At 35.2% G+C, this 144,179-nt stretch overlaps 1 long non-coding RNA gene, 1 other non-coding gene and 1 pseudogene across 2 annotated transcripts; 2 read left to right on the top strand and 1 right to left on the bottom strand.

Annotated features, from left to right (window-relative positions):
• Positions 1-10,389: 10,389 nt before the first annotated feature.
• Positions 10,390-16,862, bottom strand: LOC124081311 (uncharacterized). The gene is made up of 5 exons (XR_006848014.2): positions 16,248-16,862; positions 15,118-15,220; positions 13,432-13,608; positions 12,099-12,245; positions 10,390-10,630 (listed from the first exon to the last, which is right to left on the bottom strand). It is a non-coding gene; the product is annotated as an uncharacterized LOC124081311 (long non-coding RNA).
• Positions 16,863-22,352: 5,490 nt separating this feature from the next.
• On the top strand, positions 22,353-22,514 carry LOC124081342 (U1 spliceosomal RNA). Its single transcript, XR_006848019.1, has one exon. It is a non-coding gene; the product is annotated as a U1 spliceosomal RNA (small nuclear RNA).
• Positions 22,515-31,544: 9,030 nt separating this feature from the next.
• LOC124081336 (FGFR1 oncogene partner 2-like) lies at positions 31,545-97,106 on the top strand (annotated as a pseudogene).
• Positions 97,107-144,179: the final 47,073 nt, after the last annotated feature.

Here is a 144,179-nt window from a genome sequence, read left to right on the forward strand (position 1 = left end):
GTATCTCAGATATGTCCTGTCCCTTCCAAATACATCATCCCTAGTGCCACCATGTAACCTCTAGCCTCTCTGAACTGCTCCAAGAGTCAGCTTTAAAATTGTTTCATAGTTCTTCTCTGCCTGAGTTAGACTCTGACTTGTTTTGCAAAGCACAGAAAGATGTAATCCTAGTCAAACTCTTAAGTTTTATGTCTTTATTCTCTGCTCTTTCTACTTTATGTTCCAGTAATATGGAATTGCTTATACTTTCTCACCTTCAGCAAATTGTTTCACATCTCTTTGGCTTTGCTAATCTTGATATTAGAATCAATTGACTTGTTCCATTTAGCAAGCTTCTATTCTGCATTCAAAATTCAGGTAGGTGTTCTCTGGAAAATATTTCTTGGCATTCTTTGAGACTGCTCTTTCCTCATTGCGTTTCTGCTTTTTTAAAATACATATATGTTTATCTTTTTAAATCAAATCTTGTGTTCTGTGTTTAAGTGGTCAATGATGTAGCACCGCAGATCTGATATTCAATGAATGTGTGCTGAAGAAATTAAGAAAAGAATTAGGAATAAGGTAGCCAGATGTGTTAGTCAGCTTTCTGTGACTGTAACAAAATATCTGAGAAAATCTACTTACAGGAGAAAAAAAAATCATTTTGGCTTACAGTTTCAGAGATTTCAATCCATGGTCCCTTGGGCCTGTCACTTTGGGCCTTTGTAAGGCAGAACATGACAGAAAGCACGTGACAGAGCAGAGCTGCTCACCTCAGGGTGGCCGGCAGGTAAAGAGAAAGAAAATGGGTCATGGATAAGATACACCCCTCAAGGACCTACTCCTGTGACCTATTTCCTTCCTCTAGGCCCCAGTTCCTCATTTTCCTCCCCTCCCAGTGGCACCACCAACTGAAGAATAAGCCTTCAACACATGAACTCTTGAGGGACTTTCCAGATTCAAACTGGAACACCATAAAATCTTTAATAACCAGCTACAAACCATATTCTAGAAAGTTTTACCTTAGCATTTGAAGTACTTCTTAAGTGTCTATATGCTCTTCATAGTGCACTGAGGACCCTACAAAGCAAATTAAATTAACTGGTGAAGTATTGTATTAGTTGCTTCTATTGTTAATAACACAATAGTGCTGTCAGGATAAGTTTCATTGAAAAGAGGGTTATTTGAGCTAACTTTTCTGGAGGTCCAAAGTCAAGGGACCACACCTGGTGATGGCCTTCTTTCTAGCAGAGTCACGGGAAGGTGCAGGGCAGAGCATGCATATCTGTGTGTCTCTTCTGGCCTCTCTTCTTATTACTCATCATGGGACCCCTGCACTAATGACAGTCTAATCCTAATCACCATCCAAAGGCCCCATCTTTAAGCATAGATGTTGAATTAAGTTTCCACTCAATACCTCACAATGAGGATTGAATTTCAACCCATGAAAACTAGAAAGACATACTCAGCCCAGATCTAAGACATAACAAATGTCTTTTTAGGTGAACATGAAACTAATAACTAATCCTTAATAGTATTCAACATGGTGTTATCTACCATCATGGTAGCATGTATCAGTGATTGACCCTACCCATGAGGTTTTCTATCTTGGTGTTTAGTGAATATGTACTTTCCTCAATGAATTTGAATTTCTTAAAAACAAGAACAAAACTTTTTAGCATTTGTTTCCAGTAATCTAAACCCATAAGTCTGCAAACATAAAGGGCCCCGTGATCAATCATTTTTGTACAACACGTATGTCATACCTAGATGGAGAATGCCCCTTATTAAAATTTCTGATGAAGTTTTATACTGAGGCAGTCGGATTATGTTGACTGCGTCCACTGTTCTACAAGCTTGTTTAATCATGGAACCTTTCTTCAAGCCTTATCTGTAACATCTCATAAAACTAATGATTGGTGAAATGAGCTTTGAGAAACAGTGGTCAGTAGCTTAGTTTAAACAACATCAAAACTTCACCCAATTTCCACATCTCTAGTTCTTCCCTGCTCCATTGGTTCAGGTGGGAAGAGGCTGGGAATGACGGCTGGAGAGATGGGTATTCATTTACAGAAGCCCAAGGAAAATCTGCATTTATTCAAAATAGTTTCACCTAAGTGTGTTTGAAGTTCAAATTGTCCCTTACTTAAAGAAAATCTGATATTTCTTTTCTATAGTGTATTATAGAAACAATGATATTTTATTTTAACATCATATTAGGGGGCAAAAAGAGATGAAATTATTAAAGATCTTTTGTCAAAACAATTATCTGAAAATAAATAAAATGTTCAAAGATCCCATTTTATAACTAAGCAACACGATTTCATTTAGAATGTGTACTGAAGCTACAAAGAATCATAGAACTGAAAGGAATTTAGAGATCACGTAATTTAGTGGCTTGCCAGTGAGGACTTTTAAGATGCAGAGAAGATAAGTAAGTATCAGTTCAGTAACTAATATTAAATAGTATCTGAACACTTGGATTAAAAACACCAGACTTGTGATTTCCATTTCACATTTCCCTCATATTTCATTTCCTGCTAATGAATTTAAGTCCAGGAATACTGCTCAGGTTTGGAATCAAATAAATGTATATTGCTCCTAACCTGATACATATTCATTTCCATATTGCTTACAAAATGCACTCATATACTTTACTGCATTTGAAAGTCACATCAGCCTTGTAAGGTAGATTGGGCCAGCCTGACCTCCTTCATCAATAAGATTTATAACTCAAACTTAAGTAAAAATTTCCTATTTCTATGAGTTGATGCTGTGTTAACATGTAGAGAAACTTAGTTATGCTTTCCAGAGATAAATCCAGGAGTAGCTTTAAATAGACCAAAGATGAGGTTGATATAGGTTAGTGAAAATGATGTGTTCTGACAAGATGATGGCTAACCAGGGGTTATACTAAACTCTATTTGTTTTTTTCTGTTACACAGTGTAGACTTCCAAACTCCTAATCATTAAAAATACTCATGCTCAGATATCTGAAATGTTTAATTTGAATTGGCTCTTAGCCAAAAGGCAAACAGTCTGGTAAATGTGAGGAGCTTTTTTAGAATTATTCTTCAGGAGAAGAAGGGAGACAATATTGGTATTAAAGTGGAGCCATTCTCCAAATAGGTCACTTCAACTGGAGCTGAGACTCCACTCAATGCAAACCATTAGAGCACTAGGGAAGATTAGAAAACATTCTGCTGCAAACAGGATTTGCAGACCCGAAGAATCCAGGTCACTACTATGTAAACACTTTGCACCACTTTGTAAACAGATAAAAATATCAGGTTAGTTTGGTGTAAACAGACCAACAGCCTGGAGAAGCCAGCATCCGTCTCTGACAGACTCTGGATAAGCAGAGACACATTATTAACTGATTTAAAATTGCAGTTGACTGTCCCATTCTAAGTGATTCCTTTTTTTCTGAAGTCTGGCCCATTTTTTTTTTCAGAAGCTCAAGCTAGTATAATAATAAATTCAGGATGGCCTACAGCAGGCTCTAGAAATTACCCCATAACTTCTAACTCTGCTCACACTACCTCAGAAGGGAGCAATTATTTTATGTTATAATTTAAAATAGGAGTTGAACAGCATGGAAATTAAAATAACTGGTGACTGAGAGGTCACGGACGGACTTTGGAGATAATGAGACAAGAAAACAAAGCCTGAACATGAGTTAATACCACATATCAGGGCCAGGATACATGATTTACAAAATATCAGGTATATTTTGGGAAAATATTTAATTTTCTCCCACTCTTAACAATACCCCACCCATTCCAGTACCCATTACTCCTTTCTGCCCTCTCATTCATTAGAAGAAAAAGGTAAGTAGATAATGAACAGAGGAGGGATCACCCAATCAAACCCATATGATATTGAAAGGAACAAGTGACCTGGATTGCTTTAGCTTCTATTGCCTTCGAAGAACTTTTCCATGTGCACCATTACTGAATGTTTATTGAGTTCCTTTTATTGCCTGTTCTTCTACTGTGAACACGGTAATGAAATGAGTAAATCACGATTCCTGCTCTCAAAGAGCACATTTTCTATGCTGAAATACATTTTAAAATTATGGAGCATTTAAGAATATGTGGCTATTTATAACTCTTTCATCCTATAATGGCAAGTAGTAAAAGAAAGGCAAACGAAATACATATTAAATATAAAACAACACTCACTCACATGTACCTACCAGTATGGAACTCATGTGTTAAAACTATGGCAGTTTTGAAGAACTCTGGGTCTGATACCTCTTGTGTCCCTCCTGCAAGTTCTCTAGGCCTTGGGCTCAGTGATAGCTGTAGTGATGAGCTCTATGTGGGCTGCCATCACCTTTGCCTGGGATGACCCAAAAAGTGTCTCATCTCAGGGACTTCCAACACCTCTCTACCTTCTTTTTTAGTATCTTTTCTAACCAGATGGCACAAGAGACCCACATGAAAAACTGTCACTCATGAATGGACAACCCACAAATGCAAATTAGTGAAAACCCTGTGGGGCAATCCTTGAAAAATAGAAGTGTTACAAAGTCCTTGAAAACTGAGAGAAAGGGTTTTATTCTCTCATCCTTAGATTGACAGTTCTGAGATAAATTCCACAAATATGCTCAGAAAGTCATGGTGAAATCAAGCACCTGCAGGTGATCAACTGGATAACAACTCTTATATTGATATTTTCTCTTTCCTGGTTCCACTCCAACCACCCCTCACTTCTGCTCTCTGGGAGCATATTCTATGTAAACTCCAGGTCTACAAGCTTCACCTCAGGTCTTCTTTGGGGGAGATCACAAGGCAATTCGAATGAGCCTTTGACACCTGAATTACTTAAGGATATTCACTCCAATTGAATTTATTTTGCATTTCTTTCAGTGGTTCTTTTCTTAGAGAGATTATTTTAGAAGTCTAGCAAAGATTTCACCCAAAGATAAACTGCTATCTTTTATCAAAATTTCTCTTTTAATTGAAATTTCTTTAACTTACATGGAGCCATATCTAAGTTTTGGGAGGAAGAAAGGAAGTAAAGAAGGAAGGAAGGGAGAGAAAATGGATAGAGTCAAATAGGTTTGTTAAGTCCTTAACAGAAACTGAGAATCTATGGAATTTCATAGGAAAACATTTCCTATGATTAAGTTTTTTGCAAAGATAAAGAATCCCAAGATGTTACATAAAGAATTCCATGATGTTACCTGTAACTAGCTTTCATTTGTTTCATTTACCCTTTTGTTGTCTCTTTTTACAACTTCTAGTGTTCTTTCTTCCAGCCAATTAATGGTGAGAAATAGAACAGAGAATCTGGGATGATACATGGCGGGGGGTCACGGGGGATCAGAGTCAGTCAATCTGGGAGGTGACCAGATATAAACTGGGATGCAATGGGCACAGAAGACCATGTTAGAAGGACACACTAGGAAGAAAATAAGTCTATATTTTGTGTTTGTTTAGAAAAACTTACAAATGGAATACAGTACAAATCCTGAAAATTCAATTTTTTTTTTTTACTTGCCATTCATAAAATCTTTATAGACCTACTTTTTTTCTCTTAAAAGGCAGCAAAATACTCCACTGGGTAAATAGATTTCACTTGGTTGTTTCTTCTACTGAAGGATGCTTCAGCTTATTTGAATACACATCAAACTGACAGTAGTCATTTCTGGGAAAGAAACTAGGATTGACTTAGTAATCAAAGAGGGATTAACCTGCAGCTATAAATTTTAATATTTTACAAGAAGAAAATATTCATGGATTACTGAAGAAACGTACATTTTAGAAAAGCTCAGATGTCTCAGTTTATATAAAAGGGCAGGCTAATAGGCTACACAGGAAAATGTCATTGCTTTGTTTATATACTCCACATATCACTGGGCTGTGGGTTTGTTGCCACCTTCCCATTTTTGTACCTCCCTTTGTACCCAACATTTACATCTTACTTTTGATATTAAGTATAATCTGATCTCATGTGTGTGAGTGTTGACCAGGCAAAACACTGTTGCATATTTACCTGCTTTTTCTAGTTTTCATATTTGTCCCACTACATTCTGCTTTGAACTTTTGGGGTTGCTAGTCTACAAATTTCATTTCCCATACTCCCTTCCCCCATTGGCTTCCAATTTATTTCTGTTATTTGAAATCATTGTCAGGAAACCTGAAAGCAGGATGAGCTGAGAAATGTCCTGGTTCTGGACCCGCTAGCTGTGGCTATGATTGGCGCTTGGTGGTGATTGCCACAGGGAGAGCACAGGATGGGCTGCCTGCAGGTCCAGCAGTCCTGGGCAGTCCAGTTGCCTGGCCTGTGTTCCCACTCTTCTCTTTTAGTTCCCTTGATATTCCTTTCTCCCTTTTGATTATCCAGACCTTGTGTTTTCTTCCCAATTGTGTTCTACTTGAAATATTTAGCATGATTTTATATTCCTAGCTACACACTGACTAATTTATTTCTTTTAGCTCTAACAATTTTGTCCAAAGTAATTTTGGGCATACAAGTATTTACCCAAAAGACTCAATTTATCTTTCACGCCCCACTTCAAACCTCGATGTAGGTAAGGAGCAGTACGGTCTCATTTCTCTCAATGGTGCCATAAAAGTACATGGTGAGCACATCAATGTAATGCAAAAATCCTCAGGATGTCAAGTGCAAGTTTACATCCATCATCTAGATGTTTTGTATCAGGGATGCCAAGCAGCTGAGCATTTGCAGACACCTAACATGATCAACTACAACCTTCCAGGTAGCTTGACATTGTGTAGGCACACTTTGGGAAGCTTCTCAGACAGTTGCGACAGTGTTTAACAGTTGTGCTTTTAGCGTATGAAATCCAAGTGCCTAAAATGCAGCATCATTCTCCTATCATGTGGATCTCTGTGGCACTCAGCCCACTTTGATGCTTTTAAGGAGGACACTGACAAGTCCTTAGTGATTTCAGAGACAAGAGGTCAGCAGCAAGTACTGTCAGAATCACATGGCACCAAGAGGAGACAAATAAAGAATGTGAAGAGTACATGTATTAATATGCCACAGTTAATATTTCTGCACAGTTTGTTTTCTCAGCAGTATTTTGCTATCTAGGGACCCCCAAAAAATGTGTTTTGCTTTACAAGTGTGACATGATTGATGCTTTACTAGAAGAGACTTTTTATAACAGAACAGATGTCTCCTGACAAGAAAGTTATTGGTACAAGCAAACTACATTATTGCAATAATGTTAAGGTTCAGACTTAAGCAAAAGAGAGTAAAAGAGTGTGGGGGAGGGCAATGGGAAGACAGGAAAAAGAAGCATGAGCAAGAACATGAGATACACTTTGGTGTGAGTCTATATCCTTAACTTACCACTTTGACTTACTCTGTGATGTATCAAGACAGCACTGAACTCTCAGAAGGCTAGCATGCAAACTTATGGATTTTTTAAAAAAAATTTATTAGTTTTTATGGACCTTTATTTATTTATTTATTTAGACGTGGTGCTGAGAATCAAACCTAGTGCCTCACACATGATAGCCACAACCCCAGTTATAATGCAAACTTAAAAAAAAATCTCTACACATATTCATTTGTCAATATTGTAGCTATAAACACTCCAAGTTTTCCCAAATCTCTTAACTTTTGGTTTATCAAAATGTCATTACATACAAATTAAAGGTGATAATTTCCTTGTTTCAATCATGCACTAAATGGAATATTCCATCACTTAGAATTTTGTAATAATGTTAATTTAACTATTATTTTTTTTCAATTTTATCCATATAAATAGTAGATAAGTTCGGTAGAATTAAGAAGAAAGCAGATTTTAGAACTAGCAGGTTTACTGGAGAAAGGTGGAAAAGGAGACTATAGCTATGAATCTTCCTAGGAAAGAAAAGTCTTCCACTTAAAAACAAAATAAAACAAAAAATATTTCAGGATGTAAGCTAAAGTAGCAGATCTTGTGGAATTCATCTCATAAACTTGATTTAAGTTTCATAAAAATTTGCTTTTATTCAACTCACCAAATACAATTGTTAAGATCCTTAATATCTAGCAATAAATCTTAATTCAATGGTGTCTTGAATCACATACAAAGTAATTTATTCCTTAGGCTGCAAACTGCTCTTAGGATATCTTTCAATAACCTGGCATGGTGTGAAGGTTTCTTATAGTCATAGTCTGAATAGGCTCACATGAAATCATCTTTCTTTTGTTCCTTTATTCTAGTTTTGTTATTTTGTGCTATTGTTCTTAGTTATTCACTCCTATTCAGTATTATTGAGGTTGTATTTTAAGGAAACTTAAATATTATTTCTCCATCTTTTTTTTGCAACTATTTCTACTTCCCCTTGCAGAGCCTCAGAATATCCTGCTGTTCATTTTCTTCTGCAGGTGTTTTGTCAGGCCAAGAAACATTTGACAAGAATGGCTTCAGTGATGCTTGTGTGGTCTTGTCTTGCCGTGAAATATTAGTTGAAAATTGTTCTTGCTAAACAAATAAAAACATTCCCAGTAGTGGTTTGATTAGGTTTTTTTCCCCACTTGAAACTATGAAGTCACTTAGTAGATTAGGCATCCTTAGTATTAACAAACATTCTGTTGTCTGAGAAATAGATGCCAAAATCTCAAGCACCCAGCAATGCAGTTGAAACCCATGATGTCTGGCTCCCTCTAGATTATTGGAAGATTTTATACAGGTTTGCTGAGGAGTTTGGGTCCAGTTTCTCTTGTGATAATTGGATGAATATTTTTTTAAAATTTTATTATTTTCTTGGATATGAACTATTAATATACAGCAGGAAATTTGGAATCAAGGAATTTTTATAAGTGTCATACTACAGTTAAGTCTAAAGCAATTTTCCCCTAAGGGAATGTAAATGTGTGATACAATGAAATGTAGACAGGGCAAAGAAGAGACAGTGAAGTTTGTTGGAGATGTCCTCCTGTGAATGTGTAGTTGGGAGTTGCCTGTGAATGTAAAACACAAAAGCAAACAAATGAAATATCTGCACATTTAAAGCCTGGAAGTACAGATAAAGTGCATGGAATTAATCAGCTTTCACAGTAAGTCATGGTTTTTGTAATTCCCTTAAATTTTGATGGAAGCCCTCATGATAGTGAGAAAAAAACATTTCAATGGGGGAAAAAAAAGTAAAAATAAAGACAGGGATCCCCCTGAACCATTTCTACCAGGAGAGATGTTAAAAAGAGTAAAAGAAAAGGCATCTTAATATGGTTGGATATAATGGTTTTAACTTGTATTTTGAGCCAGGGAAGGAACTCTTCCCATGAGAAAATTCAGAATATAGCCTTTCTCTTTGTTTCAGTAAGGCAAGCAGTCCAGAGAGAACTGAGACTAAAATTCATGGAGGCAAGACCTTGGAATACCGCCATTCCCATGATAACATTCCCAATTTGGCAACCAGCACTCTCCAGAGCACTTTAAATTTGTATAAAAAGACATTAAGAAAGCTTTACCATTTCAGATAAACTTTGAACAATTACATCAACAGAGATGCTGAATCTGAAGATAGTTATAAGGATAGGCACTAGCAGACTGATGTACCCATGTGGTCCATGGACAAGTATCACTGGAATATGCAAGAAGAGGCACCTAGACCTGGGTCAGGTCACTCCCTCCATTCTAATGAAAAAGGTGTTAACACAAGTTCCCAAGTAAAGAAGAAAGAGAAAACAATAAACTTTATCAGAATAGTATAGTATACCCATATACTGAGATACTAATTCTCAGTATATCCTTTTAATTATTTTTCTAGAAACCTGTGTTTTGATCATTTTATTCAGGAACCCAGAAATACCTTCCCAGACAGAGTCTACATGTCATTGAATAACCTTTATGTCCTCGAGAGCATCTTCAGGGGATAACAGAGATTTTAGTATGACTTCTAAAATTAATATTTGATTTATTGAAATAAAATATTTAAAATGTCTTAAGTCCTTGAAGTTTGATTAATAACTTCCTTTATTCATTCACTAACCTGGTAATTTGTTTTTATTTATGATGCTTGGGAATAAATCCAGGACCCAGCACATGCTAGGCAAGTGCTCTATCATTCAACTATATCCCCAGCGGGGCAAATTTTGACAGGTGTCAAGAGAGACACTTCTGGTAAATATGCTTCAATGCATCTATCATTCTACTATACTTATTTTCTTTTAAAATATTTCAAATGCCTCCTACAAAAAAATCTAAGTATTTAAACATTCTTGTGATTTAATAAATTTGATTTACAAGGCAGTAGCTCATAAATTATCCTAAAATTCTAACAGGTTTAATAACTATATAATTTTCTTTTACTTAAAATCATGGGTCTAACTCAATTTTCGATTGAGTAAGTCAAATATAAGTAAAATGTGTTAAATATTTTATACGCTGAAATTACAGATCTATTCCAAATATTTAATTTCACATATATTAAAATAATTTCAAATAACCACAAATTATTAATGCTTTTGAATGCATTTCCCTGACTAGTTGTTGTTGTTGTTGCCAATTTCTGTGTTGTAAATATTCACCCATGGGCCACTTCCAACAACCACAGATTTAATAACTGACATTTAAAATTCCTAATTAATGGTTGGTTCTTGACCTGTAATCCCAGCAAATTGGGAGACTGAGGCTGGATGATAGCAAGTTCAAGGTCAGTCTGGGTAACTCATTGAGACCCTGTCAAAATGAAAAAAAGAAAAAAAAATAAATGGGCTGAGATGCAATTCAGTGGTAAAGGGCACCTGGATTCAATCCCTAGTACATCAACAATTGCTTCTCATAAGACAGTTTAAGCAAGTTTCTCCATACTACAGATTTTTCTCCATATTGTATTAGTTGTTGAATATTTTGAATATCACTTCTGGGTAGAAGTTCAGTTGTAGTAACAAAGAAACCTGAAAACACACTTGCTATATATACACTATTGGTGATAATGTAAAATGCCATAGCTACTTTGGAAAACACTTCAGCAATTCTTCAAAACATTAAATACAGAGTTATCATATAATACACCAATTTCACTCTTGGGTATATATCACCCCAAAATGAAAACACATGGCTACACAAAAATTTTGTACTCTAACATCCAGGATTCATAACAACCAAAAAGTGAAACCAAAAAAATGTTGATCAGCTGGTGAATGAATAAGCAAATCTGCTAAATCCATACAACAGAGTATAATTTGGTAACCAAAAGGAATAAAGTACTAATACATGCTACAAAATGGGTTGACCTCAAAAACACTATGCTGAATATTAAAAGGCAGTCATTACAGTCCATATATATATATATATATATATATATATATATATATATATATATAGATATATATATAGATGTCCAGTACAGACAAAGCTACAAAGACAGAAAGTGGGTTAGTGGTTGTCTAGGGCTGGAGGGGTGCTGCTGAGGGGTTGGGAGTTAGGGACTAACTGCTAGTGGATGAAAGTTGTCTTTTAGGGATTGTTGAAAATGTTCTAAAGTTAAATTATGATATTGGTCCCACAACTCAATACTCATTAAAAACCATTGAATTATCCACTTAACAGAAGTAAACTTTATGGAATATGAATTATATTTCAATAAAGCTGACAAAATATGCATTTGCTTGAACAAAATATAGTTTTATTTCTTTCTCATGTAAGAGTTTACAGGTAAGTAAGTGTTAGCATGGTTTCTCTTCTGAGAGTTGACTAGACGTACTTTTCTATCTCCAAAATGTGGTTTCTATTTTTAAATTGAAGACAGTTGCCCCCAAATGTGCTATCTCCTACCCAGCCAAAAAGAGGAACAATAGTATGCACTGAAAAGGTCCTAACAGGATGACTAGGAAGGAGCCAAGTTCACTTCTATTCAGTTTACACGTGGCTACAACTGTAACGGAACCTGAGAAATGTCCACTCAAGGTTGGCTGCCATGCACCCATATAAATCTCAGTAAATCCACACATGAAAAGAAAGAGAAATAGACATTTGATTCACTTAGGAGAATCTTTAATAACCCACTAATGATTCTACTTTCACAAGGTAATTTGGGGTAGTTTTCCCAAGAAAATAGTTTATGCTCTCTAGTAATGAGGTTTGTATGATTACTAGAGAGATTTTTTTTCTATTGCTGGTTTATGAAATATATGGTGGTACATACCTGTCATCCCAGATACTAGAGAGGCCGAGGCAGGAGCATAACAGGTTTGAAGCCAGCTTGGGAAACTTGATGAGACCCTATGTCAAACAATAAAGATGGCTGAAGATGTAACTCAGTGGTAGAGTGCCCCTGGGTTCAATTTGATTCCTAGTAGGTAAAAAGAAAAAAAAAAGAATAAAAATTTTAAATGTATATATTGCATTTTTTTCTTTGATCTTAAATAAAGAGTTGAATGTCTATGGTCAGCTGCAATAGCAATGGGCACTCAAAGTTTAAATTTGCTGAATGGGTGCTCATGAGGATTTTGTCTTTGAATTCTAATAATACATTGCCCAATTTTCAAATAGGATTTGAATCTGCAATTGTCTGGCATATATCAGTCTACAATTAGGTTGTATTCAATGAACATATTTTTAAATTTTATTTCCAATTCTTTCAATATCCATCTTATCTGACTGTGCTTCAACTTTTGCTTTGATATTTAAATGGATTTCAATTGCATTTAACACACCCCTAGGATCTACATTGGCTCTTTGGTTGCAGGTGCTAAGATCACTCACTTAACAGTGAATATCACAATCAAGATTTCAGCTCCCAAGTGGGCAAAACTACATTGTTAGCAAAATTTAGCAAGTGAAAGCTTAAAGCTTGCATTGTCTTCAGTAAACTAGGGTAAAGATCAGCTTCATTTCCACTAAGGACAAAACACAAATCAAAACTAGTAATTGCTATATAATATTCTGATGCAGTACCTTCTTATTTTATCCTTGTTGCCAAGAGATTTGAGATCACTTTGATATGTGTTTCTAGTTTCTTCAAAATTATTTTATCATATTAATATCAATAGTTTTAAAAGGGAAGCATATGTGTTACTGATAAACTCTTTCTTTTATTCTATGACTAATATGTAATATATATTATATATAATAATATACACAAATATATCATATACACATCATGTACATATATTATATATTATATACACATATATTGTATGTTATAGTACATATATTATACATATATATTATGTACATATATTACATACATGTGTTATATGAATATAATAATATATATACACGTAGTTTTTAGACATTTATATTTTTGGTCCACTATTATCTTCCAGTTCTACTTCATTAAACATGATTTAATGAAAGTAGAAGACTAGGACTTTTTAAAAATTTCTCCTTCATTGGAAGTAATGCAGAGCTCTTAGCAGGGAACCTAGGACATACCGTGCTGCAGGGTAGCACTGTTGGCCCTTCTGTGTTCAATGCACATTATTGTTGGCTGGATTTGGTGCACTATTAGCAGAAGGCTGTGCTTTCTGACTCACCTTGTAAGTAACCTCTTTTCTGGGCAGATAAGCTACATGTCAAATGGAATATCCTCTTGTAGCTTGTGTTGAAAACAGCCATTGTCCTTCACTCATCACACGTGCTAATGTTGACCAAGGTGGCCTCATCAGCAAGACAAGTGATCTGCTTCACAGAACTCTTAGGTCTAGAAATCACTATAAGAAGAATGATCATAAGATAAATGTATATGAATTTGGAAATATCAATCAACTACTTATCCATCGATTTTTCTGTCTATATTCACAAATGTGAAAGATACTCTTAAAATCACAAGCATATAAGCGTGTGTATGTATGTATGTTTGTATATATCAGTAAGTGTATGTAAGTATTTGATACCTGGTTTACATGGGGCAAAATTAAGAAGAAACATTGACAAATTTTAAAGATAATTAAGGACTATATTCTATATTTTAGAGACTGAAATTCTGGTGTTGTTTTTATTTTTCTCTGTGGATTTTATATTGTATTCTCACATTTATCCACAAATTCTCTATAGTCTGTCCTTTTCTCACAATCCAAAGAGTAAAGACATAAAACTAGTCTTTCAGTCAGATGGAATATTTGAACATGAACTACAAGTATATTTTGATCAAAAATAAAATTTGACATAAATAACTTCTGAAATAAATTCAAATAAATAAATTCAAATAAATAACATTTGAAATAAATTCAAAAACTCATCTCCCCAAGAACTGTTTTGTCTCCTTAATGTCAGACCTATAATTTAGTCAGCCAAAAAAGAAAAAAATGGGAGTCAAGTTACTAAGAATTGGAATTCTGAGAGCTAATATGCATGTGATTGTGAGAAATACAAACTCATAGGCTGCATGTTATCCTTCCAGTTTGTGAGGCCCATGTTAGGAAATTGTTAAGTATTGACTGCAAGTCATCTGACTAGTTGAAGGATGAGGTAATGGGGTAGAGGAAACACCACTGCAGAATATGGTACCTTGACATATGTTATAGTTTGGATGTGAGATGTTCCTCAAAAGCTCTTGTGTTAATGCAGGAATATTCAGAGATGAAATTATTTGATTATGAGAGCTGTAACTCATCAGTCTGTCTGTCTTAGTTTGAATGGAACAATTGGGTGGTAACTAGGAAGGCTGGAGGAGGTGGGTCACTGGGGGCATGCCCTGGAAAACTTCATCTTCCTCATGGCCCCTTCTCCTTTCACTCTCTGCCTCCTGAGCAAATAGGAGTATACGAAACAATTAGAAAATTCATCTTATTAACAATGCATTGGCTCACTCTGTTATTCCTTCATTGCATTTGTAAGCATCAGTTACTTTCAAGAGCAGTTCTTCATGTAAAGGCTTATAAATAAGAGGAAGACAGAAAAATGGCATAATCCACTAATCTTGGACTGAACCTCTGAAACTTTGAATCCAAAAGTTTTCTTCTTCTAAGTTGTTCTTTTCAGATATTTTGGTCACAAAGACAAAAGCTAACTAACACAACATACTCCATATTTTAAACCGAAGGAAATTGAAGAAGTACAGAAATAGAATGATCTCTCTGTTCTTCTCCTATTCTGACTTTCTCCAACCTGTCTACCCAGAGGCCATTAAAGTTTGTATTTTTAGCCTATATTTTCCTGATATGCTAGATTCTATGTATCAACCAAAAAAGAAAAATACAATTGAAAAAGAAATAATATACCTGAAGACTAACTTGGGTAGCATCAGCAAGGTGGAACTAGTTCTGCACTTGAAGTCTGGAGACCTGGGCTTTAGATGGGACTGCCCAATAAATGACTGTGTGACTGCCGAAAAGAAGAAAAACAAGATGAACAGAGCACCCTTTGTCAGCCCCCAGCAGATGTTACGATGGTACCGGTTAATCATCATAAAAACCTAAGCGAGCTAGATAAATTATTGCCATTTTATAGCTGAAAAAGTGAAACGCAGAAGGTTCTCATTGCTCTTGTCTACACTGGAAGAGAATCAATGAACAGATTTCTCAACCATTATAAATCTTTTCTGTATTTTTTGTGTGAGTATAAAAATCATTTTCATTTGAATCTTATTTATATAATGAAGTGTTTAATATTGTCATTTTTAGGATAATTTCCAAAAGCTGCATGCCCATCTTGATCGGTTATTCACTGAAAGCTCAGGCAGTCAAATGCATTTTCTTGTTAAAGATAAAATTTAAGTTGAGATTCCTAGGTCAGCTAGAGAAGGTTTGAAAACCATAGTTTTAGTTCTATGAGTCAGTGATTCTGTGTGTTAGCAGGAAAAGAACTGATGGAATATTTTTAAATGAGATAATGTGTAGATGGCACATAGGCCATGCCCAAGAAAAGCAATCATTAATATCACTGTAGATAATTCCCTTTTCAGGAAATTAATAACTGTTCTTCAGTATTTAAGATGCTTATTTTGAACAGTTCCGCAACTCAAGTGTTGGTGTGTGTGTCAGATTTATCTGTGTTTTGACTCAGGATAAAGGTAAAATCAAACCTCAGTTATATGACTAATCCTTTAAAATCTTGACCCTTGGTCATATTATCAGAAAGAATGATTTCTTGAAAGAACCAATTCATTTTTGTAATTAATTGTCTTTTGTGGATCATAGTTTGTATGTGGGTCATAGTTTACAAACCCAAAGTGATGATTTCAGAGAGTTTAACAAAGGGACAAAATTAATGTAAGCAACAAGGGATAGTGAAGTATCCAGAGCTAACTTGACTTGAAAGGGCAAAAGATTGGAGCTAGATTCCTATGGCTTTATGGGTAGGAAACTATGGCCAATTCATGGCATGGCTCAGGTGATAAGACAATAAATACCTTTACTCTTCTCTTCTCCTGACTTCATATTTCTTGAAGTCCTTCTCATTGGCCATGCCACTTGGAGACCAGAGGGCAAGAATGGCTGATGCAATTCGCAGAGGTCAGCTTCTCAGGATTCAGAACAATGTGGTAAAAACTTGGAGAGCAAATAGGGTTATCCAGAACAATTAGAAAATTCATCTTATTAACAATTCATTGGCTCATTCTTTCATTTCTTCATTTCATTTGTAAGCATCAGTTACTTTCAAGAAGCAATGCTTCATGTAAAGGCTTATAAGGTAAGAGGAAGACAGAAAAATGGCATAAGAAACTGTGTTCTCAAAGACCTTACCAGAATAAGAAGAGTTGTATGCAAATAATGCCAGACAGAATATAATATGTAGAAGAATATGGGAATTAAGTATAAAGAAAGAATTGACTGAGGCTATCAGGAAGGACTTCACAAAGAGCATAGTGTTTGAGATTGGTCTTAAGGGACAAATACAAAGTATGGTGGTAAAACAGCAGTTGGAGGAAAAATGCAGGAGACAAATAAGGGTATAGGAAGATGTAAGATATTTCTAGAAATTCTGATTGGAATATAGTGGTCTTTTAAGAAAGCATTAGTAGATAAAGTCAGAGAGAAATTAGATAAAAGCAGGATGCCTGTTCCACCCCACACCTCCCATGCATTCATGTACTCACATGCACACATTTATTAAAACAATGTTGCTCTAGCATAGAACTTCAGCAAATCATCTCTGAGTAAGATGCAAACGGTGACAGTGAACTCTGTAATCTGATATTAGCGTATCCTCTGGCGTAAGGCAAAATCAAACATGCACTCTGGGCATGATTCCCTTTGCTCTCCCTCTGCTCTACACAAGCACTGTTTCCAGAGCTCCATTGCTGTTGGGATAACAGCACCATCTAGTGTGTTCTAGTCTCATATTGAGTTCAAGAACTTCTGATCTGTTTCAAATACTATTAGACTGAATAACCATAAAATTACAGGAATATGCATGCATGAATGTGCACATGTACACGTACACACACACACACGCACACGCACAATCCTCACATCTATTTTGTCTTTAAAATTTGTAGTTTAACAGATTGAAATTCTTTGGAATTTGTGATGTGTCTGAAGAATCCCCGTGCAAGAAAGTTGTCCAGTGTCATCAGTAACTGAGGTAAGAACAGTATAAAGGTAATTTATCTTCCTTTTCCCCATTCGCCAAATCTGGCATCTTAAAATGTGAAAAAAAAAAGAAAAAAATCATAGAGGACAATGATCATTTTATTGCTAATTACATTCTTAACATGCAAATTACAAAATGCATATCCTCACACATTAAACATCAATGTTTACCTTTTAATTATGTAACTGAAAGTTTAACATAAAAGCTATAGAAATATTTTACTTTAATAATTAGACTATGAAGATGAAACTTTCAACCATATTTAATAAAAAAAAAAATACTGGGAAATAAACCACATTACAAAACTGGAAAAGTGACACCAAAGAGAATCCTAGTCTCATTTGTCCTGCTGCTGCCTTTATGAACAGAAGGCAAAGAGAAGGATGGAAAAAGAAGGGTAACTGAGCCACAGCCTGAAGGAAGAGAGAAGAGGATGAGAGGGGGCGGTGGGAATTCTGGCAACACAGATTGGAAGCCATGCATTTTATCTCATTTCTCACCCTTTAGAATTTTACATTTCAACATCACAGTGGCAATCCTCATATAACTGTTGAACAAAGACAACAATTTCTTTACTTAACATCATTAAAAAATATAACAAAATAGCCAAAAAAAAAAAAAAAAGAAAGAAAAGAAAAGAAAAATGCCTAACCAAAAACTATTCACCAGGGGCAAGGGCCAAACCTGTCCTAAGTGTTTAGCTATGTGCCTGGACAGAATTTAAAGAGGGCATGCAGCTTGCTCTTGAGTGCCACAGCTATGAAGCCATTCTTCTGTTTAACTTTTTGTCTGTTGATATATTTGAAAAGAGCTGCTACGAGCTCAAATAAAAGCAAATCCAGCATTTCCTGATTGGAATATTTCATGTGGAGAACAGGTAGATTGAATGCTAACAGAGAGCTGGGGTACTGGGACTGATGCTCATTGTGTACAGGTCTCTACTTCCAGAAGCACTGCTCTACATAGGAGGTTCCCCCTCAATCAGCATAACCTGGTACCCCATAGTCAATGGGTGGGCTTGGTTATAACCTCGTATGGCTGTGTGTTCTTGTAGCTGAATTAATCAGGAGAAAATTTCCACTTTATCAATCAAATATTCTTGAAGTACAGAAATATACCTTAAAGTCCACAAAAACTAGTATTCCACACATTTCAACTATAAGGGGCCTTGATCCCCAACCTTCTGTGGAAATTCTGATAACCTGGGGAGTTTATTAGCAATGGGAGTCCAGAGTCTTACTCTCAGAACTACCAATAGATGTGGCCATTTGAGAAATACAATGGTTTGAGAATTATGCAGAGAAAAGTCTTCTATTAGTCAAGAAAAAATATGAAGATTTGTATTGCTTTCATAAAAGCATATTTTCAATAAATTTTCTCAAAATCACCTAGTGTACTTGTTTAAATACCATATAACAAATCCTTGACCTTGTATTTCTCAAATGGCCACATCTGTTCCCATGCTTTCCACTGTTGTCTGCATCTATCACAGCACACAGGCTGTTGAAGCGCATCTGTTTGCTTACATGTCTATCAGCCAAGAGGTAAGCCCTTGGAGAAAGGACGGCTTATTCATTTTATAGTTTAGTACGTGGCCCAGAGGAGAAGGAATCAATAAGTGTTTATAAACACGTTACCTGATCCATGCACTTATTCATCCAGAAATATGCATTGGATGAAAGCGTTCTAAAGTAATAGTTTGAAGAAAAGAAATAGTTTGATATTAGTTTCAATAGTGAAATACCAATATCCTAATCTGGCCTTAACTTCTGTTATTTGAGAACAGTTTTGATTTCTCAATCTACTCTTACTTTAAAAAAAAAGGATATGTATTTGACATAAATAAAAATGTGTGTGGATTGGTACAGAATGTACAGACGGCAGCTATAAATCTCTTCAGATTAGTATAAACAGTCATCTGAGATTCTTTGAGATGCTTTATTTTGTTTTCCTTCATAGATAGATAGCAAGTGTGTGCAGAACTGTTGCTATTTGGGGATAAGAAAATCTATCAAACACTATTTGTCATTTCCCAGTAGTTATAGGAAGCTTCAGAATTCTTTGGTGTTTCTTAGGGCAAGAAATAACTCCAAAACGAAGAGCAATCATTCAAGGGCTTGATGGACCTCAAAGTGACAAGCCCAGTAGAGCACCTTCCCCATCATAAGTTCATGATGTTTGTGAAATAAATCTAAAATGCTTATGAAATTGAAGTCATAATTGTTATGAATTGGTACAAAGTAAAACATTCTACATAATTCTTTATTGCAAAGTACCATGAAAACTCTGACTAGGAAAAGTAATCACTAATAAACACTAACCACTATCAAACACTAACCATATAAGAAAATGATGTCCAATAGCTGTTTAGACTAGCCAGATACTTGATTTATTATGGGAATCAAGTATTAACTGAGAGAAAAATTTTAAAAACACACATCTATTCCACTTCCTCTCTTAACAGGGGAAATTCAAATCAGCAGAAAAGAAAAATATAGCTGTTTGCACCTTCTATTTTGCCAAGGATAAAATTATTACCACCTTCTTAATTTTAGAATTGGATTTACTACAGCAAAAACATATGGACTTCATATTTTATTTTTAAAGATACACTTTCACCCTATAACCACAAAATAAAGCCATCTGAAATAAAGATATGTTTTCCATATAATTTTTTAGTAGTACAAAAAATCATGCTATCACCAGTGGAATTTGCAAGTACCTATGCTGAACAATCACCATGGAACTTAATTTTATCACTACTAATCAACTTGAACCAAGAAAAGGTAAAGTTAGTACTTATGATGAATGTCTAGCATTTTCACATTTTTATTATTCTTCTGATGTCATTAAAGGAGTGCATAAAGAAAATGTTAGCATTAAGAAAGTGTATCCTATAAAAGTAGCTAGGATAAAAGGTTTTTAATGTATCTTTAGTGCTCTTTGATTATAGTCACTTTGGGGAAAAAATACAATACATAAAAGGAAATTTGAAAAAGGTTAGTTCCTTGAATACAAAGTGCACCAGTCATACAGTTGAAAAAGAGAATCACAATTCAACAGTTGAAAAACAACTAAAGAGTAAAAGTCCAAGGATTAAATAGATATATATTGATATCTTTTAAACATGTAGACTATTAAGTGCCTTCCTTTGGCCCTCACCACACACCAAAACTTAGTATCCCCATGACATTTTCACTTACTTTTTCAAAAAGCACATGCTACTTGAAATTCCACTTGGATTCAAGGTTACACAGTATTTGTTTGTGTGATTCGAATGGCCTGTAAGTTTCTAATATCTGGCGTACCAGTATTATCTACTGTCAAGCTATGTGTCCAGGTTAGTACTGGACGAAAATGTGCCACACATTTGCCTACATGAGCTCTCAACTCAGTGAACACCCCATTCTCCTTTCCCAAGACCTGTCCTGGCCATCACCTGGATTCCAATAGCCATATTGTTTTAGTCACCCCAAGTAATCTTAAAAACATAAGAAATGTTTGAGAGGGTTTAGGTTTTAATAATACTTGATATAGAGTTCTCAGGAGCTCTGAATTCAAACTGGTTTTCAGATGGGCTGACTCTTTTAGGGTTTTACTATTATTTTATTTAAATATGAAAGAGGAAGGAGCTCAGAAGAAAGATCAAATGAGAACAGTTCAGGATAGATAAATCAGTGATGTTCTACTGATAAGCTCTTGAGTTTTCAGTTGAAAAATGAAGGACCTTAATCAAATCATGATTTATTGCTTTACTAATGCTATTTTATAATCTATTGTTATAGGCAAATTAGCAGTTTAGAGACATAGTATATACACTAGCAGTATATTATAGGTTTCACTAAGAACTACCTGGTAAGTAATTTGAGCTTTATAGAGAATTATTTATATAGGATAAATTTATAGCAATTAATAATAAATTTAGGAACATTTTTCTACTTTTGTTAAATAGTTTCCAGCACAAAATAACCTCTATTACTAAACTTCTCCTCCAGAGTAGTATCATTATTCATTTATTTTCAATTAAAAATGTAAGTATCTGTCAAAGAGGATGAAAAGCAACAAAACAATCAAATTATGTTGAGGCAAATAGTCCCAAACAGCTTTATAATCAAAACTAAATGTGCTTACATTTTTTTTTAATCCAGGATAAATCATGCAGGCACATAATGAGTTCCAAGAATGTATTCCCAAGAAAAAAAACCAGAAGAGCCAAACTTTAAGACAGAGTTTTAGGATAAGATACACTTAAAATTAACAACTATCTGTGATACTAGAGGGTGAAAAAAATGTATATCCTTTAAGGAAACTTGCCTTCCTATTTATATGTCAGCAATTTTAGGCTCAGATTCAAAATTTGTCTACAGCTCCTGATTCCAGAGTATTTGGCAATACACAAGCTTGACAGTTTCCAAGTGCACAGTATCATAATGGTATGTTTTAGCCTAATTTGAACCAAAAAGTTCCTCATGTAAACTTAAATTTCTCTTATTTGCTCACATTTTAGAGAGCAATTATCTGAGCATAAATTAATATGTCCACTTAAAGAAGACATTCAAGTATGATAAAATATAACCTTTCACCAACAATCACAATGTTGAGCATCTCTATCTGATAGAAAATTATTCTTATCCATATCTCACATGATACAGTTTGGAATCAATTTCCTAATAATATGTGGGTTAAAAAAAAGATAGTCAACAGTCATAAACTTGAGAATTTAGGAAAACACCAATCTACTTAAGATATTGGCCAATACTTAATGAAAATAAAATAAAGATCTTTAATTTAGTAAACTAGGCTTTCAATTTAGAGATGAATAAGAATATATTCAAATATGAAAGATAATTATTTGCTCTGACAAGGTAATTTAAATTTTCTGAAAATTAACATTAAAAAATTCAGTAAAAATGTATCAAGCATACTTACCTGGCAGGGGAGATACCTTGATCACGAAGGTGGTTTTCCCAGGGCGAGGCTTCTCCATTGCACTCCAGAGGTGCTGACCCCTGCGATTACCCCAAATGTGGGAAACTCGACTGCATAATTTGTGGTAGTGGGGACTGCGTTCGCCCTCTCCCTGGTTAAAAAAAACAAAATGTATCAAGCAAAACTTCCAATTGGCCACCATGTTGGGGTTAGTGGTAAACCAAAATGAACAAAACAAGGCATCTCTCAAATTTCCTTCATTTAATACATTGCTTTTTAACCTTTGAATCACAACCCTTTCAAGAAACAGTTCACACCTTCTTTGACATCATTAAAATTTAAAAATAAATCATATTTTGTAAGTTTAACACAAATTTACAACACATACAAGAATTTAAAAACATTTTAAAATAAATGCTATTAAACTATAAATTATATGCTATAAAATCTACATGCAACTGAATAATGCAATTATTTGGTAACTTTTGACTATATAACTACTTCTGCTTTTAAGATATAGAACATTTGTGTCATTACCAAAAGTTTTCTGATACTGCTTTACAATGAACATACAATATCCTCTGACCTAGGAAACCTCTAATCTCATTTGTATGATCAGTTTTGCTAGTTCTAGGACATCAGAAAAATGGAATCATAAAATATGGTCACTTTTTATCCTGGCTCCTTTGCTCAGCATAATATTTTTAAAACAACCATGTTGTGTTTCTTATTTTTTTATTGATGAGTAGTATTCTATTACATGGCTATTCAACAATCTTTTATCCATTCATCTGTTGGTGGATCACTGAGCTACTTCTAATTCAGGGATACCATGAACTATGACTCTTATCAATGTCCCTATATAAGTGTTTTTAGTTACTGTTTCTGTTTATAATTTTAATATTTATTTCCCATTGCCCTTTGGGGATTTTTCCACTCCTCTTTTGAGTTATAAAATATTTTTAGCATTTTGTTTTGTCTATAGGCTTCTTAGCTATATCTACTATCTTTTAGCTGTTGTTTGAGAATTAAAAGTATGTGTCATTTCAATTATTGCTCTAAAATTAACAATGCACACTTTAGAGTTAGTATTATGTCTTTTCACAATTCACACTTCAAACTTTTCAGTTCCTGCTTCTTCATTGTCCTTTATAGTAGCACAAATTCCCCACTTCCTGTTTCCTGCTTATACTTCTTACTTCCTGCTTCACACTTCACAGGTATAATGATCTTACAACAGCATAATTCTACTTGATGCCTGTACCTTCTATTCAGCACTGTTCTTTTGCATTTTTATGTGTTTTAAATCGGAATTACAGTGTTATTTTTAATTTAAAGTAAATTATGCAAATAAAAATAGTAGTCTACATTTGCCCATTAATTTGTTATTTTTAGTTCTTTTTAATCCTCCTCATAGACTTAAGTTTTCTAGTTGATATCATTTTCTTTCAATCTAATATACATATTATAAAATGTTTTGTAGTTCAAGTCTGTTGGTCACGAGGTCTATCCATTTTTGTCTGAGAAAGATTTTGTTTTATTCTTATTTTTGAGGATGTTTTCATTAGATATAAAATTTAGAGTGACTCTCTTTTTTAATAAACCATTTTAAACATTCCATTCCTTTGTCTTTTAGTTGATGTTGTTTCTAATGAGAAATCAACAATTTTTATTATCCCAATCCCTTTGTACATACTTTTACTTTTTCTGAGGTTGTTCTCAAGACTTCATCTTTCTGCCAGGTATGGGGGTACATGCCTGTAATTCCAGCAATTTAGGAGGCTGAGGCAAGAAGATTGAAAGTTCTAGGCCAAAGGCCCTAAGAAACTTAGCAAGACCCTGTCTAAAAATAAATAAATAAATAAAAATACCTGGGGATGTAGCTCAGTTGTAAAGAATCCCTTGGTTTGTTCATTCCCTAGTACCAAAGACACACACACACACACACACACACACACACACACACACGTCTTTCTCTGGATTTCCAGCAGTCTGTCATGTTCTTAGTTATGATTATTTTATATCTATCTTGCTTGAGGTTTGCTGAGCTTTCTGCATTTATGTTGGCATTTTTCTCAAAATTGAAAAGTTCTTAGTAGTTAGTTCTTCTAATATGTTTTTCTTTCTTTCCTTTTCTTTTCCTTCCTTCCTTCCTTCCTTCCTTCCTTCCTTCTTTCTTTCTTTCTTTCTTTCTTTCTTTCTTTCTTTCTTTCTTTCTTTCCTTCCTTCTTTCTTTCTTTTTCCATTTTCTTCTCCTCCTCTGGAACTTAATCCAAACATAAGTTACACTACTATATAGTGTCCCATATACCCATAACACTTTGTTTACTGAAGAAAAACTTTTTTTTCCTTCAATTTTTTTTTCTGTTACTGAAATCAAATAGTTTTCTTTGCCTGTCATCAAGTTTCTTAACATATTTTTTCTATCTTGAATCATCTCTTAAGTTCATCTGTTAGTAAAATTTTCATTTCTGTTATTGTACTTTTCCATTCAAGCATTCCCAGTTGATTCAACTTTTGTAGTTACCACTTTTATGCGGAGACGCCCCATCTTCTCACTTGTAAAGTCTACATTTGCCATTTTTTAAGAGTGATTTTTATTGGTTGCTTTAAGGTCTTTCTGAAATTCAACCACTGGGCCATTTCAAAGTTGATTCATAGTGATCACTCTATGCTTGAGTATGGATTAAATTATCCCATTTCCTTAAATGCTTTGTGGTTTTTAAAAATAAAATACTGAACTTTTTGAATAATACATTGTAAAAACTCTGGATTTTAAACATCTTCTTCAGAGAAGTATTCTTTCTTGCTTTAGAAAGTAGTTCAATTTCACATTGATTATGTTAATATTTAAAGATGAGATTTTGCTGTTACTGTGGCTGTGCATGAATCCCAAAGTGGTCCCTTAATCCCTGTAATTTGGCAGAACTCAATCTCCAAACTCTTTTTTTTTTCTTTTTCACATCTTTCTTAGGTCTTGATTTTAGAGTTTGTAAGGGCAGGATGATAGTAGATATTATTGAGACATTTGTCCTTGAATTTAGTGTATGTCTTTGTGTGTTGGGCTGGTACCAGGTTTTTGGTTTTTGGTGGGTTTTTGTTTGTTTGTTTGTTTGTTTGTTTGGTTTTGGTTTTGTTTTTTTGCTGAGTGCTACAAGTATTAAGGAGGTAAATAATGAGATTATTCCAGAATATCACTAGGACTGCTTTTCTCCAGTACTGCCCATTTTATAGTACATCTGTTGCACTATTAATCTCATAATACCTTGAACCCAGTGTGCGTCACGTGGTCTTTCCCTATACATGCATATCCCAAGCCCTACCCATGGGCTGATAGCATTGCTCTGCACAGTCTTTTGGAATCACCTCCCTGCACATCCTTCCTATCTCTCATGCCTTAACCCATAGATTTAAGCATCTTAACCTGCCCTGAGCTCTGAGCTCTGTCTTCTCAGTTGTTCTGAAAACCTTTATTCTTCCTTCCCTCTTATGCTCTTTGTGCCATAGTCAGTAAATTTGCACTCAGGCTGAGAACTAGACAATCATGGAAGCATGATGAGAAATTCCCTCCTGTCACTGTGTAGTCTTACACTGCTGTTGGCCACTGTGAGGAAAACATTTGCTTCCTATGTTTCCCAGTTTTAGAGTTTATTATGGCAGGATGACTCATATGGCACCTGTCACTCCATCAAATACATATTATTTTTATACATTCACATTTAGATACTGCATTTGTATGACCCATATAATATTTTCTTGGTGTATTGATGCTAAATAACTGTTTTAGTCAGCTTTTTCACTGCTGTGACCGAAAGATCTGACCAGAACAATTCTAGAGGAGGAAAATTTATTTGAGGTCTCACAGTTTCAGAGGTCTTAGTCCACAGAGGGCCGGTTCCATTTCTCAGGGCTCAAGGTGAGGCTGAACATCTTGGTAGAGTGTGTGACAGAGGGAAGCAGCTCACATCATGGTGATCAAGAAGCAGAGAGAGGAAACTCTACTTTCCATAGACAAAATATATACCCCCCCTAGTCACGCCCCCAATTAATTACTTCTTCCAGCCACATTCCACCTGCTTCCAGTTACCACTCAATTAATCCCACCAGGGATTAATTAACCAGTTGGGTTCAAACTTTCACAATGCAATTATTTCTCCTCTGAACCTTCTTGCATTGTCTCACACGTGAGCTTTTGGGGGACACCCCATATTCAAACCATAACAATAACTTTATTAAAACAGAATAAAAACTAAAAAAAACCCACCTTTTTAACAGCTTTGCATAGGTTTTCATAAGCAAAATATAACAACCAATATTTATAAAGTCCTGGTTTTAAAAATAGAATAATTTAACAATTTTCGAAAGTCTTTTTCCTTAACATTGGGTTCTTATTAGAGATATCAATTTCTTTCAAGTTTTATTGAAACCTATGTTGAGAAAGAATATAGGGACTATGAATAGGAATCAGATAAAAATTCTTCTTTTGTGGAAATAATAGATAAAGATTTACTTGAAGTACCAGGATACAATATAGGAAAGTGATAAACACTGAGACAATGGATAAAATATTAGGAATATATAGAGAAGTAAAAGAATATTTCAAAATGAAAGGACCCTATAGGGGGAAAAGACACTAACCGGCAGACCCTGAACTAGCCATATTTGTTTGTGGATAAATGAATGAGGAATGGCAATCTCTATCTTCAAAACACAAGGATTTAAAAAACAGCAAGATTGGAAAACTAAGGTTGTTTGCAAGAAACAAGGAGCTCATCAATATACTACAAATTTCTCTGAAGAGCAAGCCGACCAGGAATGCAAGTAATAAAATCTCAGCACTGTGGACTTGTTCCGCGCATTCTGGCTTTGTGAGAGCACTGTTCAATGATAGATCAACAGTGTACCCTTCCTGAAAATATGAGTGAAGCAACCATATTTTTCAAATACATGTTGTTTCTTAGGATGTCTATCTCCATCAATGGCAGGAAGAAAAAAATTAGAACAGAGGTCCATGACTAAGCCTCTGATTTGAGGGTTTATAGAGTTTCAAGTTTAAGACAGTAGGAATTTCTATAATTAATTGCTTCTTTAAGAGCCACATTATTCTTCTCTCTCCACCCCAACCCACACTCTACACACAAAGGGAACAATGGGGAGCTATTATGTACCAGATAAGCAATGTTTGAAAACATTTGAGCCATAGAGTCCTATATAGCTGGGTTGTATGGTAGTTCTATCTTTAGTTTTTTGAGGAATCTCCATACTGCTTCCCAGAGTTGTTGTATTAGTCTGCAATCCCACCAACAACATACAATTGTACCTTTCTATGGGCTAATAAAAAAAATGTAACAATTGAGTTTATGATAACATCCAAATAATAAAATCCTTAACTAAGGAAGTGAAATCCTTACACAATAAGAACTACAAAACACAACTAAAATAAATTAAAGACAATAAGTGGAAAGATAGTTCATGTTCACAGATTGTGCATTGGTCAGTTTTTCATTGCTACAGTGAATTACTTGAAGCTGGGTACTTTATGATTAAAAGGCTTACTTCATTCATTGTTGAGAAGTTTCAAAAACATGGCAACAGCTTTACTTGAGAAGAATTCTTGGTGGATGGTGTCATAATGGTGAGAAAGTACACGAGAAGGAAAAATATAGGACAAGACAGGAAACCAGAACCTTAATAATAATAATTTTACTTCTTCTCTCCCAATATAGAATTTTTCTTTTTATTGACTAATGGCTCTGACTAGAACTTCTAGCACTATTTTGAATCTAAGAGGCAAAAATGACCATCCATGTCTTCTTCCTGGTCTTACAGCAAAATACTTCAGTTTTTCACCATTGATTGATCATGAGGTTAATTGTGGACTTTTCATACATTACCTTTATTATGTTCCTTCCATTTCCTTCTATTCTTGGTTCAACAAATGTTTTTAACATGAAAAGGTGTTGAATTTCATCAAATGCTTTTTCTGCATGTATTTAAATGATCTTGTGATTTTTATCCTTCATTCTGTCAATGTAGTATGAAATTTATTAGTTTAATGTGTTAAACCATTCTTGACTCCCAAAATAAATCCTGGTCACTTGGTTGTGGTTTATAATCTTTTTAAATGTGCTGTTGGATTTGGTTTGTTATTATTTGCTTAAAGACATTTGAATAAATATTCATTTGTTCTGTCAGACCATAGTTTTAAACTATCAGACCATAGTTCCATTTTCTCATTGCTTTATAAAAGTTATTTTAAATTATTTGTCAGGTAATTCACATAGCTCAGTTTCTTTAGGTAAAGTTTTGAAAATTTTTGTTTATTTGATTGGGTCATGTTTTCTGTTCTTTGTGTTTCTTATAACTGTATTGGTATCTGTGCATTTGATGTACCTCCTGGTGTTGGGGCAGGATGAGCACATGAAAGTGTCATGAAGTTTTCCACCAGCTTTAATGAAACTAGTGTTGCACTTTTCTGCAGGAATCTTTTAGCTTGTTCCTGGATTTTTTGCAGAGGCTTAGTCTGTGTGTTATCATTTTCCTCATGGGAAGAAGGGGAATCTGGGGTTTAATATTCAGCAGTCTTATAAACATCCCAAGTAAGTCTCATTTTTATTAGTCAGAATTACTTCAGGCTTATAATTTTATTCACACGAAAACTAGCCTAAGCTAAAATAATTTAATAACTACTTAAATAGTTGAAAATACCTGAAAAGTAATGGCATAGGACACATTTCAAGCAAGGCAAAAATTAAATGAGTTATCCAAAACTCTATCTTTTCTCTGTCATTTGAGGCCAATTCCCTCAATGAACAAAGTTATTTACTAGCTTAGCAGCCTAAATGAAAGTCCAGACAAAACGTTGTGGCAAAGACTTTCTTACCCTGGGTGATATGATTTTCTTGAACCAAAGACAGTTTCCACAAAAATGAAGTGGTGCTTAAGGCCATACTCCTGTGTGCTCAACTGTATGGAGGATATCAAGTTCAACAAGGTAATAAAGTAGATTCCCCTCAGGAAATGGGTTTCTGTTTATATGAAGTGGGAGAAAAGTTTTACATCATGAAACTATTTAGTGCATGATTATTTATAATGGCAAAAACCTTAAGAGGCTCCCAGATACCCAACCATAGGGACTGGTCATATGATAATACAGTCATATGATGAACTATTCTAAAACTTTAAATTTTATGTATGAAAAGTTTTATTAATATAAAATGTTTAAAATGAAAGACTAAATGATGATTCTATAAGATTCTACTCATTTATCAAATTATAACTAAAGGTTGTAAAATGCATAAGGAAACACCTAGAAACATAATAATGCACAGGGTAGATGCATTTGGATAACAAAATCAGGTTTTCCTCTCTTTTTCATATTTTCCTGTTCTTATATAAGCATGGACTTTAGATTTTGAAAATCATCATAATTTTACTTACATTGGAGTCAAAAGTTTCTTTTGTTTATTAGATTTATATTTGTGTGTGGGTCTTGCAATTAGGACATTAGAAGCACGGGAGAAATTATGGATGCATTAGCCACTCAGGAGCAGAGACTTAAATGGACAAATTGTGCTTCAATCCAGTGAATGGAGATTTCATTTATTTTGAAAATGAAAATATTACTTTATCAGGCATTGAGGAACTTGGAACATTTCCAATCCATCACACTGTGATGCCTTTCTTAATTCTCTCTATGAATAATGCAGAGCATATTGGCACCTGGCTTAAGAATCTGAGGTGTGTTCACTGTGAAATAGCCTATAGTCAAGTTTTAGCAGAGCTAGCAAAGGATGCTTTTGTTCATTAACTCAACAGGGTTCACATTTGGCCCAGAACTTCAATAAAACCAAGAAACAAACGAGACTGTGAAATAAAACTGCATGAACACAGAAAAGAGATCTGTTGATTATGTGATTCTTCAAACCATACCTGTTTCTAAGTTAGAACTGATGATTCTCAGGGTGTGAGAAACCTACAATAATTTCTGAAAAGTATGTCCATCTGGATCCTTGCTATAACTGTTCTGACTATTTTAATTAAAAATTTTATGTGGTTTTGTTTACTTATTACAACTAGCAGTTATATCTTGGATTTCATGTTTTACATTTTAACTATGTCATGGCGGCAAACTGGCCTCCCAATTTTCCTCTGTACCCATGTGGCAGGCTGCCTATAATAGGCTGCCCATATCAGGCCATGCATTGCTCAGTACCATTGAAGTATAAAAGAGGCAAATAGAGATCACAACCATGAACTGTTTTGTGGAGTAGAAGACATAACTTTAAAATTTCTGTGTCTTCTAATCACCTGGCTGGGCCATGTGATATATGATGACTGAGTTCAAAGAATTAGATGTAGTCCCTGCTCTTAAGGAACTTAATGAGGTTGCAGAGATGAATATATAAACCACCAGGATGAGGCTAAGAAAAAATTATGAGGACAATAAGAAGAAATTTTGCTAATTAAGCAGAAGGGAAAGGAATTTTAGTCCATATTTGAAGCATGAAAAGTTTAAGAATTTCAGGCTGAGAGATCATTCTTTTGAAGGGGCGGGGGGGAAAGCCATGGGTTTATGAAAGTACATTCAGAGACAAGACCAGTGTCCCTCCAGCCTGCATGTGTGAGGAGGGAAGCAAGTGGTGAGCAGATTACGGAGAGCACAGACGCTGTGCTAAGGGCTGAACACTATTTTCTAAACTAAGGGAGCCACTGGGGCATTGAAGCAGCAGAGTGTGGCATGATGGGCCTGGGCTTTACTAAGATAAAGCTTGTGACAGTCTAGATGATGGATTCAAAGTGAGAGAAACTATAGAAAAAGAGACCAGTCAGGAATGTGTACGAGAAAGGGAAATAACCAAGACAGTGGTAGCAGATCTAAAGAGGGGAAGACAATCCAGAATTAGATGAACAAGTAGCTAAATGTGTGCGGCCTTACGCCTCTGTATCCGTCACTGTATTAAGGAATCCACGCACATTTATTTCATTAAATTTCATAACATCCCTTTGAGGTACATTCTATTCACTAAGCCTGTTTCACAGATGAAGGAATTGAAGATTAGAGAAGTTTAAGTTGCTGGAGTCCTCGTTAGTAATTATAGAGCTGGGACAGAACCCAGGTCTAACTAATTCCAGTGCATAAGAAATCCCTAAGATAAACAGTCTTCAACCTGCCCAGATGACCATGGAAAATGAGGCAACTAAAGATGACCCTGTTGTTTCTAGTCTGAGTGACAGGAAGAGTGATGAGCTGATCCGTGAAGGTAAGGACTACAGGAAGAAAAGCAGGTAAGCAGGTTCCAGAAGAGAGAGCAGGATAGGGGAGAGAAAAAAGAAAAAGATTTACTCTGAATATGGAAAATATATGTATGTTCTATGTCCAGTAGGAAGCTGGGAGTTCAGTTTGGGACTAAAAATGTAGCACACTCAATTACTCTCAGGGAGATTGTTGCAGAAATCACGAAGAAGAGCCCCCTACCCAGGCAGACAGTGGATGGGTAGAAGACAACGGAGATGGGGGAAGACACCTAAGGATGACCCTGAACAGGAGAAGGAGAAGGAACATGAAGACACATGACCAAAGAACCTGGAGAATGCAGGGTTAAGGAAGCTAAGGCAGAAGAGAGCTTTGAAAAAGAAATGTTGGGGGAAATGAAAAGACCATTTCAACAAGCAAAGTTTCAAATATCAAAGAGAAATCATATTGGAAAAGAACTGAGAAACGTTTGTTGGATTTGGCTTTCAGGAGACTGTTGCTGACCTTTAAGAAAGATGGTTCAGGAAAAGAAAGGGGTTTTGAAACCAGATCACTATGCTGTTCGGCATAAAGGGCAGGTGAGGAAGAAGAGTACATTTCTCTGACAAAATTGATTCTTTCCTGGCCAATGTGTTCATCTCTTCCCAAATACCACAATAGACATTTTCTAGTGGCCACAAACACACTTTCACAACAACGGTCAACATTCACATTCTCCTAAGATAAAAGATTTCTGACTCCTTTAAGTCTCTATTACATCTAAGAGAACTTCTCAATCACAGAGTAAAAAGAGTGAGATTTCTCTTCACTGTGGTTGTATTTCCTTGTGTTTCTTTATTCAATCAGTGTAATCCACTTGTAGCTGATGTCTGCCTATTTGCTAACTCACACACAATCTTAGTAAGTCTTTTCTAGGTGGTAAATTTGGAAAGATAAGCTGGACATGCTCATCTTGGTTAATTTCCATTTATTTCTTTGGGAACCAGCCTCTTGGCAGAAAGAATGCAATCATACCTGTCCAGGCAGGCATCTCATCATTTGGGGGGATTCTGTCCTTTGGGGGGATAACTTTAAAGATACCAAGATTTGATGTGTTTGTTGGAAACATTGAGAAATAATATGTGAGTAGAAAAACTGGAGAGAAAAATATCAAACACATAGAGAATCTTTAGGACTATGTCATGTGTTTTTGTAGCAAGATATGTTGAGGTCTATAATGGCGTATATCCAATCAGCTCTTAACTGATGTGGCAGAAGCTAGCATCTTTAAGACTCAGGGCATGTGATATTCTAATGTGGCTGTACCAATGCAAATTATGATATATGGCTCTATGGGAAAGCAAATTTATCGTGGAGGTAAGTCTAGAAGGATCTCAACAAAGATGCTGGACACTGTGAAAGCCTTCCATGGGCTCAGGCAGATCAGAGATTGTTGCTTCTTGACTTAGAAACACACTTGCATAGGAAATGTGGACAGTGAAACCCGTCACAGGTGCCAGTGGCTGCAGAGATCTTAATGCTTAAGAGCAGCTGAGACAAGGATTCAATTTTAGAGAGAACCTGGAGTTTCTCTGTAAATCTGTAGACCTTGGTATAATTGCTTTTAAACTGTGGGGAAGCTATGTTTCATGTGTGCCATGGAGTGCTTCTGACATTCTGTCTTTAAATTGTTCACACCAAGCTTTGGTAGGCAACAAAAGATCAATAATTAGCTGCCTCAAACTATTCTATTCAGAGCCAAGGAAAGTAGTAGCCTTTATAAGCTTGTCCTTGGGCTTAAGTATAAACTATATGAAGAAATACTTGATGAGTTTCAAGGTGATGTTATTATTACAGGGGGATTTTGATGGTTTCCTATATTATGAGGAAACCTGAGTTTATATAATCCACAAGTGGAGGAGAGACAGTGAGGAGCATATGGAAGAGACCCTGGCCTCATGGTAGCCCTGGGGGACACAGGCTGCAGAAGCTTCTGCACCAGTTCTGTCTCAGGAATGTGTTGTAAATGCTTTTTTTTGGTTGAAATAAATATGAAGGCAAGATGAAAGCCATAAGTAAAAAAAACAGACTTCTTAGACCTAAACAATTCTATGACATGGTATTAGCCACGATGGCACAGGTTTAAAATGTCTTTCTGCAAAATAACTACATAACTTTATACATGGTAAATAGATGATCAAATAGCTCATTGTCTACATAGCACTAAAGTGTCAAGAACCCAGAACTCACAGAACAAATGGAAATTAAAAAGCTATGCATGGGAAGCTTCTGCTCCCAGAGATGGTAGGTGGATTATATTAATCCTTTTGCTGAAGATTTCCCTCTATTAAATTTAAGTAAACAAATTCTGATTAATTTGGGCTAAGCTGTGGCATCCCGGTAAAAGTGAAAAATTAAGAAACTTTCTCCCATCGTCCTTTTTGGAAGCCAGTCTCCAAGATGCCCCACAGTGATCCGTGTCTTGGTATTTGCATCCTTGTGTAATAATACTCTTCACTGCAAATGTTACTGGACCCAGTGACTCATTCACAATAAATGGAATATGACAGAGCAATGGTGTGTGACTCAGAAATTAGGACATAGAGACAACGTGATGTCACTCTCAGAGCACCACCCTCAGGGAAGTTATTTGCTGGGTCATGAGGACACACATGTAGCCTGTAGAAAAATCTTTGGCCAACAGCAATAGATAGATAGATAGATAGATAGATAGATAGATAGATAGATAGATAATAAAATAGACAGCCTACTACATGAATAAAGTTTGGAAATGAATCTTCCAGGCTTTAGGTCGATACAGCCCTGGAGGCACTGGACTGCACCATAGGAGAGACCCTGAGCCAGACGGAACTAACCAGAAAAAAAGTGTTCCCAGATGCCCAAAACAGAAACTGTGAGATAATGCATGTTTGTTGTTTTAAGCTGCCAAAATTTGGGTTGATCCATCTCACAGCCATAGATAACTAACATTTCTTCTTTCACTTAGAAATAACTGAGACTTTATTATAAGTTTAGCTGATGTTAAATAATGAACTCAAAAATATTCACCTGGAAATACTTGTTAAAATCTGTTTCCAGTTTTCTTAAAAAGTTAGTATATGTGGGGGACAGTGTGGTTATAATCTTGTGTGCCCTGTTACCTTTTTGAATTCTGAAAGGAAAGACATAACCCCTCTGTGTTACAATAATAGTTTGAGGTACCAGAGAAACACTACCTATTCTCATGAATCCAAATAATTAAAAAAAAAAAAAAAAAAAAAAAACTTCTCACATAGATTGAGTATAACAAAAAAGGAGAGTTTCCTTTCATTTCTAACATTGCATACATATTGTCGAAAATATTAGATTTTAAACATTAATTCTTTTGAAGCTCAATAGATATAGCTTTTAATTTTTCCCTGTGAATTTGAAAGCAAAAGAGGGCTTCTATTGAAGTTTTCTGGCGTTTATTATTGTAGCATTTATATATGTTATTAGATTTCTTAATAATAGCATTAAATTTCCTTACAGAACTAGTGATATGTTGCACTGAAAAATAAAGTGGAGAAAGAAAGAAAAATAATAACAAAATTGGACATATTTGGGGAAGGGGGAGAGAACAGAGAGGACATTTTCAACCTCAAACAGAATAGCTATGCAGTAGATTTAAGGAATGGGCCCTTATTTTAGAGCTTTCTCGGGGTAGAATGTATCTTTCCCATGACTGGTCCCAAGAGGATGCTTAAAGGGGCAGTGATTCTTCTTTGAGACACTGGTAAAGAATTGTCTTGGAAACTGGTGCCCAGATCATTCTAGGCTGCTGATTTCCCGGTGAGGGAAACCTAAGGTCAGTTTTAGAAGCTCAGCCCAGTGAGGTAGGAGAAATGAGAGGAATGCTGGGATTTTTGAAAATGGTATTATTACTGCAAGAACTACCCTTTCTCTGCCCCTCAACTCTGCTCTCAGCAGGTGTAGTGATTTATCTGATGAACAAATTTCAAAAGAAAGAATTTGGTACCATTTTTCCTCTTGAGAACTCTTAGCCTCCAGTACAGATTTTCACTCTTGCTCCTGGGAGCAGGCTCTTCCCAACACCAGTGGCCCATAATATCTTGACTGGGTAGGTGGTCTTCACTAATGCTGTGGTTTGTTTCCCAAGAGTATTTGGCCCTTAAACTTAGTTTTTATCAGTTAAAACAAAATGAAAAAAAGAAAGAAAGAAAAAAAAAGACTTTGATTTTTCATATACTTTACTTTCCATCTCATTTCTCAATTTGTTTTGAGCCCCCCACTCCCAAAAAGTATGGTGTTTTATTTCCTCAGGAAAACTCACATGTGTATCAAAATTCAAGTAACCAAAAGGATTTAGCTGCAAATGTTTAAAGGTAGTGATACAAAATTTGTTTTTAATTCTATATTTTTATCATGATCAAGGTGATAAGTGATTCCAGTGTTAACAGGACACCTCTCCAAATATACATTTTCCTTGTTGATGTCGTAACAAATAACATGGGAAGAGATAGAATTTAAGAAAGTGTCTTTCCCATGCTCAAAAAAATTGAGCTTTGGAGTCAGGCAAATATAGCTTCTAATCCCAGGTTTGGCAAATCATTCAACCTCACTGAAGCCTATTTCTTCAATTGCTTCTTCATTTTATCTACATAATGAGGAGTGGCAGCTACTCTGAAGGGTTAGTGTGTGGATAGATGAGGTAACAAATGCAATGTCAAGTTCAGTGCCTAACATCAGCGGACGCCCAATTCATACGGAGCTATTTCTATAAGATCCTAAAGTCTATTTTATCTTACTGTATAATAATTCATTAGGTGCCAATTCTCACACCACTTTTTTTTACCCAGAGGATTTTTACATTATAAATTTCTTGAAGCTATCATTTCCTTAAGATATTTTTACTCTCATGAACAATTTTTTCCATTTAGCTTACAATTAGTGGGTATGTTACTCTAGGCAAATGTCAGGTCATCCTCTCTCCATCTACTTTAAATTCATAAAGTGCCATTTTAAGCTCATTCAAACATTTTGTCAGCTTTCACCACTTAATTTGTATGGATTTTGAATCTAGGAGCAAAACAAGGTCAAGGAATAAAAAGTCCCCGTGGATATTGCTATAAAAAATATTTCAATACTTTTAATATTAGATTTGCTTGTAGAATTTCCATGGTACAATTTAATAAATTCTGGATTTGTTGCCTTAGAAGAAAGTTTCCTATATCAGTCCTTAAGGAATTTTATTTAGATATTCTTTCTTGGTTCAATTATCCTATTAGCTGGACTGTCCTCCATTGAGAGATCTGATTTTGAAAGCAAAACTTTAATAACTTTAAGTGTTTAAATGGATCTAACTCTTTCCCAGCATTTAGATATACTGCTGCCAAGCTATAAAGTAATCCTTACTCCATATCTTGTGCCCAAGGGAATTCCTGTGAGCTCAACTTTTCACACTGGTTCACAGTTACTTTGTAAGAAACTATACTTGGGTTCCCAGGTTTGTACTATCTGATGTTAGAGACTCAAATTTTTAGATATTTCCTAGCTTCCAGGCTAGTCTCCTTCCCTTAGATCTTCATCTCCTTTGTTCTGGGCCCTGAGTCTTCAGGCAACATAAATAACTCCCAAGACTAGTTCTTTTTACTTAGTTCCCCAGGACCAAAGTCCATATAGACAAATTGTTACTTGTAAAAACCACACAATCAGTTTAATGAAAGAAAATTGTATTTATATCAATAATGTTAGTATAATACCATTCAAAAATGACGTACAATATGAAACTTATTTGTGTTTGCATCTTTTTAAATTCAAAAGCCATTGTTATATGGAATATTGTTATATGGAATGTAACAATATATGGAATATAACAATAACTTTAAAATTCAGGAAATGAATATTCCTGCTTCAAAGAAGGGAAATCAAACAAAACATTTCCTCATTAAACCTTGAACAGAATACATAAAAGGAAGTACACCTATGTATGATCATCTTAATCCATTGAGCTCTTTGATTCACTTTATCACAGAACAGATTTTATGTTTCTCTAGCAAAAGAAGTAAATTCCTTTCAAACTCTAAAAACAAGTGATAATATTACTCATTGGTAAGAACTACCTTTGCAAGAACAAGGCTATGTCAAATGTTTAAGGGAAGATTAAAAACAAGATTAAAAGAAAAAAAGGAGTGACGAATACTGGTGTGTTATTCAGCTATCCATTACTGTGACAAAACACCTGAGAAAAGAAACTTAAAAATGAAGAAATATTTGTTTTGAATTGTGGCTTCAGATGTTTCAATCCACAGAGACTTAGCCCTGTCCCTTTAGGTCTTTGACAAGGCAGAACATGGTGGGTGATGACAGAGGTACTCACTTCATGGAAGCCTGGAAGCAAAGAGAAAAAGAAAAGGAGAGAGACTGAGGACAAGATACAGTTCCCAAAGACCTGCTCCCTTCAACTAGGAACCACCTCCTAGAATTTCCACCACCTTCTAATAGTCCATTCAACTATGAATCCATCAATGGATTAATCTGTCAATGAGGTTAAAACCCTCATGATCAAATCACTTCCCAAAAGCCCCACCCCTGAACATTGCTTCATTGAGTACCAAACCTTGAATGCATGAACTCTTGGGAGACATTCAAAATACAAACCTTAACAAGTGGCACTTTAGTTTTAATTTCATTTAAAAGGTCAAATCAGATACAGTCACTCTCATGCTTATTGCAGCACTATGCCCAATAATCAAGAGATGGACAAACCTAAATGCCCATCAATTGATGAATAGATGAAGAAAAAAAAAGTATATACACACAATGGAATACTCTTCTGTCATATAAAAGGATAAATCTTGTCATTTTTGACAATGTGGTGAGGACTGAATATCAATCACTATGTTATGTGAAATAAGCCAGATATAGAAAGACGTGTACCACATTATTTCACTCTTTTGTGAAATATAAAAAAGTTGATCTCATTCAAATAAGGAGTAGAATAGTGGTTACCAGAGGTTGGGGAGTATTCAGGAGAGAGAGGGATGGGAAAATAATGATCAATGAATAATAAGCTACAGTTAGGGAGGAGTAAAAAGTGAGGTGTACTATTGCATAGTAGGGGGAATATAGCTAGAGATTGTATATATGTATCTCAGAAAGCTAAAGGGAGGGTTTTGAATGTTTTAGCCACAAGAAAGTGGTGAATATTTGAAGAGGTAGAGATGTTTAATCTGATTGCATGATGTAGAAATTTACTGAAATTCCACATGTGCATCATCAATATGGAAAAATTTTGTGTTTTATGTGTCAGTTAATAAGAATTTTAATTAAAAACAATTTTTAATTAAAAAAGAGATATAGTCAAGAATACTAATATCAAGGATATGCCAATCTTCCAAGTTCTATTTTTTTTTCAGATACATTTAGTGATCAAACAGGAATAGTGTATGGTTTGTGGAGCAAGGGCGAGAAAGAGAAAGAATCCTGGGTCCAGTCTTACCTTTCCACTTACTAACTGACCACAAGTGGACAGCAACTTCTCAGTTTTTCCCAATACTGAGTCCTTTCTGCCTCATTTGGGTTACCGGAAAATTAAATGAGAAAATATGTACCGTCACTAGCAAAGTAGCTGCTCAATAAGCATTAGCTCATCCTCAGAGAAAGGAAATGCATATCCCTGTGGTCAGAGTTTCTAATGTGGACACCCAATGAGAGGTTTTATAAATTGTCTAGTTTGGTCCATGTGTTGGCTATTTTAAAACAGATTTTTTTCTCAGTTTAATTTCCATTCAATATAGCTATTCTACAAGCTCAACCATGTATATTGAATTCTTCCTCACATTTCATTTACCATTACATTCTTTGGGCTACACAGAAGGTTTTTAATCTCAGACAGATTTTCATGCCTCCAATCATCTTAAAATATTAGCCGAGATCAGTATTAAAGAAACTAATGTAGTAACACTAACATAACATGCTTCAGATCCAGGCTTTCATACCACACAGCATGAGGAAAGTTTTTTGGATCAGACCATTTTCAACCTAAGGTAAATTTAGAAGCATATTGATTTATTTGGAGCTTTTTGAACAGCTTTCCTGGTAACAAATTCAACCTGTGCTCACATTTAAAGTTAATCAGAGGCACTATCATTTTTTGCACTAGTACTTTTAAAAATTATTTTTTACTATTTTCACTTCAAGATCTAGAGTCCTTTAGGATTAGGATTTGGGGGGTTTTTTTGCTTTTATTTTTTATTTCATCCAACTATTCTTTCCGCCTGTGTACTTGACATCTTGTTGTAATTTTAGTATTTCCCTCGTCTTTATTCAGGATCATTTAACTTCGTAAAAGAATTCTTTTTTTATGTACTTTCATTTTAATGGTTAAATACTGAAAACCCAGCACCCTTGTCACTCCCCATAGATTCATACACTTGTTTTTTCCTTCATTTCCAAGAAAATATGAGTTCCTTTGTGAAATTTTGTCCTTGTCATTCTAATCTTTTACCACGGTAGAAATGGATCCTTTCTTTTTCGATTTTCTCCAATGCTCTTCTTCAATCTCCCAGTGGAAAATAATTGCCATCACTGTATATTTTTTAGTACTTTATTTAAATGTCTAATTGTGCTTCTAATACCATCTGACCTGGAATTACAGTTGATTGGATTCAACTTTGTTTGCTCATCTGATTGTAATCCCCTGAGGCTTGTGGGCATTCCTAGAATTGTTTCATTTCTCATACCTCCTATAACATAGTTCAAACATAGTAAGCACTAATTTAATGTTAATTGAAATGAATACTAGTGATTCAGATACTTACATTTCTTGGCAGCATATCATGTGCCAGTCACTGTGCCACAATGGTACTGTTATATGGCTAGTGCCCTATCAGTGCAGGTATAGAAATAAACAGCAATTATTGAACTTCTACTCTGTGCCCATTCTTTCCTAAAATTTCATTGCAAATTTGTAATTACATTTAACTAATTAAAATACATGATATCAAGGGCTATGCAACCTAATTTGCTTCTACCATAAACATTCCCCCTATCTCCTGATCTCCTTTGTGGCTAGGATTGGTGATAATGCACAGTTCTAGAAAACAGAAGTTGATACATGCAAAGGAGAAATTGGCAAACATTTTCTAATCAAAGGGGCAGGCCTCGATGACACCATTCCCTTTAACACATCAGCAGCCTAGAACAAAGATCCAATACCTGGAGTTGTGGCAGATGTCTTGCAGTGGGAAGGAAAGGAGACAGACCCTTAGGCCAGCCTGCACAGTTTTCACGGGAGTACTAAACATTGCTCATGGTTCCTGGTTTCCAGTTTTGTTAGAAAACTGAACTCTTAAATATTTATGCTGCTCTTTCTTGAATTATGTCCCTCTTACCCAGAAGGAATCCTATCTTCTTTTATAAACAAAAGAGAAAGTGACTCGGAGAAGCTTAGGTGCCCAAGGTCATGTGTTGGTTTTGCAGCATGGTGGCAAAGCTTAATCACAAATGCAGTTTGACTTTTATACAAACCTCTATTTACAGTGTTCTAAAATGGTAACTTTGACAACATGAACACTATGTTGTCAAAGTTACCAGGTGTAATATTTTGTAGGAAATGGGCCTCAAAGTCACTGTTATTACTCAATCTTAACTTTGAATCATTTACTTGTGATATTTTTAGGTTTTATTTCTTGATATATTTTTTTAATATGGTGGGTAAACAAGGGGCATTAGAAATGAATGGGTTTCACTGTATATATTGTTAATCCTAGTTAAAATAAAGGCAGGGTGGTGACCCAACCCACTAGTGGAAAATCATGATGTTTGTTCTGGAACTGTCTCTTTCCTTTAACCAATGTCTTTAAATAAATAAATGATGGACATACCGTCTATAGGTAAGGCCCAACTATACAAAAATACACTAGTTTATCTAAAGCCAAAATGTTGTGTTTTTTTCCCTCTTGAAAATATTGTCCCAAGTCCAGTCCTCTGAAAAACAATTAGCTGGTAAGTTTAAGGCTTTGCGTTCATAATTTGGACTGTATCCTGTCATTGATATTTATTTTAATCTTCTATTGATTTCTGTGGGAATTCTTCATGTAAAATGAAGGCAGGATATAGCCCTAAAGGAATTTCTGCAAAAAAAGGTTTCCCACTTTCATCTCTTTGTGTTTGATTTTTATTACGTTTAGGTCATGACGCTGTACATCTAAAAATAGCTCTACAGGCTACAGCTATGATAAAGTCTTCTATTTTTGCATTCAGACTCAAAGGTCAATGAGAATGCTAAAGTCTCACAGGGAAGAGCTACATTAGAAATGATTTTTTTTAACCCCATGTTTTGGTCCCTTTTCCAAAGAAAGGAAGAACATTTGGATTATTGCAAAATGTCATTTTTACTTTATATACTCCCAAATGCCTACCATTAGATTCATTTAAAAACATTCCAAATGAACAATGAATAAAACATTAGGTATAATATAATACAGCCATTTAAAGTTATTATAATGAAAAATGTGGAATTATGGACCTTGGATGTTTTCTGGGATGGTTTTAAGTTTGTTAAAAGGCAAGGTATAAAAATGTATATGCAAATATTTTTCTACTGGGGAAGAAATAAACCTCTCCATTGTTACAAATGGCAGATCTTTCCTATCACTGTATGTAACTAACTGAATTTGTTGGTGAAAATTATGTGGTAGAAGACGAGCTCAATCTTTCAGATCTCTTTTTTAATGGTTTTATTAGTGCATCATACTCACACATAGTAGGAGAGTTCATTTTGAAATATTCATATATGCACGAAATATAATTTGCTCCATTTCAATCCCTAGTACTTCTCTTTTCCCTCCCTCCTCCCTCCCCATTTCCCTTCTACTCTACCTGTCTTCCTTCTATTTATTATAATTTTTAATTGAAGCCTTATAGATATACATGAAGGTGGAATTCACTGTGGTATATGCATATATGTGCATAGCATCATTTGTTCAACTTTATTCCACAGTTTCTCCCTTTTCTCATCCCTTTTCCCTCCTCCCCTTCCTCTACTCTACTGATCTCCCTTCTGTTTTCATGGGATCTCCCCTCCACCTTTGCTCCCTTTTTTTCACTCTAACTTTTGCATATGAGAAAGGAAAAAAAAAAAAAACTTTTGACTTTCTGCATCTGGCTAACCTCACTTAGCATGATGTTCTCCAGGTCCATTCATTTACCAGCGAAAGTCATAATTTCATTTTATTTTATGGCTGAGTAAAACTCCATTGTGTATATATACCACATTTTCATTATCCATTCACCAGTTGACAGGTATCTGGGCTGGTTCTATGTCTTGGCTGTTGTGAATTGTGCTGCTATAAATATGAACATGCCTTTATCACTATAGTATGCTGATTTTAGTACTTTTGAATAAATACCAAGGAGTGGGATAGTTAGGTCATATGGTGTTTCCATTCTTAGTCTTTTGAAGAATATCCATACTGCTTTGCAAATTGTACTAATTTGCAGCCCCTCCAACAATATATGAAGGTATCTTTTCCCCCACATCCTTGCTGACATTTATTGTTACTTGTATTCTTGATGATTGCCGTTGTGACTGGAGTGAGATGAAATCTCAGTGTAGTCTTGATTTGAGTTTCCCTGGTTTCCAAGGATGTTGAATATTTTTTCATAGATTTGTTTGTCATCTGTATTTTTTCTTTTGAGAAATATCTGTTTATAGCTTTTTTGACCATTTAGTGATTGGGCTCTTTGGTGGCGTTTTTTGCGCGCGCGTGCGCATGTGTGTGTGTGTGAGTATGTGTGTTAAGTTTTTGTTTTAAATTCTCAATATATTCTGGATATACTCCCCTTTCAGAGCAGTAGCTGGTAAAGATTTGCTCCCATTCTTTAGGCTCTCTTTTCATGCTTCTAATCATTTCCTTAACTGTGCAGAAGGTTTTAAATTTTGTTTATCACACTTACTGATTCTTGGTTTCATCTGTTGAACTTTAAGGGTCTTGTTAATGAAGTCAGTGCCTGCTCCAATATGTTGGAGTGTTGAACCTCTTTTATTCTAGCAGTTGTAATGTTCTGGTCTAATTCCTGGCTCTTTGATCCACTTTGATTTGACTTTTGTGTAGGGTGAAAAGTCGGGATCTAGCTTCATTCTCCTACGTATAAATATCCAGTTTTCCCAGAACCATTTGTTAAATTTCCTCCAATGTTTGTTTTTGGCACAATAATCAAGGATAAGATGGTTGCATCTGTGTGGGATTTTGTTGTTGTTGTTGTTTATTTGTTTGTTTCCTCTATTCTAGTTCATTGACTTCCATGTCTGTTTTGGTGCTGATACCATTCTGTTTTTGTTACGATAGCTCTGTAGTATAATTTAAGATCAGGTATTGTGATGCTTCCAGCATCATTCTTTTTTCTCAGTATTCTCAGATCCTTTTTGATAACAGATTCAATTTGAGGAGCTTGGTTAGCTGACAGCTTCTGAGCTAAGGTCATGTTCTTTTCAGAGTGATCTCAGCTGAGCACTGATCAAAACTGAGATTCAAAGGCTTCACTGATTATTCATATTTTAATCAGCATTGTGTTGCTGGAAATGAAAGACCTGACAGGTACAACCTAGAGGAGGAAATGTTTATGTTGGCTCAAGGTTCCAGAAGTTCAGTCCATGGTCAGCCATTGCTCTGGAAATCATAGTGAGAGGGCATGGAATAGGAAAGCAGCTCAGGACATGACAGTGAAGAAGCACAGATAGAGAGCTCCACTTTTCAGGAACAAAATATAAATCTCAAATGCAAGCCTTCAGTAACATATTTCCTCCAGCCACACCCTACCTGCCTATAGTTACCAACAAGTTAATCCATATCAGTAGATTAATCCACTGATTAGGTTACAGCTATCATAACTTATTAATTTAGTTTCTTAATATTCTTTCATTGTCTTACACATGAGCTTTTGGTGGACACCTCATATATAAACCATGATTTTCTACCCCTGGCCTGCAAAATCCCATGCTCATCTCCCAATGAAAAGTAAACTTAGACCATTTCCAAGAGTTGCATAGTCAAAAGTTTCAGCATTGTCCAAAATTGAATCCAAGTCCAAACTGTCCTCTGAGACTCCAAGAAAAATTTTTTAGGGATACTTTCCCCCCCAAACTCAAAAGCAAGTTACATATATCCAATATATAAAGACACAGAATAAAGATTTCTATTCCAAAAGGGAGAAATAGGGGCAGAGAAAGAAAACAATGGGATGAAAATAAGACCAATATCTAGCTGATCAAGTTCTGTAGCTCCACTGTCAGCATCTGGGGCACATGGAATCATGATATTTTCTCCAAAGGACTTGTCTGGCTCAACTACTATGGACTTTGAGCTACAGTCCACATGACCACTCTCTGGACTTGTTCTTGCTTGATTTCTGCAGCTTTCCTCAGCAGATATTCCAGGTTCTTAGAATCTCTTGGTCTCAGGGTTTGCCACTGAAGCTTAGGCTTCCTTCTCACATTTTCACACATTGCCCTCTCAGGGGATGCCCACAGGAATTCCAACTCTGGTCCACTTGCCTGGCCTCTCAGACTTCCCTTTAAATCTTGCTGGCATCCAAGACTCCTAACTTCAGCCTGCAGAATATCTGCAAAACCAGAACCGGTGGATGAGGTCAAGGACTGTGGCCATCTTGAGCAGAACCCAGACCTCCTGGGGCCATGGCTGCAGCAGCTCCTGAGTGCCTGGGTAGCTAAGGATGGTGAAACAGCTTCCTAGATCCCTTTGTGCAAGAAGGGTGCACCAGGGTCTCTTTTTAAAGGATTTTTACTTTTACCTCTTGAGTTTGCATTGGGTGTGGTCTTGCCAATTCCTAGGATGACTTCAAGCCATCTTTTCTATATCTCTGGGCAAGGTACTTAGCATCACTTTAATGGTTTTAATCTCTTCAACAACTACAACTTCATTGGCCCCGGTTTTATGTGGCCAAATTGCAAGTTTTTAAACTCCTCCCAGTATTATTTCTGTTACTAATTTTCACAGTAAACTTAGTTAAAAGTCATCAGTAATCTCCATGTCACTGACTGCTGTGCTGCCTTGAAATTAGTTCATCACCTTTAACTTCAGCAGTCTCAGGACATGGGCAAAATGTAGACAACTTATTTGCCAGAATGTAACATGTATGTCCTGTAGTCCAGCTTCCAATAGAGTCCTTCTTACCTTGTGAAACCTCATGGACCCTTTAATTTTCATAATTCTGTCAGCATTCAGGTCTTCTAAGACCCCACAGAATCACCCATTAAACCGTACTTAAGCCATATAAGGCTTCTCCAGCCCATATCTCCAAACTTTTCCAAACTCCTCCCATGAATCAGTTCCAAATGCTTCCAAACCTCATGGTCAGGTTATTCATAGCTCTTACTTCACTTCTTAGTACCAACTTCTGTTATTAGTCAGCTTTGCATTGCTGTGACCAAAAGACCTAATAAGAACAACTTAGAGGGGGAAAAGTTAATTTTGGTTCATGGTTTCAAAGGTTCAGTCCTCAGCTGTCAAACTGCATTGCTCTGAGCCCAAAGTGAGGGTAAACATTATGGAAGAAGCTTGTGGTAGAGGAAAGCAGCTGAGGATATGACACCGTGACAGCCAGGAATCAGAGAAAGAAAGATGGAGAAGGAAACGGGGTGGGAGAGAGAGAGAGATCTCTGTTCACCGGGGATAAAATATAAACCCCTAAATCATGTACCAAACACCTATTTCCTCCAGCCACATGTTACCTGCCTATAATTACCACCCAGTTAATTCATGTCATGGATTGACCCACTGATTATGCTACAGCTCTCAATCTAATTGTTTTACCTCTGAACATTCTTGCATTGTCTCATGCATGAGCTTTTGTTAGACACTTCATATTTAAATCATAAAACATCCCAATTCTGGACATTTTGAATAGGTAGACCTTGCTTCCCATTGCACTAGCAGAGATCATGTCAGATCTGCATCATAGCCTAATGGCTCCTTCTGCACAGTTCTGTTTATGTCCCTTTTTTTCCCTCTACAAAAAAAGTGCATTCAGTCTTATCTTCAGCCTAGTGTCTGTTTCTTAGAGGACCCAACTGACACACAAAGAGTAGTTCAAGAAATCAAACAGGAAAAATGCAGTTTTCAGGACTCTATCACTCACCACACAAATAATAATGAGAGCACCATTCCACATGGTATGCCAACCATAATAGTCAGTCCTTGGCATAAGGAGGCAGCCCAATTGGTGATCATTCACTGGTGGTGATTTGAGAGGTGCAGAGAAAGACAGTGGAAAGAGACTGCTGTCATTAAGTGATACCAAGGCCCAATTTTCTTAATGAAAATTCATTAGTATTAAACAAGAATTGAAACTCAGAGGGCTTCCTTGGTAGCCTAAAAGAGTACCCTTTCCTCTCTTGGGGAAAGCAGATAAATTTCAAAATAAAATTGAATATTAGAATTATATTAACTAATCTTCAAAGACCATTGGAAGCTCAGACAAAGCAGGTCTATTTTACTAAGCTGTGGTCCTCATTTGAAAAACCTGAGACTTTTATACATGAGATGAGGATATTTGGGTGGATACCCCTTACGATTTTGATGTCCTAGACTCTTTAAAAAATAAACTACATTTTAGAGCAATTTTACACTCACAGCAAATTGAATTGTAGGTACAAAGTTGCCATGTCTGTCCCTCTCTCTTCCCTCCACACAACCTACTCTGCTATCATGAGAAGGTAGCAAGTGGAGCCACACACCACCATATATTTACCTCCAAGTTAACCCATACCTATGGATTAATCCACTGATTAGGCTGAAGCTCTTTCAATCTAATTATTTCTCCTGTGAACATTCTTGCATTATCTCACATGTGAACTTTTGGGGAACGTCTCATATCAAGCCAGCTTACAGTGGGACTGAAGGTTTAGTTGTCACATCCGCTTGTCTTTTTCAAAGTCCCCAAATGCATAACAATAACTGACTTGAAAATTGAAGGGCGATGGTTTGACTGTATTTTGTCCTCCATGTACTGGGAGCATGGTCTCTAGTGTGGGAATTTGTAAAGTGGGACATTAAGAAGCAGAGGCTACTGGTTGCTCTTTAGATCACTGAGTGTGTGCCCTCAAAAGGTACTAAGGTAGCTCCAACACAATCTCTTGGTAGTTCTCATGATAGGCTTAAAAAGACTGAGCTTGGCCCCACCCAGATACTTTCTATATCAACATGTGATTAATGGCCTACTTCCAAATGTGCCCTTGTCATTATCTCTGCCATGACATGCCTTAGCTGAGAGAGTCCTCACCAGAACTGAGCCAGTACCAGTGTGTGACATGCCCTTGAACTTCCTGTGAGCTAAATAAACCTCCTTTCTTCAAAACTATTCTGCCTTAGGTATTTTGTGATGAAAAGGTAAGCAACTTGGAGCAACATTCATAATGGGTTCTTGGCCTGTTTGGTAATTGCCTTCTTTAAGTTTAGAAAGTAAATGGAAAATATGTAATGTCAGAAAAGATGATTGAGATTCATGGCAACCTTAAAGAGCTTTAAAAAAATGGAGGGGAGTGGTGTCTACCACAGCTCTTATATGTCTATTATAGCTCCACTGTATCTGTCACTCTGGTCCCTGCAAGAAAAGCATGGGTATTTAAGGGTTATTATGAAGTACTTCAAGAAATAGTTTGATCTGCTGCCAAAATGGAAGTGGGATCATTGGTAGAAAGGAGATATATGGCCTCAGGTACGGGGCATCCCACAGTGTTAATCACTGCTTAATGTATATTTTTCTTTCCTAATTGAAAAAGATAATCAGAAACTATTAGTTTTCACTTGGAAATAAAATCAATACACATTCAGTTTTGTTCCAGAGCTTTCTTCATTATCTCACTCTCTGTTATAAGAAAATCTGAAGAGATCTACCCTGTCTGGTCATGCTACAAAACATCATTTTGATCTACTTTGTCAATGGCATCATGTTAATTTGGCAGGATGAGCATGAAGACCTTTTGAAGGTGCAATGCTCCAGAGGATAAGAGACAGATTATGGGAAGAATCAGAGACCTGCCACTTTTGTAAAGATTTTATAGCCAAGTAGTCGAGGACATGCTGGCATATTCCCTTCCCAGTGAAGACATACTGTTTGTTCCATCTCAAATTTCCTATACTCACAGAGGAAAGCCTAAATCTTGGCAGTCCTCTTAGGGTTCTGGAGACAATATACTCCATACCTAAGAGACTTCTCTGGCCCATCCATGAGATGAATGGACCCTCAGTCAGGAAGGTTCTCTGCAAGCACTGGAAGAAATAATAGAAGGCACAGGTAAAGCACCAGTTCAAGACCACACTCTCTGAGGATGGATCCCCTCTTCCATGAAGCAATGTGTACTAAGATTTAGGAAACTTTATACATTGCTGTGGCCCCCGATATAAACAATACATGAATCTTGTGCAGTAGAAACAGAGTGAACCACCCAAACTCCTAATGAACCACTAGAGCATTTTGTTTCCTGTTCCTGCACTTCTGACATCTTCAAAGTATGGCAATTATTTCTGAAAGAAGAACAATAACCCCAACAGCTAAATAAACCCTCACTGTCTGCCAGACACTACTGTAAGTGCTGGACACATGTTAATCCATTTAATCATTATCATTAATGTGGAAACCAAAACACAGAGAGGAAACCTACACAAATCCACATTTTTATTTAATGAAAATCTCAACCACTACAGGTATAAAAATTTACAACATAATGAGTCAGATAATATTCAGTTGATATGGGGCCACTGATTTCTCATGGCTACGAGATATTTTATGCAGGCATTCATTGTTTGCTACAGCCCAACTGCAAGTCGTGAGCTATTGAGCTTTGAGACAAAGACATAATTGCCCTTTAAAATCATCAGAGCCTCATCTATTTTCTCACCACAGGATCTTCTGAGCATCCATAGGATCCAGTGAACCATGAGGCTCACTGTAAGAGTTGCTTCCATTACAGTCTGCACTCAGAGGACAGCATTAGTTTTTTTGTGTGTGTGTCAAACTCATAATTTATACAGGGCAGTATAGCTCACAGATACGTGACTTATGTTTTTTTTTCAAAACCAACAAAGCTCTTTCTTTCTCTCTCTTTCCTTTTAATTTTGGAGAGAAGATACCTTAGACATAAGACCCTTATAAATTTCATGAAAGTGTCAGGTTCCTACACTTTCGGGTCATTTATTTCCAAGACTGTGGTACCCTTGTATCTTATCAAGGTAATCAGAATCCTGCTATGCTACATAGTGTCATCAGTGTGATCTCCTGAGTGTTCACAAGGTAGTTATAACTCCCTACAGAATGACATGGGACTCAGAACTGAGAGTTGATATGACCTTGTAGAAGAGAGTGAAGATGCACTATTGATTTCTATTATGTGACAGGTAAGTTTCTGCTATTTCAAGCTTTGGAGGATAGAGGGGGGAAAAAAGCATTTGTAAAACCAGTGGACACTTACCAAGGTTTACATTGATTTCTTCCAATGAAGAGATTACATCTTGTACAAAATTGTAATTTGAATTCCCTCTTGGTTAAATTTCTGATCATCTATGTTCATTCTTCATGATCAGTTTGCCATTTTTATTAGTCAAATCAGACAATTAACTATAAAAGGAATGAAAATCTCCACTCATATTTCAAGTCTTTATTGATGTTTTGAATATTTGTGATTTCACCACCTATGAGGCTTTTTCAGAAGCTTCTGCTTTGCCATTCCTAAGAATACTAAGAGTATAACAAATTTATATGTTTTTATACTGCGTTGTGTTGAGCACAAATACAATATTTACTTATCAAACCTTACAACATCCCTATAAGGTAGGTAGTATTATCTGGCAGCTTAACACCATCAAGGTGCCAATAAAGAACTTCTTTATTGGTCTTTATTGGCACCTTGTTCTTCTTTCAGAAATAATTGCCATACTTTGAATATATCAGAAGTGCAGGGACAGGAAACAAAATGCTCTAGTCAGAACAGGAACAATCAAGCATACAAGTAACAATAAATATTGGTGAGAATGTGGGGTAAAGTGCACACTCATACATTGTTGGTGGGACTACAAATTGGTATAACCACCCTAGAAAGCAGTATGGAGATTCCTCAAAAGACTAGGAATGGAACCACAGTATGACGCAGCTATCCCAATCCTTGGTATATATCCAAAGGAGTGAAAATCAGCACACTACAGTGATGCAAGTACATCAATGTTTATAGCAGCTCAACTCAGAAGAGCTAAGCTATGGAACTAACCTAGGTGTCTTCAACAGATGAATGGATAAGGAAAATGTGGTATGTATATACACACTGGAGTATTACTCAGCCATAAAAAGAATGACTTCATGGTTTTTGCTGTTAAATGGATGGAATCGGGGATTATCATGCTAGGTTAAATAAGCTAATCCCATAAAACCAAAGTTCAAATGTTCTCTCTGATCTGTGGATATTAACATATAACAAAGGGAAGAATAGAAGTTCAATGGATTAAACAAATGGGAATGAAGGGAAGGGTAGGGATAGAAATAGGAAATAGAATGGAATGAACTGGACATAATTTTCCTTATGTTCATATATGAATGCACCACAATGAATCGCAATATCACGTACAACCACAAGAATGGGATCCTAATTATAATAAGATGAACTCCATTTATGTATAGTATGTCAAAATATACTCTAGTGTCATGTATATCTAAAAAGAACAGGATTTTTTTTAAAAAAAATTCTCTGATCTACCTGTTTCTGATGGTAGGACAAAAGACCCTCCTCATTCCAAAGGGGTTCTGACCCATACCTGAGAGTAAATAATGCTGCACAGAGAAGCCAAGAAGAATCTGAATAGACAGGCCCCATGAGGTTTTCCCATCTGGTCTATTAGCAATCATGTCTATGCAAGGAATTCTCCATAGAGTCTTAAAAAGGAAGGGATTGACACATGGTTACAGTCATCTGATTCCTGACTAAGATGCCAAAAATAGAGAGCCTTTTTAGTAAATAGTTCTAGGAAAATTGGATATCTACTTGTAAAAGAATGAAACTATCTACTTCTCACCCTGCACAAAAGTCAAATCAAAGTGGATCAAAGACTTAGGAATAAACCCAGAAACTTTGTAACTGCTAGAAGAAAACATACAGTCAACATTGCAACACATTGGCACAATACTGACATCCTTGACAAGACCCCTAAAGCTCAAGAAATAAAATCAAGAATCAAAACTGAAATGGCATCAAATTAAAAAGCTTCTGCACAGCACAGGAAATGATTAAGAGCATGAAAATAGAGCCCAAAGAATGGGAGAAAATATTTGCCAGCTACTCCTCTGACAGGGAATTCATATCTAGAATATATAAAGAACACACCCAAAAAAACTTAATACCAGAAAAACAAATAACCCAATCAATTAATGGGCAAACGGCTATCAACAGACATTTCTCAAAATAAGAAATACAGATGACCAACAAATCTATGAAAAAATTCAACATCCTTGGAAACCAGGGAAATGCAAATCAAAACTACACTGAGATTTTATCTCACTTCAGTTCAATGGCAATCATCAAAAATACAAGTAACAAGAAATGTTGGTGAGGATGTGGGGTAAAACGTACACTCATACATTGTTGCTGGGACTGCAAATTAGTACAACCACTTTGGAAAGCAGTATGAAAATTTCTCGAAAGACTAGGAATGGAACCACCATAGAACCCAGCTATCCTACTCCTTGTTACTTATTCAAAAGACCTGAAATCAGCATACTATAGTGATACAGGCACATTTATGTTTATAGCAGCACAATTCACAATAGCCAAGATATGGAATCAGCCCAGGTGCCCATCAATAGATGAATGCATTTTTCAAATGTGGTATATATATACACATTGGAGTTTTACTCAGAAATAAAGAAGAATGAAATTATGGCATTTCCTGGTAAATGGATGGAACTAGAGAACATGCTAAGCCAGGTTCAGAAAAATCAAGGGTCAAAGGTTTTCCCTTAAAAGTGGAAGCTAGAGCAAAAGGGAGAGAAAAGGGAGGGGTCAGAATCTCAGAAGGATTGAGAGAAGATCAGGGAGGAGAGGAAGGAGGTTGAAGGGAGGGAAAAATAGATGGGAAAAAGGAGTAAATGCGTAATGAATTGACAAAATTATGCTATATATGTTTATAAAGACACCTCATTAAATTTCACCTTTTTGTATATCTAAAAAGAAGCAATTAAGAAAACAATAAATAAATAAATAGTAAGAAGACCAGTAGAGTAGAGAATGGAGAACAAGGGGAGGCAGGAGAGACAGGAAGGAAGAAAGAGACTGATGTGGAGCAAATTAAATCCCATGCATGGATGCCTATGTCAAAGTGAACCCAACTGTTATGTACAGCTATAATGTGATAATACAAGTGTGAAAAAAATACAGGGTTTGGACAGCTTGCAGGTAACAATTGATTATATGGTGGTTTCTTGGGGGGGATGCACCAGAGGCACAGAAACTCCACAACCACTCCCCTATGCATCCCTCCTCTGAATCCCTTGTAATATCCTTTGTAATAAACCAGTAACCACAAGTATTTTCCTAAGTTCTTTGAGCTGCTGGAGCAAATTAATTGAACACAAGGAGTTGGTTGTGGTGACCCCAAATTATAATTGATAGTCAGAAGCAGAGATAAAACTACCTGGGGCTTGAGGCAGACACCTTCAAGGGGTGGGGAAGCAGTCTTACAGACTGAGATTTCAACCTATGAGATCTGATGCTATTCCCAGGTAGATACTGTCAGAGCTGAACTGGATTAGGAAACATTCAGCTGATGTTCACTGCACAATTGCTTGCTCGCTTGGTGTGTGGGGAAAACCCCCACACCATGAGTGTCGATAGTGATCTGTATTGTGAATGTGTAGTGAAAGAACTTGAGTCTGAGTTGGAAGGTTGTTTGATTTCTTGGACACACAGAGGTGAAAACAAGGAGGCCAACCATCTCTGTTTGAGTCAGCTTTTTCAATGCTGTGTCCAAAAGACCTGACAAGAAAATCTAAAGGAGGAAAAGTATATTTTGAGATCTCAAAGGTCTCATTCCATAGATGGCTGACTCCATTGCTCTGGGCCCAAGGTGAGGCAGAATATCATGGCAGAAATGTGTGGTGGAAGAAAGCAGCTCATGATGCGGCCGCCAGGAAGCACAGAGGGATAGCTTCCCTCACCACAGACAAAATATAAACCCCAAAGGCACACCTCCATGGGCCTACCTCCTTCAGCTATATCCTACTTGCCTAGGATTACCATCCAGTTAATACCTTCATGGGATTAATGCACTGGTTAGGCTAAGACTCTCATCTCCCATTCATTTTAAGTGTCAACTTTCTTGCATTGTCTCATACATGAGCTTTTGGGTGACAACTCACATCTAAACCATAAAATTCTCTCTTGGGTCTTGACAGGAAACATGTTGTGATGGGTAAATTACCTGCCGTTGTAAAAGTTCATGGATGGCTGCAAAAATACCACCAGTATGAATTTTCACATTAAAAGTAAATTCTAACAAGCAGGAGAATTTGCAAATATGAATATATCAACTTTATTTTTAAATTTTGAATTCAGTAACTGAGGGATAAAAACATGAGTTAGATTTTGGTCTTTGCTCAAAATTCTACCATCATCTGACCCTCATTGGCTTCACTTTTGGTAGACCTGTAGTCACTGGTATTCTATGCCTCAGGAATCAGTTAAGAGCAAGTATTAGGTAATATCATTGTCAAACAAATAAGGGAAGAAAATCTACCAGCATACACACTAGGTCTAAGACAGCATTTACTAGAAAAGTCACAGAGACAAAAGCCAGTGTGTGATCCTCTGTGGTCCTTTGAATTCTGGAATAGCACAAATGAATATAATAAGACCCAACATCTGATCCTGAGAGAGTTAACCCAGCCTTTAGGTTTTGGGACCTTTAAAGTTCATAATTAGAAAATGTCAATCCCTCTTCTGGCATGATCAATGGCTAGGGCTCAAATCCTGTAGTTACCATAGAATAACAAACCAGAATCCCAGTCTCCAAGTTCCTCCCTGGTGTCATCAGGGACTGGAGTCTAGAAACTGGAGAGAAGTTCATGGCCTTCATACTGAACCAGCTTTGATTGTTACAAATATATGACTACAGTTATTTCCATAGAGGTTTGCAGTAGGCTAGTCTGAGAGGAAGTCTAGGCATGTTAAAACTACTCTTTTGACCATAATGACCTGTGTGTCTCTCTTCCTACAGTTAATCTTAAAAAATAACCATAGAGTCTTTGAGGACTGCTAATTGGAAGATTCATAGAATATTATTGGGTTTTGATGCCATTTGTTTTCTAATTCTTGCACACTCCTTCTCTCAAAAGGCCCAGGAAACTGAACAAGAGGGTACAGTGTTGTTGTGTCCAAGGTAGACTTAGTTCACCTGACCTGTGTTTTCTCAATATACAAATCCAGTAGGACATTAATGGGCTTGCCATCTGTATTCACCCTAGGAATCCCAAGTTCTCTAGCCGCTACTGATGATCTTACACATCAGACCATTTTGATTACCCCACAGTGCTTAAGGCCAACTATGGGAATCACATCCATCTTGCTTTTGGTGACTGAGTGTGACCACTTGGTTTCCGTCACCCCAGGAACTTCCCCTAACCCTTGAAATCAGAGACCCATTTCAACTGCAACATCTTCCTTCAGTAGCTCTAGCCACAATCAACCAGGAAAAATCTGACATGTTAGTACTGCTCTCAGCAGCACAGTTATTGAGGCATTGATGAATATTCTGTCTTCATAGTCGTCCTGGGTCAAAGTGAGGTGGGGAGAAGTCAGCCACACATGATAAATTTACTTCAACATATTTTATCTCCTAGTATCTTTGGGTTCCTTTACTGATATAATTTAAAAAAAAAAGTTTCTGTCGTCTCAATTTGATTTAGCAAGAGCCACCTGAGACCATATTTAAGCCACCTGAACCAAACAATTACCAATACTTCCATCTATTGAAGTCATATTGAATCCAGAATTCTGACAATCATGAATAAATTTTCCCCAATCTGAAATTATATTTTTTGCTTTTTCTTTAGACAGCCCACATAAATTATCCAGACTTTGTTGATATGAATTAGAAAAAAATGATGCAGGTGGGCAAGTCATACTCGGTTAGTCTTGATTTTGTAATCTTCCCCACTCCACCCTTACTCACAGGTGTGACAAGATCTAATTCAATATCAGATTTGAATGTAATGCAATGTGATGGGGTTAACTGCACCCCACTGAAATGTAATCCTATCCAGTCAGTGTCATTCTGAGATTTTAAGGCAAAGCACAAGATCCTCTAAAGTGGAAAGGGTTCATTCCTTCAGCTGATATGGGAAGTTCATTGGGGAGAGATACCTGGCTTACTTTTAGTACTAAATAACCACATTTCACTTCTAGCTAGAAGTTCCATTATTACCAATCATTACCCTACTTTCCCATAGATTTTTGCTAAGGTCATAATATCACTGAATGTGGAAATCTACAAGCAACAGAAAATAAAATATTTTTGCTTTTTAGCTATTTCAGTTCTGCAACTGTAAAGATGAGAGATTCATTTAGAAGTCATAGGAAACTCCAGGGATTCAGTCTATACTCTGAGTGAAGAATTTTAAAAATTGAGCTCATTGCTTTCTTCCTTTAATTTATTCAGTGACAATAGAGTAGCGGCTCGGCCCAGGACCTTTATGTATTCCTTGGCAAAGGCAACTTAATCTGTCAAACTGTACTTTGATGGATACCTCAAATTATTTCATTTAGTTGCTCACTACCACACGTCCTGGACAGCCACAGTCCCATATGATGATACTATTTGGATGCCACCTGCCTTCAACCCCAGTGACCAAATAACCTTTCATATACCTTCCGGTTTCCTGGGGCTTTTGATTGCAACTACTCCTAATACTAGTTTATAATTCATTAAAATAGGTGCATCTGGAAGGAACAGGAACCCCTACAACATGGTTCACATAATTTTATACAAAAGGAAATCCCTGGACAATACAGACTTATGGATCATTTAACCCCACAAACCAGGAATGCCAAACAAGTCTCAGATTATTTCTGTTTCTTCTTTCTAGTTTGCACAATTTTAGATTTTTCCAAAGAGTATTTCACCTTAATGCTGTAGGAAGGATACCAGTTGCAAAAAATGCTAGGAGGAACTTGAGCAGAAGCTTGTAGCAGACTTTCCTGGTATAGTAAATACTTTAATATGCAATAAAAAATATGCATTAAATGTGTTAAATACTTTGATATGCATTCACAATTGTGGGTCCTACTTTAAAAGTGTCTTTTGTATTTGAACCAACACTTTGCAGCAGGAATTTTTCTGTATTTTCTCTCTGGACTTTATACTACCATGTAGTTAGGTTTGCATAAACCCCATTAGTTACATGGCTTTACAGTTTTTTTCACTGTGTGTTCCTGGTTGCCTGGTACTCACTAAATAGGGATGTAGGATGAATGACAAAGTCTACTACTTGAAAAACCTTCCCTGTAGAAGCCAGAAATCAATGTATAGAGATGGACCACCCTAGGATACCTGCTATTCTCTTGATTTTAGAATATAAAATGCTCTTGATATATTATTCAAGATAATTCTGCCTTGATAAAATTTTTGTTAGATTTACTTTTTTTTTGTCTGCCTGCTCTTAGTAGTCAAAATTTGGATGTGGATTTAAAAAAAAAAGAGTAAATAAATTTACTTTTAGGCTATATGCCCTTACTCTGCCTAGTCTATACAAATGAAGTTACCCTGTCTCCCATGTTTTCAGCAAATAAAAAGTTGATTATGTACAGGAAGCCTATTAAGGCAGAACTTTATGAATACCCAAATTTCCTGATTCCTGCCTTGACCAGATATACTTCCTTCTCAAAGGCCCTTGACACACGCACACTTGTGGCAGGGGAAGAAATTTAATACTACTTACTAGCTGCATTTTGTGCCAAAGCAGAACTTCAATGGGTTAGGTTGAATCATATGGAAGTATTTTATTTTTCCTACAATGTTAGATCTAAATTTGAATCAAGGAAGCTAGAATGCCTGCTTATTCCCTCCAAAATACAAAACGGAATCTCAGAACCCACCTAACCATGAAATGCAAAGTTCTATCTGCCAAATCAAAAATGGAGAAAGAATGTTTTCTTCGCAGTTGAAATCTCCACCCTCAGCAAAAGAGGCATTAATTGTACCTTGGAATCTGAACAATTCAAAATCCTACCTACTCTCCTTAGGAAAAAGAGGTTGGAGAAAAGGACAAGTTTCCCTCTCCCAGAAACCAGCACCATTCAGCTAAGTGTCACTTCTCCACTCTGAGGTTTTGAGGGCAAAGATTCAAAATTATTAGAGCACTAACCTCCAGTATATTTAAAGAACTCAAAAAAATTTAACACACACACACACACACAAAAACACCCTATCAATAAATGGGCCAAGGAGCTGAACAGACACTTCTCAGATGATATACAATTGATCAACAAATATATGAAAAAAAATTTCAACATCTCTAGTAATTAGAGAAATGCAAATCAAAACTACTCTAAGATTTCATCTCATGCCAATCAGAATGGCAGTTATTAAGAATACTAACAATACATGTTGGTGAGGATGGGGGGAAAAGGCACACTCATATATTGCTGGTGGGACTGATAATTGGTGCACCCAATCTAGAAAGCAGTATGGAGATTCTTGGAAAACTTGGAATTGAACCACCATTTGACCAAGCTATCCCACTCCTTGGTCGATACCCAAAGGACTTAAAATCAGCATACTATAGTGACACAGCCACATCAATGTTTATAGCAGCTCAATTCACATTAGCTAAACCATGCAAGCAACCTAGATGCCCTTCAATAGATGAATGGATAAAGAAACTGTGGTATATATACATAATGGAACATTACTCAGCATTAAAAGAGAATAAAATCATGGCATTTGCAGGTAAATGGATGAAGTTGAAGAATATAATGCTAAGTGAAGCAAGCCAATCCCCAAAAACCAAAGGCCGAAAGTTTCCTTTGATATGAGGATGCAGACTCATATTGGCAATTGGGACAGGGAGCATGGGAGGAATGGAGGAACTTTAGATAGGGCAAAAGGGAGGTAGGGGAAAGGAGGGGGAAAGTGGGTAGGAATGATGGTGGAATGAATTATAAATCATTACCTTAAGTGCATGTGTAAGACACTAATGGTGTGAAAACACTTTGTGTACAGTGTCTATATGTGTAATATGAAATGAATTGAATTCTGTCATCATGTATAACAAATCAGAATAAATAAATTTAAAGAACATAATAAAATTATGGCATTTTCAGGCAAATGAGTGGAGTTGGAGAATATCATGCTAAGCAAAGTAAGCCAACCCCCAAAACCAAAGGCCAAATGTTCTCTCTTATAAGTGATCCATAATAGGGGGGACATGGAAAAAAATGGAGGATATTTGATGGGGCAAAGGGGAGCAAGGGTTGGGAGGGAACATGGGGGCAGGAAAGATGGTAGAATGAGATGAACCTCATTATCCTAGATATATGTGACTGCACATATGGTGTGACACTACATGGTGTACAATCTGAGAAAGGAAAAGTTGTGCTGCAATCCTGTACAATGAATCAAAATGCATCACATATACACCTAATTAAAATTAATTAATTAATTAAAAAAATTAACATGATCCTTTATAGTATCTCTCTTCCATATCAGTGTGCACCTAGAACAACAGCAAGTGGCTGATGGAGAATTCAGGGTCTTGAGATTCCAGGAATATGTCTATTTTCTCTTTTGTTGAAGACAGATCTAATAGGAGATGTAAATTCTCACTAAAATGCATGTAAAAATATATTGTTATACATTTGGAAATAGAAAGACATAACTTAAAATAAAATAGAAATGTCACATAATTTATCTCTTTGTTTCTGAGAAAATACTCCTCAAATTTCTTTAAAAGCCTCATTATCTATAAATTTTTTAGAGGATAATGTCTTAGTTTGGAGGTTTGTTGACTTTAGGGGGTGGTCTAAGGAAGGAATGGTAAGACATGGAGAGGTGAGACAGGAAAGAGAAAGATGCTGATATGGGGTGTGTTGTGAGCAGGTCACAGCTTGGGACTTGGGGGAGACAGGATAGAAATGTACTGAAGTGCTTCTGCCCCAGAGGTAAAGAAGGTGGTTCATTTACCCCAAAACTCTTGTTCACCATTACCTGGGATCTGTTCCAGGGCCCTCTGCCCCAGGAGCTTCTCAGACCTAGGCAGGCCAGGAAAAGCCCTTAGGCAGAGAGTCTCCTGGGACTAGTAGGAAGTCTATAGCCTGCTCAGGAAGGTGAATGCCCCCAGGCTGGGTAGGAGCATCAATACTGCCTGCTGCCTAAGCTCCTCCCATTTGCTAAAGTTATCTTAGATTGACACCCCTTTCCAGAGAACATCTCCCTAAAATCTAACTTGTCTTTTTTGATATTTTCTGTAAAGTTTTGATATTTTTATGAGACTTTAAGAGTTATATTTTCAATTGTCATCAATAGAAATATAGTAACGTTTCTTTACATATAATTCTTGCAGAATATTACCAAGTCTATCGTCATCCTTTCTTGAAACGTGTTTAAAAATAGATAAAAGGACTTTGTTTGTCTCACACCTATGTTACATTTTATAGTTTTGGCAAAGTGCCACATTACTGTTCCCTTTCCTAGGGAAGAAGAGTTTATTGAGAGCTTATTGAGAGTTTACTATGTCCCAGGCACTTTTTAAGTGTATAGATAATTGAAATCATTAATTTTCACGATAATATCTGTCAAACAGGTGCTATAATTATAGACTAGTTTACAGATGAGGAAAACATAAAATTGAGTGGCTAGTGCACTTGACCCAGTCATAGAATCCATCTAGGCAGGCTCAGAGCCCACAATCTTACTCTCTGGGTATTCTGCCAACAGAACTACAGTGCTAACAGAGTCCAGTATTACAACTACTTCTTCTGATCATTATTATTGTTACTATGATTATTTGAGTTCCAGTGAAACAATTCATCCTTCTCTGAGTTTTGGGCACAAATACCTGTTCTTTATGTGACTGTGCAAAGTCAGCCCTGTCACTAACTGTACTGGTGCCACTTGGTACACAGCAGTTGACTCCTGCTTGGTCCTTTTGGTTTACATTCTGTTTATATTTGCTAAGGTTGACAGCATCTAATCTCTTTCAGCTGACTTGTGTGTGTGTGTGTGTGTGTGTGTGTGTGTTTTAACCATGTTATGTAGTAAGTCTTTCTGTTCAGTGATAATAAAAAATTAACAAAGGATTAAAGTATCCGCTCCTGCTGTATTAAGCACTCTAAGAATGCATACTGCTGATATCTTAGCCCATTTCATTTAGATGATAAGAAGGATAAAATATTTACCAAATTGCTATTTAGTTCTTTTGGATAAATCCCCAGGATTATAACTGGTTTTGGAGGTTCGGGAAAAGTGATAAGATTATAAGTCCACACATCCAAAGAAGATAATTTATACAAGAAGTAATAACATGATGTAAAAAGTTTTTGAACTATTGCTCATTAAAAAAAAAGGCTATCATCAACAATGTGCACAGAATTACCTGTATTATATTGAAAAACGAAGTTGGATATTTTGGGAAATCAAGTTTAACTCTAAATGTATAAGATAATACCTACTAATCTACGTTGTGATAATAAAATTTGGAAACATTTTGGCAGATTCCACATATTTTCAAACTTCAAAGTCTTTTTGCAGAGATGTTTTGGAAATATTTTGAAATAACAAATACTATATCCTTTTGGTTCCAAATATTTTTTAAATCAAAGAAAATTATTCAAAACAGCAATTCTTTCACTGTGGACAAAATAAGAAAATTTTATGTGTTTCCATGGTTCTGGAAAAGAAATAAAACCATATTTTATCTTTTGTGGCTATTTTCTAAGCACAACTAGAATCAAAGTTCTTTCACTATGGAGAAGATAAAATGCTGAGAACAATTGCTGTGTATCTAGGGGAGAAATCAAGTAAAAATTTTATGGCAAAAGCTTTATTTTCATAATGAACAATCCATTTTTCAGTTAATTTCATTCAGAAATCTTCAAAGAATTTTTGTAGTGCTTCTTTTCAATTTGTTGAAACAAGTACAAAGAAGCTGGGTTTATCCACAAAGGTGATTGATTCTCCAAGTTGCAAACTACTGGCAGATCAATTTACACACCATGCTCGTTTTTGATACAACTGTCTTCAGAGTAATTAAACTTTTCTAAATTACCAGCAATTCCTCAGGTGTTTATCAATTATACTCCATAAATTATCACTTGTGATATAGTAATTGCCCTTTGTTCTGCTTCGAGTAAATGTTTTGACTCGTCTCCATTTATATTTTGTCACTCAATGGAACAATTTGTAGTGTAGAAAAGGACAAAACCTTTTTAAAATGTTAGTCCTAACAATTATTTTTATAAGGTAGGTAAAGTCTGGAATAAAATTTGGGGCCATCAGGAATAACTCTTCAAAGCCCAAGAAGATCAGCAAGCCAAGCAATATTTATCACAACATCTGGAAGTGAGAAGGAACCTCCACCTACTTGTGTTTGACAGCCATGGATGAATGTATGGACCATCAGACAAAGGGGAAACTTGCTGGGGTCATCCTTGTTATAAACCCACGAAATCTGATAACATGACGGATTTTATAACCCTGACAAGCAAGGAACTTGAGAAGTCAGTAGAGGCCAGGCAAATGGGAGCAAGGATCATTCCCTCCTCTACTTTGATCATTCTGTAAATATTTGGGTGTATGTTTCATATGCTGTTTAGCTTCTTTTATACCCAGAGGATGCAAAGACATTTTGTAATATTAGATCACGTTCATGGCAAATATCAAAAGCTCAGTAATTGATTTAAAATCTAATGACACATAGAGAAAAGGCTAACATTTTTTCTCCTGGATAATACTTCCCAATAAAAATAAATTGTCTCATCTATCTAACTGTCTGCACTGGTTAGCACTTTATTGCCATATTATTATTCAGATTTGTTTGCAATCAGCTAACATTTATTTTAGTTTTAGATTTTTCTTGGGGTGGGAGATAGCTTTGTTTATTTTCTTTTCCTTTTGTTCTTATTAGTTTGTAAGACAATGTGTAGCTCCAAAGCAAAAAATAAAAATGTTTGAGAATACCAGCTGCCTGTCCTGCCTTTTCTCTCCCGTCTTCTCACGCTCCATACATGTATTTATATTAGCTTTTGGATTAGCCTTCTGTTGTTTCTTCCCCGACAATATAAACAAGTGCACACATGCACACTCAAATTGTGTGTATGTAGACATACTCAACTTGATTGTATTGTAAACACAATACAATCTGATATTTTTTACTTAATGCATCCTGAAATTATATATAGTGCTATATAAAGATACTCTTTATTCTATTGTATAACTGGATAGTGCACTACTATCTGGATACATCAAAACTCATTCAACGAGTCTCCTAATAGGGATATTTGAGATGTTCCTTATATTTTGCTATTGCAAATAACGCTGTAATAAATACTCTATACATAAATCATATTTGTTAATTTTCTGCCAGTCTTAATCAACTTATTCTAAAGGGTACACCATCATGCACATATAACCCATACAATTTGAAATTTGTCTATGAGAATCACCTTTAAAAAACTATTGGGAATATTTCAAGATACACTGCAGTTCTTTCCTGTCAAGCCTCAGAGAGTCTACCCTGAATGAGAAAAGCAGAAACAGTAAACCAAGTGCAGAAAAGTAACCAAGGCTCTGCATAATATTCCATACTGGATAAAAATTTTTTAAAAAAAATTACAAAAATATGTGTCATCGACAGCACACTGAATGCTCAGAGACCTAATAAACATTAAATAATAATTATGATAATACAAATGCTTAAAAGCTGTTCACCTCATGACAACCATTGGAGACTCAAGCTGAGGTTCATCAGATGCAATGAAAACTAGACTGAGGGAACATGGCTAGGAAGGTTCTAGAGATCTTCAGGGCAGATTTTGAGTTGATCCAGTTCATTATCTTATTTCACTTTTAGTCACCACAACATAAAATAGTATTTCAAGGAAAATAATCTGAACATGGATTAATATAATCTGAACCATGTTGCTGCTCTGAAACTTACTTTCTTTTAGTCCTGATGTATATTTAAGAAATGGAGATTAAATAATGATTTGTTTTTAAAAAATTTAGAAAGCACTATAAATTGTTTTCACTATATTTTCCTGTTTCCTTTACTTTTAATGTCATATGCTTGTCATTCAGAGGACCAGACTCTTTTAAAATGGCAACATACTACAAAAGTTGAGGACCTATAAAGAAAACATATGACAATTAAATTTTGAAAACATGATAACTAAATTTAATTTGCAAGTGAGCCAATCTGCCCATGTTCTTTTTTCTTTTATTTTATTTTCTTTACTTGATTGTTTGTTTGTTTTTGGTACCAGGGGCATTTAACCACTTAACCACATCCCCAACCCTTTTTTATTTTTTATTTTGAGACAGCATCTCACTAAGTTGCTTAGGGTCTCACAAAGTTGCTGATGTTGGCCTTGAACCTGCAATCCTCTGGCCTCACTTCCTAAACCACTGGGATTACAGGAATGTGTCACCATGCCTGTCTGCCCATAATTTCTCTGAAGCTGTGCAGTAGAATAGTTATGAGTGTAGACTTTGGAACAACAATGGCTGAAGTTACAAGGTGAAAACTTTCACAATTTGAGTGACCTTGAGAAATTTATTTAACATCTTGATACCTTACTCTCCCCATCTGTAGAATGAAATAATAGTTGTGACCACCTCATGATTATTGGGGTAATAAAATGGGCTATTATTTAAAGATTTGTTCCTGGAATATAGTCAGTGATCAATAAATTTTAGCAATTTTGTTGTCTAAATTATTTTTATGCATATATCCACATGGAATGGAAGTTGATAGGGTCAACTATAAACTTTATGACTCCCCAACTTTAGTATAACATGATGGGAACGAGAGTCTCTCATATTATGGTAGACACATGAATGACTACAGATAAAGTAAAAAATATCCTCAGAAAATGGCACCAGAACATATCATGAATTGAAAAGAAAAGTTTTACAGAGTCCACTAAATTCTCCAACATGCAAGATGGCCAAAATTATCCTGAGCAACAAAATTAAAAAACAATCATTTTAAGTAAGAGAAAATTCAAATAAGACTCTTACCATAAATTAACCAAAAATGTGAAATTAAATGTCCTCTGATAAAATATTTTCTATCTTCCTACACACTGCCTTCCACAAAAGTAATTTAAATTTTACTACTACATATTTTGCAATCAATGCATTTATTGTATTTATAACAATGCACTGGTGATACTCTTTTTATTCCTTATTTTTCTTCTGTGAATTACAATATCGATGAGGAGGAGAATATTTATTTTGTTCACTCTTGTTTTCTTTACCGGTATTATCAAGGGCCATTGTTGGAGAAATGACTTGATATCAACCAATTAAATTTTGTAGCATGAGAAAGAAGGTACTTTAAGTTATAAAATATTTAATATTGATATACTTTTCTTGACAGTAGTTGGATAGTATTATAAATTTTATTCTGTGACCTTTCTGGATTTGGAATGATAAAATCATAGCATCATAATAATGGACAACATAATTTTCTATTTTCTGTGGCAAGAACATTCATGCAGAAAAAGTATAAGTAAGTTTCCTAAAAATTAGTTTGTTTGTAAAATAGAGGAAACAGAAAATGCTTCTATTTTTTTTCATTAAATCTCTTGTCAGAGCATTAAGGGAATTCCTCTTATCAACCATCATTCTTACAGTGATATTAAAATATGGAATTCATGCTGAGTTCCTATGGTTGATATATTATGCATACTGCAAAGTAAAAGAAATAATCACAGGAAAGATGAAATAGGCTCTAAGTATTCTTTGGCAAATGAACAGGATTATGTGAAATTCTATAATAACAAGTTTATGCACAAAATAATAGTTTAAAAATGTTGAATAATGTGGCTATTGCTGAAGTATGTCTGGTTTTAACTGAAATATCAAACTGAGAAAACAAGGTCTCTGAAATATTAATGCTCAAGATATTGAACAAGACTTTGTTTCTTAGAATTATATAGCTGAAGATAAGAAGTGTCGAGTGCATGCATAGTCTTATAAAGAGTGTTAGACATCTACAACATTTTATTAAAAAGCAAAAAATATTACATAATTTATACCTTACCTTTGGGATAGGTACTATTACTTAATTTTACAATTATATATTTGAATATCTGTTTTCTATACTTTCGGGTACACACTGGATCATTTTCTAGGTCATATGGTAAGTTTGTTTAATTTTATGAATAGCTCCCACAGGGTTTTCCAAAGTGGCTGTGCCATTTCACATTCCCACCAGCAATGTAGGAGGGTTCTAATTTCTCTACATCCTAACCAGTACTTGTGGTTATCTGAATTTCTAGTGATAGCCATCTTAGTGGGTATACAGTGGTATCTAATTTTGATTTGAATTCTCCTGAAGACTAATTAATGTTGATGTGCCAATTGTCCATTTATGTTTCCTATTTGGAAAAGTCTGTTCATGTTCTTTGAAAAATCTACTCTGATTTTTTTTTACCTGAGTTATCCTTTTACTATTGAGCAGTGTCACTTTTATATTCTGAATATAAGTCCCTTTTTAGATACATAGCTTGCAAATACTTTGTCCTACTGTATATTTGCCTTTTCACTTTCTTGACAGTGTTCTTTGAATTATAAAAGTTTTTAATGTTGAAAAAGTCCAACTTACCTAATTTTTGTTAGTTGTGGTTTTTGGTGTCATATTTAAGAATCCATTTGCAAATCAAAAGTTATGAAGATTGACCTCTGTTTTCTTACCATTTTGTTCTTACATTTGGGTATTGGATACATTTTGAAATTATTCTGTACACATTGTGAGGTAAGGGTTCAACTTTTCTCTTCTGCATGAGCCTATATAATTGTCCTGTCATGGAGTGAATACTTGAGTAAACTTGAAACTTACATTCCTTAGAGTTTGGTAATGGAGTGTTGTTCTTGGTTACCATTTGAAAAAGCCTCTAAAGACAATTGTATGACATCAAGAATTGTGAAGTATCTGAAGTTTTACTCAACCTAGCCTGCAATAGCTTCATGGATACTTGCAGAAGACTAGAAACTCCTGGGTTGAAGCAAGAAACTTATTACTTATGTAGCAGAACACGTAGCATAACCTTAATGTTAGCACTAGTTCCTTATGCCTACAAATCTCATGGGGGCAAAAGAGTGCTTCAAAATCCTGAGTTTAGGAAATTCAATCTTTCAGAATAGAGTGCAGGAAAATATGCCCATCTTCTGCCCTGCAGAAAGATACTCTCTGTATTATCTTGGTCAGCATACAAATCTCTCTGTTCTAGAGGGAGACACCATCTTGATCTTCCAAGACTGTTCACCATACAAATAACTGAGAATGAAAGTCCAAAACCAAAAGCCATTTGTGCCTCTTCTCACAAGATGTGCAGAAACACAGGAGAGTGGGGGACAATTTTCTCCTAACTGCTGAGGAGTTGTCCCTGATGGCAGATGGAGGTGCTCAACACCAGAAAGACAAAAGCATTTAATCTTGATTGCTAGCATGAAGACAAAGCAGGCATTGAGTATGTATGGAATGATAATCTTTTCCCTGTTGTATCTTCCCCAAGTCCAATATTAAAGACACAGGGTGACCTGAATATGGCCTGTTTTCGGCTTCCAAGAGGAGAAATGAGAAAATGGTAAATTAAGGCACCTTATTCTCAAATTAATGTGAAAGGTTCCCTTTTTACTTATTATTTCCCCCAAAACTAATTTAAAGCACAGTTCTCCAAGATTTAAAGATCAACAAGCAATGGTTTCTGTCAAGTTTTGTATCTCTCTAAACTTTTTTAGAGACAAAATGGAAATCTTTTTATAGGAAGGATAATAAGATAGAATCAACTCAGAACTATAGAAAAACTCAAAAGGGCAACCAGGGGACTATGAAGACCATAAACACTGAAGGGCCAGAAGACAGGAAGGTGGGAGAGACCACTAAAAATCAGGCAGGAAGTTTCCATTTTGCCTCATCTTGGCCTTTCCTTCTTTTATCCAAAAACACAATGCCCATGCATGGACAGTTACTGTTTTATTTTTAGTCCTTTATCCTATCTGACGTGATGAGGAAAGTGAAAAATGGAGTTCATATAGGTTTTGTGATATTAGCCCTTTATACTTATAAGGGATCTCGTTAGTGATGCTAAACTAGCTATATGAACCTGAAGGAGAAAGTTTATCACCGGGATGTATGGAAGACTCCCTGGAATTAACTGTGTGTAATAGGAGACCTCTGCCTGAGGCTAATTTAGAGTATACACAAGTACACACACACACACACACACACACACACACACACTCAGGAAGACTCTGTTCAACCCTTAGTCTTCATGATTGAACAGGTTTTATTACAGTTCACTCCTTCCTGTTGCTTATACTATTAGGATAATCCTGCTTTACATCATTTTTCTGTGTCTTATATGGAGAAAAAGTACTGGAAATGGGCCAGTTGTAGCCTTGTGGATAAATACAAGGAATAAATAAGCAGCAGGATGAAGGACAAAACTCTGCAAATACTGTCTTCCACACTCAAAAAGAGAAGGTAGTGAGCAGGTGACTAGAAGGAAGGTGAAGGAAAATATATGATGTTTTAATGAGAAGAAGAGAAAAATATGTTAATGATCAAAGGGAATTTGCTAGTGATTAATCTAAGTATTGTATTTAACATTTTGTGCTTGTATGTAGAATTCATAATAGATGCTATCTGAGAATTCATTAAGAGGTAACTTGACTGATGCACTCAGAGACTTCCTAATCCAGTTGAGAGCCAAGCTTTAGATACAAACAATTCCCAGAAAGATACTCAAACCATGGAGAATCAAGTTCATGAGCATTGTTGAAAACAAAGCGGTCAGAGCTCTAATCCCCGAAGTCTTTTTGGAAAATGTAAACTTCATAAATCTTCAGAAAGGAATATGGAAATGGACTTTATCTTCTTTAAAATGAATTTAGCATCAAATTCTGAATTTTACTCAGCCATAGGCAACTTAGGTAGACACAGGGTAGACCCTGTGTCAAATTGAAAAATGTAAGAACTGGAAATATAGAGTGCCCCTGGGTTCAATCCCCAGTACCAAAAAAAAAAAAAAAAAAAAGATATAATTTCAGGTGGCAACCAATTTGTAAGTGTAGAAAATCCCTGATATCAGTATATCTCTTGACTTTCATCATCCCTTTCCTCCCTCAAGTTTCTCTCTGTAAATACCTATGCTTACCTGCATAAAACCACCTGACCTTGCAGGGATCCACAGATCACAAGTAGGTGCAACCATTCCCTCCTTTCTTCTCCAAGAAAATTATGAGGCAGAACTGTAGTTAATCTTTGCTTAATGAGTTCTAAGTCTAATTTTTTTTTAAGTACCAGGATTGAACTCAGGGGCTCTTGACCACTGAGCCACATCCCCAGCCCTATTTTATATTATTTAGAGACAGGGTCTCACTGAGTTGCTTAGTGACTTGCTTTTGCTGAGGCTGGTTTTGAACTTGCGATCCTCCTGCCTCAGCCTCCCAAACTGCTGGGATTTTAGCCGTGCATCTCCGTACCGGCTAAGTCTAATTTCTCCATTTGCTATTTGCCTGGTCTTCTGAGGATGATATCTTAGTTCACTAGGTGTATCTAATGCAGGACTCAGGCACTGACTGGGGCTGGTAGGAACCCTGTCAGGAGGCAGGATGGAATACATCTCACTTCTGCCCGTGTCTGATCAACCTATGAGCTTATGATTATGTAAGGCATTCAGCAATTAAAGCAACATGCTCTTAATGAAAATCAAAGCCAGCAGTTAAATAAATGTTAATATGAATATTAACAAATCATTCTACATAGAGTAGAGAAAACAAAGTCAGAAATTCAGCTTATCTTAACTCTCTCCCAACAGGTTAAAAAAATATCTTGTTGAAATAATGTAGTTAAACTATAATAGTCATGAATATTATATGATGATGACTAGTTCTCTGGGGATACTGAGAGAAGCCCTTTGCTATCACACTCATGTTAATAAAAAAATAATTTTAGCCTCCATCATGATGAGAACACAAAGTTAAGAGGACCCCAGCTCCCAGTGCAATAATATGCCTTTGCAATTAATTTAATAATCAACTCACATAAATTTAATGCTGCAGAGAACTAAGTCTTCTGACTATAACAATTGAATTCTATCTGTTTTGTTCTTCATTTCAGTTGCATTTACATTTTGACATTTTATCCTCAAAATTTTCTTATGAAAATTGTTTTGCAGGAATTATATCTTAATATACTGTTATTGTCATATATCAATATATTACTACAGATGTATTTCATCATTAGATGAAGACTGTTTAAACTCAAGCACTGTCAAGAGGAGAGTTCCTATGTAATATCCTTGGTAACAGATAAGAAATGACTAAATATGTGGTGAAAAATACAAAATTTGGACCTGTAACCACACTGGCTAAACTTATCTCTCTGTTGAGATGGTACATATCAAAATGCTCATTAGGTAAATATTTAGAATGTTAGATATCCATTATAATTCAAGTAGTGTGGAACTTTGATAAAAAAGTTAATTTTGGTTTTCATAAAGTTCACACCAATGAGATTGTTTTTTTGTTTATTTTGCTGGGATTGAACCCAGGGACATTTAACCACTGACCCACATACCCAGCTCTTTTTTATTTGTATTTGTATTTTGAGACAGGGTCTTTCTAAGTTGCTGAGGGTCTCACTAAGTTTCTGAGGCTGGCTTTGAACTTGCCATTCTCCTGCCTCAACCTACTGAGAAGCTAAGATTACAGATATGGTCCACCATGCCCAGCTTATTTCATTTCTTAATGTGGAATATAGTATCATTGATGTGATGTTAGCACTTTCTTCTTTTCTAATATACACTTTTAAAACTGTAAATTTCCTTTTAAGCACTATTTTAGCTGAAGCCCTCAAATTTTGTCATACTTATCTTTATGTTGATTCACTTCAAAGTATTTGCTGATTTCCCTTATTATCAGTTGAGTCTGTGGTCATATAAGAATATGTTGCTTAATTTTCAAAGATTTTAGAATTTCACTGATGTATATTATTAATTTCTAATTTAATTTTGCCATGGTCAGAGAACATATTCTATGATGTTTAAAATTTAAAACTATGACGAGTTGGTGAATTTAACATGTGAATCTGAAAAGAAGATGTATTCTGCTATTGTTGAGGGAGTTGTTCTACAAATATCACATATCAAGTTATTTGATAGAATTGTTTGTCTTTTATATCCCTCTTGGTTTTCTTTTCTATTTATTATATCATTTCATGAAAGAGGATTATTGAAATCCACTTGATCATGGTGCACTATCTTTTTAATGTGTTTTTGTATGCAATTTGCCAGCCAGTTTTAAGAATTTTTGCATCTGTGTTCATCAGGGATATTGGTCTGAAGTTTTCTTTCCTTGATATGTCTTTGTCTGGTTTTGTTATCAGGGTGGTATTGGCCTCATAGAATGAGTTTGGAAGTGTTCCCTCTTTTTTTATTTCACAAAATAATTTGTAGAGTATAGGTATTAGTTCTTCATTATAGGTCTTGTAGAACTCAGCTGTGTATCCATGTAGCCCTGGCTTTTCTTTGCTGGTAGGCTTTTGACAGCATCTTCAATTTCATTGGTCAAAACTGATCTGTGTAAATTTTCTATATCCTCCTGGTTTAACTTTGGTAGGTCATATGTCTCTAGAAAATTTGTTGATGTCTTCAAGATTTTCTAATTTATTGCAGCACAAATTTTCAAAACAGTTTCTCATTATCCTCTGTATTTCAGTAGTGTCTGTGGTGATATTTAGTTTTTCATCATGAATTTTAATAAGTTGAGTTTTTTTCTCTCATTCTTTTGGTAAGCTTGGCTAAGGGTTTATCATTTTTTGTTTATTTTTTCAAAGAAACAACTTTTGTTGATTTTTAAATTATTTTTTATTTCAATTTCATTGATTTTGACTATGATTTTCATTATTTCCTGTCTTCTACTGATTTCACTGTTGATTTATTCTTCTTTTCCTAGGGCCTTGAGATGTAATGTTACTTGTTTGATGTCTTTCTATTCTTTTAATTTATAATCTCAGTGATATAAACTTTCCTCTTCGGACTATTTTCAAAGTGTCCCAGAGATCTTATATGCTATATCTCTATTCTCATTTACCTCTAAATACTTATTTATTTCACCCCTGATTTCTCCTGCTATCTCTTCATCATTCAATAGCATATAATTTAGCCTCTAAGTGTTACAGTAGCTTCTTTTTTTAAAAAAATTATCTTTGCTTTCTAATTTCATTCCATTATGATCCAATAGAATGCAAGGTATTAGTTCTATTTTTTGGTATTTGCTAAGAGTTGTTTTGTGGCCTAAGATATGGTCTATTTTAGAAAATTATCCATATATTATTGAGAAAAATGTGTATCCAGTCATTGATGATTGAAATATTCTATATATGGGTTTAATTCCAGGGATGCAAGTTTGGTTCAACATACAGAAATCAATAAATGTAATTCACCACATAAAAACTCTTAAAGATAAGAATCACATGATCATATCAATAGATGCAGAAAAAGCATTTGACAAAATACAGTATGCCTTCATGTTTGAAACACTAGAAAAACTAGAGATAGTAGGAACATACCCCAACATTGTAAAAGCTACATATGACAAACCCAAGGCCAACATCATTCTAAATGGAGAACAACTGAAATGATTTACTCTAAAAATTGGAACAAGTAATGGATGCCCTCTTTCACCATTTCTATTCAAAATAGTTGAAACTCTAGCCAGAGCAACTAAGCAAAAGAAGGAAACTAAAGTGATACAAATAGGAAAAGAATAGCTCAAATTCTGTTTGCCAATGACATGATCCTACATTTAGAAGACCCAAAAAACTACACTAGAAAACTTATAGAACTTTTAAATAAATTCAGCAAAATAGCAGGAAAATCAACACCCATAAATCAATTGCATTCTTATATACCAAGGATGAATCAGTTGAAAGAGAAACGATTCATTTGGAAAAATAAGAGACCTAGAATAGCCAAAGTAATCCTTAGTGAGAAAAAGCAAAACAGGAGACATCACAAGGCCAGATGTGAAATTATACTACAGAGATATAGTAATAAAACAGCATGGTATTGGCACCAAAATAAGCAGGAAGACCAAAGGAATAAAATAGAAGACAGAGACAAATCCACCTAAATATAGTTATCTCAAACCATACAAAGGCTTCAAACATACACAATGAAGAAAAGAGAACCTCTGCAACAAATGGTGCTGGGAAAATTGGAAATCCATATGTAGTAGAATGAAATTTAACCCCTATCTCTCACCCTGCACAAAACTCTACTCAAAGCGGATCAAAGACCCAGGTGTTAAACCATAAACTTTCCACCTACTAGAAGAAACAGTAGACTCCATCATGTCAGCTTAGGAAAAGACTTCCTCAATTAGACTTCTAAAGTACCACAAGTAAAATCAAGAATCAATAAATGGAATGGTATCAAACTTAAAAGCTTCTTCACAGGAAAGGAAACAATCAAGAGCATGAAGAAAGAGCCTACATCGGAGAAAATCTTTACTACATGTACCTCAGAGCATTAATCTCCAGGATATGTAAACAACTCAAAAAAGTAACAGAAAAAAACAAAAAACCTAATCAATAAATGGGTAAAAGGTCTGAACAGGCACTTCACACAAGAAGACATACTAATGATCAACAAATATATGAAAAAATGTTCAACATCTCTAACAATCTCTAATGCAAATTAGATAGTACAACAATGGCCAGTTGCACACAGCAGAGCTGGGGGAACTGGTAGCTGCTCATTTCAAGATGCTGGAGCCTTAGCATAGGAGGTACAAATGATGCAACCCCAGTCCAAGGCTGAAGGACTGGAAGTGGCCTGGAGAAACCCTAGTGAGAATTCAAATGGGAAGAGTGAAGAAGCTGTAATCCAATGTCCTTGAGAGATGGCAGCAGCTAGATGCTGACTACTCAAAAAGCATTGATTTTATGTCCCCAGGGCTTCTTTTTCTTACTCCTTTCTTCCCATCCTGGATTCTAGCCTATTGGACAATGCTGCAAACTTTTAGGGTGAGTCTCCCCATCTTCTGTGTGCTGTCCCACATGTCAATCATCTCTGGAAACATTCTCATCAACACCGCCAGAAGTCTCTTAATCCTAGGTATCTCTCAATCCAATCAACATCCTGATTAACCATCACAGTGGGATACAATAATAGACATTAATGTTCATGTTTTCCTAGAGTTTCTTCTTGTCTGGAAATCAACTGGTTGTCAGATGAAAGCACCGAGATGACTTGGCTCTGTTTTACACGTGTCTCATCTCCAAGTAGCTTATCCCAGCCATGTACTCTCATCAGTAGCAGAGATACAAGAGAGGATACTTGAGGACTTTGTGTTTCTCTCTCACTGTGATGTCTAATATGAATACTCGGTAGATCAAACAAGTAACATGACTAAGTCAGGGAGAAGGACACCCCATCACAGGTGGAAATACACTGCATAGCTACATGGTGGAGGGCATGAATATACAAAGAGTGAAGAATCATAACCATTATTACTATTAATCTATCATAGCCCTGAGAACCAAGATCAAACAGTTAAATAAAAAGGGAAAACGTTAAAGTGGTTGTTAGTCTAAATTTGAATATGATTCTGCCAACAAGGAAAAAGAAATACTCAAAAGACTAGGAATAGAACCACCTCATGATTTACAAAAGATCTAAAATCAGCATACTATAGGGATGTTGCCTCATCAATACTTATAGCAGCACAATCCACAATAGCCAATATATGCCCTTCAACTGATGAATGTATAATGTATATCCACACAATGGAGTATTGCAATGGAGTATTACTCATTCATAAAGAAGGATTGTATTATGGCATTTGCTGGTAAATGGATGGAACTGGAGTCTATCATGCTAAATGAGATAAGCCAAATAAGACTCAGAAAGCCAAAGGTCAAATGTTTTATCTGATTTGCAGAAGCTAATCTAAAAAAAGGGGTACAAAAGAGAGAAAAAGGGAAAAGATGGGAGATTCCATCAGAATAGGAGAAAGATTGGTGGACTAGATGAAGAGGACAGAGGAGGAGGGCGAAGGCACAGGATAAGGGAATAACAGCAGAATGAATCTGACCTAACTTACCAATGTAGGTATGAACACAGCACAGTGGATCTCACCATCATGTACATCCACATGACACTAACTATAAAAAAAATCTATAATAGCAGAAAGATCTAATAAATAAATAGTAGAGTGGAGGGAAGGGAATAAGGATGGGGGAAGGGAAGGAAAGGGAAAATACTGAGAACTGAATTAGAGAAAATTTTATACTCAATATTTCTATAATTACATCAAAATGAATCATAATGTTATGTATAACTAAAAAGAACCAATAAAAAAGAAAAAAAAAAGAAACGCAAGTGATAAATTTAATTCAACTATAGGAAAATAAATTAAACTAATTTCATGGACACTTGGATATTAAGAAAGACATATCTGTCCCTATTAAATAATTTTAGCTCCTGTCTATAGAGTATATAAGCCAAGAGCATGATCTATAAAATCAGAATGGCTGGTTTCAAAATCAAGATCAGTTTACTGCCCACGTGACATAGAGAACCTAAAGAATTTGGTTACATTCTTTTGGTTAAAGAATTTTAAGTTACATTTGGTTAAAGAATTTTAAGTTACATTTCTAACTACAAACTATGAATAATATAGTAGTTACCTCAATGAACAATGAGAATTAGTTGCAAAATTGTTTATACAGTGTTTACTTCCATGTGTATGATATCATTGCAAACTATGGCTTAGCCAACTTTTTGTGTGGAATATGAGTAGTAAATATTTCAGATTTGCCCATCAACAATCTCTGTTGTGACTATTAAACCTGCTGTTGTGGTGTGAAAGCAGCATAGACAATACGAGAATGAATGAGCACAGCTGTAATCCAATAAACTTTTGATTACAAAAGCAAGTAGTGAGCCAGATTTGCTTCCTGAGCAACAATTTGCCAAGCATTTGTTACTCATAATTAGCATTATCTATCACCTCTAATTCCATTTTAAATTCCTGGAGTTCAAATGCCATATCTTCATTTTCTTTGTATTTGTGTATCTCCAGTGCTTGCTATATATTTGGTGCTTGCTAAGTGATTCTCATTTTTGTTGCAATACTGATGATTTAACCCAGAGTCTGACACAGGCTAGACAAGCACTCTACTGCTGAGTTGCGCCCCCAGCCTTCTACCAGGTGATTTTTAAAAAGCAACTATTTACTGAACTCTTACCAAGCACCTAAGCTCTAGTAAAATACCTGCTCATATTTTGAGATCATTGCTGCCTACTCTTGCATTTTTTACTCAAGGAATCAGAAGGAAATACTACTTAAGAGTTAGAGAAGAATGAGCTATTCTAATAGAAACAATTCTGCTACTAAGCTATGTTTTCTTCCAGTGTTTGGGTCATTTATGTTTCCTTTGCACCTTGCAGAAGGACTTTGACCTATTCACAATGCCACCAGGCCATTTTTTAATCCTCATTATCTGGCCACATTCTCTAGACAGGACATTACAAGTTTCCTTGTATGATCACTTTACTTTGAACCTAATTGAAGGGTGGGTTCAGTTTATGGTCCTGTAAGAGTTTGAGCCAGGACATTTTGTGTGACTCTGCTACATTAATAATGAGGAAAGCAATGTATAATGTTTGATGAAGAGGATATCCTGCCCTACCCTATCCCCAGCCCTGCCTTCACACACCCATCACGCAAATGCTTACCTCGATAAATACACCCTAGTGGGATTTATGTTCCTGAGGCTCATCCTTTCCCTAAGGTTCTATTAACTTCTTTACCAGAACCATTTAGAGAACATGGTAGAAAATTATTTTTTATCTTTAGCTCTCTTTATACATAAAATAATTATAATGTTGCAAAATTGCCATATTTATTCAAGTCAAAAGAAAAAGGAAGTCAGTGCAAAACACTAAATTAATTCCTTTGCTGTCCTGGACAATAAAACAAAGATTTTTAATCACATGTAATTATTCTGTACATGTTTCTATGGAAGAAAAGTAGATACATCACAAACACTAAATAGTCATTTTCTATGAGTATGTGTCTATCTGCTTGTGCATGAGTGAGGGAGAGGTTATAATATAAACACATTTAAAAACCACTACATCTTAATTGAGTCAGAGTTGGCACTATTTAACTGATGGGGCCATGTGCTAAGAATTACTGCCTGCCTTGTTTAAAATCTGAGCTTCCTATGTTGGCCGCAGATACAGACTTCACCTAGAGAAGCAAAAACAATGACCTGAGAGCTGAGACATTAGGGATGGGTGTTGATGAAAAGATTTCCTTGTATTATTTTCATTAAGTTTCCTGCTTGCCTCATCAATGCTTGCTAGACGTGGGTGCCAAAACCGTAGAGATTACTTTTATGGAGCATCTTGTAGATTTGTTTCCTCTAAAACTTGATGATATTTCACCTCGGTGATATAACTCACAGCATGATCCTCACTGCAATCAGTGACAAATGGGCCGGGATGTGCGTAATCACAAAACACCCCAGGGAAACTAGTGTGAGGCCAACTGAGATAAGCTGCCGTCCATCTGTGGTCATTGTCTTCCAAGTTCACACAAGATGCCACCCATCACTGTGTTGATATTCCTGTTATCAGTGTTCCTGAGGATAGTCTTTGTTCCAGTACAAAAATATGACATTTATATGGTGGCCCCCGTCTGTTTTACTTGGGATTTTCTCCTTCAGTCGCATCCTAAAACATGACCATCTTCACTTGTTATATACAATGGCTTCTCAACCCCAGAATTGTGGACATTTTGAGTCAATAATTCTTTGCTGGGAGTAGTATGTGCTGTTGGAAGTTCAGCAGCATCTCTGTCCTGTACCAACTAGAGGCCAGCAGTGCCCCCACTCAGAGCTGTGTCAATCAAAAATGTCCCCAGGCATTACTGAAAGTTTGCTGGCAGGAGTGGAAATGGCACCCAAAATCACCTCTGCTTGAGACTTCACTTCTATATGACAAGTTGATTTTTCTACCAAGGGTGTCTATAATCATATCAATTCTGATATATTATAGAGTTTATTAAGCCCTTAAGTAAGTATTGCTTTCAATACATGGTTTTACAGAAAAGGGAATGGAGCTCCAAGACGAACTCAATTAACAAAGTTGACATCACTGATGACAAACCTAAGGATGAACCTTATCTCTTGGCAATGCTCTGTTCACCTGCCCTTGCTCCCACTTACTCCACCAGAGAGTAGTCAGTAAAAAGATGCTTCATCACCCACTCTAGGCTACACCAGAAATTCATCACTAAGTATCTAAGTAATTTTGTTCTCCATTCATTCATGCACTCAACAACTAGTTGAACATTTTCTTCATAACAGATACTGTTGTAGGTTCAGAGAGAGAGGATTCAACACTCCACAGTAAGTCTCTGCCATCCTCGAAGTCATATAAACTAAATGATGAACAGTGCTGTAGAGAAATTTTAATCTGCAGAATCAGATTAGAAATCACGAAGGGATTGTGACTCTGCCAAGTGGTCAGGGAAGGCTTCTGTCATGATATAACATTTGAGCAGAAATATCAAAAGGCAATCCATCTGGATGTCTGGAGAAAAAGATTGCAGGCATAGGGAAGAGCAAGTAGGAAGGCCCTGAGATGAGGGCATGCTCAGAGAATTCAGCAAGGAGATAGTTATGGCTGGAACACAGTGATCCAGGAAGTCAGTGGTAGATTAGGGGATTAAAAAGGATCAGCAGCAGATCCTACAGAGCCATAGAGTTGGATGATGGTAATTTACTCTTAAAATTTCCTCTGATGTGGAAAGTCTAAGCATAAGGTTCAAATCCTAGCTCTGCCACTTCCATTTATATATGTCTGGGAAGTTATATTAAGTAGCTCTCTGTGCCTCCATTTCCTCGTATGTGTCACGAGGATATTTAATGGTACTACTCGATAGGATTGTGTGAGATTTTAAAAAGTCAACATATTTAAAGAATCTAGAAGAGTTCTGGTAAGTACTACATAAAATTTTGTCATTTTATTGATTCAAGATGATCATTATTACTGCTGAATGTTGAGTAGACAGTGGAGGAGGCAGGTAATTGCAATTGCAGAAATAGGGAAAACAGTGAAATGTTTTTTTAAAATAATCCAAGATTTTGGACCAAAATATTATTAAAGAGGTTCAGAAAATTTGTTATCTGTTTTGAAGACAACACCAAGAACATCACAGATGGTCTGTATGTGGGGTTTAAGAGAAAATTGAGAAGGCAAAACAGGCACCAAGTTCTTTAACCCACTTGATAAGGATGGAGTTGCCACTTCCTGTGACAGTAAACAGCTGGGAAAGTGACTAGTTGAAGATAGAGAAGTAGAAGCTCATTCTGGGATGTATTAAGTATAAATGTTAATTTGACATCTAAATAGTCAATTTGGTGTGTAATTCAGCATGAAGAAGCGCTCTGAAGCCATAAAGCAAGATGTGAACACCTCTGAGAGTGTGATACAGCCCCACACCTTGACACATACCTGTTATCCCCATGGCTTCGGATGCTGAGGTAGGAGGATCACAGGTTCAAAGCCAGCCTCAGCAACTAAGTGAGACACTGTCTCTAAATAAAAAATAAAAAGGACTGGGGATATAGCTGGGTGGTTAAGCACCTCCTGGGTTCAATCCCTGGTATTCTGCCCTTCCACTAAAAAAAAAAAAAAATGAGGGCAATAGAGAAGGAAAAGGATGAAGGCTGAGCTTAGGCCCCTTCAGTATTCTTAAGCTACAAAGACAAGGAGAATCAGGGAGGGAGAGGACAGGTGGGGTGAGGTAAGAGCCTTCAAAAAGTAGAAGTGCCGCTATGGTATCCAAAAGAAACCACCAAGGACTGACTTACCATTCAGAGGTGGCAGGAGAAATATATAAATCAGACCAATCTCAATGCTGAGAAAAGCTATCAAAGTCAGACAAAAAGTAAAAACTACCTTTTTGAAGACATCAGAGAGCTAAAAAGTAAAGTATCAAGTTTAATATGAATCTATATTTGGAGCCTAGTTGTATTCTTCTTTTTAATTCTCAGTGTTTAAATCAGGAAGGAAGGAAGGAAGGAAGGAAGGAAGGAAGGAAGGAAGGAAGGGAGGGAGGGAGGGAGGGAGGGAGGGAGGAAAAGAAATGAATGAGCCATGATTCTGGAAGAGACAAAAATCCCAAATGATGGCTTCAGGAGCTGAGACTTGGTTTACCCCAGGAATATGTGATGATACTAAGGAATCTGACTAAAAGGTTGGAAAGCTCAATAAAAGAATTATTAGAATTTTTAGGTAAAACACATGCTGAAAGTTCAGTGCCCTACAAAGGAGAATGAAAGCAGAGTAAAACCTTATGTCTTTATTTCAGCATCCTAATGAGGTACCCTCTGAGAATGATGTTGAAGCTCCTTGAGGAATCTTTTCAATTTCTAGGACGACTCTCAATTTAATGCTACAATGTTTAATAACATTTTGTACAAATAAAATATAACCTGACTCCTGAGAAGACAACTTTTCTTAAAGAAATGTAATTAAATGATAATATTAACAGAATTATGGGGTTTATGGCACCAAACTAAAAATAGTCATATTTCTTATGTTCCAGCAAATAAAAGACAGAATTGGAAAGTTGGGCAGAAATTAAAACATATAAAAGAAGATAAAGCAGAATTGAAAAAGGACCTATGAGAGCAAAATTAAGGAGGCAATAGGTGAGTCTAATAGAAGATTAGTCAAAGCTAGAATTGGAGAACCAAAGCACAATTCACATGAACCCCTCCAGAAGGAACACTTGGAAGAAAAGGGAGCAATGTAAGAAAAAATTATGTGGCGAGTGACTGAATACTGCTGTACAAAATAACAATTATAATATGTTATAAGGTTTTTCAACACCTACCATTAAAATACCTTTTTTAAAAGGCACAAAATTTGGAAGGAGTGAGATCAAAGACACCAAAGGTCCTTACCTTATCCATACAAGTGGTCAAAAGAGAAGTAAAAAATTTCTCTTTGATTAGACAAGAATGCATCTTGTTGTCTTTAGGTAACTTTAAAATAAATAAGCTTCTCTAAAATGATAAAATTTTTTAACTAATTAAAATATTTTTTAAAAGTATTGCCCTTATTTCCCCAGTATTACATCCTCTCCCAGTTCTCACTCAAACCCTCCACTAATGAAAGTATTTCAGGAAGATGTGATAAATTCTTCCAAATCAGGTACCTGGTGTGAATGGATAAGGATGAAAAAATGACCATTGGATATGATAATTTAGAGATCCCTGACAAGAGCTATTTCAATAGCATAGAGGGTGATAAAAGTTTAATTGGAATATGTCCAAGAGAGAATAGGAGGAGAGCCATGGGACATGGCAAATACAGTTTTGTTTTGTTTTGGGGGTGGTGTGTGGCAGGATTTTCAGCAAAGCAGAATAAAACATGGGAAAATGGCTAGAGCTGAATGTGAGATTAACAAAGAATTTTTCTTTTTAACATGAGGGATAGTATGAGATGTTTGTAAGCTGAAGGAAATGATCCTGCAGACAGAAAACATAATTAGGTAGAGAGGGCGTGAAAATTTTCTGGGGCAATGGATTTGATCATGAACAAAGTGATGGAATGAAGTGAGCAAGGAAAGGGCTTGGCCACAAATAGGAGGAGAAACTCATCCATCAAAACAGAAGTGAATGCCGGCAGGTGGCTGCACAGGCAAGTGGGTGGGTAGACGTGGAAAGGACCATAGACATTCTTTTCTGGTTGCTTTTATTTTTGCGGTAGAGTAGGAAGGAAGTGAAGTAGAATTGCCAGTCTGCCTCAAAGAATCATCAACATGAAGTTGCATGTTTTCCTTCAACAGCCAGGATGCAAGAGAGGTGGACTTAAGCGGGTTTGGAATTACTTCAAATGGAGCAGTGGGGAGGGAACAGCTGGATCATGTTAAAAACACCGGACAAGGAGAGAAGTGAGAGCATCAGAGTGGGGAAGGATGTGAAAAATGTGTTTCATCAACAAAGTATAGATCCTCATGAAATTAAAAAGAATCACAAGGATTCAGGTACTTAACGTAATGACCTAGAAACAGATGTGTTGAGTCTGGCAGAGAGGATCCTTGATGAGGCTTGTGGAGACTCGGCTAATCATAATGCCAGACACATGCTCCAGGGAACTAGTAAGTGGTCAGATCAATCAATCAATCAATTAACCTTAGAATTAATTTTCATTTAACAGGTCTTCAAATCATTCTAAAATTCAAGCTAGATCCTGCCATTATTGAAAAGTCTTTAAAGATCACTACTCTTTTCAATTTCCCCACTATTTAAGGACAAAATCACAAAAGACATGAAGATCCTATTATTATCGTATTTCTTATTACTTCTCCAAATATCAGAAACAACTTCCTCACCTACAACCTTCCACAGACTTTGATTATTAATGCCTATCAAAATGAATCTCAGATACTATTTTTTTAGTGACATAGACCTGACAATGCTATTAAACTAGGTTTACACATATAATTTGAGTTTAAGCACTTATGTCTTACATTGTACTTATGCTGCATTTTTACTCCCTAATGGCTTCTCACCAATTTGATTCTCTTTGATGTCATGGAATTTACTAGTCTGCACTTCCTTCTTTCCTACTACCACTTCAATACATTAATGGATGAATTAATTTACTTAATGACTGAGTGATTAAATTAATTAATAAATGTGCATCCTACTTGAGGCAGAAACCAAGCTAAAAATTTAGCCTTGAAACTAAACAGAGACAGAAGTAACTAGTGAAAAAGAGTTTATGGGGGAAAAAATAAAAGTTTTAAGAGGAAAATATATTTTCAAGGCATCCCACTTCTTAATAACATAGTAAATAACATGTTGGTAACCCAAGCCCAGTGGATACAATTGCAAGTTTATGGGTTAATAACAAAATGTGAGATATCCATCTAGTTAAAGAAGAATGTCAGAAGATGATTTGGGGATGGAGATTCTGTAAAAAATGCCAGTCACCTCTGATCACTGCACCAACAGATTGACCATTTGACACTTCAGTTAATTTCCCCCCAATCTTAAAAGGGCTGAATCTCAGTTGTTTATGTAAAAGAGGTAATTAATACTTGGCAAGAAACTAGAAAGAATGACGTTCAATTGTACCTTTATTTTAAGTTCTGTTAAACATCTTTGGTTTCTATGTTCAGCTGTTTATTGGTATCTAGGCAGTTATTTAATTAGCTACTTGTATAATGAAGTCATTTCTTACTGTCAAGGTAGTCATAATCAAGGTCTTAATATAAATAAAGTATGAAAATGATTAAAATTAATTCATCAGCCAAATATGAGCTCCCATACAATGGAGACATTTAATTGTTTCAGGTCTGGTATTGAGATTAGCCTGATTGACTTTCTGGCTTTGATTCAATAATCTATTATCTCATTTTGAAATAAAATGAATCTGGTGAGAAATAGTCATTGTATCATTTGTCTTGCTGACATGATCAAAGAAAAGTTCCCTTATTTACCTACCACAACACCTGGCAAAACAGATTACCGAAGCAAGATAGTAAGTATTAATGTTTTCACTGTGCTCACGTGCTAGCTACATCCTGCTCCGAATTTCTGTACTGTTCCAGGTTTTAAAAACACAAAAGTTTGGGGTTGTCATCTTATTTAGACAGACAGTGGTTTATATCATGGCATACCTCAACACACCATGATGCTTTTTTTTTGAAAAATGTTTTCTTATAAGTTGCAAGGAAAAAGAATTTAATCTTTGCTCGATTTTTCAAAAAAGAGAGAAAGGGAGAAACATAGCCTGAAAAAAGAATTTAAATGTTACATAGTTTTATAAGTGTTATAGAAAACCAAAACTGATACATTAAGCATATAGCTATAATGTGTACATTTAAATAATGCACACATTATCAAATAATTTTAAAGTTATGCAATTACTTCTACTTCTCTTTGGCTCCCAATTACCTACAAGATAAAGTCTGACCTTTTTACTATGACATATATACCTTTTTTTTCCCTCACTGACAATTCTTAACATTTTTATCTCTTTCAAGCATGCAAAATACTTCAAACCCCCATACTGTGTCAGGATCCTTTAACTGTGGGACTGATTTTTGCCCCCACTCAAAAGTTGCATGGATTTTACCAAGGAGAAAATGTATTTCCTAAGAAAGAAAAGAGTAAAAGTGGACAGTCATAAACAAGAACGAAATTATGGCATTTGCCACTAAATGAATAGAACTAGAGACTATCATACTAAGTGAAATAAGCCAATCCCCAAAATTCAAAGGCTGAATGTTCTTCTGATATGCAGAAGCTGACTCAAAATAGGCAGGGGGTAGGGAAGGAGGGGAGATTGGGTTGGGAAAGATAGTAAAATGAATCAGGCATAACTTTCCTGTGTTCATATATGAATACACAACCAATGTAACTCCACATTATGTACAACCACAAAAATGGGAAGTTTCACTCCATGTATATAAAAAGATATATATATATATATGAAAAGAATGGAAGTAGAAGTAGTGAGGAAGTAGAAATATGTTGGGTAAAAGTACTAGCATACACCTGAATTGGAAACCAAACAACTATTTATATATTAGGTGTCCCCCAAAAGCTCATGTGTGAGACAATGCAAGGTTTGGAGGAGAAATGAATGAGGTATGAGATCCTTAACTTAATCAGTGAATTAATTCCCTGGTGGGGAATAACTGAGTGTTGATTGAAGGTGGGTAGGGAGGGTGTGGCTGGAACAAGTGGATCATTGGAGATGTGTCTTTGGAATATATATTTTGAATCTGATGTGTGAAGTCTCTCTCTGCTTCCTGATCATCATTTGAGCCACTTCCCTCCACCACACTCTTCTGCCATGATGTTCGGCTTTACCTCAAGTCCCAAGAAATGAAGCCAGACATCTATGGACTGAGACCTCTGAAACCATGAGCCCCCAAATAAACTTTTTTTTCTCTAAAATTGTTTTTGTCACGGCTTTTAGTCACAGTGATGAAAAAGCTGACTAAAACAACAATATTCAATTTTTATTAAATTTTATTTCATGTGGTTTTAACTAACAGGAGTTTGGTACCTGGAAATATGGTGTTACATAAACCAGATTCTATAGCATAATCTAAGCCTCTTTGAAGGTAAAGTGATTTTTTTTCATGTGTTAAATTTAGTCTTTTTATCAACTGGAAATGTAGGTGGACAAGTAAATGTTTATACCATAATATCACTACATCAGTTTCATAATGACATTCAAGAGATGTCATTTAGAATTTCCTGGTAGGAATTTTCAGTAAATTGTTAGACTGAGGTACTAAGAAACCAAATGGTTGGGTGGACAGTTTTTAATCTCTGTTGTTTATCTTCTGGTAATGGTTTTAGAAATGAAGAATATTGCCCATTTTTCTGTTGAGAAAATGCTGTGGCAGGCTGATAATTTCACATGGCAAATTTTTATAAGAATAATCATTTAACAAACTTAACTGCTATAAAAGTGAGGCATCTCACCATGATATATCTTTGTAAATCATTTAAACCATTTTCAAAATTCACATAACTGGCTTTCATTTGAAATATACAATCTGCTATTCTAAAAATTTCATTATTTCATTCATATATAATGTTTTAGTACAACTTAGTAGTTGAGGATGGACAAATCTACTTAGTCCTTAAAAAGTATTGAGCAAAATAGGAAAATGGAGGCCGGGGCCATAGCTCAGTGGCAGAGTGCTTGCCTCACGTGTATGAGGTACTGAGTTCGATCCGCAGCACCACATAAAAGTAAATAAATAAAATAAAGGCATGCTGTCCATCTACACTACAAAATAACACACAAATTGATAAATAAAATTTAAAAATAAATATTTAAAAAATAAGAAAACTAATCCACTGTTTTAAAGAGGTCGAGGCAAGAGGATGTTTTTAAAGAGAAAAATGAAAGGATTACATCAGATATTTTGAAACCATATTATTAGGCTAAAATGACTAACAATGATAGAGAGATCAGTCCAAGTTTGCACAAGCAGTTGCTGGGCAGATAACCTTGTAGATGGGTTGCTCAGCAGAAATCCTTGTATAATATCCTTATACTTTTTGTGTAAGGTTGCAGTCGCCCCTGTGTTATCTTGTGGTTTTGAGTAAGTCTTTTATGATTATTACTACCAGGCAACATACATAAAAATCCCTTTCTTCATAACTTCCTGGTTTTACTTATTTTATTTTATTTTTGGTTATGTTGGACACAAGCAATTCCATTTTGATTCTGAAAATCTTCACATTTGATTCACATACATCATCCATAAATAACACTCCAAGGTAAGTCCTATATATGGTGAAGAAAACAAGACTGGAGAAAATAAAGGAAGTAGCCAAATTCACACAGCTGGTTAGTGGTAGAGTTGGGGTTTGGATGCAAGCAATCTGGTTCCCCAGTATGTGCTTGTGTTAGTTAATTAGATTTTCATTGCCATAACCAACATACCTGACAAGAATAACTTAGAGGGGGAGATTTTTATTTGGATCCATGGTTTCAGAGTCTTTGATTGTCCCATTCCATTGCTCTGGATCTGAGATGAAGCAGAAAATCATGGTGTAAGAGTGAGGCTGAGGAAAGCTTCTCTGCTCAAGATGGCTGGTGAACAGAGAGGGAGAGGAGCCCTAGAGACATCCCCAAGGGCATGCCATCAGAGACCTCCCTCTAGCCACATACCACCTGCCTACAGTTACCATCCAATACAATAGTCCTTTTAAATTATTGATCCATCAAATGGATCAATCTACTGATTATATTGCAGTTCCCATAATGTAATCATTTTATCTCTGAACATAGCACAAGAGCTATTGGAGACACCTCATATCCAAACAATAATAGTGCTTTTAACAAGTATATTCTCTCTCTACATAACAAACTGTCTCTGATAAAATTATTATTCCCATTAGTTTGCATACTGGAGTCATCAATATTTCTGTTATTTTCCTTACCTGAAATATGCGTCTCACCCCTTTTTATCAGTAGTCAGTATCTAGTCATTTTTTAGACATCAGGTCAAGTTTTATTCCTTGAACCGCTAGACTGTTTTACCCCTGAGAACACACATCAATTTGTATTAAGTCATGTGATGATTGATTATTTATTGTAAATATTTCTGTACCATAAGACTGCATGATCCATTAATGTAAAACTTGCCAAGGTAACTGGTACATAGTGAAAATTCCAAAGTATTTTTATTTAGCTAGTGGAGGAATGAACAAATAACAAAATAAATTTAAAAATACAGTAATTTAGTATATTTAAGTTCTCCCATCTTTGAAAAATTTCATAACTTCACCAGGAAGCCTCTGTGGTTTCCTCAGTTGGAATTGGTCATTTGGTCTCTTTGACATTAACTCAATTGCTATTGTGCCTAAATTTGCATTGTTTTCAGGGTCTACTTTCTATTACCTTTAGTTTATTCATATCCACCTCTTTCACTACAATATAAATCTCTGGAAATCATGAAATATGTCTTAGTTGACTTTCAAGTTTCCATAGTTAATAGTCTAGTTAAACTATTAAATGCCAAAGGTACTGAGTTTTTACTGGACTGGGTTAGATAAGGTGATGGTAGTATTCATGCTAATCTATCCTTTTTCAGACCTCAAACTTGGAAGGAACCTCAAGAAAACTGCATGCTTTTGTGACAACTAATTCAAAACAATGAAGTCCCACGTGTACCTTTGCTGCACATGCTGTTCTACCATGTCAAACGTCCCAAAACAGGGAAAATATCTGAGGGGAAAAAAAAAAACGTTCAAATATGCAGACTGTCTTACATCTTTAAAATAAAAACCACATGCTTTTTATGTTCTAACAGACTCTGGACTCCATCAGCAACTTTGAATACTGTGAACTTACAGTACCCCCAGTTTTGGAATTTCAAATGTTTATTCCTACACATCTTGACCCCTACTAGGAATAGGAATTCTGACTGCTTTTGCAAGAGTGATAATGGAGTTTCATAATTAGTCCAAATTTTCTCACCTCATCACTTGTGGGCCAAAGAATCTGGAAGGTAACCATTCATACGGGCCTATTATAGCCTATGGTTATAGAACAATAAATGCCATCTATTGCCAGCTTGGAGGTAAAAGCCAGACCCCTCAACTGGGTCTTATTAGCATCATGTCCTTACCAACTAGGCCAACCCACCCATACTTAATTCATTCTGCTATTCACAAGAAATAATATATTAGAAAATGAATGCATCAAAAATCCCAAAGAAGGATGAAATTTTTTGGCAAACTCTACTTTAAAACTAGAATTTGAAACTATGGAATTAAGATAGCAAATGCTATACCATGTGCTTTTGGAAGTAATACTTTCAAAAGATGACTCCTCTGTGGTATTACAATCTAATTATGCAATATCAAAAACAGAAGAAACTTGGCCAATGAATGCCTGCTGTTCCAGGAGCAAGGGACCAGAGAGTTATCAATCCACCTTTGTCTTCACCATGATGATGGTTGTTTCACAGCCTCTGGCACTAATGGATTGTTCCTCAAATATCCCATTCATTGGGAACTATGTTTATTTATTTTTATCTCCATCCTGAGATCTAACAGATGGGTGTCTATTGAAGAAGGATATGGAATATCTAATCTACCTTCTCACTATAAAGTAACTGCCTTTCTCCCAAGGTCCCCATGAACCAAAGCTTTGCAAGAGGCCCTCCTTAATTAAAGACGGTAGTTTTGCTTGTTCTTTATGATGGGTGGAAGGTGCAATTTTCAAATTTCAAGAATAGAACATTCCCATCTAGTTCTATTCCACAAATAAATATATGTCTAGCTTCCTGACATCTCAAAAAAATAATATTTAAAGACTCTTGTAATTCTAATGGGTGTTATATGAGATTCAGAAGATGATAAAGTAGCATAGGCATTTTAGAAAGGAGAGAGGAATCAGATACCAGCCTGTCTGATCACATCATTTTACAGATTAATGAAATGTGTCTTAGTTGCCTTTCAAGTTTCCATAGTGTTTAGTTAAACTATTAAAGAGAATCAAGATGAGAATATAAGCCCAACTTTCCACAGCTAGCTGTGGAACATGGACTAAAATCCATACGTGAGAAATTACCAGGTCCATTCCTTTCCATAACTCTAATCTCTAATGCTATTCAATGGCCTCTGGAGGCATGCAGTGGATTTCATCAAATGGTAGAACAAAGTGCATCATTTTTGTTATAGGAATAAGGTATCATGAAAAGAGAAACTAAAAGTCCAAGTAATTTGTGTAAAGCACAAAGGTAATTTGTATCATAGCTAGGACTAGAAGTCACTCTATTAGGTCTTTCTTTCTACCTTTATAATGTGCTGACTTAAAGAGACACTCCTGGTACATCTAGAGGTAGATATTTGTGTCACAATCTAAAAATTTGGTCAAAATTCTAATGGACAATCTCTCAGATAAGCAGTAATCTTTATACTATAAGAGTTTTTTTTTAAAAAAAGATTTATTTCTGCTTGGCATGACAAATGATGATACACCAAGTCCTTTTATTTCAAATACTTAGAATCTATGGTCTGACTCCTATAGAAATATCCTTCCACTGTGCTGAACAGTGTATTACTCCTTGCCTCAGTTCATCTATAGATGGCAATGAAAGTGCTCATCATTGCTTTGCACCCCAAATTGTGAGTCCTTCTGAACAATCTAATAAAGTTGAAGAATGAAAGAAATTGCATAATGTTTTTATAATAAGTGAGAAATAACAGTATCTGGAGAATCATCTCGTTCCAACCAAATATCAGAACTCTCTTTTTCAACATAAATAATATTCTAAAACCCAAATTGCATTCAGTTGCTTCATTTTCTGGTCCTCTGAGAACTGATGAAGATAACTGACTATATTATGGTGTGATTTATCTATATTTGGTGCCATAAACAGATTTTCTCCAGGAAAAAAAAGAATAATTGTGCTTAATGGCAATATCTCTCATGTTACAAATGCTTGATTTATGATAAATATTCTATGAGCAATTGCAGAGAATATTGGCTGGAAAAGAAAGTAAAAAATTAAAAGGGTTCTTTATGTTTCCTGCTTTGGCAGAAAGTGAAAAATATTTTAAGCTTTAAAAAAGTACTTCAAAGTTGTGGAGGTAGAGGTAAGTATAAGATTGTCTTATTTCTGGAACCAAATTTTATAATAATGTAAGTGGAATACCATGTAAGAATACTCCATGGCTAAAGATAACTATTTTATTTTTAAATTTATAAATTTTCATGTGAATGCTAATGACCCTGAAAAACATTTTCCTCAATAGTTTTGTTATAGTTACTCCAAAATCATGCACATCATTTTCATCTGTCCACTAGCAAAATGTCAAGTTTCAAAAGATTTAGAGGAATTGAGATTCTGGAGTTTCTTATTTGAAAAACAACCCCTTACCAGATAACATGGTTTGCAATCATGTTCCCCATCCCATAGGCTGCTTTTCATTCTGTTGATTGTTTCCTCTGTTGTGCAAATATTTTTTTGGTTTGAAATAATTCTACTTTTTTATTTTTGCTTTCGTTGCCTGTGTTTAATTCCATAGCCAAGAAAGCATAATATAGTCAGTTATCTTCATCAGTTCTCAGAGGACCAGAAAATGAAGCAACTGAATATATTCAGCTGAATGGATAGAAGGAAGGCAAAACATGGTATAACATTTTGCTGAAGAAATTAGTATTTTCTGTTGCTTTTATGCTTTTGGATACTTTTTAAAATTAAAGTTCTGTCTCACTGGACTTAGACAATAATTCATACACATAACTAAACATGGTATCAGTCCTGAGCAGTCTGCAAAAAAAGAAGAAAGGACAACTTGGAAAACTTAAAATAACAGATTTTCAGAATTTTTGTTTATCAGTAATATTAACTCTGCCTTTTAATGATTTCTTTGAGCTTTTTTTTGAGCACATGTCCAAACAGATATTATCTAATTTTGCCCCATTAAGAACCCTGTGGGGTCAGTCAGTCTGGCCATATTACCTCCACTTAGATGTACAAAGGAAAACTCAAGACAGGCATCTTGGAAATTCTATCATATACCAAAGGAATAGCTCAAAACTCAGATTTTCTCATTTCTCATTTCCTCATTAAACCTGTGCTGCCTTTTATGTAGCGTTTACATAAATAATTATCTAGCAAACAAAAATTAATTGAACTTCTGAGCCTTTACCAATAAAAAAATACATTGGTTTCAGCAGGTTTTATCATTGGGGGAAAAAAATCCCAAGAGGCAGATTACATTGTTACCAAGTATGACATTCCTAACTCTCTTTGTAGGGGGAAAAAAACAAAAAACAGCAAAGAACTTTGCAAAAAAAAATTAAAGATTGAAATTTAGTAATTTAGGAAATCCTTTATAAGGATTACATTCTTCGTTCCTCTTTCTCTTTCTTCTATGTTCCTGAGATTCACATCCTTTTGACATCTCCCCTTTTATGTGTGATACTCATGAAGCAAGAAAACTAAAATGAAAAGGAAAAGGATTCAAACAATGAGGAGCAAATAGAATATATTTGTAAATTTATGTGTGCCCATTTTCTTTACCAGTCAAGCACAGGAGGCATTCTATATTGTGCAGTGTTAACACAAATTGATGAAATGAATGTTCAATTATGTCATTAATAGAACATAAATAAATCATCTGAATGTTATTTTTAATATAACCTCTGAAATTTGCTTGTGTACCCTTTATATTTCTCTGCACATATACATAATAAGCTGTCTTTACTTTAAAATGTTAAATTCCTTCTTTGATTTTGTTGTTCTCTCTGAGGCTTACTTTATCTTTACTTAGCTACATACATTGTCTTTCTGTTTTAAATTATTCCTCCCAAATATAATTCTATTTATAACAATAAATAGAATTGCTTCTATTTCAAAAGTAAAAATATTTATTTGTGAATAAAACGTGCCCATATTTAATGTCTGTCTATGATCTGTGGTGAAAAGCAATCATACTACTCAGAAGGAACTGTTAGGTATTATCAATCTGACATAATAGTCGTCCAACTGAAAAATTGCTTCCCTTGTGTTTCCTCAACCTATTAATTCTCTTCATTATAAGAACACATCCTGCTTATAAAACATCCAACATCTGAACAATTTTTTTTTCTTTCAAGTCTGGACAAAGACAAAAGTAAACAAATCACTTTGAGTTTCATAAAAGAAAAAGAAAGCCATGTCAGTAGATTCAGAGGTTAGTGAAAGTAATTAGCTACAAATTTTAACTCTGTAATGGGGCATGAAGATGAGACCTGAAATGGCCTTTCCAAACACCCCATGGACACATTGCTGAGAACTTTTCAAGCTTTGCTGGTCATAATGCTATTTACAATAAATTTCCCTTTAACACTGACTAACAAACACTGGTCTAAAACGAAAAGAAAAGGAAAACATACATGTGCGGCGATTCTTCATAACATCAAATCATCACTTATTTTTAAAACAAAATTTGCTATTATAGTTTCTCCTTAAGCCAGGAGAGTAGAGATAATGTTGGAAATCCGTTGCAAAGAAATGAGATTTCCTCTTATTGTGAAGATGAAAACCCTCCCTCTTAGTCACAGTGCATGGGGGGAAAAGTCAGTCATTTGATTGTTTCTTGGTTTTAGGTGTGCCTTCTAAACTGGATGACATTCACAGACACTCAGGATACAAGACAAGGATGTTTCCTAAACAATTCCCAAATATTATAATAATATATTTCTCAGAATGCACATTTGGTCTTACTTCATTGAAAAGCAATTATGCTAATGAATAAATAGCACTTAAAATGGCTCCTGATTGCTCATAACCAAAAATAAATTAATAAAATTCGTTTCAAAGATCCAAGCTGAATTTTAGTATTCTAAGCTAGAGGATATTGCCATTAAACTGAAACTTTGCTTTTTTTTTTTTAACTTTTGTTCTTTATTTATTTATATGTGGTACTAAGGATCGAACCCAGTGCCTCACACATGCCAGGCAAGCGCTCTACCATTGAGCTACAACCCCAGCCCTGGAATTTTGCTTTTAAAATCAGATAAAAGGTAATTTTGCAGTAGAACAGAATTTGCTTTCATAGCACAAATAAGTGTGCTAGTGGTAGTGAAGAAAATCAATTTTAAAGAATAAATGATACAAGTTTCATTTCCTAAACATAAAACTCCCTAGTTTTGCTTCTCTGAAGAGTCACAAAATATTCCTTAAATGTCTTTAATCTTAGATACTTGTTCATTTGATGAAAGGTTAAAATGAAATGATGATTAAAGGTTAAAAAGAACAGATGATTCCACTTTAAAATCAAAAAATAAATAAAAAACTAGAAAATCAGAGAAAGTTCAAATATATATTTGTTTTCCTAAAATAGCAATGACTTTCTTGCCACCTGACAAAATTGAACAGTGTCAACTTCTCAAAAAATGGTACCCATGGGGCTAGGAATGTAGCTCAGTGGTAGAACATTTGACTAACAAATGCAAAGGGCTGTGGTTCAACCCCAAAATACAACTCAAAAGAAAAAAAAAAAGAAAAGATGGGCCTATTTATTTATAAGTGGTAGCATAACTTTTTAGTGATCAACAATATATGGTATAATTACACAATGCAATGTTATTCATCTATTTAAAAGAATAATTTGTACTGATGCATGTCATGTTCCAATTGATTTATTTGGTCTAGTAGTCAGTTTCAAATCAAGAAGGGTAATCCCCCCAACTTTGTGCTTCCTTTTTCAAATTTCCTTAGCAATTATAGATGCATTCTGATATGAAGTTTAGAAACAGTTTGTCAATTCATGCATAGAAGGCAGCTGGAATCTTGATATGGATTACACTGAATATGAAATCAATGTGGAAAATGTTACTCTTCGAACAATATCAAATCTTGTGATCAATGAACACAGAATGACTCCTATTTATTTAGGGCTTTAATTGCTTTCAAGGAGGCTTTGTATCTTTCAGTGTATAAATCTTGCACTTCTTTTGTTACATTTGTTCCTATTTTACTTTTTTGGTAGTGTCACAAAGAGAAAAGTTTGCCTCATTTTATTTTTGGACTATTCACTGAAAGAGAACAGAGATACATGTTATTTTTTAGATTGATCTTGTATCCTGCAACCTTGCTGAAAACTCATATATTTCAGATTTTATGTGAATTCCTCAGGATTGTACAAAATTCTGTCATCTGAAATAGAGAAAACTTTACTAATTTTATGTCCAATCTGAATGCATTTTATGTTCTTTTCCTTGCTAAATTTCCTGAATAGGCTCCAGCATAATGTTGAATATGTGATCAGAATGGACATCTTTGTCATTTCCCTGGTCTTAGGAGGAAAGCATTTTGTCCTTTACCATTAAATATGTTTCCTATAGATTTCTTTTAGATGTCCTTTATCCCTTTATCATTCTTTAGTTTGAGGAAGTTCCCTTTTATTCCTAGTTTGCTGGTGTTTTTAGCAAGAAAAGTGTTAACTTCTGTCAAATAATTTTATTATTTGTGGTTTTTGTCCTTTAGTCTACAGATAGTGGTGTGTTACATTGATTGATTCTCATATGATGATCCAAGATTGCATTCCTGGGATAAAAGCCACTTGGTCATGGTATATAATACCTTTCGTTGTTTTTGGAATCAAATTGATAGTATTTTGAGAAGGATGATTATCTTGATATTCATAAGGGATGCCAGTTCATACCTTTGTTCTCGAATCATTTTGGGGAGTTTGTGTATTTCTAAAAGAATTTATCCATGTCATTTGAATTATCTAAACTTTTGGCATATCTACACTTTTGTTCATAGTAATTCCTTTTAATTCCTTTTTGTTTCTGTAAAATCAGTAATAATGTCCCCTTTCTGATTCCAGATTTTAATAATACAGCTATGTAATAACTATATACAGCTATTTACACATATCAATATTTCTTTAAACACTGCTTTCACTGAGTTCCGTAAGTTTGATATTTTGTGTTTCTAGTTTTTTATATGAAAGCATTTCTAATTAGCATTATGACTTCTTCTTTGACACTGCAAATTATTTAGGAGTGTATTGTTTAATTTCCATAATTTTTGAATTTACTAAATTTCTTTCTCTGAAAGATTTCTAATTTCATTCCATTGTAGTCAGAATATACTTCATATTTTAATCTCTGAAATTATTTTGGAAACGTTTATTGTCTACATAATAATACTGACAAAATGCTTTATGTGCAATCAAGAAGAATATTCACTCTGCTTTTGTTAGGTGCGGAGTTCTACCATGTCTTACAGTATTTCTCTGAATGTATGATGGAATTTAATAAAAATTTTAATCAAAAATTTCTTATAAGAAAAAAAGAAGAAGAAATGATGCGGGTATGCTAAAATTTGAAGGGAAAAATATCTTTTATCAGTAATCAAAATGAACAACAACTTTTCTTGCATTTTAATGAGCAAGAATTTTTTTTTTTGAGAGAGAATTATTTAATACTTATTTTGTAGTTTTTGATGGACACAACATCTTTATTTTATTTTTTTAATGTGGCCCAAGCATTTTAATTTTTTTAATGAGAATATTTAATGCTGCTAGAGGGGGCAGCCCAACAGTCACACTCACACTTTCTGGTGGAAGCAGTTTGATATAACTCTTAAAAAAAAAAAACTTGTCACTCAACAATTTTAATTCTGCTACAAAAATATACTTTGGTTACTTTTAGACCACTCTCATGCAAATTGCCTCCCAGAGCTGGGTCTGAGCCCCTGGGCTCCCCAGCTGCCCCGGCTCTCTCTGTCAGGTTCTTCGTCTTCTAGCTGAAGAAGCAGAACAAGGGCTCTTGCCTTGGGTGCTTAAGTCAGGGTTGGCAGAAGCTTTGTAACCCAGTTAGTCGCCACAGCTGATGACTGGAGAGACTGAGAGCTAAGTATTCTAGAACTGAGTTGCACCAACGAGGCTGACACTAGAGCCCTTGTTGGAAGATTGAGAGATCATAATGATATCCGGAGCAAACCACAGTTCTCAACAAGTAGAAACAAGGACACAGTGACAGGAAGAAATTCAAGAACTTAAGTCCCAAGACATCAGCTACAGTCCACATTGGTTATGGGAATTCAGCAAGAAAACAGACAAATCCGAGAATTGCAACAAGAGAACAAAAAAATTGCATACATCCCCCGAAGAACATGAGTCTGTCTTGGAACTTACAATGAGCAACTAAGAAAAAAATGTTTAGATTGCTCATGGCTAGCCAAAAAAGATGATCCAGCTATGATAATGAAGTTAAAGGAGCAACACTCCAAGACTGACACGGTACATCATAATAAAGCCAAAGGATTCTTCCTTGATGCATCTCGACACATCCTTTTTTTTTTTTTTTTTGGTTATATTATCTCTTTTTTTTTTAAATTTTTTATTGTTGGCTGTTCAAAACATTACATAGTTCTTGATATATCATATTTCACACTTTGATTCAAGTGGGTTATGAGCTCCCATTTTTACCCCATATACAGATTGCAGAATTACATCAGTTACACATCCATTGATTTACATATTGCCATACTAGTGTCTGTTGTGTTCTGCTGCCTTTCCTATCCTCTACTATCCCCCCTCCCCTCTCCTCCCCTCCCCTCTTCTCTCTCTGCCCCCTCTACTGACATTCATTTGTCCCCCTTGTATTATTTTTCCCTTTCCCCTCACTTCCTCTTGTATGTACTTTTGTATAACTCTAAGGGTCTCCTTCCATTTCCATGCAATTTCCCTTCTCTCTCCCTTTCCCTCCCACCTCTCATCCCTGTTTAATATTAATCTTCTTCTCATGCTCTTCGACCCTACTCTGTTCTTAGTTACTCTCCTTATATCAAAGAAGACATTTGGCATTTGTTTTTTAGGGATTGGCTAGCTTCGACACATCCTTGAAGCATCTCAACATGGACTGGAGGGGAGGCACTTGGAAGCACATCAGAATGTGTTAGAAGCACATGCTGATCGGATCACTGAAAAGGCAACAGGAATGAGGAGAGCCATTGAAATGGGTGAGCAACAGGGCTGCAAAGAACAGGAAAGAATATTCCAACTTGAACAAGAAAACAAAGGATTGAGAGAGATCCTCGGAATAATTCGAAAATCACTTATGAATCATAGGGCAGTGCTTCAGAAAGTATGTTTTTGTCAGCACTGGTAACCAATAGTGAACTGAGTCTAAGGAAGAGCTAAAGGGCTTCCAAGTCTGGGAACTTCATGCATGGCTTCAAATGGTCATCAAAACTAGTCAATTAGAGAAGACTCAGTTCAGCCAACCTTGTTTTTCCCCTCTATAATATGTAGAGTTCAACTCTCAAAGCAATAACAACAACAGCAAAAAATGTATTGGTAATGGTCATAAACTCTATTCCAAAACACCATTGTTAATTGGTGAACAGAGGAAGGGTTTTCACAGTGACTGCTTAATAGATCAAGAGCATTCAGCCACGCTGTTGGCTTTCTGGATGTACTTAAACTAGAATATGACCTGAAAATGTTTGGGAATTCATAGAATTATACCAATTTAAAAATTTAAGATTTTAACATGGTTTTATGAATGGAAGATCCTCATTCTAAATTTTATCCTTGTTGTTTGGTATCACAGTTAGCAAATAGCTTATGGACCATGAGTCTTCAGCTTTACTGATTGTCTCCCTTCCCATTAATTGATATTTTTTGTCAAAGAAAATTCAAGTTTAAATGCAGTAGATGTTTGGCATGCATCACTAATAAAAGACGCAATTTAATTTTATAGCTAATGTACCATAACTGATACTTAGCTAAAAATTGTCCATAATACGCTAAAGTGTATGAAATGTCATTTCAGCAATGAAAGAATAGGAATGTTACTTTCTAAGGAAGATCTTATTAAGGTTAAACTACTCCTCTGAAAGAATAGCTTTTGGTTTTCAGTAAATAATGAAAACAAGAGTTTTCTTTTTCTGGTTGATACTGAAGGATATTTTATAGTTCATTTAAATGACAGAGTTGAAATGCTTGATGTATTAAGATACATATAGTAATTTCAAAGTAAATTCAGAATTCCTCTGGCTCATGTAGCCATTTTTTAAATAATTGCTCTTGATTTAGAGAAAAGTAGGTTCAAATTTCAAAGAAAAAATTCTGTATCTATTTTAAAATTCCATCTTTTCTCATACCTGTGACATTTTTCTTATCACCTTCCATTTTTAAATGGGGTTAAAAAAATCAAATAGTATGTAAATATTTTAAAGGCCACCAATACAGAAATTTGCTTTAACAATAATTAAAAACTGTTTTTTCTTATTTTTTAGTGACTATAAAATAAAATAATGGTATCAAATATGACTAAATATATAATATTCATTTACATTAATATATATTAAAATTTACACAAGTAGCAAATTCTACCTTTGAGTATATTTGTCAAAGATCTTTACATGTGGTGATCTTTATAATTTCATATATTGCTAAAATTCAAAACTACTTTTCACTTCAGAAATGTTCTATCTTAAGTTTGAGGTGAGAAGGATGGATAGGGCTGATTTATTAGAAAAGTACTAATGGCCAAAACATCAAATAGATTCCTTTTTTCATTCGGAGATCTTAATTGATATTTTATGAGTAAATGGCAGCTTTTTATTTTTAAACTTTTTTGTTGGTTTTTAGGAAAGTAGCTCTTAATTCAATGGTGCATTTATTCATTCAAATAGTTTTTATCTGGTTGGGCAAGTTAGAGCACACCTGTAATCCCATCAGCTCCAGAGGCTGTGGCAGGAGGATCATGAGTTCAAAGCCAGTCTAAACAATTTAGTGAGGCCCTAAGCAACTCAGTGAGACCCTGTCTCTAATAAAATACAAAATAGGGCTAGGGATGTGGCTCCATAACATTAAATAGTGCTCCTGAGTTCAATCCCTGGTATCCCCCCAAAAAAACAATAGTTTTTATTCCAAGGAAGAATTAAAGAAAGAAAATAAGCTACCCATTTGAAATAATATCTGAAGCAATACATTAGGAAATCTAATTATTAAATATTACTTGATAAATATTTTTATAAACAAATAACACTGAGTTAATTTATTCTTGTTCTTATTGCTTGGATATAATTTTAAAGTGTTAGGTGTTGAAAGACATTTACTTTATTTCTAATGAGTTTTCCATTGTCTTATTTTTAAGAACCTTAAGTTTGTGTCTAAAAGCGTATACTGGATAGGAGCCCATTTTATCAATAAAGATGAGTCATTAGAATTGAAAAAATACATTAAATGATTACTTATAAAAGCAAAAAATTAAAATAATCACAGTGTAACTATTGAAAATGTTGTTTATGAAGATTTAATTAAAATATGAAAAGAACTAGACAATAACATATCTGAAAAAAACAATGAAGAAGATAATGAATTTAAAAATACACTCACCCAAATAATGCATAATGATTAAGTAGTTTGTCCTGAGAGTGTGAAGATGCCTTAGCATTAGAAATACTCATTCAATATAACTCATAATATTAGAGATTAACCATATTACCATGATAGAATTATTTCAACATTCTTAAGTATTTTCTTCTGGATAACTTAATTTGTGACTTACATATCATATAGAAAGTGAATGACCTCATCATTTCTCTCTCTTTGGGACCTAAACTGAGCCTTATGGGCCATGGTCCAACCTCTTCTTATGTGTACCCATACTTATTTCTCTTGCAGGAAGCCTTGGCAAATAATAAAATTATACAGTAAATCTTAAGGCTGTGGTGCATAAAATTTATTTGAAAAGTTTCTGTAGGCATTTAAAAATTTTAAAACACTAACAAATTAAGAATAATAAAATGAACTTGCTTAAATGGACAAGTCTAGACTTGTTGCAGCTATACCAGTAGTAAATTGGCTCTGTTAGCACCCATTCAAAGCCTTTCCAGTCGAATTCTTAAATTCTACCTCCTTAGGGTCATAGGGCTAAAAGTGATGTCTTCTATGGGAAGGATCCTGTGTGGAACCTGACTTCTGCCATCCAGACATATATGAGACTTGCAGGTAGAATAGTAGGGAATCTCTCTTATGGTAATGAAGATCTGGTTCTTCAGGGGAAGCTGGATCAGAGGTCAGAGCATGTGTTCCCCAAAGATATGGGTCCAGAGTGGCAGGCGTGAGCACCACTATGCTGTTCCACCAGACAGTACTGCAGAATGATTAGATGTTTCCTACTTGTGACTTATTCCTGATTATGCAACATCCAAGCTGTATGTTACACTGAACCTTCACTTTAGATTAGCTATCATCAAGTCTATTCTGCCACAGAGAATGATAAATGATGCAAACCCAAAATTTCAGTAAGCATCCTAATTAATAGAGGAAAAGTGCTTCACACGGATACAACCTGATGGTGCTCAACTCCTTAACACATAGTTATACAAAATGGCACAAAACCCAAGCAAGAGTTTTATTAAAGATCAAGCAAAACAAAGAGCTTTATCTTTAATGATATTAAGAAGATAAATAAATGTTTAGCAAAACAGTTTAACAAAACGAGGGGGGAAATGAAAAATACAATGAAATAATTAATAACATGTAATAGTATTTTTAGAACTTTAGAAGATTATTGTGTATAACTAAACATCAGTAAATTTTAAAGTCCAGATAAAGTGAATGTATTTGTGAAAAGATTTTTTTAATATTAAAGATTTAAAAGAAGAAGTAGAAAATTTCAACTCAAAGTAATCTGAAAGGAGTGCTCTATATATGTAATAAGAATTGTAATGCATTACACTGTCATATATAAATTTAAAAAAAAGAATTCACAACTTAAAAAAAAAAGAGATTGAAATGGAAATGTAAGAGAAAAACATCAACTATCTGTAGAGCAGGAGCAGCTTCTTCCTGGAATGAACAGTCTTCCTTCAGGGCTTCACAAGCCATAGTGTTAGTGTATTTTCAAGCCTCACCCGAGGTCCACTTGTAAAGAACTCAGGGTTTATCAGGATTCACACGATTACATCCATAAAATCATTGTGACCATTACCTTGCATCCATAAAATTTAGAAAATCAACCTCAAACTCATATACAATTATCCAAAGAAAAATCATCTTCCCGGAACCCAGGATATTGTGTGGGTAAGTATCTTAGCAGTATCCCAGGGTTGGGGCCAAGACTTTTCTGTGGGATCTGCCTAGAGGAAAGTATATGGAGAAAAATTTCAGTTTTCGTTTTTCCAGGAAGCCATCCTTCAAAGTCAGCTGCCCAGAATCCATGATGTATGAACTTCCATTTTATTAGGAAGACTCTGAGAAAGAGGCAGATTTTGGCAGTGTACTCTGACTATTTCCCAGGTGAAAAATCTGCATCGACTTACTACCTTCCCTCTCAGGGAGAAGGAAGGCATTATTGCCATGTTGAAAGTTTAGAAGTTCCCAAAGGAGGCAGTCTAGTCACCAGTTCTCATCTGTGGCGCTTTGCTTTTTCAATCCATAACATTAAACATTGCTTAATTTCTATTTCCTTCCGAGTCCAATGTTCCAGGCACCCCAATGGTATTAGCAACCCCACACTCTCATTGCAAAATTTTCCAGATGCATACTAGAGTTGCTGCCTTCACTGCCTCTTGCTGTTATTGCTCAGGTCTAAGAAAGCTGTCTTAGGGATGATTGCTCCTTAAAATGCAGTTCACCCTCCATATTTAACTTGAGAGCACACCATGAGGCCTGACTCTACAGCTACTGTACAGCCACGTGAGGCTAATGTTTTCTTTTTCACAGCCCCCTCACTGACCCTGCATGCAGAATGGATCCTATTACAGCGAATCTGGCACTGCTTACCTACGCCTGGCACTAGATATTGAAAACAAAAACCTCACTAAGCCTCTGTTCCCTGATGGTCTGGTTTCTGCAGTCCTGTCTTTAAAAACAGCCACTCTCCTATGGACAAAGATCTCATAAGCTATAATCACTTGCCAAGATCAAAACTTTACATGGCTTCAGAATTAAAAGCATCCAGGCAGGTCTCAGTATACATAAGGAGCCACCACAGGAGGACAGATACGAAGTTGTACTGCAGCAGAATGCACCTCAGTAAAGAGCCAGAGTGAAAGCACAGGAGCCAGACCAATGCCCAGGGCAACTTTGCTCCCCATATCTCCTCCCATCTCTTTCTTGAGGTCTCCTGCTCCAAATGCAGGAAATCTGATCAGTTTCCTGAATTGCGTATACCCCTCCAAATGCTGCAGGTTTACTCAGTGTCTATTGCTCTGAAACTCATTGCTTAGAGAAGCAGAGCAGACTGTAAAAAGAAAGGATGCCAAAATATCTTTGTCACCTCTCGTGGGAAAGCGTTTCTTGAAAATGTTCCAGGCTGTTGCCTGAAGGAAGTGAGAAGAGAACTTTAGGAGAGAAGCAAAAACAATGAAGAGACTAATACTCTTTCCCCACTAACTGTATGGAGATATAGTTGACAATTAAAAATTGGTATATAATTGGGCTCAGTGGCACACATCTGTAATCCCAGAAACTATGGAGGCTGAGACAGGAGGATCAAAAATCAGAGGCCAACATTGGCAACTTAGTGAGACCCTCAACAACTTAGTGAAATCCTGTCTCAAAATAAAAAAAAAAAATTAAAGGACTGGGGATATAGTCTTGTGGTGAAGTACTTCTTGGCATAATCCCCAGTGCCACCCCCCCACAAACAAAAAAAATAGCATAAGTTTGGTTTTGATATTTGTATATATTGTATATATTTTATATATGGTTGACACAATCAAGCTAATTAACCTACCTAACACCTGTTATAATCAACTCTGTGTGAGTGAACACTTAAAATCTACCCTCAGCAAATTTAAAGTATACAATATTATTAACTAGGCACATTGTTGAACATTGGACCTCCAGAGCTTATTTATCTTCCATTATTAACATTCTCTACTCTTTGGCTAACATTGCCCATACCACCTTCCTACCAGACCCCAATAACTACCATTCTACTCTTTTTCTACGAGTTTGACATTTTCAGATTTCACATCTGAGACCATGTAGTACATATCTCTCTATGTCTGGCTTATTTCATTCAGCATAATGCCTGTTAAGTTCATCCAAGCTATCTCAAATAATATTTTTTCCTTTTTAGGGTTGAATAATATTCCATAGAATATTTTATGGCACAATGCCATAATTTCTGCTTCATCTATTGACATACATTTAGCTTGTTTCCATATTTTGTATTATAAATAGTGCTGAACTGAATATTGGAATGCAGATATCTTTTAAGATACGGATTTCATTTCCATTGTATATATACTCAGAAGGGAGTGGATCATGTGTAGTTCTTTTAGTTCTACTTTGGAAGAATAGTTTTTAGTTTCTTATTGCTTTCCATAATGGCTATATGGGTTTATATTTTTACCAACAGCATACAAGCTCCCCTTTTTCCTTCACATCCTTGACCACACTTGTTACCTTTTGTCTTTCAGACAATAAACATCCTAACAGGTGTCAGCATATCTCACTCTGGTACTGATTTTCATTTCACTGATGATTAGTGAAATTGAGGAACTTTTCATATAGCTGTTGGCCATTGGTATGTCTCCTTTGAAAAATGTCTACTCAGGACTTACGCTAAATTGCTAAATTTAACTTTTGTTAAATGGGGCTATTTTTTTTTTTATTACAGAGTTGCAGGAATTGCTTGCATACTTTACATATTAACCCAGTATTAGATGTGTAGTTTGCAAAACTTTTTACCCATTCCATAGGTCGCCTTTTAATTCTCTTATTTCTTTGCTGTGCAAAAGCTCTTTAGTCTGATTAATTCCATTTGTCTGTTTTTGCCTCTGTGGTCATATCCAAAAGTTTTCCATTTTTCCCATTGGGTATTATGCTAACTATGGGTTTATCATGTGTGGTCTTCGTTGTATTGAGGTAAGTTCTTTCTATATCTCTCCTGCTGAGTGTTTTAATAGTGGATGGATGTCAACACTTTTTCTGCCTCTGTGGAGATTGCATGCAGTTTTCTTGTTCATTATGTATTTTGTTAAGACCACAGTAAAGTTGTTAATGTGAGTTTTGAGAAGCACAGACTGACATTACACATACTTGGGGGAAGAGATAATTAAAACATTTAAGCATTTTCAGTTTATTGATCAAATGATTAAAACACAGAAGAATGGACACATCTATTTAATGCTAATTGGAAATGAGAATCTGAGTTCAGTTGAGCAGAGTTCAATTGGCTTTATATGTGCTTTAATAACTGGAAAATGAGAAAATAATTCAGATGAGAAAGACTAGTCTGAGCTCTATCATTTCTCTGAAAGGATGAAAGACAAGGGTCATCAGGGTATTGATTGACCAGAAGTAGATGGAGCAGACAGTAATTTACAAATCATTGAGAGGGAGAGAAGAAAAAAGCCTAAAATGGAATGAAGAGTACTGGCATCATTAGAATTTGGAAAAATAAAGATAACTGCATTGCAACATTTCCTAATTGAACAAAATACTGAGCTAAGATAGATAATGTTTTTCCCCTTAACTAATTTCTAAATTTTAAAATTTTTAGTGCATTACAGTTATACGGAGTAGTAGAGTTCATTTTGACATATTCATATATGCATGTAATATCATTTTCTCCATTTCAATCCTTAGCTCTTCTTCTTTCTCTCCTCCCTCTCACCACCTTTCTCTTTTCTTCCGTCTGTTTATTGATTGATTGATTCATACATTCTAGTTACATATAAAAGTGGAATGAATTGTGACATAGACACAGAAACCCACTAATATATACTCTGGAGAAACTTAGGTATATGTGCCCAAGTAAACACATATGAAAATGTTCCTTATACCATAATTTAAAAGGAAAAATTAAATACCCATCAACAATAATATGGATAAATGCCCATGAATATAAATATATATATATATACTACTGTTCTCTATAGTTATGAAAATTAAAACACTGATTTTTACAAATAAAATTGGCTAAATCTCATAGAGTATTATTGAGTGAAAAATGACAACATGATACATGAAATATAGGGTAATATTCCTTATTTAATTTTTTTTAAATCTACGAATAGTTCTTTCTTGTGGATATAAAGTATTAACAATACTAAAATGTAAACACAAAGAGTATTAACTTCAGAATAGTAATTTCTGATGAGGAAGATATTAAAATGTAATTAAAAAGGGGAACAAAGAAAATTTTAACTATCTAAGGTGTTAGCTAAGGATTATTTTTGAAAGATTTAAAACAAGAGACTCACAATTGCTGTATATGGGTGGTTAATTGTATATATCTATTCTTTCATTTTTGTGTATTTTTAAATTCTCATACTGAAAAAAAGAGGGGATGTTGAATTTATAACAATTCCATTGTGCTTTAAACTTAACGGAATAAAGCAGGATGTTGAGTATATTGTATGATCTTAACAAAGGAAAACAGCAATAGTAAGGGGTAGCCCATAGCCTGACCAGGACTCCAGCTTATTTAGTATGGCCATGCGGTAAACTTGGCACACAAAGTATTTTTTTAATGGGAAGAATTTGACAACATTTAAAAATTGTGAGACATTTCATAAATATCCTAATTTCTGGTTTCTCTCACAACTCAAAAACAGGAGATCTGGTGACTTGGAGGCACAGTCCCACAGAGCAGGACTGGCAGAATTGAGTCACTGCTGGTTCTTTGGAGCAAGTGGAGCAGTACTGACCACACAGAAAGGACATTAGAGCTATGTGCAATTTTCTCCTATACCAAAGAAAAAGACTGCATATTTCGCTTGGCCTATTCCACCCATTTTCATTGTGTCTGTTCCTTATAGACATCTAAATTCATAATCCCTAAATTTTGAAAAATATCATTGAAGAACAATTAAAAGAAAATAAAATATTTTCCACAACTGCCTCTGGGTTATTAGAGGACTTACCAGTCCTCAAAAGTTAAAACAAAACAAAACAAACAAACAAACAAAAAAACCACAAAAACAACCCTGTGACAAACTTTGAAAACAGCTGAATTCAACATTCTGTTGTCATATATGACGAATTAAAATATTTTAAAAATTAAAAAATAGATGAAATAGATGAATGGATAAAAAAAATGTGGCATTTATACACAATGGAGTATTACTCTGCATTAAAAAATGACAAAATCATAGAATTTACAGGGAAATGGATGGCATTAGAGCAGATTATGCTAAGTGAAGCTAGCCAATCCCTAAAAAACAAATGCCAAATGTCTTCTTTGATATAAGGAGAGTAACTAAGAACAGAGTAGGGTCGAAGAGCATGAGAAGAAGATTAACATTAAACAGGGATGAGAGGTGGGAGGGAAAGGGAGAGAGTAGAGAAATTGCATGGAAATGGAAGGAGACCCTCAGAGGTATACAAAAGTACATACAAGAGGAAGTGAGGGGAAAGGGAAAAATAATACAAGGGGGACAAATGAATGTCAGTAGAGGGGGCAGAGAGAGAAGAGGGGAGGGGAGGAGAGGGGAGGGGGGATAGTAGAGGATAGGAAAGGCAGCAGAACACAACAGACACTAGTATGGCAATATGTAAATCAATGGATGTGTAACTGATGTGATTCTGCAATCTGTATATGGGGTAAAAATGGGAGCTCATAACCCACTTGAATCAAAGTGTGAAATATGATATATCAAGAACTATGTAATGTTTTGAACAACCAACAATAAAAAATTATTAAAAAAATTAAAAAATAAATAAATAAATCCCAAAGGCAGGGGAGGATGGAGATGATAAACACTTAATCCAATGCCATGGTTACCTCCAGAAATGGATGAGGCATAGGCACACGGGATCTTCAAATCTCTCTGTAATGTGCAAATAACTAAGGCAAATATGTTGATGTTTAATAAAATTGAACAGCAGATTTAAAAAAAACAAAGATTCTTTCTATTGTCTCTTCACATGATAGCCCAGCACCCAGTTAGCCTTTCAGGATTATTTTCTGCCCCAGTCTTTGATCATTTTCTGCTCTTATTACAGAAAAGTTCCTATCATCGTTCCCAAGCACATCAAATCTTTAAAGATTGAGAGTCCTTCTCTTCTCCAGGTCATTCATTGAAAGTTTAAAGTAACATTTTAAAAACCCTTCTTTCCATTTCTACACTTTACGCAGCTACTCAACACACTCAGAAGCTCACAATGTAAGTTCACTGTGAGTTTGTCCTGATTTCCTCTGATTATGTCCTCTTTGCTTCCACATCTTGCAGTTCTTTCTGTCTCCTATAGCACTTACCAGTGGGCCTGTGCATCATCTGTCTGTGTCACTACACAGCAGGGAGGACAGATCCCCTGACCCCTTCCTTTTTAACCTAGAAGGGAAGTGTCTAGAAAACAGTAGACACTCAAAACTATTAAATAGCATATAACGCATTGAAAATCCTTACAGACAAGCTATATGTAGAAAATATAGGCAACTAAGTTTAATGTATGCTTCCTATAATGCTTTATGAAAGCTTTTTTTTAAATGAACAGTAATGTTATTTTTATTTCTCCTGTGTATTCAGGAAACATAAAAAGTAAAATCACAGCAATATAAAAATGTAAACATTCCTATTCTATAATTTCTAGATACGTCAAATTTATTTTATTATGTTGTATTTTTCATCTAGTAAGGAATATTATTCTAATTTCTTTAAATTCTCATTAAGGACTCCTAAATTTATTAAGGTAAGTTGGATATCTTACTGGGTGAGAATTAGATGTCATCTAATCTACTATATTCAGTCAATTTTAAGAAAATTCCTTAAGTGAAACATACAACAATATTCCAACATCTATAATTGCATAGAAATTTTAGATGCAATTTACATGATTGATTTCCATACATATTCCAGCTATGAGGTAGTTTCTCCTGATAACCCTCATGGAAATTTAAAAAGTGCTGTATTAATCACTCCCTAAACACAAATAATCTGTTATGGCTTCCTCCAATATCAGAACCTGATGTCTCTACTGACTTTTCATCAGTTGCTGAGTTTTCTTAAGATACTTCATAGAGAACGAATCTGCTTAGCAAAGGGAGCAGGGGATAGAAGAATGCATAAAAGTTAAAAAAAAAAAACAACTATAGCTTTTAAATTTGACCCCGAGAAATAATGACTTTTTCTCTTTCTGGTCCATATCATCAGAGGCTTAGTGAACATGTACTCTATCTTTAAATTAAAATTATTTAAGTATTTATAATTTAATGCAAAGCAACCTTCATACCTGTAGCATTAAATTTGGCAAAAGATCAAATAGGAAAATAAATAAATGAATAGAAACGTATTTAATTCTCTCTAATTGGCTAGTTTTTGGTTTTATTTCCAGGCACTTGGGAATTTATCGTAAAGTGGTCCTACCAGATCATGACAGATGCTTTGTTAATGAACATTCTTTCTTGAAAGTGAATTCCAAAATGTTATAAATATAGCAGGCAAGAAGAATGTCATGCATGACCTCAAAAGCCAAAGATTATCACTATGTGGGCCAGAGTAGTAAAAATAGCATTGATGTTGCATGAACCAGAGTATGTTCTCTGGCAATCATCCCAGGCTCAAATTCTATACCATGACCAGAGTCAAAACATAAAGTAACCCAAAACCTAAAGCTTTTGTTATTAAATAAGGGAAAAACACTTTTTACTAAATCCGGCAAAAACACTGAAGAATGATTTATACTCAAGTGTCTTATCATGTGAAATGTCACGCTGCAGACCACTATTGGTGGGGGTAAAAGGCCATTTAATAATGGATTGCTCTTGCAGTTATGAACCATTTAAAAAGCTGTTTAGTACTCAGACTATGCTGTTTGATGACTTTTAAACTACTTTTATTTTTTATTTTCTCCATTTCTCTATCTTTGTTGAAATGTTACTAATACATAAAAGTCGTATGTATACATTGTAGGTATACATACAAATGTGAGGATTTGATATATGTATGCATTGTGTAATGATTACCACAATCAAATTAACACATCAAATCACTACCCATAGGTGCCTTGTGTGTGTGTATGTGTGTTTGTACACATCTGTGTGTGTATGAATGTGTGGTGAGGACACTTAAAATAAATTTTCTCTGATTAGATTTTGAATAAACAATACAGAATCATTAACTACAATGATCATGTTGTGTGTGTGTGTGAGAGTGTGTGTGTGTGTGTGTGTGTGTGTGAGTATGTGTGTGTGAGTGTGTGTGTGTATGTGTGTGAGTATTGGTTCCCCAGGACTTGTTTATCAGATAACTGAAAGTAAAACTAATTTTGAAAACATAATAATTCTTCATTGCTTTATAAAACTAAGGTGTTGTTAATTAATAACACTATTGTTTATCGTAATTCCTAAAAGTTACAGTAAATATCATATAGATGGTATACTTTTCACAATGAAAGAGTTTTCTCATATTCTATTTAATTTACTTGGGAAGAATCACCTAGTTAACAAATACATACAAGTAATACAAACCACAATATTTATTTAAAAACCAAGAAGACAATGTTCCTGGAATTTTCAGAACATTCAATTATATAAGTCATTGCTGACAGAAAAGTTCTAGAACCTCATTTTTTGTTTTGACTTCTGGCTCTGATACATCTCATCTGTGCTTTTTTTTTTTTTTTTTTTTTTTTTTTTTTTTTTTGTAGCAGGGATTGAACCCAGGAGTACTCAACTGCTAGCCACATCCCTAGCCCTATTTTTTCATTTGGAGACAAGAGTCTCACTGAGTTGTTTAGTGCCTTACTTTTGCTGAGGCTGGCTTTGAACTCACAATCATCCTGCTTCATTCTCCAAGCCACTGGGATTACAGGCGTGCACCACTGAGCCCAGCTGTGCTATTTTAAGGAGAGTTTTGTGATTTGGTTTTGTCATCTAAAAAGTAATACAAATCACATAAGTTTATTGAGGAAAGATGCCATAACATCAAAACAAACAAATATTTAAACAAATTCTTATAAAATGATATACTAAAGTCATTTACTTTTAAATAAAAATTCATACTTATATAATTCAAACTAAAAAACACTTGGAACTTAGATAGTTCTTGTCTCATAAATCTTATGTGCATGATAATTTGTAATAAATAATTATAAATTTTCTCAAAAATTTTAGCTAGTCATACTTAAAATTTATCACTAGATAATTTCATAAGCAACTTTTAAAATTATTCAACTACAAAAATTCCCTTACTTCCTGATGGGACTTTTTGGTAGACAGTGCCATTCACTGGAAACAGAGAAGACTGAGATCCCAGAAAAGCTTTCAGCTTGAGGTAAATTTAGTCGGAAGTTTGTAAAATACCAAAGGGAAGATCAAGTGGGCAGGCAAAAATACTAATCTGAACTTGACTTGGAGATCAATAGCATAAGATACACTATAAATTTATCAAGCAAATAAAATCATCCAGGGAGAGAAGAAAGGAAGAAATCCCAAGGATTAAACCCTAACTGAAGTTAAATATGAGGCCAGAGAGGAGTTGCTAGGAAAACAAGGCTAAGGAGTAGCCAGCATAGCATAAAGTATTATCAAAAGAAAGTGGGAAAAATTTTACTTTACAGTTGATAAAGATGAGCAAAATCAAAACAGAATAAATTCACAGTTGAAAGTGTGACTATTACTTTTTCCCTTTAACAACAGTGATTTTGAATGAGTGATGTGAGTAAAAGTAAGATGGATGGAATTTGGTGAATAAATTAATTATAAGAACATCAACATCTGTAGACAACTCTTTGCTGTATGAATACAAGAAGGAACAGAGGAGACAGGAAGAGAACAGAAAGGAATTTGAAATCTTGAGACGTGATTTTTGTTTTGCTTTAAGATGAAACATACTGAAGTGTTTTTTTATTCCAATATCTTTAAGCAAATGCCACTAAAAAAATATAGTTGTTATGTCTTCCCATAAGATATGGAAACCAAAACCACATTACCAGATCCTTCACAGCTACTTAGTTGTAAGACTTTGAACTTAGGGCAGAAACTTTTACACTTTGCCTTCCTTTGCCTTCTCAATTTGGTACAGCTTTCTAGGTTTTTTTTTTCATTTTGGTTTTTGTTTTTTAATTTCACAGTCAGAATCACTATCTGAAAAAAGGAGCTTGAAGAAACACGTTCCTGATTTAGGCCTTGCTCCACTCTGGCAGTCAAACAGCCCCTGCTCTTTCAGTTGCAATTCACAGAAATCCAGAAGTAACCTAGCACATTTTTAGGAATTAGGCAAATGTTCAATTAATTAAATCTTGTCTGGACAAGTATTAAGAACATTACACAGTCATCTTTCTTCATATTTATGAAGAGCAAAACTTTAACCTACAAAACTCCCATATCTAATTTTCATGAACCCTCTAGGATATGAAGGAATTATTGGGAACTCCAAAAAGAAATTATTGCATGTAGAGAGAAGCAATTTACCATTGAAATTTTAATTAACTAAATTCACACTTCCTTAGCTTTTACCTAATGTTCTTTTTCTGTTAAATGAGCTCATTGAAGAAACCACAGGACATTTAGTTGTTATGTCATAGATAACTGGGTTGTGCCAGTTTCCTGTCTTTCCTTGTTTCTGATGATCTTGACAGTTTGAGGAGTACTGGTAAGGTATTTTGGGGAATGCTTCTCAACTAGGATTTGTTTAATATCTTTCTCATGATTAGGCAGGATTATGGGTGTTAGGAAGTCACTAGAACCAAGGTGTCATTTTCAACAGCTCATGTTAATGGTACATACTTATCAATATAACTTACCACTTCCAATGGGAACCAAGGTCACTTGACTGTAGCAGGGTTTGTCAGATTTCTCCCCCATTTCTACACTGTAATATTTCAATGGAAGTCACTATTTTCAACCCAAGAATAAAAGAGTGTGAACTTATATTCCACTTTTCAGATGGTTGGGTAACTACAAAAATTCCTCTGCAAAAGATATTCGTCCATTCTCTACCATTTATGCATTTACTTAATCATTTATACCAGTATAGATTTGTGGATATTTATTTTATATTGATTTATAATTCAATACTAACTTATTGATTTGTTGTTCCTCATTGCCATTAGGAGGTCTTATCCCTTTGGCCCTTAAATATACAACATCATTGTATGTTTTTTTTGTGTGTTTTAAATTTGTCCTTACTTTTCAGTACTACAATATGCTCCAGGCTCATCATATCTATTTCCTACCCCAGTTCTAGAATCAGCCATTTTTAATGTATTTTTAGTTGTTGATGGACGTTTATTTTATTCATTTATTTATATGTAATGCTGAAGATCGAACCCAGTGTCTCACACATGTGAGGCAAGCTCTCAACCACTGATCCACAACCCCTGCCCGAGAATCAGCCATTTTACAAGAAATTCTGGTTCTTTTTATTGGAGAAAAAAAATGTTAGAAATAAATTTGTACTCCAATAAAATAGAAAATATTGAAGGCATCAACAAATTTCTGGAATCAAATGATTTGCTCAGACCAAATCAGAATGATATACACAAGTTAAACAGATCTATTTCAAGCAATGAAAGAGAAGACACCATCAGAAGCCTACCAACCAAGAAAAGCACAGACCAGATGGATACACAGCTGAGTTCTATAGACCTTCAAAGAAGAATTATTACCAATACTCCTCAAATTATTTCATGAAATACAAAAAGAGTAAATAGTTTCAAACTCATTCTATGAGGCCAATATCAACCTGATTCCAAAACTAGAAAAAGACACATCAAAGAAAGTAAACTTCAGACCAACAAATCTAATAAACATAGATGCAAAAATTCTCAATAAAATTCTGGCAAATCAAATGCAAAAACATATCAAAAAAAAGACAGTGTACCACAATCAAGTGGGGTTCACCCCAGGGATGTAAGGTTTGTTCAACATATGGAAATCAATAAAGGTAATTCATCATATCAAGAGACTTAAAGATAAGAATCATATGATCACCTCAATAGATACAGAAAAAGCATTTTACAAAACACAGCACACGCCTTCATGTTCAAAATACTAGAAAAACTAGGGATAAAAAGAACATATCCTAACATTGTAAAAGCTATCAATGCTAAGCCCCAGGTTAACATCATTTAAATGGAGAAAAATGGAAAGTATTCACTCTAAAAACTGGAACAAGACATGGATGCTCTCTTTCAACACTTCTATTTAACATAGTTCTTGAAACTCTAGCCATAGCAATTACACAGAAAAAATTCAAGGGATACAGATAGGAAAAGAAGAACTCAGAACTATCACTATTTGCCAACAACATGATTCTATACCTAGAGGATCCAAAAACTTCCTCCAGAAAACTTCTAGAACTACTAAATAAATTCAGAAAAGTAGTAGGATATAAAATCAACACCCATAAATCAAAGGCATTTCTGTACATCAGTGACAAATCCTCTGAAAGAGAAACTAGGGAAACTACCCCATTTAAAATAGCTTAAAAAAAAACACCTTGGGAATCAAATAAACTTAACAAAAAAGGTGAAAGACCTCTACAATGAAAACTACAGAATGCTAAAGAAAGAAATTAAAGAAGACCTTAGAAGATGGAAAAATCTTCCTTGCTCTTGGACAGGCAGAATTAATATTGTCAAAATGATCATACTACCAAAAGTATTATACATATTTAATACAATTCCAATCAAATTCCCAATGACAATCCTTATAGAAATAGAAAAAGCAGTCATGAAATTCATCTGAAAAAATGAGAGACCCAGAATAGGCAAAGCAATCCTTAGCAAGAAGAGTGAAGCTAGCGGCATCACAATATCAGACCTTAAACTATACTACAGAGCAATAGTAACAAAAATAGCATGGTATTGGCACCAAAATAGACTTGTAGACCAATGGTACAGTATAGAGGACACAGAGACAAACCCACATAAATACAGTTATCTTATCTTAGACAAAGGCACCAAAAACATAACATGGGAGAATGGTGTCTTCAACAAATGGTGCTAGGAAAACTGGAAATCCATATGCAGTAAAATGAAATTAAACCCCTATCTCTCACTATGCACAAAACTCAACTCAAAGTGGATCAAAGACCTTGGAATTAAACCAGAGACCCTGCACCTAATAGAAGAAAAAGTAGGCCCAAATCTTCATCATGTAGAATTAGACCCAGACTTCCTTAATAAGACTCCTATAGCACAAGAAATAAAATCAAGAATCAATAAATGAGATGGATTCAAACCAAAAAGTTTCTTCTCAGTAAAAGAAACAATTTGTGAGTTGAACAGAGAGCCTACAGAATGGCAGCAAATTTTTACCACATGCACATCAGATAGAACACTAATCTCTAGGATATATAAAGAACTCAAAAATCTTAACACCAGAAAAAACAAATAACCAATCAATAAATGGGCCAAGGAACTGAACAGACAATTCTCAGAAGATGATATACAATCAATCAACAAATATATGAAAAAATGTTCAACATCTCTAGCAATTAGAGAGATGCAAATCAAAACTACTCTAAGATTTCATCTCACTCCCCTCAAAATGGCAGCTATTAATAATACAAACAATAACACGTGTTAACGAGGATGTGGGGAAAAAGGCACATTCATACATTTCTGGTGGGACTGCAAATTAGTGCAACCAATATGGAAAGCAGTATGGAGATTCCTTGGAAAACTGGAAATGGAACTGCCATTTGATCCAGCTAACCCACTTCTTAGTTTATACCCAAAGGACTTAAAAACAGCACACTACAAGGACACAGCCACATCAATACTTATAGCAACACAATTCACAATAGCTAAACTGTTAAACCAACCTAGTTACCCTTCAGTAGATGAATGGTAAAGAAAATGTGGTATATATACACAATGGAATATTACTCAGTATTAAAAGAGAATAAAATCATGGCATTTGCAGGTAAATGGATGGAGTTGGAGAATATAAAGCTAAGTGAAATAAGCCAATCCCCCAAAACCAAATGCCAAATGTTTACTCTGATATGTGGATGCTTATCCATAATGGGAATAGGAGAAACCATGAGAGGAATGGAGGAACTTTAGATGGGGGAAAAGGGAGAGAGGTGAAGGAAAGGGGAATGGGGGTAGGAAAGATGGTGGAATGAGATAGACATCATTACCCTAAGTATATGTGTGAAGACATGAATGGTGTGACTTTACTTTGTGTACAACCTGAGACATGAAAAATTGTGCTCTATATGTATACTATGAATTGAAATGCATTTTATTGTCATGTATAAAAAAATTAGAATCAATAAATCAAAAAAAGATCTAGGTAATAGATGTGTTTGTGCTACTACAGTTTTCATTGTTTCTAGGCCCTGACAATTTAAAGAGCAAATAAATATATGCATGGATATTAATTTATGTGTTTACATAGCTAAATAATATTTCTATAGTTAAATTTCTGAATCCATATTAAGTTAAAATGAGTTCCTGCTGACTTCTACAATGCTATATTATTCAAAATTCTCTAGAGGAACACAATTATTTGTTTGTTTGTTTGTTTATAAAAGGAGATTTATTAGATTACCTTACAGGATCGGAAGTTGGATGGTCCCACAATGGCCATCTGCACACTGGAGAGCCAGAGGAGCTAGGAGCTGCTCAGTCCAAGAAGCTGCAGCCTAATAACAAGAGGAACCAATGATGCCGCACCAGTCCAAGGATGAAGACATAGAAGCCCTCTGGAGAGTTTATTGGTACAAGGGCACATTGAGGACAAAAGAAGTTAGAGCTTGATGTCCAAGGGCAATGGCAGCAACAATGGACACACCTGCTCAAGAAGAATTGAGCTTATACATACTAGCAAGATTTCTCTTTCTGCTTCCCTGAGCCTACTAAATGAGCCTACATATTCTGGGAGGGTCTTCCCCCTATCAGTTTTTCATTCCATGGGCTGATCATGTCTGGAAACAGGCTCTCAGACATACCCCAGAACGTGCTTTATTAATTTCCTAGTCATCTCTCAATCCAATCAAGTTGACAATCAAAATCAATCATCACAATTACTAACCCATTCACAGGTGGATCATTCCAGCCTGCTTCTCTTGCTTATCTATAACTTTCCACTCCAAAAGTGAGAAACCTGTTTTCCATCATTCTCCATTATTTTACTTAATTGTTCATTCCCAGAACATATGTATCTCAGTGTCAGCATTGTTACCCTTTCCCATGGGAAAAAACTTTATCAACTAGAGTGACGTGTTTGCATGGCGTTGCTTTGACTTTGATTTTATAGACTCAATTCCAAAGTTACATAGGTCAGCACTTCTACCCCCATCACTTCAGTAAGGTTGTCTCACGCATTTGTAATACTGTCAGATTGTTTTGTCATACTCTGCATTTCATTCTGAAATTTCACCAACTTCAAAAGGATTTTTAAAAAATTGTACACACTAAAGTTCATTTTATGTATTATAAGGTTTTATGAGTTCTGAAAAATACCTAGTGTCATGCACCTACAATTAAAGTATCAGAATTTTTACCATTTAAAAAGGAACAACCCTCCCCATGAACCTCTAGCAACCTCTGATGTTTTAACATCTCTGTAGTTTCATAGTTTTGCCTTTTGCACAATGTCATATAATTAGTCATATAACATGTAACATTTTCAGATTGGCTTCTTCCACTTACTAATGTGCACTTAAGACTTATTCATGTCTTTTTATGGGTCATGAGTTCATTTATTTTTATTAATGATTAATATTCTTTTATAGGAGTGTGCCAAAATTTGTTCACTTTTTAAGGGATATGTTGGTTCCCAGTTTTGAGCAGTTATGAATTAAGCTGTTATACACACCCTGCATGCAGATTTTTTAAGAAGATGCATTTCACATCTGTTGGATAAATACCTAGGAATATGATCTTTGGATATATGGTAAGGTTATAATTACCTTTGTCAGAAACTGCCACACTGGCTTTCAGAGACTTTGTACCACTTTATATTTCTACCAACAATGAATAATAATTGTTGCTGTTTCACACTCTTACCAACAGTTGGTTATTTGGGGGGTTTTGTTGTTGTTGTTGTTTTAATTTCAGCCCTACTAATGATATGCAGTGGCTCATTGTTTCCATTTATAATTCTCTATTGAGAAATGATGTTTAGCGTCTTTTTAGATGCTTATTTTCGTCTATACTTTTTTGATGAGGTGTCGTTTCAGATGCTTTGCCCATTTATTATTGGGTTGTTTATTTTCTTTTTGTTCAGTTTTAAGAGTTCTTTGTATATTTTGGATGCAAGTCCTTTATCAAATATGTGTTTTGCAAATATTTTCTCCCAATCTCTGGCTTGTCTTTTCATCCTCTTCACAGTTTCTTTCACAGAGAAATAGTTTTTTGATTTGTTTTTAATTTTAATGAAATTCAACACAACAATTTTTCTTTCATGTATCATATTTTTGGTGCCATGTCTAAAATTCATCACCAGAATCAATGTCACATAAATTTTTCCTGTGTTTTATTATAGGAATTTTGTAGTCTTGTGTTTTACATTAAGATATATTTTCAGAAAATATGTATGATTTATAACTGTTCATTTTTTGTTGAACAACCAATTTTTCCCACACCATTTGTTGAAAATTCTATTCTCCGTTGAATTGCCTTTGCCCATTTGTCAGAGATCAATGGTTCTGTTTTATTTATCAATTATTATTTCACTGCAATTCTTTTTTTTAATTGGCACATTATAATGATATCTAACAGTGGGATTTGTTAGAATACATTCATATGTACACACAATAAAATAGTATAATTTGATTAATTTCATTCCCCATACCTCCCCTTTCCCTTCCCTCCCTCCCCCTGATCCCCTTCTATTCTACTGGTCTCCCTTCTATATTTTTGTTTTAATTAGTTCTAATTAGTTATATATGACAATAGAATGCATTTTGACAAATTGTACACAAATGGAGCACAACTTCTCATTTTTATGGCTGTACATGTTGCAGAGACACTCCAGTAATGTAATCATACTGTTTTTAGGATAATATACAGTATGTCTCATTCTACTGTCCTTTCCATCCCCACATCTCCAATTCTCCCCCACTCCCATCTGCACAACCCAAAATTCCTTTATTCACAATGGAATATTACTCAGTCTTAAAGAAAAATGAAAATTTGGCATTTTTAGGTAAATGGGTGGAACCAGAGAACATCATGCTAAGTGAAATAAGCCAATCCCTCAAAACCAAAGGCCGAATGTTTTCTCTGATAAACCCATGCTGATCCTTGGAGAGGGTGGGTGGGTAGGGAAGAATGAAGGAACTTTGGATTGTACTACACTTTCTTGATTACTGTTACTTTATATTAGGTCTTGAAATTGTGTAATGTCAGTCTTCCAACTTTTTCTTCAGAATTGTGTTGGGTATTCTAGGTCTATTGACTTTGTGTATGAAGTTTAGAATTAATTTGTCAATAGCTATAAAATCGTCTGCTGGGATTGTATTTGGGAGTGCATTGAATATCTTCTTTAATTGAAGGAGACCTGCATGCGAACAATTTTACTCTTAATGTCTAAAGATGTAATTCTATTTATTTAGATGTTCTTTGATTTATTTTTATCAATCTTTTATAGTTTTCCAATAGATGCTACATAGATTTTGCCAGATTTATTTCCAAGTACTTCAGGTTGGAAAGTGCTATTTTAAAGTGTGTTTGGCTTTTTTTATACCAATTAAAATCTTTAAGTTTTTAAATACCAATTTAATTTCAAATACCAATTGTTCACTATTGGTATATATGAAAAGAGTTGATTTCCATATATTTTTATTTCTCAATTCTTTAGGATTGCCTATAAAGAAAATTATATCATCTGTGAATAAAAACAGCTTCATTGCTTCTTTTGAATCTGCATAAATTTCCTTTCTTTATCTTATTGCATTAACTGGATCTACCAATATGATGTTTATCATAACTACTGAGAAAAAAGATAGAATTATCTTATTTCTAATCTCAGTGGAGAGTAATGTTCAACATAAGTAGTTGTAGATGTTTTGTAGATGTTGATAAATTTCTCTCTTTCTAATTTTCTGAGAGATTTTAAATGAATGAATGCTGGAATTTTTCAAATGTATTTTCTACTTTGTGAGACATAATCATACACTTTTTCTTCTTTAGCCTGTTGGTATAGTTGCTTGGTTATATGATTAATCTCAAATTTTGAATGAGCCTTGCATACCTGCAATAAATCCCACTTGGTTTTAGTATATAACTATTATTATGCATATCCACTCCCCCTCAACCCCCCACCCTCTATTGTTTTACAGTTTTGATATAATATGTCTTGGTATAATTCGTTCCTTTTTGTTTTTTATCCTTTGTGCTCTTAGCTTCCTGGATCCATAGCTTGATGTCTGTCATTAATTTTGGAAAATTCTTAGCCATCATTATTGTAAATATTTTTTGCTGCTAATTTTTTCTTCCCCTTCGAGTATTCTATTTATATCTGTATTACAGGTTTTTTAGTTGTCTCAGAGTTCTCTTCCATTTTTTTAATTATTTTTCACTTTTCATTTCAGTTTAGAGACAGATCAGTTTCTATTGATCTGTCATCTATTGATTCTGCAAATTCTTTCCTCTGCTGTGTCCAACGTACCAATTAACCTATTGAAGATATTCTTCAATTCTTAGTGACTTTTTTTATTTCTAGTATTTCCTTCAATTTCATTATTAATTCTCACCTCTTCTTACATTATCTAGTTGATCTTGACTATTGTATACTTTTTCTTAACTTATTAACTATAGTCATATAAAAATTCTTGCCTGATAATTCTAACACCTGGGCTCTTTCTGAATCTGAGTTCTTCAGAGTGTATCTTCCTTTCTTTTATTGTGCTAATAATTTGTTATTTGGGGTGATAATAACTAAGGTCAGGGACTGGGGCTGTGGCTCAGTGGTAGCACACTTGCCTGGCATGTGTGAGGCACTGGATTTGATTCTCAGCACTGCTTAAAAATAAAGGTCTATCAACAACAAAAATATTTTTAGAAAAATAATAATAAAAAAATTACTAAGGTCAGCCATCCTTTCACATGAGGATTTATTGTAATCTGGTTAGGAGTTGTTTTAATCTTTGCTAGACTTGTAGGAGCCAGAGGTACAGCTGTTGTCCTTTTTTTAAATCTCTCTTCTTGGCTTTCTGCTGCTTTTAAAACTCTTTCTCAAAGACAACTTGTGTCTTCCAACTCTTTCAGCTGCAGTTCACTGTTTTCACTGTTATTACATTATGTTGAGGTAGAGATCAGGTGTGGGAGGTTAGAGTCCTAGAGTCTTATGACCAAGTCTCAGTGTTTTAGTCTACTGTGCGCCTCTGTGCTGTGACCTTTACAACTATTTTTCCAGTGACACCCCTCTTTTCCCACCTTAGATGTACAAGAAGTTCATGTAGGCAGGGGAGCGTTTAGTGTAGGGGAAACATGCTTCCCCAACTAGGAGGTGGCTCTATTAAGTCTTATCCCATACAAAATGGGTCTTTGTTAAACAAAATGCTATAATGGTATTCACAATGATTACCACTCCTCTCCTTTGCCAAACAATGAAAAGAACTTTATTCTTCTCCATGAGAACCTCATGAAGTTTCTAGAAGTAAACCCATGAAAGTTTAGGATTCTCCTAAGACTACAGTCCCAAAAGATTCTCATTCTCAAGCTAGCCTATTCTCAGCCTCTAGCAAGTCATTTGTACCATTTCAGTGGCCCTAACCACTCCTGTTCCAGGTAAACAGATCTCTGTTCTGACTCTATATACACCTACCTGGATTTCAGAATGGAAGTTTGCCCTGAAAACTGAGTTCTCAAGAGGTCTGAAAAAGGACATTAATTTTCATTTTGTTCACCTCTTTCCTATTGCAAGTTTGGAAGTTATAGATTTTAACCCTCTTTAAATGTCAAGACTGAAACCAGAAATCTCCATCGAATGTTTAAAAGGAAATTTTAAATATCAATTTAACCAACATCTTCTGCTGATATCGACTTCTCTAAGTTTTTAGGTCCTGTACCAGCCTCTGTGTCAGCACTTCTGTGTGTCTCCTCAGCTACTTCTGTGCACTTCTGTGGGTGCTCAGGAATGGTGTTCCCAATGCCACAGGAAGATGCGGGAGACTCTGTGAAGCTGTCTGCCATCCTGACTGCATAGACATCTAAGCACCTGAGATGTGGGCAAAGATGGCTTTTAGCTAATTGGGCAGGGGGAACCTTTGTCAAACTCCATCTTTTTAACCTGTGATTCATAATTAACCAAAAATACATGCGTATTTTGGCAGCATATTTATCTGTATTTTCACGGGTGTCTAGAGCTTTTGTTAGATTCTCAAAATTTTCATGCCTTGAGAAAGCTAAGAACTACATGATAGAAAAATTTCTGTATGTAAAAAAACAAATGAAATCCTCAAGATAGGAGTAAGAAGAAGACATAAAATACATCACATTTCCTTTCATTTGAATATCTTTGAATGATGACTGTAAATTATAAATTATAAGGCAGTATCTGCCCTTCATGTTTAGTTTGCTTTCATAATCATCAAAATATTATGACAATCCAATTTGCAATTTAGCATTCAATAAATTCGTCTAAATCCAACACAGAATTTGTTGTTTTAGAGTATAGTCATTGAAGAGCAGACTTGTTTAGATGCAGGACTAATGTAAGATTCTAACAAAAACACATTCAGGGATTGTTCTTTTCTAAGAGACAAGGAATTAGCTTCATCTGTTCATGTAACAGAGTATGCTATCCAACTCTCACTGTGATGGTGGAAGTATCTCTCATGCTATATGTTATATGAATATCATTAACAATAAAGCATCAAGATAAAAAATATTTTTCAGATTTGTAATGCTATGTAAACCCCTGCACTCATTTTCAAGACTGATCAGATGGTATTGGTGAGTGAAGGTGAACAGGAGCCTATGTGAGAGCATTAAATTAATGTAACTTTTTTTTATTAAGAGAACATTTCGGTGGCATTAGAAAATCCCCACCTCTTTCCTGTCATCTTTAACAGATAAAAAGGAAAAGAAGCCCCACTGTTTACAGGGAGAAGATCCTGGGGCTAGTCTGTCACTATTTTGCTGTTGCTCAGTATTTTACATTATCATCAGACTTCCTAACAGTAGTCTCTGAAAGATGAAAGTGGACTCTCACTGAGAATTCCACACAAATGGATTAATTTGTGTCGCCATTTTTGGCATGTTGCCATGGATACAGCCATCTGAAGGCCTCAGTGCAGCTGTGAGTTGATTGACGGTCCATTCACAGCACAAGGCTTTACAAAACCAGTAACATGAAAGAATGCTCATTAGTGGACAAAGCTCTTACATACACATTGGGATGAGGCTTCAAAGGCTGGATGTTACCTCTCAGTAAATCTGACCTTCATGTTAATATCACTAATGAAAGTTAGAATTACACTGAGAAAGAAAATACTAAAAAATGTAGAGTTAACACGTTTTTTGAGACCTAACTTATTTTGCTGTCAGGCAAATCTAGCTAAAAGAAAATAGATTGAGTACATCAACAGAGAAGGGTTGTGTTATAAATGCTATACTTTTCTTTAAAAAACATCAGAATTAAAAAATCATTTCTCATTATAAACTTACAGCCTGTTTGTAGTTTATAATGGGAATAATTTCCACCATTTCCACGGAATCGGAAAAATACAGGTTGCATACTCTGTCTTCTATATGGAATAGCACACTGTGAAGTACAACATGGACATTTTACATTGTCCACATACCAAAGTGTGTAAAAATGCACTTTTAATTCTCTATACTTAAATATAGCCCATAAGACTTCATCACTGCTTGGTAATGAAATGCTTTGCTCTTAGACACTCAGGGTAATTCAATCAACTCTGATTTGACACTCTAGGGTTTCTATTCTGTTAATGCAGGATGCTTCCCACATCATATTTTTAATTCTCTTCTCCCTAAGTATAGTCTAGGTTGCTGATGTGGTTCATATATTGCCTTGTTACAAAAGAATAGGAGATGGTCTTGTATGCTCACTACTGGTCTTCCTGGCCTCTGCAGATCTATCCCTCTGGCCTTGAACACTGGCCCCTGTCTTACTAAATCTTCTGCTAATATCAACTTCCCTAAGTTTTTAGGTCCTGCACCAGCCTCTGTGTCAGCACTTCTGAGTCCTCCTCAGCTACTTCTGTGCACTTCTGTGGGTGCTCAGGAATGGTTTTCCCAATGCCACAGGAAGGTGCTGGAGACTGTGAAGCTGCCTGCAGTCCTGACTGCATAGACATCTAAGCACCTGAGATATGGGCAAAGATGGCTTTTAGCTAATTGGGCAGAGAGAACCTTTGTCAAACTCCACTGCTTCTTTCTAGTATTAACGCCTCATGTTTTGTCTCATCAGATGGGTAAAGTCTACTTGAAGTTGCTTTTCACTCTTTGATCTTCTTTAGCTAGGAGTCTTGCTTTACTTCCATCAAAAGGGCCAAAAATAACAACTCCTTTAGGACTTTCAGCACTCAAGATTCCTGCTGTTTTCCTTGAATCCAAATCAAAAGACATTATTTGGCACATAACCCATGTATAACATAAGCTAGTCCATCAACATGACAGCAGAAATGTAACCAAGACCCTACTATCCTTTCCATTGCTGATAGATTCAGTAGGATTTACTGTTTGGTCCTCTCTATTTCAGTTAAATTGGGTAGAAAAAAACAAATCAAAATTAACATTTTGGAACTGATTACTTAGAAATACTTCATGTGGATTAAAATTTTAGCACCTAAATGAATCAAAACACTAATGAACTGTGGAATGCAGGAATATTTGCTCACATTTGTACAGGTGCATCCTAAATGGAAATATTTTTTGTAATAAAGTGTATGATTAATCTATCCTAAAGCAGTAGAGTTCAGTAAAAATAATGTGACTCATGTACGGGAATAAGTCATGTAGGTAAAACAGGAGGCTGGATGAGATAGTGTTATAAAATAAATCATCACATAAAAGATTCACATTTTATGCCTTTCTTCTATGTTACGATTTATAAATTATCCAAGTTCATTATTGTGCGGTACAGAAAGGCATTGGGATAAAGAGAGGGAAGCAGCTGAAGAATCTAAGCCATGTATGACAAGGAAAAAAATGAATTAGGAAAAAAAATAACTCTTAAGAGAGAGAACCTCATATGGTAAAATAAACAGTAGAAGGTACATTGCCAAAAGAGTAATTACTAGGCAGAATAGAGAATACAGAACTTAATTTTTAATTATGCCTGCTTTGTAAAGTCCTCTTTAGTTTTCTACTTCCTTTTGGGCAATGGTAGTTAATTCTGAAATGACACTTTGATCAGGAAATAATAAAAGAGTCTATGTATTCAGTTTTTTTGTGAAGCCTCAATCCCAAACCTTTGAAAATGAAAAGTGCCAGAGAAAGGTCAAATTTCCCAGACCTCAAAAGTGTTAAATCACACTAAGTAAAAAAAAAAAAAAATGAACCTATAAGCATTTAGAAAAGATACTATATTTATAAGATCATTGCTATAGAAGGAGAGGTAGGAGATACAGTGTATTTCTTGGGCCTGATTTTCCAAATAAGTGCAATTAGGGAACAAATGAGCAAATTGTTCTTAGAAGAGAATTAAGCAGAGTCTTTCATCATAGGAAACCCAAAGTTTGTAAATCTTTTTATATCTCTTTCAAAACCTTAGTTTATTTCTATATGTGACACTTGTTAGATTTCAAAAGTATTTAAAGCAAAATAAAAAATTTCATTTCAACAAAAATTGAAAAACAAAATTGAATTAAAATTGAATATGGAAATACATTGATCTAGATTTTTGTACATATGTGGGTGAATACATACCCACATTTGGTTATTTTATTTCTGGAAATTTCTGATAGTTCTTACTTTTAGTAAGGCAAGATTTTAGGTTTTTAACTCTATTTTTCCAAGTGATAGTTACAAAAAATTTTTTCTACTATCTTGTATGTCATTTATCAAACTAAAATGTAGTTTGGTTGCAATACACATCTTTATTAAAAATTAGTATGACCATACTGCTGACTGTAATTATAACTTTTAGAAAACAAATTATAAAAGAAATAATAACACTGGTTGATGGCAATAAAATCAGAAGTTAGCAGTCGATACACTTAAAAATTTGTGTCAAAAATGCAATAAAACATAGATTAATAATACAACTTGATATTGATCTATTTTATAAAATTTTCATTCAGAAAAATGAGAAATTATATCCCATCTGATTCAAATGTATGATATGTCAAGGTCATTGTACTGTCATGTGCAACTAATTAAAACAAATAAAAATTTAAAAAAAATGAAAAATAGAGATAATCTGTGTAGTATTAAAGATTTATGAACAAAGATGCCCATTTACAACTTCAGAAATAGTAATGGTAAAAAAAAAAGAGTCATTTAGAATGTGTAGTTTCTAGCATCGACTTTATCATTTAAGGTCAAGTGTAGGAATTAACAATTTGAACTGTTAACTGCAACTGTGTCGTTAGTGTGCTTAACTTCCATTAACTTTAAAATTTTGAAGCAAAATCTTATCAGAACTGCCAAATTTTGTTTATAACTGCACAGTTCATCCATATTAGTGGATTAATCCATTGATGGTTAAAGTTCTTATAACCTAATCATTTCACCTCTGAAAATTCTTGCATTGCTCACACAGGAGGTTTGGGGGACATCTCATCTAAATCATAACAAAGATTTTTTAAAATGACAATGAAGTGAGTAGTTTAATGCTAATTTTCAGGAAAAAAAATGTTTGCAAAACATAACAGGATCCCCATAAAAGTAGTGTTAGTCCATGGACTGCTATAAGAAAATACCTTAGGGTAATTTAAAAACACCAGAAATTCATTTCTTATAGTTCTAGAGACTGGGAAGTCCAAGTTCAAGGTGCAGTAGATTCAGTTTGGTAAGGGCTCTGTTCCTCATATATGGCACCTTCTATGGAAGGTGTAAAGGACATACAAGCAACTCAGACCTCTTTGATAAGGGTACCAATCCCATTCACAAGCCTCTGCACTCATGACCTACCCACCTCCCAAAGCTCCACCTCTAAATACCAACACATGGGAGATTACAATTCAACATTGCAATTGCAAATATTGAGACCATAGCAAGTAGCAACAAGAAACAAGAAATGTGTAGAACTTAGGTGAAGAATAATAACTTTATAGAGAGACTCCTCCAAAAAAACCATTGAGTAAATTAAAATTTTAAAAAAAGATCAAGTTTATGAATGAAAATACTCAGTAGTAGGAAAATGCACATTCTTTCTCCTATCCCCACACCTCTGGAATTGTAAGTCAGCATCAGTCAAATAGCAAACTGAGGAGGTTTTTTTTGTTTGTTTTTTTTTTTTGCAGGGGGGGATTAATAATTCCAATATAAAGAGTTTGATAATTCATACGGAAGACATAATCAAAACATATCTATGTGAAATATTTTGGAAGATACTGTGAATAAAATGAACAAAACAATACAGTCCAAACTCTAAAGGAGTTTAAATTTGTAGATGGAAAGACAAAAGTTTAAAAGTACACAACCTTAAAATTACACGTGATGCATAATCAGGTAATCATATAACAAACCAGACCCAATTAAACAAGGAAAGGCTAAGAAATAACTTTTAAGATACAGCAAAGAACACCTAAAGACAAAAGCTAGGTCTAAAGACTAAAAATCTACATGCCATAATGTTGACAGTGGTGAAAGGTACTGATATTTTCTTCTTTACATGTATTGTTTAAAATTTCTATGATATAAATTCTAAGAAAAAAAAACATTAAATTAGCTTTTAAAGCAAACTTGAATTTGAGAACAATAGATCAAACATTTGTGAGTTTTTCTGGATTGCCTTTTAACTGTTGGTTTACATTCCTATGTGTGTTTCGTATTTAAAAATTGATTTAGTCAGGGAATGGATATAGATAAAGACATGAGAAGTGTATTTTCTCATTTGCTATAGTTATTTCTTTATTTTTCATTCATAGACACATTTGAAGTACTTTGAAAACTGAAATATCTTCAACTTTTCATTCAGCAATTTATATATCATATTTTGTTTATAAACATGATAAAAAATACGGAACGTTACTACTTATTTAAGTTTTAGAAAATATTATATAGAATTACTTAGTGTTACTCCAAAAAATAAAACCTTTGATTTAGTTTAAACCAGGAAGAATTTAATCAGATTGGTCTCTCATAATTATTGGTATTTTTAAGTTGTCATGAACATTTATTAAATAGCATTGCTAAGCTACCGAACCATGAAAACACAGAAAACTTTTAAATTTACTTCTTTGAGATTTCAGGAAGACATGGCCAGTTGAACTAGGCTTTAAAAATCAGAATAAACTGAAAATTAGTATTTCTAATATCTTTGGCCAATGTAAACCCTTTTGTCTATTTTTATCCTTCAAAATGTGGCTGATTGAAAATATTACCATACAAGATATGAAGATAATTGTCATTTAGGGTTTTGATACCTATGGAAATTGCTCTGCTTTAAAGCTTTTCACCAATTTATCTTCAAATCAGTATAAATGTCAACATATATATTTTGTAATTCACTTAAGACAGTTATATGTACTAAGTCTGAAAAACATACTTTGTATTAATATTGCATTCTGTCACAAGGCACATCATTTTTTAAAAATAATCATTTTTTTAAAAAATGAATTACTTAGATTTTTATGTAATGCTAGTAGCTCTTCAAGTATAGTAATTTCCCATTAAACAATCTATAATGTTTCCAAGTAATTCAATGAGTAAACTCTGATACTACAGAGTTTTAGCCAATTTCAGCACTGGAAATGCATAAACCCATCTAACTACTACCTCAAGAACTCTTCTTGAGAGTCATTGGCAAGAGTTATGAAACAACCAATTAGAAGTTTCCATGAGCAACTGGAGCCAAAGCATTGTGGGCTTGGCTAAAACACTTCAAGAGAATGTCCATTCCAATCCATCACAAGCCGAATCACTGTGTTTTACACCACACTTGCATACTTCATCAAGGGAAGTGTTAATCAACATGCAATAGCTTTTATTTCAACATTTAAGGCTTAAGGATCAGTAATTGGTAGTTCTTCCAAATGATCTCCAGGACAGGAAAAGAGAAGCCAGAATAAGCAATACAAACCTGTTGTCCCACCAGTGACCTTTATCTTGAGCTAGAGTTACTTCCTGATGTAGATGTTGGAGACAGTTCAGTTTGTGTGTGACTTTAATCCAAACCAGCTCTCTAAAATGAGGTAAAAATGAAACTTTAGATACCAAAGAACCAAAAGGGGTAAGATATAATGTGTGCTACTGCTAAATGATTCACCAGTACCTCTGACAGGATGTTAATTTTCTCCTCTTGTTTGATAATAGATTCTCCTTCTGAAAGTAAAATACAGGAAAAGACTATGTGCCATTTACATGTAAATTCAAATATCTTCCATTCACATTTGCAGTAAAACAGCTCAACAATGAACAACTCTTTCAACTGGCCAAGAGAGTTCTATAATGAGAGACTTTCTGCCAGCAGTTATTCTTTAAGTTTTGGAACAAAATGAGTGTTTTAAAAAATCCTTTTGTCCAAGAGGATAGAGGGAAAGATTTGCTGGCAAAATGAGGTCATTAGCATAGAACTTGCTGGATGTGTGTTATTAAACTGATTAGAACCTTAGCTTAAATTTATGATACAGAAGCAAGCTAGGCAGTGCTCTGATGATCCTCACCTATAGTTTGTACCACATCTGCCTCAAGCTTTGCAAAAGTCAGGAAATTCAACACTAAGCCCTCAACCACAAAGAACAGGGTGTTAACATAAGAGTCACTCATAGTTAATTGAGTAAATTTAGACACAAGCTAACCCCATTCTGTTTTTTATTTCCTCAGTAATTTGATGGAAAATGAATGGGAACAGGGAAAATTCTCTAGGACTATTAATCATTTTAATAGAGAAAAAAGGAAAAATTATAAATGTATCTCAATATCTTTTTTTTTCAGAAAAGGCTTATCAGAGTTGATTTATGAAGTGTCATATTGAAAGAAGCTGGGAGAAGTCACAATTTCTCTTCCCATGATATATCATAGAAAATTACCTGTGAAGGACAGTGAAGGAAGAAAGGGACTTTGCAAATATGGCGAAATAGATTTTGTAAGCCTGAGAGAAGACTTAAATATAGAAGGAGGGTGTTTTCAAACAGGAGCCAATGAATCAATTTTGATGGAGGAGGGACAGACAAGGTATGGACGAGAATAGTAATATGGTTGAGTAGAGAGAGCTTAAAGAAAATTGAGAAATCATCAGCTCTTTGGAAAGTAATAAAATAAAAAGCAATATTAGCATTGTCAGGAATTTAAGCAATAAATATATTCTCTTAAAAATAATGGAGGAATAGAACTAGACTAGACTTTGTTGATTTCTTTCCAGACACCAACAGCTCTGCTCGCTATATCCATCCCACAACAAAAGGAGCAGTTTTCATGAGCTTATCTTGACATACTAATTTGTACCCCAATTTTGTAAGTGGGGAAACCAATATTCAGGGTCAGTATGTTGTTAAATGTCACAGGGTTATTAAAGACTTGATTCACAGCAATGGCGGTAATGACCAATTAAAGAAGTGTGGGTCCCAAGGGAAGATGAAAGATGACTAAGAGAAGGTTGAAGTAGTAGAAGCAATGGAAGTATTTAAATTAAATTAAGGAGCGTGGTTCCAACTCAGGTCACACTTATCCTTTCCTTCTCAGGAAAGCAATGTGTTCTCTGGCCTCTGGACACTTCCTCAGGATTATTCACCCTGCCTGAGAAAAACTCCTTCACCTTGGCACTTTCTCTCAAGCCCTTTGCCTGTTAATTTACACTCATCACTGCCTTTAGAAGGCCTAGGTCAGTGTCCCCCATGTAATGTGGTTCTTGCCTGTACTCTCTCTGTGCTTGTTTGTCACCATGCTCAGTGTTCATGGCTTCTAGTCTCTTACTATGACAGTTTGCTCCTCTTGATGATGAGGTTCCTGAAGCAACAATTGTGTCTTTTTTTACCCTTTTAGCCATGGAACCTAATTCAGTGCCTGGGACAGAAAATGGCTTTGTCCTTAGAAGGGGAATTGTTGAGCATCAAGTACTCAATGGTTTTCAGAAGAGCTATACTGAGTAGAGTTGGTGACACAGTGAGGTGAGGTGAAGGAGTGTTTGAAAGCCTGGCTGATTGTGGCCCTCAGTTCTTTACTCATTCCAAAGAGACTTTCTATTACACATGGGATTCTTACCATCTCTACTTAGCCCTATGTGATCTCACCCCTCGTAGTTTTCTTCTTCTCACTACATGTTCCAAATCCTAAGTCCTTCTTGTTGTTTCTGGAACATGCCAAACTTATTACTACCTCAGGCCTTTACAGGGCTGGCTCCATGTTAGCATTCAGTTACATCTTCCAGGAGTAACAAGATGTGAAATGTCTCCTGCCCCACTCCCAAGCATATCCATGCTATTCCAGTGCTTATGAGTCTTTGAATTTAATGTAATTTGTTGTTTGTTTGATGATTTACTTGTTTTTCTTTTAGCTTAGCCTGGTATTTTCAGGTCCATGAAGGCTGATACTTGACCATTTTATTTTTGAATTTCTAGTGTCTGGCACATCCTAAGTGCTTAATAAATATTTGTGAATAAATAAATGAATTGATCAGCTACCCTGTGATTTTTCTTGGAACGTTATCAGGGGGAATGGATAGATGTGAAAATAATGGCTAATATAATGGTTAAAATGTATTATTAGTTTACTGTATTCTGAGCACTGTTCTAACTATTCTTGTTTGTTAATATAATTAATCCTCAGAAAAACCCATCACTATCCCAAACTTACACAAGGAAAACAAAGAACAGCACTGGGAACTTATGGTGCATGGTAGAGCAACAACAGAGGTACAATACCATGTTAAGTTATATAAAATGACAGCTCCCAGCTTTCTAACATCATCTAGAACACAGAGCAGTTCCTAAAATTCATTGCTTCTACTTCCTTTGACCCTTCTATCTTTGAGGAAACTCACACTCTTCATTCAGGATTTGGTGCACATCTGGCAACCACTATATAGTTTCTCTCCAGTATCACCTGTAACATTAGATGTGCCAACCTCTTTATTCCCACAGAAACTTCTACATAATTGTATTAAAGCTCTGAGCACATTTAAATTGAAAATGTGTGTTTACCTGACTGTCTCTTTAATTAGAACTCTGAGAACAATTATTTTCTTTTTCTTTCACTGTCACCAATATTTTTCATCACACCCAATACAGAGAAGATTTTTTCAGGAAGTGTTTATTAAGTTAATTAATTGCCACCACTGTTCATAAGCTAAGAAAATTTAAAAGTGGTATTCCTGTCAAACTTAAGAATCCATGATTTTATCAGTAAAATCAGTTTTTTTAAGATAATTAACCTTAAAATGACTAGAGTTTTGATCTTTAAAATGTTTTTCTTTATATTGTGGAATAATTGGGTTAATTCCCACACATATTTCATAGTTTGAGTATGTTAGAGACAGGCATCCTGCAAAATATCTACTGGCCTGAAAAATGTACATAAACTTGATTTTCTTTAGCTGTGCTATTAAAAGCACAACTATGGAGTTTTGGATTCCCTTCATATTGAAGTAGTAGCTCATTAAGCTATTCCTTCAGGTTGCTCTGTAACATGTACTCATTCATCCTAGATAAGAAAACCTCTAGCAGCTCAGCACTGGGATTTGGCTAAGCAGATAATCTAAAACAGTGGATATTTTCTTAAGTCTTATCTGAATAATCCAAACCACTGGAGTTTACTATATTGAGCTAGAAATCTTAGAAGGAGAGGTGTTTTCATAATATTTTTCAACGCAATTTGTTTCTCGTTTTAGCCAAAAATAATGTAAAAAAGATCTGTAGACACATTAAGGCCCAAACTTAGATTTAAAAAAAAAAAAAAAAGAAAGAAAAAAAAATACAAGTGTTTTGAAAATTCAGAAAGTTCCATTCTGGCTTGCAGTTAAAACAGCAACAGCAAAACCACAACAAAAGTGGTAAGCATATTGGACATTCATCCTTTATTTTAATAGATTATGGTGTAGTTCCCATTCAAACATGAACAGACTCAACTTAGTGTTCCCTGCCTCTGGCAAAGTCACCTCAACTAAAAGGACTGAAAAGATGATGAAAAGATAAGAGTTCTAAGGAGGGCAGCCTATAATAAGAAACACAATAACAGGAAATAGGTGGTGCTCACACAAGCATTAAGATGTGCCTTAAGTGTGAACTCTGGAAAAAAAAATAGCAATGGTGAAGGCCAAGAAGCAGCAAAGCGGTTGGAGGAAAGCTTTACCTACCTGTTTAGAATATGTTGATTTTTTTTTTTCACTGTCGGGTAACTTTAATTTAATACATGCTCTAGGAGAGACCCCAAAAAACAAAAATAAAAAACTAAGGTACAACCTGGGATTGAATTTATTAAAATCCATTTTGCCACCTGAAGATAATTTAACATTTCCAAAAGTATTTTAAATGTTTAATTTGTTGATACAGAAGCTATTTTGCTTTTAGCATTCTGCAAAGGCAAAAGCATAATTTAATTATCTCAATGGCATGTGATGTAATTAAGCACTTGTTGGGAATGGACTAAAATTCCAGGAAGCTTGAGAGACCCAGCAAGAGCTGCAATATTTAGGCACTTGATTCCAGGAAAACTAGAGCATAAATAAGAACACATTACATAGAAGCTGTAGGAGAAGAGAAAAGACATGCCAATCTAATCTCTTAAAAGAGTCATTTTGTGAGGTTACAGTATTAGCCCACAGAGGCCACAAAGATTCACAGGGAAAAATCTTTTCCATTTCCCTTTATTTTTTAAACTAAATTGATATCACCTGCCATGACTATAGCCTTTATTCAATGGCTTTTTCTGTCCTGTGGGCAGTTCTTTAAGTTTCAAGCCTACCCTCAAAGAACAAACTTCTGTCACCACCAAAAATATTCAAGAATATGAAAGTGATTTTTAAGATGGATTTCAAAACCACCCAGATGCAATAAAATGCACAATATTCCAAGGCAGAGAGCAATATTAAATACCTCTAGGATTGGTAGTTGTGGTGTTTTGATTTTAATTTTTCTCAATCCTCCATATTCACATAATAATTATAAGATTGTATTTACCACCCCCACCCCAAGAATACTAATTAATTTCTTTTCCAGAGTTCTTAAAAACATGTCAAATGAAACCAAATACAGTTACAAATATACATCTGTACCACTAACTGGCCCATTTGTGAAATGTGGTGCTCATTACTGATAAGGGAATTGGTGGGGAATTTGAAACCCGTTTAGCAATGTTAGGAATTATCTCAAGAGGAGTAAGAACCTTATTTGGACTGAAGCTGTCTACAAAAATATGAAAAGAAAGACTCACAAGTGAGGCTGGTATTTGTGCATCTTAATGCACTCCAGTCACAGCACAGTTGGGTGGAGGAGGCTCATTCTCTTCTCACTGAGGGGAACAAGGGAAAGTTAATTGAGAACAGCACAGAAATGTTCTACCAGCTGCCTGCCTTTCTTTACCAGGAGCAACAGGGATGGTTTAAAAAAAAAAATCACCTGGGGGCTGTGGCTCAGCATAGAGCACTTTCCCAGCACATGTGAGGCACTAGGTTCAATCCTCAGCACCACATAAAAATAAATAAATAAAATAAAGGTATTGGGTCCACCTACAACTAAAAAAAAAATTTTTAAATCTGTGATTGAAAGATTTCTTCCCATTCTCATTGCACATGCAGTTACAGATCCCAAGAAAAGTTGGTTGCCATTTTCTTTTTTTGAATTCTTTTGACTCCTAGGAGAGTTGGAAACAAGAATGAAAGACAAAAACCTATTACATTGAAGACAGTAAGGGGTTCCAGAAAGGAGGTGCTGCATGGAATGCCTGTCAAAGTGTCCATGCCCTTTATTTAAACAACAATAACAACTGGGATTTGGGGGCTGCCTGTGAGTCCAGGCTACCATCAAGGCCAAACCCACAGAAGCCAAAAATGATTCTGTGTTGAATTTAATCTGGGCCACACATAGGAACAGGTCAAGCCAGATTATATTGGCAGTATATCCAAGCCACATTGGGATATGAGGCATTCACTACTTCCTGATTCTAACAGTCTGGGGATTCCCAGATAAAGAAATATGTCATTACAGTCTTGTGGTGTAGACAGAGGTTTAGAGTGACATGACTAATCCAAAATAATCTTTGGACTTTCCAGCTGCTGGACCCTGAAGCACGTTGGCAATCCTCACATATGACAGCTATTGCTCCCTTCCCTGAACTTGTGGATTCACTTCCTTCCTCCGGAGGGGTGAGGGGTGGGGGTGGGGGGGCAAAATCAAGCAAGGACCCTGCTCCCAAGAAATGTAAGAGGGAAAATGAAAGAAAATAAAATGAAGGCAACATGTTAAACAAATAAAATCCAATCAATTGCTTTCATTACAATCACAATAAAAGCTCTGAAGTAGAAAACAGTACAGGACACTGGGAAAGCAAAGCTTATATAGTCTCAACCACGCATTCAACATGTAGCCTTCAATGCTTGAAGACATTTGAGGACAATGTATTTTCCTGATTCTGCAGGACTCCCTAGCCTTTCTGGGTACAATGTAAAGTCATGATAAGCAGGAAGATGACCTGAGAGAAAGCTTATCCAGCACAGATCCTTACCGATAGCCATTTAGAAATACACGATGGTTTATTATTTGATTAACTGAATCATATTAAAGGATATACTTATGTACCGAGGAGATATTGATACCAAGCACACAGAAACTGCTGGTTGGATTTGGAGAGGTTGCTGAAGAGGGGAAATTCCTAAGTATCTATATTCCTCTCAGCTCCTATCTGAAACATGTGGGAAAAGAACCTAGGGAAAAAACCCTGAACCTTCAAGTCCTTCTCCTTCCTTATCTCTAACCGGTGGGCCTAACCACTGACAGTGAATTATTTTGCATACACCATTTGTGAGTCTTCAGAAAACAAAGGTAGCAATGGAACCAAGTACAAGGTGGAAAGTTAAAATTTTCTGCAAAATAAAGTGAGGAGAATTAAGTTTGGATGAAGGAATATTGAAGATGCAGAGATCATGAACTTAGCACCCCTCAAATTTTTGTGCATCTACTGGAAGAAAATCAAGGAAAACAGGATGTGTCTGGTATCTGGGGAGTTTTCATAAGAAATATGCCAATGATAAGATGCTTTTGTACACTCATTACTTCATGGTGGAAGCAGGAACTGAGTCAATGCTGAATCCACCCTACTGTCATGCACTGAGTCCTCCCATGTGGCCCTATGGTTAGCTCCACTGGATCTTTCCACTTACTCTGCATCCTGCCCTTCCTTGTTTTCTCAACCAAAACTGCCCTCTGTGAGTACCATTTGTACAGGTTCCTACTTTCTGCATATTTCTCTGGTGACCTGAATATGGTTAAGGTAGCAATGGCTAATATGCCTTCCAGATAACCTATTTTTGTTTCAACAGGAGCACAGAAGATCTTATCTCTGAGGAAAGATTACAATGTGACAGGCACTGCAAGTGAGGTATTTGACTGTAAAGGCCTAGTTACCCCTTCTCAAATCACATCAAACAGGTCAACAGCTCCTTTTTCCAAATAGGGCGTACTCACCCTGCCTACCTCATTTCCCACCCTCTATAGCATCTTACCCAGGTTCATGCCAAGCATATTGGCAAAGCCCTAACATATCTTAAATCCCCAAGCTAACTTTCCAGCTGCTTGAAATAATGCTTCTCCTCTCCTACAGCATAAAGAAGACTCAGTTCAGGAATCACTGTCAGTGAATATTCAAACTTCATGCAAATCAGGCAAATTTATTCTGCACTGTGCTCCTTCATCAAAAAACATGACAACAACCACAAGAATTTTCCATAATTCTGCCTACAAAGCTCTCCAGAAATAGAGTATCTATTAAGTTGGCTTTCAGAATGTAATATTAGAAAGATCAAGTCTTTTTGAAACCACAAAGAGAATAAAGTTGCAGAGTTTGGTATTGTCGGGGCAAAGCTCCAGACACCCCGCAGGGCTCAGCCCTGTAGTAATAGTTGTTCTCCTTTTCCAACTTGGCTCAAAACTGCAAGACCTTTGCTGCACACATAATGTTTATCGTTTTTCTCTCCCACTGTTATTCATGATTGAAACTGCTCTGGAAGGCAGGTGTGGGAAATTAAATATTATTGAAATATAAGGTGATGATAACTTAGATTCAAGGTAAATTTTCTAAAAAGGATTTAAATCATTTAAACTTCATATAATTTCAGAAACTATCTTTTTTCTTAAAAGAGAAACAAAACACCTGGTACATTATTTGGTGAATTCAAATACAAGGAACCAGAGGAAATTTTCTTTGGCAGTGAAGATTAGTGGTTATATAATTTAACTGCACAGCCTAAGTATTCCTTGTAAATCTTGAATGGCAACTGCTCTTCTCTCCACACCTTCCTCGAATTCTGTGTCTCTCTCACTTTCCATGCCCAGATGAATTCGAATATATTTCAGTTCTACCTTAACTTGTTCAGATATCAGATAGATTGTGCAATGTTTACTTCACTTAACAACATTACTTATTAAATAAAATTAGATCAAATAATAGTTCCTTAGACAATTGTGCAAAATAAAAACGCATCTTGGGGCAGCAGTTGTCCTCCCTAGTGAGATAAGAATGAACCTGAACACAGAGAAGAAAAATTGAAAACAAGAAAGACAAAGACCTCACAAGTAAAGAATGTGATGCATTTGCCTATTTCTTCTTATAGTACCAACTAAAAAGCAAATAAACATTTGTGTAATAGGATGATACTGTGTACCAGGAACCTAAACTTAACAATCTTGGGTATATTTGTGATGGAGCTACAATGGCTAATTATTTCACACATACTCTTTATTGGTAGAACAATGGGTTATAAGAAAAAAGATAAGGGAGATCTCAGTGACTTTCTAACTGTATTCCCCTAAAACTCTCAGTTTCAGGGTATAGTCCAAGAGGACAGGATTTCTATTCCTCAATCACATCATCATCTACTGCAATGTATTCATATTTCATACACCAACCCCTTGAACAGTGCCTAGAATGGAGTTGGTAATCAATAAATATTTGTTGAATGATGAAATAATGCATATTTGTTAAAATCTTAGATTCTTTTTAAAACTGAATAAAGAGTCACTGCTAAAAAATAAAAAAGAAAGGAGAAAAATTAAAAGTATGAAACACTCTGATCAAATTCACCACCCTGAAGGGTGAAATATCTTGCCCCAGATATACTGGAAGTTACTATCTATACCTAGATAGTAGTCTCCTGTCTCCTGATGCTCAGTATTTCCCAGCACACCCAGCTGCTCTTCATCTTCTTATCACAGGTTTATAGTCAAGATGCTATGCCATCTTTGTTCTGCTAAAGAACCTCCAGATCTGACGTTATCTTCAAAAACTTGGCTGGAGCACGTTGTAATGGAATTATAGTCCATGATGTGTTAAATTAGTAAGCAAATTTTATTTAAAAATACAATTTTTAAATATATGGCTAGTCAAAGTCCATAATCTATAAATCTTTAGCTTAAATGAGACAAGAAAAATCAAAAGCATGGCTTGACTGCTTTTCCCCTGTTGCTACTTCTTTTGTCTCTTGGTTCTCTATAATTTGTAGACTCAAAGGCTAAGTCTCCTGAAACAGAACCTGTTAGGGATGCTTCCATTTGACTCACGCAGGAAACACCAGGAAGACCATAAGAGAGCTGGTCCTTGAGAGATTTCCAGCTCAGGTTGCATACCAGAGAGATTGAGATGTGTTGGATAATACTCAGAAGAAAAATAATACTAAATTATTGGCCTTTACCCAAATAAAGAACTTTCAAAATAGGCCATTACTAATATTCAGATTTCAGTTGAAAACTCTTTGCTGCCATCTCTATATCATTCATTCTTCTATACCATTTTTCTTTAAACACACACACACACACACACACAGACACACACACACGTCTTGGTTAGGAATTAGCTCTTTTTAAATAATTGTAAAGTAATCGCCATTTTACCAATGTAATATTACTCATTAATTTGCCTAAATTGCTGGTAGTATAATTAATAACTCTCATTGAACTGTTTTTCCTTGGTTGCATCCCACAAGGTTATCACAATGCCAATGCAATTATTAGCAAACAATTTAATGACTCTCAGAGAATCTCTAAGTGTTAAAAAGGAAAAAGTTGGCATGATTTTCTAAAAACTAGAAATTCAAAGTATCTTTCAAATGGTGGAAGTTTTAAATGCACCAATATTTCCTCCCAAAAGCAATTAAAAAAAAAGTTTATTCATGCAAGAAATACTAGTTTCCAGTGGTGTTTCCCACATTTTTAAATATTCTACAATAAATAAACCAGACTTGTCTGCAATTTAAATTACACGAAAATAATACGAAATTAAAATGGTAGTAAATATAAATGGGAACTTAAAGTAAGTAAACTTTTGGCATTTTAGGACAGGAGAAAACAAGTTATTGTCCAGGTATACACTTTGCCAGTGTTCTCACCAAAGTAGTCTTGTTCATGGATTGTATATCTTGGCCAGACAACTTTTGAGAAAAGGAAACTCCAATTTACCTTTGGATCCAATTTTCCAGTATAATGCGTAAGTACAAAGTATACCAATGTTGACCTCACTGAGTGCCAAGAAGTTAAAATTACACTATTAAGGTTACAGCAGAAACATTTAAAATTGCTTAGCAGAGGATTCACTTGTTTCCCTTTTTTTTCTCAGCAGGGATGAGTACTGCTTTTTGCAAGCTGTTCTCTGTTTTATTAAATATCAACAGAAGTGCAACAATATGAGACAGACTTCAAACATAATCACTGCTGTTAGTTGGAATAACAGGAACAACTCAGGAGCAAGACAACAGTTCCTGTGCCAGGTCCTCAAGTAATCCTGATACACAGCAGACTGCATCAAAATTAGGACACTTATCTACTGAAAATTAACCTACATTACATGTTCAACCACCACCTCACTACACACACATAGACTTTGCTTGGTTTGCACAGGATTATATGAATATTATAAACCCATCTGTAATGAGAAGCTTCTAGTGTTGATTATATAGTCATCAAACAGTCTTCCTGCTAAGTGCTGTGGCTCTAATAGTGAACAAGGTAGAATTCAGCTTTCAAACAACCTAGATTTTACTATGTGTAGATAAAGTAAGATTCTGAAGAAGGGAATGTAGGCTTTATTTAATGGATAATTCTGATAAAAGAAACAAGTTATCTGTCCCTGTTCAAAGGAAATCAATGGGTATGTGGGAGAAGGGAGCAGAGTATTCTATGGGTAAATGATGCATAAGATAAGGATTAAGGCTAAGAGAGAACACAGAGCTAAAAGTAGTTTGACATAACTATAGGTAGAGTTGTATGTATTTGTGTTTGTAAAATTAAAATCTCAAGTAATAAAATTTACTTGATAAAATTCAATATCCTTTCATGATAAAAATTCTGAATAATTAGATATAGAAAGAACATACTTTAATATAATAAGGGTAATATGAAATAAGCCAATATTTAGTGTTATACTAAATGGAGAAAAGTTGAAAGCTTTATGAAATTTGGGACAAGGACTCCCACTTTCACCACTTTTATTCAACTTAGTATTAAGTCCTAGCCAGAACCATCAGCCAAGAGAAAGAAATGAAGGGCATCCAAATTGAAAGAGAAAGTCCAATGTGACTATTTGCAGACCACCGGATCTTATAAATATAAATCTCCCAAAAACTCCATCAAAATAGTATTAGAATTAATAGCTAAATTTAACAGAGCTGTAGGAGACAAAAATCAACACAATAATCAGTAGAATAGTTATATGCCAATATAAATTACCTATAACAAAACAAACTCATTTATAATAGATCAAAAAATAAAAGACAAAAATCCCTAGGGATAAATTTTTTAAAATGGTGAAAGATTTCTACAATGGAAACTATAAAACACTGAGGGGAAAAATTGAAGAACATGCACACACACATGAAACATCTCATGTTCATGGGTCGAAAGAACCTATATTGTTTAAATGCACATATTACCCAAAACAACCTAAAAATTCAAAATGTAATTCTCATCAAAATACCAATAATAATCTTCAAAGAACTAGAAAAAAAAGTCATATCATTTGTATGGAACTGAAACAACAGCAACAACAAAATGCATAAAACCAAAACTCAAAGAACCAAAGCAAAAAGAACAAAGCAAGAGACATTATACTATTTGACTTCAAAACATACTACAAAGCTGTAGTAATAAAAATAGCATGGTATTGGGATAAAAGCAGATACATAGACCAATGGGACGTATTAGAAAATGTAGAAGTAAACCTACATCTACAAATGACCAACTTTCAACAAAGATGCTAAGAACATGAATTGGTGAAAAGACAGTCTTTTATAATAATAAAACAGTGTTGGGGAAATCGGGTTTTCAATAATAATAATAAACAGTGTTGGGGAAATCGGGTTTTCACATGCAGAAGATTGAAACTAGATTCCTCTCAACTATTACAAAAAGCAACTAAAATGGACTAAACATTTAAATGAAACAGTCATCAAAGCAAATATACAGCCTACTGAATGGGGGAAATATTTGCAAATTATAAATCTGACAAGGGGTTAATATCTGAAGTATATAGGTAACTCCAAAAACTAAATGGCAAAGAACCAAATAACCTAAATATGGACAGTAAACCTACATAGACTTTTCTCCAAAGAAGACATACAATTGACCAACAGGTATATGGAAAAAATGCTTGAGGAAAATGCAAATTGAAACCACAGTGAGGCATCACCTAACTCCAGTAAGAATGGCTACTATGAAAGAGATTTAAGATAAGAAGTGTTGGTGAGGATGTGGAGAAGAATGATCTCTTGAATACTGTTGGTAAGAAGGTCAATTAGTGTAACTATATGGAAATAGTATGACTATTTTTCAAAATATTAAAAGTAGAACTCCTATATCATCCAGCAATCCCACTAGTGGTGTACTTCCAAAGGAAATGAAATTTGTATTTTGAATAGACATCTACAATTCCAAGTTTATTGCAGAATTATTCACAATAGCCAAGAAATGGAAATAACATAAGTGTCCATCAACTAATAAATGGATAAAGAAAATGTGGTACATACACACTATTCAGCTATAAAAAGAATTAAATTCTGTTCTTTGCAGTAACATGGTGGGACTGAAGATCATTGTGTTAAGTGAGAAAACCCAGGCACAAAATGATAAGCACCACATGATCTCATTCATATTTAGATCTCATAGAAGTTGAGAGTAGAAAATTGGTTACCAGAGGCTGGGGAGAGTAAAGGGAGCTAGGAGTAAATGGGTACTAAATTAATAGTTAGCATGAAGCAGGAAGTGTTCATGTATTGTTGCATATAATACAATTGCAGATAATAATTATGTACCATGTATTTCAAAAAGCCAGAAGAAATGGTTTTGAATGTTTCACCAAAAAGAAACGTTCAATGTTTGAGGAAATGGATATATTTAAACTTATTTAAACATTACACAATCTATACATGTGTTAGAAAGTCACATGATACCCCATTGTATAATTTTTATGTTTTGTGTATAAAATTAATTTAAATTTAAAAAGAGGTTGTAAAACTAAAAGTAGTTTGATATGAATCAAACTATGTGTGTGTATGCACTTTGGGGAGGCAGAATTAGGGTGAAGGGTGATAAAAAAAATACTGTAGTAGTATTATGAGATCCATATCAATCAGTCTTGAATGTTATATAGGGTGTATTAGTCCATTCCTGATTACTATAATAAAATATCTGAGGCAAGCTTCTTTATAAAGAAAAGATGCTTATTTTGGATCATGATTCTGGACATGCAAATTCTAGACACCTCCCTTGGTGATGGCCTTCTTGCTGGCAGAGTCCTGAGGCACACAGAACATCACATAACAAGACACAGGAAGCACTCAGGTGTAGGTATGTCTCTTCTGGTCTCTCTCCCTCTATCTTTAAAGCCACCAGTATCCAAACCTAATGAACTTACCTAATCCTAATCATTTCCCAAAGCCCCCACACCTGAAAGTCACAGTCAGATTAAACTTCCACTGTCTCAATATCTCAGGAAAAGGATTAAATTTCAGCATACCAAGTCTTGGAGGACACTTAAACCAGGTCTAAACCATAGCATGGATAAGGTATGAATTTTTGTCATTGGAACAATGAGGTCATTGAAAGGATGTAAGTATGAAATAAGGATGATCACATCTACATCTGGAAAGATAATTCTAAAAAAAAAAAAGTATTAGTAATGGTTTAACCCTAGCTATGAGGCCTGTTAGAAAACAGAGTGGAGGTAATCAAATACTTTGCCTAAAACAAAGTAGCAATAGAGGGATTGTATTAGTCCATTTTTTTGTAATGATGATGAAATACCTGATTTATAAAGGAAGGTTTACTTTCGCTCATAGCTCAAGGTGGAAGGCCCACATCTGGTGATGACTTTCTTGTTGGTGGAGTAATAAGACTATGCAGGGCATCATATGGCAAGGAATGGAGTGCAGGCATATGTGTCTCTTGGTCTCTCTCATTTTTCTTGTAGGACCACTGGTATTCATTCAGTCACAGAGACTCCACCCTGATGACTTTATCTAATCACAATGACTTCCCTAAAGACCCACCTCTAAACACTATAGCTGGATAAGTTTCCTCCCTTTTATTTAATACCTCACAGTAGATATTAAATTTCAACATACAAATCCTTGGGCAACTGAGTCAAACTTTATCCAGAATAATAGAAGAGATATTTTTTTAAATGAGCCAATTTAAGTAGGATAAATATGCACATCACTACTCTCTCACAGAGAATTACCTGCATCTGAATTGCCAGCATCACTACTCTTGTGCTTGGGAATACAAACACAGAAAACTGTGACAGTTGATCTGACAAATGAAATGGCTACTAAGTGACTAAAGGGCAGGTAGTATTCACAATATAGACATGTTGAACATGGATTGGGTGAGACTACACAAGATTTCATCACATCATTCAGGACAGTGTGCAATTTAAAACTTATAAATTGTTTATTCCTGGAATTTTCATTTAATATTTTTGAAATTAGATTGACTACAAAGAAGTGAAACTGGAAAGCCTCACCATGGAGAAGAGAAGACTATCGTATATGATAATATAAATAATGCAAGTTAGAAAGAAGCTTTTTGAGTATCTACAAGTCATGTGGTGATATGTAATACACATCTCATGAAATTAAAGAGAAGGGAGCTGTCTCTATACAGGAGAATTTTTTCCACCTTGCCACCCACACTAACACAATTTAAAATGTATATAAAGAATGTATTCCGTTTAAAGAGTAAACATACATGGAGAATTTATTCTGTAACAAGGAGATTCCTCCAGAGAAGAAGACAAAGACGAGCCGTGATTCCTACCGCTATTACATATTCATTTCAGCAGATAATAAGACACCAAAATGCAGTTTGCAATCTCATGTAAAAGTAGTTCAGAAGTAGTCTTGACAAAGCTGTCATAGAATGCAAAATAATCATCCACAGCCCAGGCTCTTTCTGTGTCGCCCTTCCAGCCCTAAAGTCACTGATTTTCTGCTGAAGTGAATGCTCTAACATGAGTTCTACACAGAGAAAAGGACAAGAGACAAATGTGGCAAGTTTTCTTCTAAGTTTTAAGCTTTCTTCCAAGAGTTTCACTTTCTTAGAAGATCTTACATCTCGCCAGCCATTCCAATCTGCAATAGCTAAGAAAACAAACATGCAAAGAAAATAACATTTCTGAAGACTGAAAAAATAGAAGGGTAGGTCTGGTATCCTAAAATTGAGAAAAATATCCTTCAGATATTCTCAGATGAAGAAACACCTAGAAATTACCACCAACAGAACTGCTATCAAAGAAATGATAAAGGAGGTTTTTCCAGACATACAGAAATGATAGCAAAGGAAAACTCAGACTTCCCAGATTGCTTCAGTGTGTCTGGGTTGCTATCACAAACTATCATAGACTGAGTGGCTTATAAACAACAAAAATTTATTTCTCACCAGTTCTGGAGGCTGGAAATTCCAGGATCAAGATGTTGACATTCTCAGCTGCAGAGAAAGGCTCAATTTCTGGTGCACAGATGTCTTCTCACTGTAACCTCACCTGGAAGAAGGGACAGGGCAGCTCTCTGGGGACTCTTTTATGACGACACTCATTAATTAGGATTCTAACCTCATAAGCTTGTCAACT

Source organism: Marmota monax, unplaced genomic scaffold (genome assembly GCF_021218885.2).
Source record: "Marmota monax isolate L192 unplaced genomic scaffold, Marmota_monax_Labrador192_F-V1.1 WCK01_AAM20220418_F8-fsc00159, whole genome shotgun sequence".
Classification (NCBI taxonomy): Eukaryota; Metazoa; Chordata; class Mammalia; order Rodentia; family Sciuridae; genus Marmota; species Marmota monax.